This window comes from Mya arenaria, chromosome 1 (assembly GCF_026914265.1).
Source record: "Mya arenaria isolate MELC-2E11 chromosome 1, ASM2691426v1".
Classification (NCBI taxonomy): domain Eukaryota; kingdom Metazoa; phylum Mollusca; class Bivalvia; order Myida; family Myidae; genus Mya; species Mya arenaria.
Window position 1 is genome coordinate 17,482,322 of NC_069122.1, and position 144,179 is coordinate 17,626,500.

Consider the following 144,179-nt stretch of genomic DNA (forward strand, 5'->3'; position numbering starts at 1 on the left):
CATTTTGAGTCTAAGTTTTATTCTAAAGCTCAGAAAACTGAATTCTCCATTGTTTCAAAATATTTATAATAGCACTAACAAAAATGTGTGCCTGATTATTAAATAGATCATTTGTAACACATCCATACTCTTTACCATCTTTGTTCTTATATTTGCATTTTAACAACAATATAAAATTTTAGCTTTTATGCGTCTGAGTCTGAAACTCAGAGGCAGGACGTTAGTGAATACGAGCCCAGAACTTAACGTGCTACTTACACATGTAATGATCTCCGAAACCTATTGCCTACTAGGCTCAGATCTTTGGGAAATGCTGAGAAAGGAAGAAATTGAGTAGAACTGGATTCATCGCGCTTTAATTTATAGACACATTTTCATTCACGCCGTCAATAGGGTCCACTTAAAGTCAGCGATGCGTATGTATGCTGGATGGAACCATGTGTGGGTTTAGTGATACTCTTTTCTTTCGTGGTAAAAACATAACACTTGGTTTAGTAATAATGGTAATTACTTACATATTGGACACTTAATCATGTACAATAGCGCATTAACACTCAAATTGAGAGCCAATTATTACCAATTCTCGATTACATCACGTTTTTCACAATATTATGTTCCAAGTTTTGTGAAGTCTTTGAAGTATGTTTGAGCAAAAACATTTCAATAGTGCAAGTAGATAGTAAACGTTTCCTTGGCGTTGAATCGAATGCATGCCACCAGTGCTATTGGTTTACTCATGAAATGATTCGTTTCAAATTAATGGTTTTAACATATTGATATATTGTTTTGAATGTTATCTTTATAATATTTCTATGCTATTGTATTTACTTTCGATGAAAAAGACTATGAGAACCCGTTCTATCAGGGGTTCGTTCTTGTTACCTTTGCACAAAGTAATAAATAAGTTAAAGGATTCAGAATCGAGCCCGATTCTATCAACTAACAACTGTTGTAACAATCGAGCTAAAATAGATTCGTATAAATCCATTTGAGACTGTTATGCAGGGTCATTTGCAAATGGAATGTCTGTAATATTTCAGAGTCTGGCATCACTTAAATCAGTCGACCTTTTACTGGTCAAACTTCAACTGTTCCACCGTTCGTCCATAACTAGATAACCTAGTAAAATATATAAAAAAACACACCATGAACCAATAAACTGCGTATGAATTGAGGGCCTAATTTTGTCGTTTACATCAGTTACCTTTCTTCCGACACAAACCTATAATTCCGTGCTTCTGACCGCAATTTCTTGCAACTTGCAAATTATTATGAGAGATCTGTCTGGCTACAATCCTTCATCATTGCCATGTTTTGAAACAAGGTCATTATAAAGATACAATAATTCCCCGTGTTATTAAGTTACCATCTAGGACATTTTGTGTCGAATAGTTTTATATTGCAAAATGTGTACTGAACTACCGCTACTATGTTATATCAACAATAAATTAAAACTAACCAAGTGTTAGAAATCCAGGATTCTAACGTAAAATGTTACAAAAGGCCTCTAAATAAACTGTTCCGTGCAAAGGCTCCTACACAATTGGTTTTGCCTGTTATGAAAATTGGTTTTACAACAGATGGACAATTAGTTACAAAGGGAGATATTTGGTCCAAAGGCTGCTAAACACAAATATAAATTGTGTCTTCGAAGATCACTGGGCGATAAACATACAATAATTCGCCGTCAGATTTTGTTAATAACCAGTATCATGAATGAATGCTAAAGACCGTATCAGATATGTGTTTCACTTATCTTTACCAAACTGAATACCAATGAATAAATTAGCCTTCATTGAAAGCCTACAAAAGCCTGCAAAAGAGCAACATGTTTTATAGAGACTTGCTCATAATTTGTAAAGTGGACTTTATATGACAAAAAGTGTAGCAAATCATAAGGATTGTTATAAATAAGATACTTACGGCTGGGATCCTTAGAAATTGTTGATAGCTGCCCCTATAATGTCTTTGAAGTTCATAAGTTTAAATGGCGTTACTTAAGCTTTCAACAAAATACTTAAAGGTTCAATTATCGCTCATTGTATGTAACAGTCCTCCTCGTGGGCGAATGGTTTTATTGTCAGTTTTCTAAAAGTTTTTTGATTGTACACGCGTTTGTTCGTTACTTACTAAAACCAGGTTTTGTATTCTGTAATTGTGTTTTGTGACAGTTTCGGTAGTACAAGATAATAATGATTTTATGATATTAATGTTTACAAACTGAGCATAACAAAATGTTCGCTAAAACACATGAGCATGTGCCATTAAAGATAATGATCTTTCCTTTTGAAAAGTTAATACATACCATGCTATATCTTTAAAATGTGTTCAACAAATTAAAAACTGAGCCATATCACCATAGAATCACTTCCAAACTAATGTTTTATTTTAGTTTAGCATTTTCCATGCCAAGGAAGTGACATATTCAATTTGTCGAACACTAGCAATATAATAATTCAACCATATAGGCTTTAACCGCCTCTTATGCTCTCTATACATTTTGGTTTAGTGCAGGAAAGACAAGTAACACATTTTCTTTTGAGGGTCGTGCATTGGCGTCGGACATATATCATATTCAATTATGTATGTTTATATAGGCAATTTGCTCATCTGTCAATATAGTATTTAAGTATGGCGTGGGGAGTAATTACGGAAGAAACAACGAAGACCAATCATCACGTAACTGAACAAAGAAGCTGTCCTCACAAATCGGTCTATGACGTGGGGACAGATTGTTCCAGAAACGGTTATACCACTTTTCAATCTAAATGCTCTCATTACAAGCACTTGTTAAATACCCATTTTAGACCTGCCTGCATTCACGTTTCCGTTGTATTATTGCTCTGATCCAAATGAAATGTGCAATAAATAAATTATTGTCCAACCTAGGATACACAGTCGATGTACTATATATGTAAGTATTCAATAATTGAGGAATTAAAATATATAACTGCCAGCACAGATCCTCAACGAGAGGCTCCTTTTCAGTGTCCACACAGTCCCCAAACCAAATATAAAACCAAAACTAGTTTACTACCAACAAAAAAACGCCTTTTTCTGAAACGGGCCCTTGGACTTGTGCCTCTGAACAGGATTTTGAATACTGGCCTAGTCCCTGTAGTTTCCATTAAAATTTTAGTTTGAATATTTACCCGTTTTGGGGTAATGTTTTGTAAACCTGACAGTTTATGAGCGATGATTGCCTTTGAGGCTATGTTGACATAAATAATATCGCATTCATTCTATATAATGAGTTATCGTTTCAATAGTTTGATTAAACAAGGACTTAAACAAGAATATTCTTCTTTTATATAACAATACAAACTTATTAATATAAAAAAAGGTTTTGGGGGCTTAGAGCTTCAGCATTTAATGATTCGGAAAAAGGCAATCTTTATTGCAAAAGAATTTGCATAACCAAATTCTTAGCGAATTTGATTTATTGTGGTTCATTTGTAAAAGCCCTTTTTCGTATGAAACTTGATATCTTTCAAATTCAGTGCTGCTTGCTTTTAAGTATATTGACATGATGTATGCATTCTTGCTGTAATCGATAAAACAATGGTTATATAGACCGACAATCCCAGTCAAGCATTTAAAAGACAGGTATTTTATTTAAGGTACAACATTTCCAATAATAGGCCGACTGCATTCATCCTCCCTTCCTATAAAATGAACAAAGATGAGCTGAATATTATTTAACTTTTCATTGGTCATAATAAATTGAAACTAGAAATACTATTGGGCTTTGTAAAGATTGAAAAGTAAGGCTAGAAAACTAATTTTACATTGTAGAGAAATATGAACAAAACAAAGTAGCATAGAATCAGAATCGAATATGATCATTTTAGGTCTGTGGTTGTTAAAAATTTATAGATTTGTTTTCGAAAACGACCCTCTTACATAAGAAAGACAGATGATGGTTAAAGGTTAAATTCTACCGAAAGAATGCTAAACAGATGATTCAATTTCGGATACGTTAAACGAGTTTGGTATCCGAATAAGTTAAAAAAAAATCACTTTTGAATAGCTCTTCATTTCCTATATTTATTAAAGGTTAACACTTAAACCAGGAACAATCTCTAGCGTTGTCAATATGTAAACCACCTGCGAACACAATTCAACCGCTGGTTTACCTTGACCGAGTATTCTTTTCAAAGATAGTTCTTGTTTACAATAGAAACATTAAGAAGAAAAGCCTCAAGAACTAATGAAATGCGTATGTGTTTAATGAAAAAAATTGAAGACATCTTAAGTTTATAAAACAAGTTGATAATCACGATCAGATAAATCATGTTACAGCTGAAGAATTAAAGTTAGGTAGACGATGTCGCTTTATATGCATGTTTATTTCTTCGATTTTGAGTTTTCGCATTACTGCGCAGACATGACATGAGAACAAATGCGAAAATGCGCCACATAATTATTTTTCGTTTTTACCTTGCCAGCTGGTGCATTTTCGCCCCGCCACTTGACCTCTTTTCGCCCAGCCATGTGATGGATTTAAGCATTTCCGTGAAAATAAGAAGTTGCTGATATTAGCAAAGAGAGGATCTTTAAACTGTCTTACATTATGTTCATGTTCAATAAATCAGAGTTTCAGAGTACTAGATTGTCCATTAAACATAGTTCTGTGGAAATATAATTCATTTCGATTACAGAAACGCCCACTCGTTTCATTTGAGATTTTTAATCAAACTTGAAAATAATAAACCTTCTTTATGCCTTTGACTAAGTATCTATTTCAGTTCGATTACAGAAACGCCCACTCGTTTCATTTGACATTTTAAATCAGATTTAGAAATAAAACCCTCCTTTACGCCTATGACTAAGTATGAAGAACTGACAGACCCCTGATGTGAACATAGTTGTTTATGACTTACGTAATGAATTGTCTGTGATGCGGGCCTGGTAATTGGGTAATTGAGTATCATATTATATCCTTTAACAGCCAATACCACGTATATATCCAAATGATGACTCGTGCAAAGTGATTGTATCTTCAGATATTCACGTAGAGTTGTTTTGTATGAACGTATTTGAGATCTACACCAAGACTAACAAAATGTACTAATATGTGTCGCTTCTAGCCACTTGCGCACTTAAAGAATAAGAATCCAGGTACAATTTTATTAAAATAGCTATAGATAGTAAAACGAGCTTAAGTTTTGGTTTAATTTAGCCTGCTTTTTCGCTGAAACTTGACTTTTCGAATCGAGCCTGATCGTGGTGATCATTTAAACAATTCTTAATATAACAATCTGAAACAGCGTCACACTAACCATGTCTGAATACAACAAACTTTTCAATAGATAAAACTAATACTGACCAGCACCAAGTACTACAAATTGACATGCTATATAGAATACTTGAATGTCAAAGTACAAAAAAAACCCAGACATTTGATCAAATATTTAAATTTAGATACAAATATGAAAACAAAAGTATAGAAAGAATTGTATTTTTATCACTTTTATTCATTTGTCGTGTAAATATCCTTTTCTTTTTTAAAGAGTCAACAATTAATTAACAATTATGCATGAAGCCTCATGGAAACGCCAATTTCGTTTGGTACCATGTACTTATATGATAGTATATACAATGACCAATTGTTTTATAAAAATCATATTCTAGTCACTTGAAACAAAATATTTTTTTGAAATATTTATGATTACCAGTTCAGCAACCAAAAGTCTTATAATTCCAAATTTTACAATCGATTTTTATTTTATTACGAATCGGGATCTGTAGTTTATGGGGCGTTAATGGTGTTTGGTGTCGATCGGGATGTTTTGTACTTTCTCAAATGATTTTTTTTTTTTATTTAGCAAAATTTACTTTATACTCTCATATCACAAACCTGCATCCCATTACATATAAGAATAAATTTTATTCTTATTATATATGTGTAATTATATTCCACACTCGAAAACAAACTAATTTTATTTTAGCCCCGAAAACAACGTTTGAAGGGGGTTTATTCGAATCACCATACGGTCAGTTGGTTGGTCGTTCGGTCGGCGGGAATTATGTCGGCAAGATCTCTTAAAACGGATTCATACCATAGATTACATTTTTTACGCTTTGATACTTTACTTTTTATACGTTATCACTATGATAAGATGTGTTGGATGTGTCGTCCTGAGTTACGACCCATGGATAAGATTTCTTACTTTTTTGGTACGATGGAGTTAATAGTTAAGCCGTCGTTTTCACGTGACATTATATCGACTTGCAATACACATCTTGTATTTAACACTTCAAAAGAGAGAGAGGTCACGCATTGCTACTTGTCCATATAGATATATCTACACGTGCAAACAATAATTCCATCGGTTGTTGTAACGTAAAACGTTTCTTGATCGTTTGTTCCACCATTTTATTGAATGCACCATATATATGTACTGAATGTGTTTTTCTAAAAAAAAGTTCCCCTCAATGTTTGTTCTCTAAAGTAGTACATACAAGGATGTATTCATGCATTTGATATTTTGATTCATTTCCTGTCTTCGGAATATCTTGGAAATAGAAAATATTGTAAATCGTGTTCAAAGATCAAAATCGGAAGTTTATAGATGTTTGTAGAAGACGTTTGCCACGTAATTAAGCATAACAACGTATTTAGTATCATTTCCTTAATCTATCCAACTAATTAAACATAAATATAACATTTTAGCATTTCGGTTGGTCTGCGTGTTTACGTATGAGAAGCTTTAGCATAGCATTTTTGTCCTCGTCGTTGATGGCTTCAACATGCAAAATGATAATTCATTGTCATAAGATAAACCCGCGTTTAAGAAATTCGAATTAAAAGTGGTACGCATGTTTTCAGCTACAATGCGCACATGTGAAGCAAGGCCGATGATTCTGGAATAAATGCTAACCGATATATGCTTTATGATAGTCTGAGAAAGACGGGCGATGTCACGTGCCTGTCGTTTAAATCAATGCTTGTCTTGAATTAGGGTCATTGTACAACTGTGTTATTTTACTCGCTTATGATATAAAAAAAACTATATTGAATGTTTTTTACACGAAACATGAGTGCTCCATTAGAAATTGTTGTAGTTGTAGTTGTTGTTGTTGTTATTGTAGTTGTTATTGTTGATGAGGCTAGTACAGTACAATCGCAGCCTCAACAAAAGTAATGCCTATCGATGGTTGCGATTCATGCTTTTTTTACCAGACATTTTATTCCAAATGTATTGAGAGTACTTTCTTAGTAAAATAAAAATGATCAAATATTAATTCTAAATTATATATGTTACTGTGTATACATTCATGAACTATACGTGCATTGCGATCGTATTTTCTAGTTGAATCATGCATCTTATGCTTACACTATCAATAGCCGAACATACAGCTGCCTAAATCAATGTTTTCTTTTGATAGGATTGCTCTTAAAAAGCAAATAAGCGGCAGACAGTTAAATTAATTTTATGCCAATATTGGATGAGAAAAAATTGCAAAGAAATTTATTTATTATATTTAGAGCGTAACACTGAATTGTCCAACTCAACGCTGATTTATTCGATAACTTGTTTGTTATGCTATTTACTTATATGAAATGAATATCCGGGCAAAATTGACAGATGAGTAAAATATTTTTATATTCTCATCATCCCCCACACTCCGCATGTACATGTTATCCCCACGTCTACATTTTTAGAATCGCATACAAAACAATTTCTTACCAGAAAAGGTTTCAAGTGCCGTTGTATTTTCTTCTGATATATGCTAGAGGAAGTTGATATATAACCAAATTAAATTGTCGAAGTTTTTGTGCAAAATAAATTTGGACGGGCGGGCGAAATGATTACCATGAATTATTTTATATCAAAAACAGAAGCTGGTGAAAGACCGACCATTACTTCTGATAATAAGAATGAAAAACCTGAACATTTGTGATTAAATTAAATGAGTATGTTTCAGCCGTCTCAATCTTGCAAGAAAAATACATTTGCTTGTTCTGGTGCAATATAGAAAAACAAGAAAGCTTTTGTCTTGCATTTATAGGCACAGTGTATAGGTTGATGTACATGATGTAATGTTTAAATGCATTATCGTGTTTAACTCATTTGACTCGATCAAACCAAAACCATGCATATGATTTAGGTACAGATTAAAATATATCGTTGATGTGTTGGCGCGTTTTAAATGGGGAATATGTGGTCTGGTAGGTATTAAATTCTAACAAACCATTCACAAAAGCAAATATTTTGCCTCGGGGGCATCCTACGGATAGCGGAGCAGAAAACTCTCTTTTCAAAGAAGGGGGAATTCGAAAATTAATTCATTTCTAATAAAAATCCAAAAATAGGCCTATAACAAAACAAAGAAAAAGTTTATTTAGTGTAAGATCGTTTTTAATTTCACTCGTGATCATATAAAAACTTTATTTCCTATGACAATTGTGAAATACTATACGATCTTACACTTCAAATCAACATTTATCCTCTATAGAACGGAACATCACGCGGTGTGACCTTAATAGAAATAAACGAGCTTAACAGTCTTAATTTGTAAATGATTGTGGTTTTATTTAATAATATGAACTTAACCTCTTTTGGGATCAAAGTCTTCACAACTGTTTCTTCTGTATTACCTACAGGATAGACAAAAGAAACAACCTGTGTTGGTTTAAATAAAACACAAGTATCAGTTCTCTAAAATTGATAAACAATCGAAAAAGAGCTAGAAATACAGCTATAAGTACTATGGGTTAAAGAATGTGCTATTGAGAAATTCTCATTCTTTGAACGTTAATATGTGAAATACAAATATAAAATTATCTAAACAGTTTCCGCTTCTGTTTAGATTCGATCATAATGGTTGACCGTTAATGTGTTTTTAAGTTTATTTCTGGGTTAAAGGTTTTTGGAGAGATTCGCCGTCGGAAATGTTTTTCAAATCAATTTTGAACAATATATTATTGTTTGCATTGAATTGAATAACTTTTGCATGGAACATTCTGTACTGAGTCCTACTTGAAAAGAAAACGCTTCTCTCCTGCACTGTAATAATTTCCTTTATAACGGTCTTTCATAAGAGAAAATGTTATTGACACTAAACCAAACATGACAATACAAATATCAATTGGGGTGTTTAAAGGGTCTAGACACTAGATGATACCATTTTCCGGAAAATAGAAAGTTGTCAGAAATTTGAATAATGCATATATCGATGTGTAAAACGCATTCAATCTTACCTAAGATGTAACTCCCGCAGTTTTTGCGTATTTTTCCAAATCGGAATTTACGGGGTGTATCTACCACGTAAATAAACAACGCCGGTTTATGTATCTGTACTAATCCAATGATATTCACATGCTAAATATACACTTTTTTTAATTATAAAGCCATTATGCGCTACATTTTGAAGAGTATACTCTTATACAGGGCCATATAACTCTAGTAACAAAAACCCTACTAATAAATAATACTTGTGTTAGCGTTTTCCATTCCAAAAAGAAGGCCCTTAAAGCAGGTGTCATATTCAATGTGCGGATTATGATTTAACCGCCTCCTATGCGTTACCTACATTTCAATTCAGTGCAGACCTACATTTCAATTTAGTGCCGAAAAAAAACAGTGTTATCTAATTTCTATTGAGTGCAATACTTTGGCGTCGGACGTATAAGGCAAAATTTACAAACGGTTCATGACATTTTATTATGTGTGCTTACGTTGACAATTTGTACAACTATCAATATTGTATAGAAATATGGCGTGGGGAGTAATAACGGAACACACAACGAGGACCAATTATCGCCTGCATCCAAGTTTCCATTTAATTGTTGCTCCGCTCCAAAGAAACTGTGCGATAAAAGGTCTTAACTTAGAAAGATGTAACCAAATGCAGCTCCATTGTTAGAAAATGCATTGAGTGTCACGATCACCATATGTTTGTTACCATTAATGTCATTGTTCTGTTAATGTTGTTTTTGTAGCATTTATAAATTGTTAATATGTTTTACTCTCCAATAATCGAGGAGAAATTAAATTATTTTCAGTTCTAAAAAGTCAACTCTCAAAATCAGTTCAGGATATCATTAAATTTATCGTTGTGTAATTATCATGAAAAGTATCCCGTTGTGTATCTTTAGCAAAAAGTAAATGATGCCATAAACGTACCAGGGTGCTCTGATTCTAGGAAAACTTCAACGGTATTAAGATTGAACTCCGGATTTCAATAAGTGAAACATGTGTTAATTCATCAATAAACTAAATCATAAAGCATTCCTTATCGATTTTGACAATAAACTGGTGAAATGCAAGTGCTATAGCAGTAAATATAAAATTCAGACCTAAATTATTCGATTCTAATGAATGCATCTGTTGATAACTATAAAGTAGGAGAAGCAAATTTCTGATATTTATCAGGCGGTGCTTGAACTTAAAATTGTATTTCAACATCTACAAAAGCTGTTTGCGGCAATGCCCTACCAACAATTATATTTTACAAGCAGCCTCGAACGACAGTATAATAAAGATATGTTGATTGAACTAAATATTTTTATTATTCCTATTTTAAGAAACGTTATGGAAGGCATATTATTTTGAACCACTAACAACATCTTAAGTTTCCGTTCGCTTAGATTAACTGTTCACTGACAACATTGATTTTGATAACTCATTTTTGAGTAAAATGATATTTTTATTTAAATATTATTTTTACTTAGCATCGATTATTTGATACTCATTTAATTTAAAACAATTTATGTCTTTACTATTCTGCTAATATTACTTAATTTTAATCTTATTTAAATGCATTTATTATTATCTTCCAGATTCTGTGTTGCATTTTTGACATGTTTATTTTGTGGAAAAATAGCTCTGCGAGCTAGTGATGTTATTTATGTAAATCCAACGTCAAATAATTAATATACATGTATCGTGAATCTAGAAATGGAGGAGTTTACACTTTCTACGCACGTTAGCACCGGCTTAGAAAGTTTTCCATTTGAACAGTCATAAAGATAATTAAATTATCCCAAACAACCAGAAAAAATAACTACATTGAAGACGAACAATAGTGCGACGTTTGACATTTGTTCCTCTGGCTTTAATGTGCGTTGAATTATATTGACATTTTTTAAGTACAAAAAGGTTGGACAGTGACAAAAAGGTGGATGGGGTTACAGAAATGCACCTCTTTGTCATGATTATACAGTTCATACCAAACAACTCATCGATTATACAGTCTATACAAAAAAAAAACCTCATCGATTATACTGTTATTACATGACAACACATTGATAATCAAGTTCATACCAACATCACATATTACGAACAGCTCGCTACGCTCTCTATGTCCATTCTTAATCATCAAGGTTTTAATTCATGCCATCTGACTATTACGTAACTCATCGAAAACATTCGATAAAACACAATATTTGTCCGCTCGTTTGAGCATTTTCATGCGGTATTAACCAAATAAGAGATAGTTCAGAGAGCCTCCGTGCCTTATAGTGACCGACCAGCCAGCCAACACGTACTGAACGAGTCTAATCGTAGGGTAAGTTTGTGGAATGACTGGAAGTCACGAGTATGCCAGATGACCGGAAGTGGTCTGTACTATATTTTACATTACCGGTAACTATTTCTTTTTGAGGCCCGATAAATGACATGATTAAATTTATACTGTTTATAATGCGAAGTGACTTATATTTGTAAAGAATTTGTATAAGAATGTGAGCTATATCATATGTGGATAGAAAGGTTAAAGGCATATAGTCAATACTTTCAATAAAAAGCCAGGTTAAAATATTCATCTAGATGTACCGGCCTTTTAATTGTCAAAAACATAACCTTAATTACATTGTATATTCCCTTGTCCAACCAGTTTTTATCCAATCTAAACTAAACATATAACAAATGTTTATAACAAATAAACTTCCACGCAAATGATAGCCTGCCATATGTCAATATGCGTTTTAGAGTTATTGGCCTTGCCTTTCAGAAATGCGTTCTTGATTATATTTTACAATGTCTTTATCAAATCTTATAATGAGCTATATAACTAAATTAAAAAAAAAAAAAAACCCTACTAATAAATGATACTTGTGTTAGCGTTTTCCATTCCAAAAAGAGGGCCCTCAATGCAGGCGTTATATTCTGTTTGTGTTAAAAGATTTAACCGCCTCCTATGCGTACCTACATTTCAGTTTAGTGCAGAAAAAAAACAAGTTACCTATTTCTATTGAGTGCCATACATTGGCGTCGGACGTATGAAACAAAAATTGCTGCTGTTTTTTGACATCCTTTTATGTGTGTTTACGCAGACAATTTCAACAACTGTCAATAGTGTATGGAAATATGGCGTCGGGAGTAATGACAGAACAACACTGAAGGCAAATCATAGCGAACATGAACAGAGTAGTTATCCTTGCAAATGGGTCTATAACGTGAGGACAGATCGTTCTAGAAACAGTGTACCAGCATTCAAGATAAATGCTCTCATTAACAGCAATTGATTAGTACCTACTTAACTCCTGCATCAAGTTTCAATAGAACTGTTGCTCCAAATAAAATGTTTAATAAATTGTATTTACTTTGACAAATATAACCAAATTCCGCTCTAGTGTTAGAATACGCCTTCAGTGTCACAATCATGTTTATGTTATGATTAATGTCATTGTTTCAAGAATGTTTTTTTTTGTTGATTATATTTTGTAAATATGATTTGCTTTCCAATAATCGAGGAGAAAATTAAAAATACTTCTAGTGGCAAAGTGTTCCGTTCAGTGTCTCCTGGGAGTCTCTCGTTCAGTGTCTCTTTCGAGCCCCTCTTACATAGTCTTTTGAGAGTTTCGCGTTCATTGTCTCTTGGAGTATTCCGTTCAGTGTCTCCTGAGAGTCTCTCGTTCAGTGTCTCTTGGGAGTAACTCGTTCAATGTCTCTCGGGAGTCCCTCATTCAGTGTTTCTCGGGAGTCTCTCTTTCAGTGTCTCTTGTAAGTATCTCATTCAGTGTCTCTATGGAGTCTCTCGTTCAGTATCTCTCGGGAGTCTCTCGTTCAGTGTCTCTTTGGAGTCTCTTATTCAGTGTCTCTTGTAAGTCTCTCGTTCAGTGTCTCTTGGATTCTTCCGTTCAGTGTCTTTTGGGAGTCTCTGGTTCAGTGACTTTTGGGAGACTCACGTTCAGTGTCTTTAGGAAGTCTCTCGTTCATTGTCTCTTGGGAGTCTCTCGTTCAGTGTCTCTCATTCAGTGTCTCGATGGAGTATCTCGTTCAGTGGTCTCTTGGAGTATTCCGTTCAGTGTCGTTTGGGAGTCTCTTGTTCAGTGTCTCTTTGGAGTTTCTTGTTCAGTGACTCATACGAGCCACTCGTTAAGTGTATCTCGGAAGTCTCTTATTCAGTGTCTCTTGTTCATCGTCTCTTGAGAGTCTCTCGTTCAGTGGTCTCTTGGGAGTCTCTCGTTCAGTGTCTCTTTGGAGTTTTTCGTTAAGTGTCTCTCGGGACGCTCTCGTTCAGTGTATCTCGGGAGGCTGTCGTTTATTGTCTCTTTGGAGTCTCTCGTAAAGTGCCGTTTAGGAGTCTCTCGTTCAGTGATTCTCGAGAAGCTCTTGTTCAGTGTCTCCTTGGAGGCTCTTGTTCAGTGTCTCTTGAGAGTCTCTCGTTCAGTGTCTCTTGGAAGGCTCTCGTTCAGTGTCTCTTGGGAGTCTGTCATTCAGTGTCTCTCGGGACGCTCTCGTTCATTGTCTCTTGGAGTCTTCCGTTAAGTGTCTCTCGGGAGTATCTCGTTCAGTGTCTCTCGGGAGGCTCTGGTTCAGTGTCTCTTGGGTGTCTCTCGTTCAGTGTCTCTTTGGAGTCTTTCGTTCAGTGTTTCTCGGTAGGCTCTGGTTCAGTGTCTCTTGGATGTCTCTCGTTCAGTCTCTCTCGGGAGTCTTTGGTTCAGTGTCTCTCATGGACCTCTCGTTCAGTGTTTCTTTGGAGTCTCGCATAGAGTGTCTGTAGGGACGCTCTCGTTCAGCCTCTCTCGGGAGTCTCTCGTTCAGTGTCTCTTGGGAGTCTCTCGTTCAGTGTCTCTTGGGAGTCTCTCGTTCGGTGTCTCTCGTTCAGTGTTTCTAGGGAGTCTCTCGATCAGTTTCTCTTGGAGTCTCTCGTTCAGTGTCTCTTGTGACGCTCTCGTTTAGTGTCTCTCGGGAGTCACTCGTTCAGTTACATGTATTTTTCAAAAGATTCTAATTATTAGGTCTGGGTAATTCAATACAGAACTCTGCCTTGGATACTAACAGTTACTTGTTAAGTTAGCCAGAGCAATAAGCGCCAATATTAAAGAAGTTCACCGTCATGTGGATTTAAATTCGCGATCAGGGATTTTGGCCAATTTATTTGTTTTCGTTATGTTATCATCGCGGGAAGTAATCAACATAAATACATTAGCAAATTGTCTACAGAATGAAAATCAGCATACCCTGTCTGACAAGTTCAAGATGATAATCATCATTACATTAGCATGTTTAAACAGTAAGTTTATCAACATACACCATCTAACCAAATCGTGAATTCTAACATTAACATACTTGAAACAATTCCAAACTTCTAGACAATAGTTACATACGAATGTGATTCGCCCTTGACCATTTACATAAAAGATGCACTCTTACTCCCAAACAAGATGTTTCATACTGACTACAATTGTTTTAATTTACCGAAAATGATAAATACATATAAGAAACAATGGTTCCTATACAGAAAACCGTATTAAATTTTAACAAAATATGCGAAAAAACACCGTTTTTCTATTTGAAGGAACTATGGTTAATCACAGTAAATATTTAAGGACGTTTAATATTTGTACATTTTCAGCATTTCAATACACAGATTTTGTTATCAGTAATTAATATATTCCATAAAAGCATCATTAAGAAAGTAGATATAGGATTATCACTCAAAATGATGTTAATTATACATTTGTATGAAATCATTTTAAATACGAGTGTCATTTTAACAGTAAAGGATCCAACATAATCATATAAATTGGTTTCCTATTTACGATAATAACATGTGCAACTATCACACAGATAAGAATATTGCAAACAATATGCTATAATATATTGTCAATTCACGCAACAACTTGAAGTTCATTATATGTCACAAAACACAGCTACTTGTTTCTGCCAACTATATTGTAATCTATATGATCACTGGCTGCCGAACTTGAATTCGCGTGTTTGAAATCTCCATCGTTAGCCTTTAAATTATTTTTTCTACTACCTGTCGTATCATTACGCATCTAAGATTAAATGTCCGAACTTGATCACTTTGATATTTATTCTCAAAAGAAACAATTGATGAACGCCTTTTACCTTTTCTCTGGTCTTTTCATTTTATATTAAGAGCGTCCTCGAACGGCATCCTATAAAACTGTGTCTGGCACAGTGTTAAGTTAATGTTAGAAATAAACAAATGAATCATACTTTCAGGTGTGATTAAATGAAGGAGGCGTTGAGAAGGTGTCATTTGGTTACAGTGCATTTTATTTTATTTCTTTGAAAAAGTTCATATTTAACATCACCTTTGTGTTAACATGGCATTCAACAGTCTCTATACAAACTATATAGTTGTCAGTTGAAAGTCGGTCCGTTTGTTGACGTTCTAAATCATGCGATTCTATGATATATGAACCATTAAAAAAGGTATACTTTCATTCCCTCTTCAATTTTTTTTCTTATTAGTATTGTGCTAGAAAACATTTCACTTTGTCAATCGCCTTTATCCGCCTTAACAAATGACATTGTTAACCATCCATAAACATCAAAGGCTTATTTTCCTTGGGAAATGGCCAACGTTTTCCGATTTGGCTATGATTTTTTTTAACTTCTAATAATATATATGACACATGCTCTGTTATGTTTGACCAACGTTCCAACAAGAAAACGGGTACAACGATAGTGTACAACAGACAATCACGACTGGCTACAACCCTTCTTCTATCGAAACAGTGTGGAATCCATTTGCAATCTGATGGGTTTTGCAATGTTAAATGGTAAACATTTAATAGACTGATACACAATCAATCAAGCAACTGTTTACCTGATTTCTTCTCGTAACAATTTCAAAGGAGGTGCAAATGTGAATTACAGGAAATTCACATTATTTTTGGCATTTGCTCATTTTTTACATTATTTCTGAATGTACAAACCACTAAGGCAAACCTGTTTTATTTTTATGCGTATCGCCAAATTCATTTTAAGACCTGACTGAAACGGTGTCACTATTTTATAGCCGATGTTAATAAGCAGCTTCATCAAGTACGAATGATGTTAAAACAAGTGCTTTCCATTACAAATCAAAGTACATATAACTTTTACCATAAATCAAGTTAATTTATTTCTTCTTATTTGAAATTTGTCGACAGTCAAAATTATCATTGGGCCTCGAAAGTATCTTCGTACACACTCAGAAACCAAAGCAGAGATCTTGTACACATGCAAATCAACCAATATGACGTTGAATATATTTATCAGAAAAAAGCCGCTGGATTCATTTGTAATCGGATACGTGTGCTACGAAACATTTTAATTACCAATTTTGGAAGATTAGACAGGAGAATGGGCAAAACATTTGTTTGATCACAAGTACAATCAAATATTTTTGTGAAGAAATCCAAAGTATCGGTTAGTTTATAATTGTTTATTGACTGCAACGAAACATGGTGACACTGACAACTAAACAACCTGTTATACCAGCCGAGGTAGTTTGTCATTTTCAAAAGTTATTAAAATACATTAAACGACCCCGGTGGACCAAAACTATATAACTACACTTAACACGGACGGTAAGCATGATGTTTTCAAACTCAAATGTGTCTGTTTCGTATCCACACTACTTCAGTACAAATATGGTAAGATATGGGCGCTTCAACGATACAGTTCATGCCAAACAGCACATCAAAGACACTTTTAATACCAAACAACAAAGCTTGTATACGGTTCATATCAAATAACATATAATGTATACAGGTGAAACTTAACAACACATCGAGTATACAGTTTATACTAAACAACACATAGAGTAAACAGTTCATACTAAACCGCACATCGAGTATACAGTTCATACTAGACAACACATAGAGTATACATTTCATACTAAACAACACACCGAGTATAAAGTTCATACCAAACAAAACACCGAGTATACAGTTCATACTAAACAACAAATAGAGTATATCGTTTATACGAAACACTATAGATTGTATACGGTTCACATCGAATAGCATATACTGTATGCAGTTGAAACCCAAAGCATTTCGAGTAAACCGTTCGAAACAAACAACACATCGATTAAAAATTTCATACCCAACAACACATCGAGTATACAGTTTATATCCAACAACACATCGAGTATACAGTTCATACCCAACAACACATCGAGTATACTGTTCAAACCCAACACCACATCGAATATACAGTTCATACCCAACAACACATCGAGTATTCAGTTCATACCCAACAACATATTGAGTATACAGTTCATACCCAACAACACATCGAGTATACAGTTCATACCCAACAACACATCGAGTATACAGTTCATACCCAACAACACATCGAGTATTCAGTTCATACCAAACAACACATCGAGTATTCAGTTCATACCAAACAACATATCGAGTATACAGTTCATACCAAACAACACATAGAGTATACAGTTCATACCAAACAACACATCGAACATACTATTCATACCAAACAAGATATCGAGTGTACAGTTCATTACAAACAACACATTGAGTATATAATTCATACCATAACACATCGAGTATACAGTTTGAAGCAAACAACACATCGAGTATACAGTTCATATCAAACAACACATCAAGTATACAGTTCATACCAAACAACACATCGAGTATACAGTTCGAAGCAATCAACACATCGAGTATACAGTTTATTCCAAACAACACATCAAGTAAACAGTTCATACCAAAAACACATTAAGTATACATTTCAAAGCAAACAACACATCGAGTATACTGTTCATTCCAAACAACACATTGACAATACAGTTCATACCAAAAACACATCGAGTATAAAGTTCGAAGCAAAGAACAGATCAAGTATACAGTTCATTCCAAACAACACATCGAACATAGAGTTCATACCAAACAACACATCGAGTATACAGTTCATACCAAAAACACATCGAGTATACAGTTCATACCAAAAACACATTGAGTATACAGTTCATACCAAACAACACATTGAGTAAACTGTTCATACCCAACAACACATCAAGTATTCAGTTCATACCCAACAACACATCGAGTATACAGTTCATACTGGACAACACATTGAGTATACAGTTCATACCAAACAACACATTGAGTATACAGTTCATACCAAAAACACATCGAGTATAAAGTTCGAAGTAAAGAACAGATCGAGTATACAGTTCATACCAAGCAACAAATCAAGCATACTGTTCGAAACAAACAAAACACATCGAGTATACAGTTCATACCGAACAACACATCGATCATACAGTTCGAAACAATTAACGCATCGAATATACAGTTCAAAACAAACAATACATCGAATATACAGTTTATGCCAAAGAACACATTGGGCATACATTTCGAAAGAAATAACACATCAAGTATACAGTTTATACCAAACAACACATCGAGCATACTGTTCGAAACAAACAAGACATCTAGTTTACAGTTGGTGCCAAACCACACATCGAAAATACAGTTCATGCCAAACAACACATCGAATATAGAGTTCGAAACAAACAACACATCAAGTATACAGTTCGAAACAAACAACACATCGAGTATACAGTTCGAAACAAACAACAAATCATGTATATAGTTTGAAGAAAATAACAGATAGAGTATGGAATGAATATCCATCAGCACATCGAGAATACATTTAATACCAAACAATACATCAAATAAACAGTTCATACTAAACAACATATCGAGTAAACAGTTCCTACGAAACAACACATAGAGTATAGATTTCATACCAAGAAACCACAACGTATTTATATAACATAGCAAACAGCATATCGAGTAAACATTTCATACCAAACAACACATTGAGTATACTCTTAATACCAAACAGAACATAGGTTAAAATGGGTTTTCTTTTTAGGTGGACGTTGCCACAGACGAATTCCATTTGCATAAGTATAAGTTGTAAATGATTTTTTCATTCATTTTCTGTCTGTGTTTTGAAGGGTTAATACATATTAGCTTCCGTTCTTTAACATAACATATTTATTACTGGGTGTTTGCATTCTGTTTGGCAAGTCGGAAAACCAAATATCTGTCTCGTGTCTATATTTTACTTTTGAGTTTAAAAAATGACGATCATTACTCACTTGGTCTTCTTTGTTATATCATAGGGCCAAGTTGGATATACAAAAATGTACTGTGTAAAACAAATTTATCTGAAAGAGATAGATTATCCCCATTCGAAGAGAATATTATAGTATGGTGTTATAAATTTTAACTTCTGCCTGCACATATTGGCTGAATTTAGACGGACACTAATGCTTCCCTGGCGCATTCGACAGAATAATTGAGCATTACCCCCCCCCCCCGTCCACCCCCACCACCACCACCACCCCAAGCCACCCCCTAAAAAAACAACAGCACCAAACAAACAAACAAAATAAATGAAAAGAAAAATTGGTCAACCCGAGTTAAATGGATGCAATAAAAGCTCTGTGCGCTTCATATCGGTACGGTCGGAATAGGCTTATATTCTTCAGTTGGACTTTTATACCATCTGATGAAAGTCAAAGCCATGAACTTGACCAGAACGTCATATTTCCCTGCAATATGAATTCCGAACCTTTGCCTATTAGACGTAGATAATTGTGAAAAGCTGAAATAGAAAGTAACTGAGTAGAACAGCATTCATTGCGTTACCAATTTAAATAACCATTTTTATTCAATCCTCTCCGCCTGTCAAATGTAAGGTTGTTGTTTCGTGTTTATGATGGATTGAACTTTGTGTTGGCTTAGTGTTACCGTTTTATTTCGTGGTAACTGTATAACAGTTCTTATAGTAATTGCTACTGTATTTGACACATAAGGTTATATAAGAGTTCATGAACACTCAATTTGAGATTATTGATGGCTTTGTATACAATTGGCACCGCTGCTTTATAACATCATGTTTTTCACAATATGTTTTTCAACGTTTTGTCAAGTCTTTTAAATATACTTGTTCCATATACATTTCAGTAGTGCAAGTAAACAGTTAAATATTTTTGTACATTTTTAATAGCGTTGGATCTACCACCGACCAATTAAAGGTTATGGTTTCCGCATGAGAGTAAGTTTGAAAATGAGTATAATCCATAGCATTGATCCATTTCACATTATTGATTATAACAGGTTGAGAAACTGTTTCGGATTTTATCATTAAAATATTTCTTGTTAGATGTTTAATTACCTTCAATATTTGATTCCGATCTCATTACCCCACCTAAAACTGGAAACAACTATTGGTAAAAGGAAACAGACTCAAGTGTGATTTTATCCACTATCAACTTTTGATACAATCGGGCTAAAAATATCGTTTGATTGCTTCCTCTAAATCCCGGTTTCTATTTATACTTTTGTTTTGAATTTCAGTTAAAAATAATAATAAAATTAGTACTTTCAGATGCATTACCGTAAACATAAAATAGGTCCAAAACCATGAGCAATTTCCTTTGACGTTATTGACCTAGCTTTTACAAACGTTCATACTTATTATATCTTTAAAATGTGTTAACAAAAAATCTATACCGAGCCATATCAACCTAGTATCACCAGCCCATCTATTAATTAAAGCTTCTGTTTTAACATTTTCCATTCCAAAATGAAGGCCTACCGAGAAGTCGACATATTCAATATGCGGAAGACTAGTAATATATGTATTCAGCCATTTTAAGCTTTCACCGCTCTCCCTTTACTTCGGTTTCGAGCAGGAAAGACCAGTTTCATATTTTTTATTGAGGACCGTTCCTTGGCGTCAGACGTAAAAGAAAACAAAGAAGCCATTGTATCACATTATATTATGCATGGTTACTTAGACATACAAATGCATCATACCAGTATACTATCCATACAAAACAATACATCGGGTATATCGTTTAAACCTTACAACAACTCGAGAATACAGTTTAAACTAAACAATACATCGAGTATAGAATTCATACCAAACAACATATCGGGTATACAGTCTATACCAGACAACATATCTAGTTTGCAGTTTATACCTAGCAACACATCGAACATATCATTCATACCAAACGAAAAATATATTAAACAGTTTAAAACAAACAACATATCAAATATACAGTTCATACCAAACAACACGTCGACTATACCAGTCGTTCATAAAACACATCGAGTGTACAGCTGAAACCAAACAATATACCCAAGCATATAGTTCATACCAGAAAACATGTATAGAAAACAGTTCATACCAAGTGACACATCGAGTATACGATTTATAGCAAACGACAGATTGAGTTGCAGTTCATACTATACAACACATCGATTAAAATTGGATTGCCTTGAACCTATAGTAATATGAACCTTGCAACAGACGAAGTCTCTATGCATAAGTATTAGCTGTAGTTGAATTGTTTGTTTACTTTCTGTCTGTAGTTTGGAGGATCCATAAATAAAAGCATCTGTTATTTCGCATAAAATATTTAGTAGAGAGTGTAAGCATTCCTTTTTTATTCAAAAGTCATTGCCCTGTTTGGCAAGTCGGAGAAAAAATCTGTTTTTGTCTAAATATTATACTTGCGTTTGGGTTTTGAAGTAAAGCCAACTAAAACTCATTTTTATCTGAAAGTGATAGATGTTACCCATTTAAACAGATTATGATATGATTTTGATTCATTTTTTTAATATTAACCCTCGTCTATGAGCTGAATAATGGGAGGACCCCATCGCATCCCCACGCCGTTTAAAGAATAAGCTAGCCCCGAAAAATGACTGTGTAACACGATGAGTGCCATCTACATGCATTACATAAAAACGAGACAAGAGAAGAAAGAGGAACCAGCCCCGGCTAAATTTTGGCCGGTTAATCTCGGTGCGCGGTACATTGGTTCGGTCTTAAGAAGGCTCAGAGCCTTGACGTTGACTGTCATTATATCCGATGATAATTAGAGAAAAGTGACCTAAGTCCGTATTCACTTGCGTCTTGAGTGTTATACTCAGGCTCCGAAAACTGAATTATCAATTTATTTTTTTACAATATAATTTTTACAAAAGATGTGTGCCTGATTGTAAAATATATTATTTGTAACACATACATAATCTTAACCATCTTTGCTCCTATTATTGCAGTTGTAACAACAATATACAAATAAGTCTGAAACACAGACGCAGGATGATAGTGAGTACGAGCCAAATACTTACAATTCTACTTATTCAGGGAATGATCTCAAAACATTTTGCCTACTAGGCTCAGATCTTTGGGAAATGCTGAAAAAGGAAGAAACTGAGTAACACTTGATTCCTCGCGTTATCAATTAAACACTAATTATCATTCAATACCCCCGTCAATAAGGTCAGCTTTAAGGTTGGCGATGCATGTTTATAGTGGATGGAACCACTTGTGTGTGTTTTAGTGATAACGTTTTGTTTCGTGGTTATAACATTACGGTTGTTAAACTCATAGAAATAATTACTCATGTTTTGCATTTGACACATAATTTGTACAATAGTGCATTAACACTCAATTTGAGATTGCTGATGGCTTAGTTAGTTGATATAGAATTATTACCAATTCTCTATAACATCATATCACGTTTTTCAAAATTTGATGTTCGAAGTTTTGTCAAGCCTTTGAAATGCGTTTGTGTGAAATACATTTCAATAGTACAAGTAAACAGTTATCTTGGCCGTTGCGTTGAATCGAACGCATGTTACCAGAGTTATTGGTTTACCCATTAAAAATTTCGAATCAAATTAATGGTTATAAATATTGATATTTTGTTTTGAATAGTATCTTTATAATGTTTGTAATCAATTGTATCTACTTTCTACGTAAAATATTATGAATATTTATCCCACCAGGGTTTAATTCTCATTAGCTTTCCATAAAGTAGAAATCGGTCAATGGATTCAGGATCGAGCGCGATTCAATCAACTAAAAACTTTCTTTAAAATCGAGCTAAAAATTCGTATCAATCCACTTGAGATTATTTTATGCAGATCATTTGCAGACGCATTGTCCGTAATAAATCAGCGTCTGGCATGCAACATTTAAATAAATCAACCTTTTATTGGTCAATCTTCACTCGTTTAATCGTTCGTCCACAACTAAATAACCTAGTAAAATATATAAAACACACCATGAACCAATATACCTCGTATGAATTGAGGGGATACTATTGTATCTTACATCAATTACCTTACCTTTGATACAAACCTATAATAGCGTGCTTCTGACCACAATTATTTGCAACTTGCATATGAATATGAGAGATCTCTCTGGCTACAATCTGTCATCATTGCCATGTTTTGCAACTGGTTAATTTTACAAACACAATAACTCCCCGTGTTATTAAGTTACCAACCAGGTCCATGTCTGTCGATAAGTTTATTCTGAAAAATGTGTTCTTCGGCTACTGTCTTATACCAACCATTATTTAAAACGAACCGTGTAAAGGAATCAATGATGCTAAGGTTAAATGTTAAACAAACGGCCCCCAAAATGAACTATTCCGGGCAAAGGCTCTTACACAATTGGCTTTGCCTATTCCCAAAACTGGTTTAACAACAGATGGACAATTGATTGCAAAGGGAGATATATGGTTCAAAACTAAACAGGAATAAAACTTTGAATCTCAATAGAGATATGCATACAATATTTTGCCGTCAAATTATGTTAACAACCAGGATAATGAATGCATGCTAAAAACCGTAACAGATATCTGTTTCGCGTAGTGTATGTTTATCCTTTCTTTGCCTGTCCTGTTATTTTATTTTGCTTCTTTATGACATGTACCAACATCCATTCAAGGTTTGGTTATAAGTCTGTCACATGCAAAGCATATAATTTAAAAAGGGGCCACGGTGTCCGACGTCGCTGTATCACACTTTATGTCTTCTCTTGAATTCATGTCCACCTTTTGACTAAACGTAATCACAATAATAAGAGGTGTAATATCTCGATCGACTTCGATTTTAAGCAATCGATACACATCTTTGTGGCCCTAATACCTGTCCTTGCAACCTTCCTCCGCCATTTTGTCTTATCTTTGCGAAACTGAATACCAACGAATAAATTATCCTTCATTGAAAAACTGCAAAAAAGCAACATGCACTTTTTATGACAAAAATATTCATCTAAACAACATATCGAGTACACATACACATACACATAAAACAATGTAGTGTCTAACATAAAAAATGATTATCAAACTATTAAAAATATCAAATGCATGAATACATCTTTGTATTTCATAGTTGAAATTATATAAAAAGCCAGGCTCCTGTACAATAAAATTAATATGAACAAAGGTTTGTCCTGCATACGCATTAAGCTGTCGTTTTACGTGACATTATATGGACTAACAATACACACTTTGTATTTCAAAACTCAAAAGAGATAGAGGTCATGCATTGCTACTTGTCCATATAGATATATCTACACGTGCAAACAATAATTCCATCGGTTGTTGTAATGATAAAACGTTTCTTGATCGTTTGGTCTACCATTTTATTGAATGCACCATATATATGTACTGAATGTGTTTTTTCTAAAAAAAAAATCCCCTCAATGTTTGTTCTCTAAAGTAGTACACACAAGGATGTATTCATGCATTTGATATTTTGATTCATTTCATGTCTTCGGAATATTTGGGCATTTCAGTGCCAATAGTTATTGGCAATATAAAACATTGTAAATCGTGTTCGAAAAACAAAGACATCTATGCCCGAAATCGGAAGTTTAGATGTGTGTAGAAGACCTATACCAAGTAATTAAGCATAAAACGGTATATAGTATCATTTCATTAATAAATACGACCATCTTAGCATTTCGTTTGGTCTGCGTGTTTACGTATTAGAAGTATAAGCATAGCCTTTTTTTCCTCGTCGTTGATGGCTTCGCAATGCAAGATAATAAGATAAGACCGTGTTTAAGAAAATACAATTAAAAGAGGTACTCATGTCTACAGCGACAATGCGCACATGTGAAGCAAGGCCGATAAATTTGGTATAAATGTTAAACGAGATATGCTTTATGAAAGTCTGAGCAAGATGGACGATGCCACGTGCCTGCCGTTTAAATCAATGATTGTCTCGATTAAGAGTCATTGTAAAACTGTTGTTCAAGACACTTATGATATATAAAACATAAATTGAATGTTTTTACACGAAACATGAGTGCTCCATAATGAATTGTTGTAGTAGTAGTAGTTGTTGTTGTAGATGTTATTGTTGATGTAGCTAGCAGAGTAAAATCGCAGCCTGAACAAAAGTATACATATCGATGGTTGCGATTCATGCTATTACCAGATACTTTGATGCAGTATCTTTTTTATTTTACCACACATTTTATCCCAAACATTTCGAGAGAATTTTCTTAGTAAATTATCAAATATTTATTCTCAATTATATATGTATAGATGTATTGACTGTACGTGCATTGCGATCGTATTTTCTAGTCGAATCATGTATCTACTGCACACTATCAACAACCGAACAGACAGTTGCCTAAATCAATGTTTTCTTTTGATAGGAATGCTCTTCAAAAGCAAATAAGCTTCAGACAATTAAAACAATTTTATGCAAATATTGGATGAGAAGAAATTGCAAAGAATTTATTTCTTATAATTCGAGCGTAAACAACACTGAATTGTCCAAATCAACGCTCACGCAAATCACTTGACATGAATACCCGGGAGAAATTGATAGATGAGTAAAATGAAAAAAAGAAATCATTATCATTCACTTAATCATTTTGCTTACATGGTGTACTTTGCATAAAATAAGGTGGTTTTAAATTTGTGCCGCCATTTTTGTTTGCAGACTCATCATCCCCCACCCCCTACTCCTCATATATATGTATTCCCCACGCTTACATTTGAAAAATCACATACGAAAAGGATTTCATACCAAATAAGTTTTCAAATGCCGTTGTATTTTCTTTAGACAAAACTAGGGGAAATGGATACACGACCAAAGTAAAGTGTCGATTGATTTCGGCAACAAAAGAATTTAGATGAGCGGGCAAAATGATACAAAAAACGTTTTCCTTAAGATCATAAACAGGAGCTGGTGAAATGCCGAATATAACTTCTGATAATAACAAAAATACGAATGAAAATCTTCAACAATTGTGATGTAAATTGAATCTCGAACTTGCACGAAAAATACATTTTGCGTTGTCTGATACAATATAGAATAACAAGAAAGCGTTTGTCTTGCATTTAAATGCGCAAAATATAGATTGATGCAAACACAAATAAAATACATTATCGTGTTTAACGCATTTGACTTTTATTATCAAGACAAAACAATGCATATGTTTTAGGTACAGATAAATATATATTGTCGATGTGTTGGCGCTTTTTAACTTGGGAATATGTGGCCACGTAGGTATTAATCAAAACACACTATTCACAAAGGCTAGTATTTTATCAGCTTTAATTTTGCATAAGAGGCGTTCTATGGGTAACGGCATACAAAACTCATTTTTCAAAAATGAGATATTTCGAAAATAAATTAAATTCTAATAAAAATAAGCCTAAAAGAAACAAAACAAATTGTTTATTTTAGTGTATGATCGTTTTTAATTTCACTCGTTATCATATATAAAAACTATATTTTCTATGACACTAGTGAACTAATAAACACTAAACTTAACAAATATCCTCTACAGAGCGAAACATTATGCGATGTGCCCTTAGTAGAATAAAACGAGTTTAACAGTCTTATATTGTGAAAGATTGTGGTTTTATTTAATTATAACATAATATAAAACTCCGTTGGGACCAAAGTCTTCACAACTGCTTCTCCCGTGTTACCTGCAGGAAAGACCAATGAAACAACATGCGTCGATATAAATAAAACACAAGATTCAGTTATCTAAAATTATTATTGATAAACAATCGAATAAGAACTAGAAATTCAGATATTAAAACTATGGGTTTTAGAATGTGCTATTGAGGATGCCTCATAGGTCTAACGTTAATATATGAAATATAAGTATACAATTATCTAAACAGTTTCCGCTTCTGTTTAGATTAGATCATAATGATTGAACGTTAATGAGTTTTTAAGTTTATTTCTGGGTAACAGGTTTTTGGTGAGAGTTGCCGGCGGAAAGGTTTTTCAAATACATTTTGAAACATTATACTATTGTTTGCATAGTATTGAATAAGTTTTCAATGGAACATCCTGAACCGAGTCCTGCTTGAAAGAAAACGCTTCACTCTTGCAAAGTAATAATCCCCTTTATAACGTTCTTTCATAGCACTAAATGTTATTGACACTAAACCAAACATGAAAATACAAATATCAAATGAGGTGTTGAAAGGGTATAGACACTAGATGATACCATATCCAGGAAATAGAAAGCTGTCAGAAATTGAAATAAGACATATACCGTTGTGTTAAATGCATCCGCACATGTAACTTCCGCAGTTTTGCGTATTCTTCTAATTCGGAATGTTCTGGATTTGTTTACCACTTAAATCCCAGTAAATGTAAAAAGAAACGTACGTTTTTGTATCGGTACTAAACAAATGACATTCATATGCTATATATACACTATCACTTAGCTGAGACAGCGACGTTATGTTCTTTTAATCACGCAAAATGATGAATTACCAGCATCAAACTATTTAGTATGGATTAGTCTAGGTTTGTTATGAAAAAATACTGTATTTGTCGTATTTGGGACAATCTGGTGTCTATTCCCTTTAAGAGAAGAAAATGGCGCTTGGAAGATCGAGCTTTGTCCTCTTCTCTATTTATTTCGTGCAAACAAGAACTTAGAAATTTCTTTAAGAAACTGTTAGTAGAATATACCAAATTCATAGAACTTTTATGGGGTATTTGGGCGATTATTTTATAAATAAATGCTAAGATGGAGCACAAGGTTCAAGATGAAGCTGTAGGTAAATGTTTTAGTGATTTAATTGTACTTATGATAATAATGCTGCTAAACTTTCCTGTGATAATTAGAAATACAATAAAGATTTATTTAATCTTTTTTATGTACAGGGTTTACGTATTTTTGAATGGCCTGGACAGGCACAATTTAAACGCTGTGCATGCAAAAATAAACTAATGGGTTGATATTCATAAATCTCCGAAAATCATTTCTTAATTAAAGTCTATTTTCTAATTCTCTGAATATCATGTTAAAAGAAATGTACATGTAAGTGTCTTATTATATTGTTTGTATAGCAATAAAATTAATAACAAAATTGTTTCAGATATTATTAAGATAGTATTTATTATGACAAATTTTATAACTGAACTGGAAAACTGAGTTTTTGAAATGACTTAGGAAAATTTATGAAAAACATAACGGTTTTACGAAGGTCTAAAATATGACATTTAAAGAATGCTTTAAATCTGCAAATTGCAACATTAGGTGGACGTACCATCTCAGTATCCTCGTTACATTTTGAGTCAAATTACTGTAATTATTAAAGCGTGTCAAAACCGTAAAAACTGATTTAAGCATGCACAATTACATACTTCAACTAATTCAGTATAATTCACATTTCATGTGTATTGCTTTTTAGCAATATTACAAAGCTACTCACGTTAAAAATTATATTCGTCACTTTTCATATAAGACATTATGGAAACTTTAAATGGAAAGCGATTAACTTTCTTATGGGTGCTAGATATGTCCATCATAACTTCCTAGCAATTTATTTTCGGAAAAAATCCTACTTTTTACGATATGACTGAAGGTTTGTAGCTGTTTTCAAAATAACCAAAAAGGCATTTTTAATGAATATGTGATTATAATGGCTAACGATTTTGTAGCCCAAACAATATGGATTTCGCCAATTCAATTTTTAATATGGAATAAAAAAAACATGCCGATAAAAACAATTTCCTTTATACTTCGGTTTAGTTTTATCCATATCAGCTCAAAACTGCAGTTTTAAGACCTTATTTTGATTTTTAGATACTATTTAATAGTTTCAAAATTACAATTTAATTAGTCTGTCCACTCTAAGACAATTTGTTTAGACATTTAAACGCTGTATTCAGTGTGTAAGGAGTGTTTTGCATTAAACAACAATTTTGTTCGTACTATATTTGACGTACACTCGTTGATAAGAGTATATCCTCGGGTGCATGTGTCAATGAGCTATCTCCGTATTTCAAGGTAAAAAAGCTTCAACAGTGATTGATCCTATCTAAGCTGTTATATATCACTTATTTCATCTGCTGGATTCCCTCAGTAGCATAATTAAAACAAAGATTTGATAGGAGTCAGGTTTCGCAACATACTAGTTTCTAACCCAATCATTTTCATAATTTAACAGTAATTTAAGTCCCAAGGATGGATTCCTCGATAGCATTAAATACGCTTACATTTAAGCATTAATTTTTATTTTTCGTGCACTTATGCAGTATGAACGATTGGCCATGTGTTTGCACTTCCACTATAAGCACTAGCAATTCTAAGAAAGTTTGATAAATCGTGACCAATCCTCATATTTCCTTTTCATTACATAATTCTTTGTGTAAATAATGAGTTTGGTTGTTATAATTTAAGCGTTAAACATGAGTGTTATTATGCGTGTTTCTATCGCAACTCTGCCTATAAAGGTCACAATAAGTAAACCCATTCGTGCATAATTAACAGAAATAGTTTATCGTACACAAAATCAAGTGCGAAGGTAATATCATGATGTAAATATACAATTTATCGATGAAACGACAAACAGTTTGGCTCATGTAATTTCAAGCAGAGTTTCGACTTATCCGAATAATATTTCTTTATAATCGGAACAACTTCAGTCGATTCAATCCTCTGTATTATTTGATATTATTACTGATAAGCCTCATTTTGCACTCAAACGTCATACAATGATTTGCATTGGCGCTTGGCGTTGGAAGGGTTTGACAAATAGGAAGTTCTATTCCACTTTAATTCACTATATCAATTTTCCTTCATCAGAGGTTTGATAATGATAAATCTTCGGTTGTACGCATATCATCGTCGCTCTTGTGAACAAGTTTGACAAAATCGTGTTAATTCAAATGCACTCGTTGTTCGCCTGTCGATCATTTTTCCCTCATCAACACCAACACCGACTCGTCAGCAAATGACGTTTGCAATATCGTATAGCGCTGAAATGACTTTTGAAGAGGCAAACTCAAACATAACTGTTTATTAACATATTCACAATATGCGTTGGTTACGATTCATTTGGCCAATAAATCGTTGATATGAATTACGCTTGTACAACGGCACAGTGACACACGAGAAGATTTGAAGAGCTGAAACCGACTGTTCAAAAACCTGTTTTGAATAAAAATAATCCTTCTTTTTAGAGTTAAATTGATTTGCGACCACACTTTGTTGAAATAGTTGACAAAGACTTTGCTAAGTTGGTTTATGCAAACAGGATTTAAACATAAATATTCGTTCTTTCCCAATAGTGTGCCTCATATAAAACATTAATGTACTGAGATCTTGCTAAACAAATATCCGTGAAGGAAATCATATTTGTTTTCATAAGTGATTTTTTCTGATAAATACTGCAACAGCGGAAATATGCACTGATGAGTATGTCTTTGGCAATAGTTCCACCATACCTTTGTTTTATCGGTTAACGTTAGTCAATTAAAAAAATCTAATGATTGTAGATGTTTGAAAGGGGAACCCGAGCTTATAACTATATGGTTTAAAATTAATCTATGTTCGATGCGGTGTTAATCGGATATTTGAACAAATAAAGTTGTTCCTTAAGGACTGGTCAACCTCAAGCAACTCAACGCTCTCCCACGTACGCACGCACACACGCCCCCGCTAACACTCATTAAACAAAAAAGATGATTGTTGCTTTGATATGATTGAAACGAACGGTAGCTCTTTTACACATTATGTTAAACAGTGTTGTGTAATTACCCAGACGACCAAAAGATCATTTTACATACGGTTATCAAAGTTTTTATATTTGCTCTTTATTTCATCTGAAATTGGACGTAAATTGACCTTGTTGACAATATTTAAAGAACCAAAATGTTTTCAATAAATTTAATCAGATAAATCAATTAAACTTATTATCAAATTAATCACCCAAATATCCTTCCTTGTTGGTCGACTACTTTCGAAAATCATATCTACTTGAATATTTTTCTAATATTCTACAATCCAGATGAAGCAGAACACCAATATATAAGACTTATGAAATAATGTAAAGCAATATACGATTTTCTTGTTATTATACTGTCTGAGCCACTATTATACTGCTGTTTACTTCCCTCGTGACCTCAACGTTTATTAGAACTACAAGTTGAAGACATTTCCTATGCACTCAGTATACACCACGGAGCTAAGCGCTGACTAGAAACGCTTCATGAGCAAGCAATGTCCTCCATACGATGAGCGCCGGAATGCCACAAGCACCAGCTGCAGCGATTTCATCTCAACCTTCCGTTCCGGTTCTTCTTGCCCCACTCTCTAATGTATTGGTTTCACGTCCGACTTTCACTTCCATTGTGCCATTAGCAGAATCTGAATTTGATGCTTCCCCTTCACCAATGGCAACAACTGCAACATTCAGTTAGCCATCAAAAATGACATAACACATACTAATAATTTAATCCAACATGTACAATTTCAGTTTCAAGCCATAGGGCTCTTTCTTTTTGCTCCTTAACCGGGTGTATTTTTGAAATTTCGACTACTGGGCTTGACCCTGTAGTTTTCATTGTATTATTGAAAAATGTATATTTCAAAAATTCGGAAAGTGTGTAAATGGTTTGCATTATTTTTTGTCCGCTGCAATGTAATATGTAAACCTGATAGATTTTTCTATTTACAGAATGGAAGAAGAATGGCTGTAAGGTTTTTTTCTTAAATGAAATTAAATGGTAGTTTTAAACAATTCTGGAAAAAAACTGGGGTCAATTTAAAGAATGATTGCGTGATTGATATCATTATCGGGGATATAAGGGGTTTAAGTACGCGTATAATCCCCAACAAACTTGATTCATTCCATTAATAACTTGTTGTAATACTTTATTGCTTGTTAGTATTGATACTAAAGGATGACCCTTTATGATTATATTCATTGTAGTATATTGTACTTCATGCAACATAAAATGCTTAAACTATAATTAGAAAAACTGGGAGATGACGCCTGTTTTAAGCTTAATTAGCACTTCATCAAGAATTGCTAAGACCAATAGATTCTAGCGAAGCAGTGACTTAGACCAGTATCAGTTTTCCGAGCGAAAGAAGAAGATTTCGTCTGCTAGTGATCAAAGCGGTTAAGTGTCAATGAATTAAAGGTTTTAGATTCGATTAAATAATTTCATATCAATCTTTTCACATAAAACGATGGTTACATCTTCAGCTGGCATGAAACTAATATGGTTAACGGAAGCTAAGTTTCATGTTTGTTCAACGTCTTATTGAAGAAAAAGGATTATATCGCTTGTCTTAGAGGAAAGCTATTTAAACGAGACATTAATTTAATAACAAACAGTGTCATGTTTTAGAATTTTAGTAACGTCTCTTAAAAAATGTTTTTCATGAATACAGCAAGCAAAACATTCAAAGCGCCGTTACGGAAATAATACACAAAATGAACAGTTTAGGACCAGCATTAATTGTTTTATTTGTTCGTTTGGAGTATATACGTGGCGGTGGAATAGTTTCTGAGATGGTATTTTCATGTACAGTTTAGTTGCTTATGCTCTTGTTCCCCTCGATCATACCAAGATAAATGGAGTAAATAAAATGAAAACCACTCAATTGTTTTAGCTGTCTGTTAAAACACTCCACATTCCTGTGTTATCTAAAATACATTTTTATTCTTCCAACTAGCGCTAAGGAATTTAAAATGCTTCTAGCAAAAGCATGTAAAACTAATAATTGTATAATGATAATAATAATAATGTAATTAAAACATTTTTCAAATGAATGTGCACCTAGGAGACGATTAAACTATAAACTTTCCAGTGAACTGAGAAAACGGATTTTGCTTTATTTTGTTGAACCTTTTTTCACACAAGACCCTGTCAAATAATATAATACTAATTTGGTATTGAAAACCAGCTAAATTGTTGGTCAGATACCAAAACCATTATTTTTTAATAACAATTATGTCTAATATTTAAGACAAAAAGCAGAACATAAAAATCAAAGTAAGACTTATAAAATCATGTAGGGCAATACACACGTTTAATATAACAAACACACTCGAGTCGTTTTATTGTCATTATACTGTCTTAGCCACTGTTATACAGTTATTCACTTTTCTGATGACCTAAACAATTATTAGAACTACAAGGTCAAAGACATGTTGTATATATCCAGTGTAAACATACTTAGAGCTTACGGATTAGTGTGTTTATTTTATAATCCATACAATTTACATTCTTCCAATTCTAACCTAAAACATTAAGTTCATAACCTGACGCACTGAAACAAGAACGACAAGCAGTTAAAGAAATACAAGTAAAGCGGCTGGATGTTTTAACAGTCAGCTGTCACCGCTATCAATTAGTCTTTTCATTTAAGGCTCCGTGACTTAAGGAATTCGATGAACAATTATGTGAATTTGGTGACCCCGAATCATTGTGGCATAATTTTAAAGTAGTTATAGTACATACGAAGAACACAAATTTAAATTATCTATATTAAGTGATCATAAATGCAACATATATTTATCGGCAAACAATACCATTTCAAATGATACCAGAATTAAACAGCCCAATGACATTTGAACCTAGGATTTCTCTTTAGTCGGGGCTAGTCTTTGACGGTGTTTTTTTATAGTTTTTGATAAACAGTTTTAATTACTTTGTAATTTCTTAAAAATACTGTTTTCTAGTTGAACTATGAACATTATTTAAATAGATTTATATGTCAATTGTGACATAACCTTGAATAACACCGCTTTTTACATTCCATCAAGTCAATTTACTATTAAAGAACATGGAATAAAAATGCTATTCTCATACATTGAAGAATTAATTTACTGCTACCGAAGCATTTTTCTTCCAGGATTAATGTGTTGTAGTTCATTGACCTTTTATGCAATCTATAAAGCTGAAACTATACTTATAAAAAGTAAGACAAAGTAAGTGATCAATCATGTCCTATGCTTTATAAACTATTTCCACTTCAGCAAGAAATTGTCAGACCTCTAACGAAGAAATGTCGTTCAAAAGTATCAGTTTTTTTGAACGAGGGTTAAAGACTCATTCTGTTAGTAAGCAAGGCGTATTAGTTGCAATTATTTATAGGATTTATATTTGATTATATCATTACATTATTTCATATCCGTCATTTCACATAAATGATAATTATTTCTTCAGAAGACACAGAAACTTGAACGCTTAACAGAATTTAAGTTACTTGATTGATGAATTTCATATTGAAGCAAACGAGAAAACATTCTATACAACGGGAATTTCTGTATACATGCATATCAATTTTATAATAAACATGTTTATATTTAAGAATTGTACGAACGTCGTTACATACAAAATGTAAAAACAACAACAAAAAACAAACAATTTAATAGTACAACAAGCAAACTGGAAGTTTAAACAAAACTAAGTATCGTCGTCAACAGTAATGTCGTTGATGTTCTGATTTTTATTGCGACCAAATAAGCATAACATGTCAATTTAAAACAACTTTGTATGTTCGTACACAGTGAAGTTATTAATTGTCTAATTCTGCACGATCAGTTCTGGGAACAGATGTGTTTTTTCAGAGTTGACGCATTTTTCACAAGCTTTTATATTTTGCCTTCTCATAAAGGATGTTGAATAAATATGTTCTGATTGAAAAATATATGGCAACATTTATTTTCTATCAAGTACAAAAAAAATCAAGAAATTAACGAAAAACACCATTTTCACCTTTTCAACATGTTTTTACAAATGTTTGGTAAGATACGTATAACACAATACATTTGTTTATATATTTATATATAATACAGATTACATAAATTTTCAAGCATCATTTTCCTTGCTTATATTTTGAAAATTTACTTGGCCAAAAATAAATATTCGTGAATCATGCCCTTTGTGTAAAAACATAAACCATTTGGTTTGTCCATTATAGAATTGGATCAATATTAAAGTGATACTCGTTTACAGAGAGAAAGGCAGTGCAGTATACTTTCAAAACAATACAGGCTATATCTATATTGAGTGTGCCGTCTGCATGATGTTTCATTGTTTCTTCATCTCTTTCATTTAAATGGGATGGTCTCTCATTTTTCTGCTGCTTTTAAATATGCTGGGTCTATACTGATCTACGTAATTTGCCTGAATTTTCAAATGTTAAAAAAAACCACTATGCTATTATGTTGGTAAAATTTGTGTGCCTAATGGCAGATTATTTCATTTGTAGATAAACAACGTTTATTATCTTTCTTCTTGTAATAGCCGATATTGCAAAAAAATAATGAATTTTCTTTTCGGCCACTGGCTGAATATTTTTGTTGACCCTGTTTATTTCACAGAAGTTGAATAAATGTTTGGCTGCTCCGGGCTAACTGAAGTTTCCATTGCATATCTCTGTGATTGTGAACCATCTAATTTATGAAAACCAAACATCGATCATTCCTTAGGAGAATGGTGCTACCTTCAATGAATCAAACACAGGATGTTACGCAATTATCCTTGAGAATAATATGTACATTGAAGCGTGTTTGAAAAGGTGATGCCTGGTAAGCCGGTAAAATGTTGATATTATCGGAAGCATTGTATCAGTGGGAGAAAACATATTTCAGGATTGATATGATTCTTCCTGCGTTCATGCAGTATTAATGCTCGGGAGGGATTTTACAAATCTATGAAATCATAAAGTGCATGAGCGCTCCTTGTTATATTTGCAAAACGCGCACCAGCTTTTAACTGCATGACAACAAAGACACTACGAATCATTTAATCTGTTTACATTGGTCTCCTGTTAGTCTTATTGTTTTGAATATCATATGTGAAGCGTTTGTGTTTAATAATGGAGATATATCAGCATTTAAGGTATGCAAAATGGAACGGAGGATATCGAATATGCGTTTACAATATTTTAAATGACAATGTCCATTCGGAGTAAAATAAAATATCAAATGATATCAAAATTCTGAATGCTTCACTCTAATTAAACTTCTATTTCAAGCGCAATGTAAACTACTAACAATGTAAATCTACAATCAATATTATTGGTATTGAAGAAAACTCATCTTGAGGTTTATTTTATTTGAAAGGTAAACATAAGTATGTACCACAAACACTTAACTTGAGTATAATATTCGTAGTTAACGGTCAGACAACTACAAAAAAACTTTAAACACTATGGCAAACGGACATTTCAGTTATGAGTCGAATACGAAAACCGATAATTCGCTCATTCAATAATTGGCAGTAATTTGCTTTCTGACCGCCATACTGCTGTCACTTGGATGTTTAACGTTCCGAAGGCATATCAATTGTGTTTGTTCCAATTATCCTATCTTTACACATTGCTTAAGGGTTGCTTTGCAAAGAGCAACCGTTGTGCAAGATTGGTCCTCACAATACAATATGTTGATTTTAGATTTTGATTGCTGCATTCAAGTAACGCTGAAAGGCTGTTCTATCACATCGAGATTTAATTGTTTAACTTATTGCTAAATGTCATACACCTTTCATACGATTATTCTAAGGAATGGAAACTTCATTGATTGTTCGTAACGATTTAAAGACTTTATTACAATAATACAAAGGTAACTACAGAAAAAAAGCAAAGTATCGAAACTATTAAGGGAAACGTTGTTTACAGGCAAATGACTTAGGCCTAATATGCGTTAAATCACACTGTTTGCAAAACAACACGAAACATCAGCACATGAATTGAAATATCTACAACATTATATAAAATAAGATGACAATCCAATACTTCCAAGTCTGGTTAACCCTGGTACACTTACACCGAGCTTCATCAATAAAACCTTATGCTTAGTTTGATGACGGTATGCAGTGGATGATCCGGGTTTTAACGTTAAATAGGCCGATATTTTTGTCGCAATTAAATGCGTCCACCCTTTAGAGAGGAACCAAATAAAATAGGATCCAACTGTAAAATTGTAGGCTGCGAAATCCACCATATAAAGATAGGTTAATATTAATATTAAAATGTGCATTCGGGGGACATGTATGCATATGTTTTGTTACAATATTGACATCAAGTCCCTAGGTTTTATATTTTTATATACCGCTCGTGGCATATTTACTATGGGTGCCGACAATGAACTTTACACCAGAAGAGTAGAGGAAGTACAGTACGTTTAAAACAAGAAGATATTGAAGCTCATGCCATTTCAAAGGAGCAGAGTTTAAAACGAAACACAGGATAATAATGCAGTCGAGAAAATGAATATTTTATATTCATTGACCTGTATTTTTGTGAAGATAGATTGTCTGTTATTCACGGAGTATCAGATAAATATTGAACCACAATTGCAAACCTCAAGATTTCTTCCTAATAACATTATGCTTGCAACATTTCTTTAATTAACAATTCACTTATTTAACAACTACTTCTCAAGCAATTTCATGAAATTTATGCGATTGCGTTTTTTTCTAATTGATATCATTCTTAAGACAACATTAATAATCGCTTTTTAAAGCTTCTCTGTCATCATTTATCATGTTAATCTTTGAACGCTTGACATTTCAACAACGAGTTATAGCCATTAATATCAAAGTAGTTGGAAAGTTTGATACAAAATTGTACCTTAAGTAAAACGTAGAAGACAATACTATTTATTCATAGTTCAGAGTTTTGTTTCAAAATTTTTATTATTAAATGGACAAAAATGTTACCGAACTTATCGATCTTTTGAATTTCTACATTTATATAATTACCATTATTCTAAGTTTATTCAATAAACATGTAACTCATGTCACAATTCATAACAATAAGAGTTTTAATATAAATCATATGACACAATATTGAGAACGAGACTAGTCTCTGACCATGGGAATTTAAATCAGAGTAGATGTAAACATCAATATATTACTAGTCATAATTACTTTTGCTTAATCCATCTACTTACCATAAGTTAAACTTATGACATAAGATATTGGAGGAGGCATTCAGAAAAAAAACAATTGCAAATTTTCATCACTAACATTTTAGCGTTATTTCTGTAATCAGTTTACATAACTTTTCATACTGTATATTATAATTTGAATTTATCCTTTGCACAACTTGGTTTCAATTAACAATGTTTGGGTATCGTATGCATTTCCTATCAATACAGCGTGTTCGTATAGCATTAAATTTCTTACGTTCTTACAGATAAAGAATAAATTTTTATATAAAAAATGGAACTATAGATCCGCCTTATCATAGATATTACGTGTTTTAGATATGTAGGTAAAAATACAGGATTCTTTAAAGACTGATTTTAGTCCGAAAAATACAAATTTATGTGTAAGTACCCAATCTGTATCTTTGTTACGTTGTTTCGTCAAATAGACTAAACGAGCTTTTGAATACCATTAAAACAGGTCTTAGCATGCAAACTTATATAATTCCGCTTCTATAGTAAACATTTCGCTTATTGCTCTTAACAATGCAACAAAACTTATTACCTTACACATTATATTATTAATCATATAAGGTAGTATTTATGGTAAAAGAAGAAATGTAGTCTGAAAGACGCTTAACTTCCATCTGAGGGCTAGAAATTTCCAAAACAACTTCTTAGGAATTTTGAAATAACCTTAATGTATTTAAGTGATTGCAATGGGTAACACTTTTGTAGCCCAAACCAAATATATTAGATGTTTAGCGCGAATTCAAATTTTAAATGGAATAATAAATCATGCTGTCAAAAAGATACACACGTTATTTCATTTATACCTCGAATTACTTTCATCCATATCAATTAATTAATGCAGTTTTCTCACCTTATTTTGATTTTGATGATGATTATGATAATGATGATGATGATAATGATGATGATGATGATGATGATGATGATGATGATAATGATGATGATGATGATGATGATTGATGCTGATGCTTTTGTTGCTGCTGCTGCTGTAAGTGCTGATGATGTTGATGATTGGTGGGATTTTAAACATAGATAAATCAACGATCCCAGTACATAAATCCTATTAAGATTAAAACATACAGTTTAATTGGTCTGTTTACTCATAACAATATAATTTAGGCAGTAAAACGCAATAATCATTTTGAAAGAAGTGCTTAATACCCAACAACAATTTTTGTTCTTACTATAGTGGAGTACATTTGTTGATAAGAGCATATTATCCGGTGCATCTGTCAATGAGTTATCTCCGTATTTAAAGTTAAAATAGCTTTAACAGTGATTGATCCTATCAAGGCTCTTATACATCACTTATTTCATCTGCTGGATTCCCTCAATAGCATAATTAAAACAAAGAATTGATAGGAGTGAGGTTTTGCAACATACCAACATTTTGATATCTTTAACTTAATTATAGTCTGAACGATGGATTTGTCGGAAGCATTACATATGCATACATTTAAGGGTTAGTTCTTATTTTCCGTGCAGTCATGCAGTATAAACTCTCGGCCACGATTTTGCACTACCATTCATTCATTCATTCATGGAGACAATTGAAAAGGCAAGCTCAAACATTGCTGTTTATTAATATATCTACAATATACATTGGTTACGATTCAACCGTTTTAAATCGTATATATGAATTACGCTTGTACAACGGCACGGTGAAAAATGAGAAGCTTGAAGTGCTGAAAGCGACTGGTCAGAAATACTGTGTGTTAAATAAAATGATCCTTTTTTAGTTTTAAATTGCTTTACGATAATGCTTTGTTACAAATAGTTGACAAAGACTTTGCTACGTTGGTCTAGGCAAACACGATTTAAATATAAATATTCTTTCTTCTCCAATAGTGTGCTTCAAACAAAACATTTCTGTTCTTAGATCTGGCTAAACAATTATCCGCCAGACAAATCATATCTGTTCTTGATATCTGATTTTCGCTTATATAAAATGCAACAGGGGAAATTTACACTGATGATAATGTCTTTGGCAATAGTTTTATACCTTTGTGTTATAGATAAAAATATACACACGAAAGATAACAACAATATAATAAGGTTAAATGTCTGACAGGGGAGCTTGTGCTAAACATTTTTGTTTAAAGAAATAGATGTTCGAATCGGAGTTAATCGGACATTAGAACAAATAAATCTTCTTCTTGAGGACTGCTCAACCTAATTAAGCAGCACATGCACGCCCCTCCCCTCAAACATACATTTAATAACTATTATTGTAGATTTGTTATGATTGAAAGGAACGGTAGCTCTATTACCTGTCATGTTTAGTAGTGTTGTATAGTAACCCATATGATTATGGTAAACTTTGAAAGGTATGATTGCTGAGTGCTCAATATGTAAACAAATGACCAAAATAACATTATACATAGTTATGGTTATTCATTTTTAATATTTGCTCTTTATTTCAGCTGAACTGGACGCAAATTGACCTTGTTGAAAATCCGTACCAAAATAAGGCGTTTGTTATATTTTTGAGAAAACATTTTCTCACTCAAAACCCTTTTACTAATTATCAAATTAATCACCAGGCATCGGCAATTCCCTTTCTAATGGGTCGTTTACCAAAGCGAATCGTATGTGCTTTATTTTGTTCTAATATTCTACAATCCAGAAGAAACAGAAGCAGAACACAAATAATAATACTTATAAAATAATGTACAACAATATACGACTATAATCACGATCACACCTGAGTCGTTTTTCTGGTCGTCATACCATCTGTGCCACTGTTGTACTGCTGTATACTGTTCTCGTGACCTGTACGTTCGTTAGAAGTACTTTGAATACATTTTGTATACACCCAGTATACATACACCTAAAAGCTTGGAATTATTTGATAAAACATACAATTTACATTCTACCCATTTTATGTTTGGTCTGTTTATGAACTCACTCGCTGAAACAGGAATTACAGTAGTTGAAGTAATACAAGTAAGGCGCCTAGATGCTGTAAGCTGTCTCCGCTATCCGTTATAGGCCGATTGTTCAGAATTTCGTTCTTGATTACTTTAAAAACTTTGTTGTAGAATGTTTATTTATTTAGATCAAATGCGTACATCTGAAACCAATGGTCGAACCTTATTTGAAATACTGTAAATAACTCGAATTTTTTGTGAGTACCTGGTGACCTCCATAGCTCTGTGGCATAATATCAAAGTGTGTTATGTTTACAAATACGATGTATAACGAAACAAACATTACATATAGGCATATTTATGTCTTGAGAGAATGCAAAATATGGCAGTTTACTTCCGATATCAGGTCATATAAGGAACAAAAGCATTAAGTGGATATTTTTGCATATATTTTACATACTGCTCATCAGCAAACAACATACTTTCAAGTGATTCCAGGTCACATGGGTTCACAAGTCATTAATGACAATGACGGGATAAAATGACACACTCAGTTTTACATCCATTAATCTGGTGACACTTAAAAATAGAATATCGCTATTAAAATTTGTACACCTCAGCTTCTATTCCATAAATGAACGGTCTTTCGGCAATTGCAAATATATTCAGATAAAGCAACATTTTCGGATTTGCTCGGATCGATCGCGAATAATCCAATATATTTATCAATGTTCATGTCTGATTATCTGAATAAAGTTTCCCTGCGGATAAACATCAGGAAGCCAATCGCTGACCAAAAAAGGTTTATGAGCAATGTCTTCCATACGATGAACGCCGAAAAAGCAACTGTAGCAATTTCATCTGATCCTTCTGTCCCGGCTATTCTTTCCCCACCAACTTATGGTTTGGCACTGCCACTGTGTCATTTGTTGAATTTGAATCTGATGATTCATCTCAGTTTTTACAGGTTTCTCCGATTACAAAGACTGCTGCATTCGGATAGCCATCCATAAATAACAACACATACACTAATAATCTAATTCAACCTCTGGAATTTTATTTCCATGCCACCATGACATTGGGTTCTTGCCTTGTGCACCTAAACATGGTATTCTCTTGATTCTTTGACTACTGGGCTTGTCCCTGTAGTTTTCATTGTCGTATTGAAAATTGTGTTTCTTGTTTTTGCTTGTTTTTTGTCAACATGCCACGAAAAACTAAAATCAACATGTTGGAAAGTTATTATGGCTTGCTAGATGTATGTTGTAAGATAAAATGAGATTTTATTTTTGCACTATTATGCGTCTGTAGCAATACAATATGCAAACGGGAAATATATTTCTTGTTCACAGAGTTAGTGAAAAAGAATATCTGTTAGGTTTGTTTTCCATAAATGAAATTAGGTATTTTGTATTAACTCTGGAAATAAATAATGAATTGGTGTAAATTTAAAGTAAAAACTGCGGTGATTAATGTCATCATCGGGCCTATAAACATAGTTTTCTGGTTTAAATACGCGTAGAATCCTCAACACGCATTATTCATTCCAATCATAAATTCTTGTAGAACTGTATTGGTTGTTAGAATTGTTATTAAAGGATTTCCATTCCAGAATATATTTATTGTAGTGCATTGTAATTAATGCAATATATAATGCTTTAATATATTAGCAAAACTTAGGAATAAGCTAGAGATCAAACCTGCTATATGCCTTATTAAATATTGGCACTTCTTCAAGAATCGTTAAGACCAATAGATTATAGCGAAGCCGTGTCTTACACCAGTATCAGTTTTTCGAGCGAAAGGATAGGACCCTCTCTGCTAGTGATCAAGGCGGTTTAGTTTCAATAATTTATAGGATTTATATTGGATTACATAATTTCATATCCATCATTTCACATTAAACTATGGTTACTTCATCAGCTGGCATAGGAACTACAATGATGAGCCGAAACTTTTTGAACGTCTCATAAAAAATGTTTTTCATCAATACAGCAAGCAAAACATTCAAAGTGTCATTACGAAAATAATACACAAACAATGAACAGTTTAGGACCAGCATTTATTGTTTTATGTGTTCGTTTGGAGTTCATACGTGGAGGTGGAGTAGTCTCTGAAATGGTAGGTTAAGTTTGTTCATCCGCAGTATAGTTGCTATATGTTCTGATTCCCCTCGATCCTAACAAGATTAATGAAAAAATACCACTAAATAGTTTTAACGGTCTATTAAAACACTCCACATTCGTGTCTTATCTATAATACAATGTTTGTTCTACCCTGCAGCGTAACGAAAATACAAGCGCCTGTAGCAAAAACATGTTAATTTAGTAAAGATTATTCCGTCTTGTTTATGCTATACGAAAATTATTCAATTTAATGTGCACCTAGGAGACATTTCAACAATAAACATACCGGTCAATAGTATTTCGTCAAAATTCATCCGAAATGCTGTTATTTAAACGCGTAATGATAGTCGGTGAAGCAGAATTTAATCAAATTTGAGCGGGTTGCCATGTTAAAGGGGAAAGTGCACAAGCCTTTTCTAGGCCAACTAAATCTAACAAAACACAGAATCCATTGTTAAATAGTCATATTTGAGACAATTTCTTTTATGAACCTTGAATAATATCCATTTTCACGGTCAAAATATAATTTAGAAAAACATAATAAATAATATGTACTGATTGTAAACATGAGATGATTTTGCTATTTCTCATGTATTTAAGAACTGTGAAGTGTTTTCGGAATGGCCGCATCCTTCACCAGCGTTGACATTTTGCCTTCATTTAGCGTGTCTTAATATGCAAAGTATGTGGAATAACTGTGTAATAAAAATGTGTGCTTGTAAAATATATGGCCACATTCAATTCCTTCTATAAAACGAATGAAAAATCGTAAATTCGGCAAAAACATACCCCTTTTACCTATTTAAAGTGTTTAAAGGCCGCATGTTCCAGGCCGCTTGCCTACAGGCTAAAGTACCGTAAATCATATTAAGGTATCGTCAAATCTATTTTGTGTAATGACATGTTTAGAGAATTAATGCGCCGGTGTTACAAAATAAAACATATGTGGTTATGCGTATTGAAATAGTGCGAATGATTGAAATACCACTTTATTTAAAATAGGTTGATGATATTGCATTGTTTATGTAAACTGAAAGCAGGCCGAAGATTCTCAAGTATAAATCTTTGTGATGAACCAAAGGGAAAAGGCGTTGACTAAAATACACTGCCCTATTTTATACGCTACAAACGTTTGAAACGTTGTCAGCCAATATCAGGTTATATTAAACAAAGTCATACAACATATAAAACTGCGATATGAAAGCAATATATGTCATTGTACCGATGTGTGTATATGTTACTGTTATGAAACTAGCCAATTGTATCAAACATTCATCCATTTACTTAACATATTCTTAAAAAATGACTGGCACTTATCTGTAAAGGTATTGGGTCTTTCGAAATATTTTTGAATTCGATTTTATTACGTGTCAAGAGACATGTAAAACAAAATTCAGGCTTGTCGCGCGTACAACCTTTCAACGCTTTCAGCGCTTTCATTACAAATGGTTTGGTGAAATAGAATACATAATAATGTGGACCGAAAATAGACCTTCCGGAACCAACCTACCCCTTTGCATGATAACCATTTGGCTTGTTCTTTACGACTGTGTATCAATATTAAACTAATGATCGTTTACGATATAGGCTGTAATCGTTTAAAATATCTTTAAAACAACTAATTTTAGAGGAAAATGTGTGCCTTATTGTATAATTTATTATTTGAAGTTACAGTAATTTACCATCGTTGATCTTGACATAGCCTTTCTACAACAAAAAATGAAATTTTGCATTTCTAAGACTTCGTCTGAAGTACAGACTGATGATGTTAATAAATATGGATCTTACATTTTTCACAGTTCTTGTATCGGTATTAGGCTGTTCCGGTTTTGGCTGTAGTTTCCATTGCATCGCTGTAGTTGTGAATCTTTTAAATAATGTAAACTTTTACACCGACCACACATAAGCAGAATGACGGATAAAAGTGTGCTACTTTTGAATGACTCAAACCCAGGAACTTACGCAGAGTATGATTGGTCAATAAGATCAAGATGCCCGATATACTGAAGTGTGAATTGTTATTGCCTGGTTTTCCAAAAAAACTGTTTCTCTGTATGTGAACCGTTTTATGAGTGGAAGAAAAAGGGGTTGATTTGAATACATCCTGCTTGCATGCAGACAAAATGCTCGGGTGCGCTTTTACAAATTCATGAAATCATAAAGGACACCATTGCCTTTTGGTAAGTATGCAATATCGCGCCCGGGCGTCCATATTGCTTGCAAACACAAGCGTTACGAATCAGTTAGTCTGTTTGCATGTGTCGCTGTTAATTTTAATTGTTTTATATATTATATGTTATGTATATATACTTAAGGAGATAATTATGTTATCGGCATTTAACATTTATGGAAAGGAACGGCGGATATTCCGAAATGTGTTTACCGGAGAATGATGTCGCGCTTGTCAGATCAGAGTGCATCAATGGAACAAACAATGATGTCATATCGCCGAGCGGTTCATACAAAATTGACGTCAATTTATCTCTATTTAAATTATAAGCATAATATAAATTGAAAATAAGGTTACATCATCAAACATTATTTGTTTGGAAAAACATATAACGTTGATTTTTTTATATCTGAAATAAACTTGTAAAACAAAAGAATGTACCACGAAAAGTGAATATATGTTAACAACCAGAATACTACAATTACTACAGATTGTATGCAGAATCATTTAATACTATGGCAAATTTACCTAACTCATTTACAAGTCAAAAACAAATTAAGCCTGTTCTCTTATTCAATAATTGGCAGTCATTAGTTTTCTGACCGTCCTGTTGCTGTCATTTGCATGTTTAAATATACCACGGCATGTCAATTGTGTTCGTTCCGCTGAGTCTACGTTGACGCATTATTCAAGAGTTTGCAGGGAGAAACCGTTTTGCATGTTGGACCTCCCAGTTTATTTTATATTTTGATAGAAGCATTGAAGTTACGCTGAAGGCTGTTTACCGTTCAATAATGCATTGGTATTGGAGTTATTAGGTTTATTCTTTAGAATAGATACTTGAACGTTTCGGCGTTTTGTTAAGAATATGCAGATGATGTGAAACATAATAAAAAAGGAGAAAATTGAAATAAATAACAAGAATACAAACTGCCATAACCTTATCAGTAATGTATATTCGGTCATTTATCAAGTTGGTTTGTTCCGGATACTCAGGTTTTCCCCTTAAATGAATAACACATTCTCGTGTGAACTCGTGCCAACGAGAGTGATTATTATAATGTTGTGATAACTTGTTTCGCAATCGTTTTAAAATATATAAGTTTATACTATTTCAACTGAAATAGAACGTAAATTGACTTCATCTTTGAAATAAAAAAAAACACACACGCACAAAAAACGGATTTTGTTATATTTTTGGAAAAATATGTCTTCACACAAAACCCTGTCAAATTATATAAAAATAATATGGCATCGAATTTGTGGGTCAGATACCATTGTCTTTAATAACAAGAATGTCTAATATCTTAAATAGAAAGCAAATCATTATTATCAATGTACGACTTATAAAACTATGTAAGACAATGTACATTTAATATTACGAATACACTCGAGTCGGTTTATTGGCATTATACTGTCGCAGCTACTGTTATACCAATGTTCACTTTCTTTTCTCATGACCTTAACGTTTATAAAAACCTCAATGTCAAATACATGCTGTATACATCCAGTGTAAACATACTTAAAGCCTATGGATTAGTTTGTTTATTATATAATCCATACAATTGACATTCTTCCCATTCTTACATAAAACATTAAGTTTATAACCTGACGCACGGAAAGAAAAACAACAAGCAGTTAAAGAAAAGCAATTACGATGCTTAAACAGTCAGCGGTCACCGCTATCAGTTACTCTTTTCATTTAAGGCTTAGTGACTTAAGGTATCCGAGGTAAAGTTCTGTGAATTTGGTTACGCCAAATCATTGTGGCATAATTTAAGTGGTTTTAGTTGATCGAAAGAACAAAAACACAACGTGTATTTAGTGATCGTATATGTAATGTTTTACTTATAGGCAAACAATACCATTTCAAATAATACCAGAATTAAACATGCAGATGACACTTAAACCTAGGATATCGCTTTAGAAAGTTCTAGGGTTCTTTGACAGTGTTGCATTTTTGGCATTGCTGTCAATTAACAGTTTAAGGTATAGTTAAACTTATGCACATGTCATTATTTTGCCCGCCCCCGGGGGGGGGGGCTGCGGCGGGCTGACCCAGTGGAATTTGACATATTGAAATGTTTGAAGTCTAAATCCCCACCCTAGAGACAAGGATTTTTGTCTAAATCCCCACCCGTGAACCTGCTTGGTGCATCAAATGCCCCGGGGGTAGGGGAGAGGGTAAATATCTAAAAGATCAATCAATAAATAAAGCTGCTATCAGAAAAACAATGAAAAGAAAAAAATACAAGACAGTACAAAGGCACATCATTAGGAAAGTAATGAATCCAGAGTAATGGGCCTTTGAAGTAAGGTAGGTATAGTCCCAATGAATATATATATATGTATCAATTTCAGTTTAATAACTTTGATAGTATTCAAATAATTACACATGGAAGAAACTTATAAAATGGGTATTTTCAAGTAAATAAGGGGCATAATTCTGAAAAAATGCATCCAGGGTTATTGGCCTTCTTAGTATGGTAGTGGTAGTCCCACTAAATACCCGTACCTAGTTTCAGTTGAATATCTTTGATAGTATAGAATGTATAAGACTTTTAAAAAACTTTAACCAATGCGGACACGGACGCACAATTGATCGTATAAGCTCTTATTTTCCTAGAATAGTTTAGCTACAAAATAAGTCCAGTTACCTAGTTTCTGACTCCACATGACCCAGTTTCTATGGGGATGGTAAGCATGCTGACCAAGATTAATTACGATTGAACCATATCTGTGGCCTCTTAGAGAGCTAACACTAAAAGTTGAGGACACCAGACTTGCGAAGACAGACATTGACCGATCACAATAGCTTCGTGCTCAGGTGAGCTAAAAAGTTACAACACTTAAACTTCTTATTTTATTTTAACAATAAATTTAACACAAAAAGTCACTATAAAGGACATTCTTCCTCCTCCTGCGGCTAAACCTGGACACTTCCACATTTATACCTGAAATAGAGGGAATTTTATAATCTTTAAGGTTTCAAACTTGATTAAGTTTCATTTAAATTGGACCAAAAATGCTCTAAGATTTGACCTAGAGACTTAATTTTTGACCCCTCATGACCCAATTTCGAACATGATCTAGATTTTATAGAGATAAACATTGACACTAAGTTTCATAAAGAATGGGCCAAAAGTGTGGCCTCTAATGTGTTCACATTCTTTTTCTAACATTTGACCTTGTGACATAGTTTTTGACCCCGCATGACCCAGCTTTGAACTTGGCCGAGATTTCAGCCATACATTCTGACCAAGTTACATGAAGATTGGAAAATCATAGCTCACCATGAACACAAAGCTACAAAAAAATCACAATCTGGTGCACTCTCCTGAAGAGCCTGGATAGGAGCTGGAGCCTAATTGGGAGCTTGAGCCTGGATAGGAGCTGGAGCCTAATTGGGAGCTTGAGCCTGGATAGGAGCTTGAGCCTTGATAGGAGCTTGAGCCTGGATAGGAGCCTGAGCCAGGATTGTTTAATAATTAATAATTCGGTAGCACAACTTAACAAAGATTTCCAACATATATTTTGATAGATAAAACAATAGGTTGTTTTTAATTCTATTGGAACAAAAATGGTACTGAATTTTGTTTTTTGTTTTTGTTGAAAACACATTATTTTCTCAAAAATCTGCTAGTAGTCTATCAAACTAATCATGGTGGGGAATCACATGATATGGAGACTACATGACATGGTATCGCAGCAATTGATAATCCGTCAGATTCAGGTGTCCACGTGAGAATTTTTGTCAATATCTCTTGTTTAACAGAAAGTATTTTGTTGAGAGTATGCGTAACTGACAGGACTTTCAGTAGCCATCAGTGACATTATAAACAGCATTGTACTTTCTCAGGAGAATCCACCAATTTTAAGTTTAAAGAAACATAATGCGTTTGTGAGTAAAATTTCAATTACTGAATAAACAGACCATGATCATCCTCTTATGGAAGAAAATGGCTCATTTTCGCATTACTTTCCTTCAGAAATTATTTTTTCATCCAAACATACCTCCAATTATTACACTTGCGCTTACATTAGCGCAATATATTTATAGTGCATTTCGAAGATTTTCTTTTATGTCTTCAAGAAATCCAATGCAAATTTTTACATCAGAATTTTACTGGATGTCATTGGAATGAATACTCTTTCATTTCAAATAAAGTTTACAAATGCATAATGGGACTTTAAGATACCATGTTACGTGGTCACCATGTCAATGATTCCCCACCATATCAATGATAAAAAACACACATTTAGACCACAGAAGTGCAATACCCCTTATGTTTTGTATGGCTTTCAGAAAAAAAGAGATTTTTTGGCCTCAGACTCATTTAATGTTGAGGCAATCATTTACGAAATTCCACTCATAATGTGCCCAAATACCTTTCGCGGTCACTCCCCTTTTTTATTGTGTGGCGTCGAAATCCCCGTTTCACGGGATGTAAAAACCGGCCAAAATCTATTTTCCGGGACCCGGATTCAATAAGTTTGTCAAATTCCCGCCTTTCAGGAATGGTGTTCTGTCTAAAGCCCCGTGTATGCCCGCCGCCCCCCCCCCCCCAGGCGGGCAAAATATTGACAGGTGCATTATAGCATACTTTAAATTAACTTTTCTATTGATATAACGTTGAGTAAAACCGCTTATTACTTTCCATAAAGTCAATTTACTATTAAAGAACATGGATTAATATTGCTATTCAAATACATTGAAATAATTTACTGCTGATTAAGCATTTTTCTTCCAGGATTTATTTATTGGAGTACATTGTCCTTTATGCAATCTATAAAGCTTAAACCATACTTATATAAAATAAGACTAAGTAAGTGATCAGTCATATCTTAAGCTAAATAAACTATTTGTACTTCAGTAAAAACGTGTCAGACCTATAGACTTTAACGAAGCCGTGCCGTTGAATAGTATCGGTTTTTTAGCAAAAGGAAAGGACTCGGTCTGTAAGTGATCAATTCGTATTAGTTTCAATTAGTTATAGGATTTACACTCGATTACATCATAACATTATTTCATATTTTATATTTTTCAGTTGACTTAAACGATAATTACTTCTTCAGCTGGTATAGAAACTTTAACACTTAACAAACTTTAATTAACTTGATTGTTTAATTTCTTATTGAAGCAAAGATGAAGAAAGCTATGTAAAAGGGATTTTGTGTATACATTTATAACAAATTCATTTTAGAATTTTACAAACGTCTCATACAAACTATAAAATAACTAAAATGCAATTTATGAGTACATACAGCAATATAGAATTTAAACGAAACTAAGTAACGTTTTTTGTATTTGTATTTGTTATTTGTAGCAAATAAACGGGAATTGTAAAAAAATGTTAAATATTATAATGTTCTTCCACAGTGAAGTTTTTGGATTTGACACATTTTTCAAAAGCTTTCATATTTTGCCTTCTCATGAAAGAATGTTGAATAAATATGGTTTGATTGAAAAAGAAATGGCCACATTTATTTTCTACCAAGTACATAAGCAATCGCAAAATTTGCACAAAAAACATTTTTACCTCTTAAACATCTTGTTTTCAATTTTTGTTTGTGAATTATAACACATTGCATATATTTTTATATATTTATGTAAGACCGATATTTGATTATAACTTTAATTTTCAAGCATCATTTTCTTGTCTTATATTTATAGAATTGGGTTTGTTCATATCAGAGAGGATCAATATAAAACTGATACTTGTTTACAAAGAGAGGCAGTGGCAGTAGATTTTCAAACAATAAGGGTTAATAACTATATTGAGGTTGCCGTCTGCATGGTGTTTCATTTCTTTCATTTAAATAGGATTGTTTTTTCTCTGCTGATTTTTAACGTGCTGGGTCAATATTGGTTCATGTATAGAGCCTGGATTCTCAAATATTTAAAAAGATCTATGATATAACAGTTTTTGGTAGAAGTAGTAGTTTTTGTTTGCCTGATTGTAAAAGAAATTATTTGTACATAATTTTAAATATATATTTCTTCTTGTAATAGCCTTTTTCCATTAAAATTGAATTTGCTTTTCTGCCTCTGACTTAAGGTGTTTATGACTGATACATTTCACATTACTTGTATAGGTATTTTGCTGCTTTTTGGTTTAGCTGGGATTTCATTTGCATATTGCTGTAATTTTGAATCATGTTATTCATGAAAATAAAACATCGATCACTCCTTAAGAGGAGGTTGCTACCTTCCAATGGATCGAACACAGGATGTTACGCAAGTATCTTTGAGAATAATATGAACATTGACGTCTGAAAAGTTGATGCCTGATAGGCCGGTAAAAAGGTTGATATTATCTGAAACATTTTATGAATGAAAGAAAAACATATTTCTGGATTGATATGGTTTTTCCTGCGTCCATGCAGTTTTAATATTCGGGAGAGATTTTACAAATCTTGACGTCATAAATTCAGTGCGCGCTTCTTATGATTTTTGCTTTAACGCGCCCAACTTTCATATTGCATGAACAAACGGACAATTCAAATCATTTAATCTGTTAACATTGGTCTCTGTTTTTTAACATACCATATGTGAAGCGTTTGTGTAAAATTCAGGATATATATATATATCAGCATTCGACGTATGTCAATTAGAACGGAGTATTTTGGTTATTCGTTTACTTTTTTAAACAAATGACGTTGCTTGTCCAATGAGAGACCAGCAATGAAATAGAAAATGATGTCATTATTTTGAGTGCTTCTTTCTAAATGAACGTCATTTTCAAACGCAATGTAAATATAAAATCTGATTGATCTGCTTGCTTTGTTTGTATCTAAACAAATATTCTGTTATTTTCTGTTCAGTACTGTAATAACAATCGAATGGCTGCTAAACAGAAACACTGTCAAAAAGGTGCACTCACCTTCATTTTTGTTTAAAGCAATTTTATATCTATATCATTATAAGACGCGAAAACCGAATGACAAAGTAAATTTGCATTTTAAAGTATTGGCATTGAAAGACAACTCTTTTTTAGTTTATATAATTTAATAAAGACAGGTTAAACACAGAATATGTACCACAAACAATTTACTTCAATATAATTTTCGTAGTCTACGATCAGAAAACGTCAAATACAGCAACTTGTATAGAAAAACCTTTAATACTACGGCAAATGTTTTTTTTGTCATGAGTCGAATACGAATAACGTCAGTCCGTTCTTTTAATAATGTTCAGTCATTTGTTTTCTGACCGTCACTCGGATGTTTAACTTTCCCACGGCATATCTATTGTGTTTGTTCCATCTATTATTTCTTGACACATTGCTTAAGGGTTGCTATGCATAGAGCAATCGTTGTGCAAGGTTGACCTTAACAATACAATATACTGATTTTATATTTTGATAGCTGTATTCAAGTTGCGCTTAAAGGCTGATCTATTCCGTCCATATTTCATTGGTATTGATAATATTCGTACAATTTCTATACAATTATATTTAGGCATATACACGTAAACATGTGTGCGTTTGAAATTTTAAGGCACTGATGTTTTAACAAAAATAAAATGGAAACTACAGGAACAAGCCAACTTGCCAAACTATTAACGAAAACACGCACATGGTTTAGGCCTAATATGCATTAAAAACAACACATACATACATCACATGCAAATAATAACAATATTATAGAAAACAAGATGACAACGGAATACTTAAAAGTCTAATTTGCCCTGATACATGGAAATCGGGCTTCATCAATTAACCCTTGCGTTTAGTCCGATGACGGTATGCATTGGATGATCCGGAACTTGACGTTAAATAGAGTGAGCTTTTGGTTGCAATTAAACGCGTACACCCCTTACAAAGGAACCAAATTGACTATGCTCCAACTGTGACATTGGACGCTGTGTAATCCATCTTAAAAAGATAGGTCAATATTAGTCTAAAAAGTGCAATCGGGGGAAATGCTTGCATATGTTTTGTTACAATTTTGACTTCACGTCCCTAGGTACCATTTATATATACCACTCTTGGCATATTTACTGTGGGTGCCTACAAATAACTTAACACCAGAACAACAGAAAGTACAGTACATTAAAACAAATATATATTGAAGCTCATGCCATTTCAAAGGAGCAGAGTTTGAAACAAAACACAGGATGATTATGCAGTCGAGAAACTAAATATTTTATATTCATTGACCTGTCTTTCTGTGAAAATAGCTTCTCGATTATACACAGAGTTTCAGATAAATATTGAACCACAATTGCAAACCTCAGGATTTATTTAATAACATTATGCTTGCAAACCATCAATATTTCTAAGGAGAGAGGTATATATATATATATTACCTCTAAGCTATCTCCTCAATCCTTAATTAGTATGTATGTAATGTACGTATTTGCTAAATGTACTTATATAGAATAAATACTGTTTAAACCAATATTTCGTAAATTAACGATTCACTTAATATATAACAATTTACTTATCAATCAATTCCACATCATGCGATGGCGTCTAATCGATACAATTCTTAAGAAATTATTAATCGCTGTTGAAGGCTTCTCTGTAATCACATATCATGTTGATATTTGAACGCTTGATATTACATCCACGAGTTATGGCCTTTAATATCAAAATAGTTGGAACGTTTGATACAAAATTGCAGCTTGCGGAAAAACGTAGAAGACAATACTATTTCTTTTTAATTCAGAGTTTTGTTTAAAAATCGTTTTTATTGAATGGACAAAAAAGCTACCGACCTTATCGATCTTTTGAATTTCTACATTTATATAATAACCATTATTACAAGTTTATCAAATATACATGTAACTCATGTCACAATTCATAACAATAAGAGTTTTAATATAAATCATATGACACAATATTGAGAACGAGACTAGTCTCTGACCATGGGAATTTAAATCAGAGTAGAATTACACATCAATACATAACTAGTCATAATTACTTTTTCTTTATCCATCTACTTACCAGAAGTTAAGCTTGTGACAGAAGATATTGGAGGAGGCATTCAGTAAAATGTCCATCAGTAGCACTTTAGCATTATTTCTGTTATCAATTTACATAACTTTTCATACTATATATTATAACTTGAATTCATTCATCCTTTGCACAACTTTGTTTCAATTAACAGTGTTTGGGCATCGTATGCATTTCCTTATCAATACAGCGTGTTCGTATAGCATTACATTACTTCCATTATTACAGATAAAGAATAAATTCTTATATAAAAACTATAGATCCGCCTTATTAAAGATATTACGTGTTTTAGATATGTAGGTAAAAACTACATGATTCTTTAGAATGATTTAAGTAAGAAAAATGCAAATTTATATTAAAGTACACCATTTGTATCTTTGTTACATAGTTTTTGAAAATAATTGAGATTATACAAGTGTCTGAATACCATTTAAACAGGTGTTAGCATGCAAACTTATATAATTCCGCTACTATAGTGAACATTTCGTTTTTTGCTTTTTACAATGTAACAAAAACAATTACCTTACAAAATATATTATTAACCATATGAAGTATTATTTATGGTAACTTAAAAGAAAAAGAGTAGTCTGAAAGACGTTTAACTTCCATCTGAGTGCTAGAAATTTCCAACACAACTTCCAAGCAATTTATTTTTGGAAAATATTCGTTTTTAAGATATAACTACTATGGCGAATCACAGCTGTTTGTGAAATAACCATAATGTTTTTAAGTTATTATAATAAGTAACGCTTTTGTAGCCCAAATCAAATATATTAAATGTTTAGCCAAATTACTTCCATCCATATCAATTCAATAATTCAGTTTTCTCACCTTAATTTGATATTTGATGATGATGATGATGATGATGATGATGATGATGATGATGATGAAGATAATGATGACGATGATGATGATGATGATGATGATGATGATGATGATGATGATGATGATGATGATGATGATGATGATGATGATGATGATGATGATGAAAATGATGACGATGATGATGATGATGATGATGATGATGATGATGATGACGATGACGATGATGATGATGATGATGATGATGATGATGATGAGGATGATAATGATGCTGATGATAATGATGAGTAGGAGGAGGTGGAGGAGGAGGAGGAGGAGGCTGATGATGATGATGATGATGATGATGATGATGATGATTAGAGTTTAATTGGTCTGTTTACTCATAATAATATATTTAAGTCAGTAAAACGCTATAATCAGTTTGAAAGAAACGCTTCATCCAACAACAATTTTTGTTCTTACTATAGTGGCGTACATTTGATGATAAGAGCATATTATCCGGTGCATCTGTCAATCTCCGTATTTAAAGTTAAAATAGCTTCGACAGTGATTGATCCTATCTGAGACGTTATATTACTTATTTTATCTGCTGGATTCCCTCTGTAGCTTAATTAAAACAAAGAATTGATAGGAGTCAGGTTTTGCAACATACCAGCATTTCGATATCTTAAACTAAATTAAAGTCTGAACGATGGATTCGTCGGAAGCATTATATATGCTTACATTTAAGGGTTAATTCTTATTATCCGTGCAGTCATGCAGTATAAACGCACGGACAAGAGTTTGCACTTCCATATATTCATTCTTTAATGAAGACTGTTGAAGAGACAGGTTCAAACATTGCTGTTCATTAATTTATTAACATTATGCATTGGTTACGATTCAACCGTATTAAATCGTATATATGAATTACGCTTGTACAAAGCTACGATGACAAATGAGAATTTTGAAGTGCTGAAAGCGACTGTTCAAAATACTGTGTACTTTTAAAAAAATAACTTTTTTTAGTTTTAAATTGCTTTGCGATAATGCTTTGTTAAAAATAGATGACAAAGACTTTGCTAAGTTGGTTTATGCAAACATGATTTAGATACAATTATTCTTTCTTCTCCAATTGCGTGCTTCAAACAAAACATTTCAGTACTTAAATCTGGCTAAACAAATATCCGCCAGACAAATCGTATCTGTTCTTGATATCTGATTTTCGCTTATATAAAATGCAACAGGGGAAATATACACTAATTATAATGTCTTTGGTGATAGTTCTATACCTTTGTATTATATGTTATCAATTAAAATATACACACGAAATATAACAACAATCTAATAAGGTTAAATGTTTGACAGGGGAACCTAAGCTAAACGTTTTTGTTTAAAAAATAGATGTTCGAATCGGAGTTAAGTGGACATTTGAACCAATTAAACTTCTACTTGAGGACTGCTCAACCCAATTAAGCAGCACATGCACGCCCCTCCCCTCAAACACACATTAAATAACTATTATTGTAGCTTTGTTATGATTGAAAGGAACGGTAGTTATATTACCTGTCATGTTTAGAAGTGTTGTATAGTAACCCATATGATTATGGTAAACTTTGAAAGGTATAATTGATGAGTGCTCAATATGTAAACAAATGACCAAAATAACATTATACATAGTTATGGTTATTCATTTTTAATATTTGCTCTTTATTTGAGCTGAAACTGGACGCAAATTAACATTGTTGAAAATCCGTACCTAAATAAGGCGTTTGTTATATTTTCGAGAAAACATTTTCTCACTCAAAACCCTTTAACTTATTTAAATTAATCACCAGGCATCCGAAATTCCCCTTCTTGTGGGTCGTTTACCTAAGCGAATCGTATATGCTTTATTTTCTAATATTCTACAATTCAGAAAAAAACAGAAGCAGAACACAAATAATAATACTTATAAAATAATGTACGAACAATATACGACTATTATCAAGATCACACCTGAGTCGTGTTTGGTCGACATACCATCTGTTTCACTGTTATACTGCCGTATTCTGTTCTCGTGATGACCTTACGTTAGTTAGACGTATTTTGTATACACCCAGTATACACACACCTAAAAGCTTTGGATTATTTGTTTATTTTATAATCCATACAATATACATTCTACCAATTTTATGTTTGGTCTGTTTATGAACTGTCTCGCTGAAACAATAATGACAAGTAGTTTAAGTAATACAAGTAAGGCTAGATGCTGTAAGCTGTCTCCGCTATCCGTTATTGGGCGATTGTTAAAAAATTCGTTCAAGTTAGCAAGGCTGTTAAATGCATCCTTGATTACTTAAAAATGTGAACTGTTTTGCAGCATGCTCATATATTGAGATGAAATGCATACATCTGGAACCAATGGTCGAACCTTATTAAACATGTTGTAAATTACTCGATTGTGAGTACCTGTTGTCTAGTGATGAAACGATTATCGAGTACAATCGATAAATCTTCGCTGACAATGCTATCGATAGTGGTTGTCCAAAATCGATGTCGCTTATGTTACTTCCGGTAACTACGTATGTTTGTGTTGTGGTAAAAGTCGAGTAAATGTCAATTTTCTTTACGTAAAATTATCGTTTCGTTGAGTTTATTTTAACCAGGGAGGCAACTATCTTACACAAATGCGGTGAACACTTTTGCTTAAAAACTTACAAACTCTCCCAAAATTACAAAATGTTTTTACTTGTCTCGATGCATTCTGTTTGAAACCTTTTTTGGTATCGTTTGTAATAAACTAATTTACATTTTTATGTGAAAGTTTTATCAAATAAAGATATTCTAATAAAATGTTCAATATAATAGGTTATTGAAGGTTAAGTTTGTTCACAAATATCTAATATGCTTATGCTTTTACATGGACAAAATGCTAAGATAACTTACTTGATCCGGTGTGCATCATTTTGCATACATACTGATGCAAAAGGTATGACTATAGCATCACACGTACTGATTCTAGGTTTAACCATTTAAATGATCATAATGAAACAATGTATAAAAATGTATTACTTACTATAAAACTTTTGAGTATTGTCCAATAGTAAATCGAAATGCTTGGTCCGAATCGATTCGATTATCGATAGCAAATGGAGTCCGATTGGCAAACACAACTGTTGACCTCCCTAGCTCTGTGGCATAATATTATAGTGTGTTATGTTTACAAATACGATGTATGCCGAAACAAACATTGCATATAACTATCTTTATGCCTAAAAAATGCAAATATGACAGTTTACTTCCGATTTCAGATTATATAAGGAACAAAAGAACACACTTATACGTTTGTATTAAGTGCATATTTGTTCATATATTTTACATATTACACACTCTTCAGCAAACAATATATTTTCAAGTTATTGCAGGTCACATGGGTTCACAAGTCATTAATGGCAATGACGGGATAAGCTCAGGATAACTCAGTTTTACGTCCAATACAAATATAATATCGCTTCATTCGGGGATGGGGGCGTTGGTACTGTTCTCAGTAAACAAATTGTATCACTGCTATGCAATTAAATTGCTATTCACATACCTTGAATGAAATTTACTATTAGATATTTACAACTTAGCTTCTATTCCATAAATGAACGTCCTTTCGGCAATTGCGAGTATATTCAGATAAACGCAACATTTTTGGATAAACTCGGATCGATCACGAATAATTGTATATTTATATTAATGTACATATCGGAATAACGCCTCCCTGCGGACAAACATCAGGAAACAAAGCGCTGACCAAAAAGACTTCATGAGCAATGTCCAACATACGATAAACGCCGAAATATTACCAGCTGCAGCGATTTCATCTGATCCTTCCGTACTGGCCTTTCTTTCCCCACCCATTTATGGATTGGCACTGCCACTGTGTTATTTGTTTAATTTGAATCCAGTGATTCCTCTCAGTATTCACAGGTTTCACCGATGGCAACAACTACAGCATTCGGACAGCCATAAATAAATGACATAACACACACTCATAATCAGATCGCACATGCGGAATTTCATTTCCATGCCATCTAGCTATTGGGTCCTTGCCTTGTGTACAGCAGTCGGATAGTCATTAATAATTGACATAACACAAGATATTAATCCGATCGCACATGCGGACTTTCATTTCCATGCCATCCTAATATTGGGTCCTTGTCTTGTACACCTAAATATGGTATGGCTTGTCCCTGTAGCTTTTATTATAATTTTAAAAAATATGTTTATGGTTAATTATTGAATGTTGTCAACAGGCCACGAAAAACTGATATCAATAATGAAATTTATAATGGCTTGCTTAATGTATGTCATAATTAGCATTTCAGTTTTACGATAAAATAAATTTTATTTTGGCATTATTTTTGTCTTAATGTGCAAACCGGAAATGTCTTTCTTTTCACAGAATCAGTGAAAAGAATGTGTGTAAGGGTTTGTATTTTCAAATTTTATCAATTTTGGAAATAAGTAATCAACTGGTGAAAATTTACGAATAGAACTGCGAGATTGATGCCATCATCGGGGGTATAAACATAGTTTGTTTCTGTATTGAATACGAAAAATTCTGAACACACTTTGTTCATTCCAGAACTCTTATAGAACTTAGTTCCAGTCAGAACTTCTTGTACAACTGTATTGGTTGTTAGAATTTGTATGAAAGGATTTCCATTCCAGACTATATTTATTGCAGAGCATTGTACTTCATGCAATATATAAAGCTTAAATATATTTACACACACTAGGAATAAGTTAGAGATCAAGCCGGCTCTATGCCTTATGAAATATTGGCACTTCTTCAAGAATTGTTAAGACCAATAGACTCTAGCGAAGCCGTGTCTTAGACCAGTATCAGTTTTTCGTGCGAACGGAAAGGACTCCGTCGGCTAGTGATCAAGGCGGTTTAGTTTCAATAAATTATAGGATTTATATTGGATTACATAATTTCATATCCATCATTTCACATTAAACTATGGCTACTTTATCAGCTGGCATAGGAACTACAAGGATAAACGGAAACTTAGTTTCTAGAATGGTAGATGTTTTATTGACGAAAATGATTATATCACGTGTCTAAGTTAGAGGAAAGCTATTTAAACGAGAAATTAATTTTATAATAAACATGTATATGTTTTAGAATTGTTTTAATGTCTGATAAGAAATGTTTTTCATAAATACAGCAAGCAAAACATTGAAAGAGTCATTACGCAAATAACACACAAACAATGAACAGTTTAGGACCAGCATTAATTGTTTTATTTGTTCGTTTGGAGTATATACGTGGAGGTGGAATTGTCTCTGAAATGGTAGGTAAAGTATGTTCATCCACAGGTCAGTTGCTTATAAATCTTGAAAAACATATTAAAGGATCGATTTGAATCTTTCATACAATTATGCAGTATTTACGCTTCATCTAACATGAAATTATTATGCGCACCATTGCATTTGAGGAAATTTGCAATATCGCACCTGAGCGTCCATACCGCATGAAAACACACAGTTTACTTATCAGTTATTTGTCTGTTTACATTAGTGGCTGTGTATTTTAATTGTTTCATGTATCACATTTCAAGCATATTTACACAAGTAAGGAGATGAATATATTATCCTCATTTAACATATGTGGAAAGAGACTGCTTTTATTCTAAAACGTTTTTACCGTTGTTAAAATGACGCGGCGCTTGTCATATCAGAGTGCAGCTAAGGAATAACCAATGACGTCATTAAGCCGAGCGGCTAACGTCAGTTTTTCACTCTGAAAACTATAAGCACAATCTTTAACTAAAATTGTGTTATATCCTAAAACAGTATTGGTTTTAAAAACGAATAATGTGAAGATTATTTATCTAAGGTAAACCTGGAAAAACAAAAACTGTACCGCCCAAAGTGAAAAAGTTAGCAACCAGAAAACTGCAAAAACGACAGATTGTATACAGAATCAGCTAATTTATCTAACTCATTTATTTGTCAAATATGTTTTAAGTCTGTTCGCTAATTCAATAATTGTCATTTGTTTTCTGACCGCCCTATTGCTGTCACTTAGATGTTTAACAATACCACAGCATGTTAATTGTGTTCGTTTCACTGAGTCTGCCTTGACGCATTGTTCAAGGGTTGCTATGCAAAGAGAAACCGTTTTCTCATGGTTGACCTCACGGATAATTTTATACTTCGACGGCAGTTACGCTGAAGGCTGCTTTACCATTCAAGAATGCATTGGTATTGATTATCGTCATGCGTTTTTAGGAATATTCTTAAAAGTTGAAACTAGAGCATTTTTGCGTTTGCGCGTTTGGTTCATAACTAAGAAAGTACAGCATGTTTAAAATATGCAAACAAATAATGACAATGAAAATAAGGAAATAAAGAACAGGCATACAAACTGCCATAACCGTATTTGTTATGTATGTCATTTTTCAAGGGGGTTTCCTCCGGGTACTCCGGTTTTACCCACACATCAAGTCCACACCCTCGCCTTAAATCGTGCAAACGAGAGTGTTTAATATACTGTTGTAATATCTTGTTACACAGTCGTTGTTAAATATTTATGATTCAACTGTTCATTTTGGCAAATTTTGATAAAAATAAAAAGAACACACACCTTTTTAATGTGTATTTAGTGATCGTATATGCAATTTTTTACTAAAAGGCAAACAATAACAGTTCAAATAATACCAGAATTAAACAGCCTTGTGACACTAAAAAACTAGGATATCGCTTTAGTCAGGGCTAGGTTTCATGAAAGTGTTGATGTTTTCATTGCTGTCAATAAACTGTTTCATTTATAGTTAAACTTATAACATACTTTAAATTAAACTTTCGATTGACATAACTTTATTTGAGTAAAACCGCTTGTTACATTCCATGAAGTCAATTTACTATTAAATAACATTGAATAGTATGAGATTTTTGAGCGAGGGGAAAGGACTCGATCTGTTAGTGATCAAGTGATACTAGTTTCAATTATTTATAGGATTTATATTTGATAGCATTATTACATTATTTCATATCTGTCCTTTCATATTAACGAAAATTACCTCTTCAGCTGGCATGCTTTTAACGCTTAACAGAATTTAGATTACTTGATTGTTAAATTTCTTATTGAAGCTTAGATGAAAAAAGCTATATAAACGGGATTTTCTGTATACATTTATATACATTTTAGAATGTTACAAACGTCTCATTAAAACAATAAACTAACTAAAATGAAATTTATGGGTATATATATATCAAAATGGATTTTAAACAAAACTAAGTATCGTCGTCCACAGCAAAGTTGTAAATATTCTGATTTGTTATTTGAAGTGGATAAACGAAATTGTAATTTTAAACAAATATTATGTTCTTTCACAGTGAGGTTTTTGGACTTGATATATTTTTCAAAAGCTTTCATATTTTGCTTTCTTAAGAATGTTGAATAAATATGTTTTGATTTAAAAAAGAAATGGCCACGTTTATCTACATGAACAATTGCAAAATTTGCAAAAAAAACCCCAGCATTTTTACCTCTTAAACATCTTGTTTTCATGTTTTGTTTGTGAAATATAACACATTACATATTTTTTTATATATTTATGTAAGATTGATATTTGAATATAACATAGATTTACAAGCATCATTTTTATGGCTTATATTTATAGACTTGGCGGGGCTGAACATACAAATTCGTGATCTTTACCCTTTGTCTGAAAACATATACCATTTGTTAATATCACCGTGGATCAATATAAAACTGATACTCGTTTACAGAAGAAGGCAGTGCCAGTAGATATTCAAAACAATACAGGTTAATAACTATATTGAGGTTGCCGTCTTCATGCTGTTTCATTGTTTCTTCATCTGTTTCATTTGAATGGGATGGTCGCTGATTTTAAATGTGCTAGGTCCATATTATTGTTTGTCTTGATTCTGAATTCTCAAATGTTTAAAAAGATCTTTGATATAACATATTTTGGTAGAAGTGGTTTGCCTGATTGTAGAAGAAATTAATTGTACAAACATCATTTTTAATATATATTTCTTCTTGTAATAGACTTTTTTGCATTAAAAATAAATTTGCTTTTCTGTCTGAAGGTGTTTTTTGACCTTGTACATTTCACATTACTTGTATAGGTATCTGGCTGCTTTTGGTTTAGCTGCGGTTTCCATTGCATATTGCTGTAATTATGAATCATGTAATACATCAAAACAAAACATTGATCACCTTAGAAGAATGTTGCTACCTTTGAATTATTCGAATACAGGCTGTTACGCAATTATCTTTAAGAATAATATGTACATTGATGCATTGAAGGGCGGTAAAATGTTGATATTATCTGAAGCATTTTATGAGTGGAAGAAAAACACATTTCAGGATTGATATTATTTTTCCTGCTGTTTTAATGTTCGGAAGCGATAATACAAATCCATGAAGTCATAAAGTGCTTTAGCGCTTCTTGTGACATTTGTAATGACGCGTCAAAGTGTTGTAATGCATCCAAACACGGACAATACGAATCATTTAATCTGTTTACATTTGCCTCTGGTTATTTCAATTGTTTTAAATATCATATATGAAGCGTGTGTGTAAACATTAAGTTATAAATCAGCATTTTACGTTTGGAAAATGTGACGGAGGATTTCACAAATTCGGTTTCGTTTATTTAAATGACGTTGCTTGTACAATTAGAGTATAGCAATGAAACAGGAAATGATGTCATAAACCTGAATAGACGTCTGTTTCGAGCGCAATGAAGAAATAAAAAATATAAACTACTAGCAAAGTAAATTTACATAGCTTTTTAGTATTAAAAACAACTCATCTCTAAGTTAATTTTATTTGAAATAGAATAAAAACAACAAAAGTATATACCACAAACAGTGAAATTCAGTGAAATATTCGTAGTAAGCGATTAGATAACTACAAATACAGATTGTACACGAAAAACATTAAACACTATCGAAAACGGACTTTTAAATTATGAGTCGAAAACGAACTACGTCAGTTCGCTCATTCAATAATTGGCATTCTTTTGTTTTCTGACCGTCGTTACTGCTGTTACTCGGATGTTTACGGTTCCGAAGGCATATCAATTGTGTTTGTTCCATTTATTCGTTCTTGACCCATTGCGTAAGGGTTGCTTTGCAAAGAGCAATCGTTGTGCAGGTATGCTAGGTTGACCTTCACAATACAATATGTTGATTTTATGTTTCGTTTGCTGCATTCAAATAACGTTGAAAGTATGTTTTATCAAATCATGATTTAATTACAATTGCTTTGTTGCATACACTTTTCATCCGATTAGTAAGTATAACGCTAACGATTGTGTCTTTGAATAAACAGGCACATGGCGTATAACTAATATGCATTAAACACAAACAGCTTGCACAACAACACAGACATACATCACGTTTATTGGGCTATCTTCAGTATTATATAAAACAAGATGGCATTTTAAAGTCTATATAATATTTGTACTATAACACCGGGCCTCGTCAATAAAAACTCGTTGTTCAAGGTTGACCCTCGCAAAACAATACGCTATTTTTATAATTTGATTTCTGCATTCAAGTTGCGCTTAAAGGGTGATCCATTCCGTCTAGATCTCATTAGTATTGATAAACTTCGTACATTTTTCATACGATTACCTTTAGGAAAATAAACGTAAACTTGTATGCATTTGAAATTAAACACTGATTTTATAACGATACTACAATGAAAACTACAGAAACAAGCCAAATAGCCAAAATATTAACGGATAAAGGCACATGACTTAAGCCTTATATGCATTATCAAAACAACACAGACATACAGCACATGCATTGAAATATTAACAGTAGTATATAAACCAAGATGACAACTCAGTACTTAAAAGACTAATTAATCCTGGTACATGTACACCAGGCTTCATCAATAAACCCTTTTGTTTAGTCCGATGGCGGTATGCAGTGGATGACCCGGAATTCGATTTAAAATGGGGTCAACTTTTGGTCGCAATAAAACGCGTACACCCCTTACAGAGGAACCAAATAAAATAGGCTCCAACTGTGATATTGGACACTGCGTGATCCATCCTTTAAAGATAGGACAATATTAGTATTAAAATGTGCATTCGGGGGAAATCTTTGCATATGTTTTGTTACAATATTGACATCACGTCCATAGGTACCATATTCTTATATACCACCCGAGGCATATTTACTGTGCGTGCCGACAATGAACTTTACACCAGAACAACAGAGAAAGTACAGTAGTTTTAAAACAAGTAGATATTGAAGTTCATGCCATTGCAAAGGATCAGAGTTGAAACATAGCACAGGATAATTATGCAGTCGAGAAAGTGAATATTTTATGTTCATTGACTTGTATATCTGTGAAGATATATTCTCGATTATACACGGAGTTTCAGATAAATATTGAACCACAATTGCAAACCTCAAGATTTATTTTTGATAACATTATGCCTGGAAACCTTCAATATTTCGCTAATTAACGATTCACTTAATATATAACAGTTTACTCATCAATCCATTCCACTTCATGCGATAGCATCAAATCGATACAATTCTTAAGAAATTATTAATCGCTGTTGAAGGTTTCTCTATCATCACATATCATGCTAATCTTAGAACGCTTGATATTACATCAACGAGTTATGGCCTTTAAAATCAAAATAGTTGGAACGTTTAATACAAATATAGCTGAAGGAAAAACGTAGAAGACAATTCTCTTTCTTCTTAATTCAGAGTTTTGCTTAAAAATTGTTAATATTGAATGGACAAAAATGTTAACGAACTTATCGACCTTTTGAATTTCTATATCTGTATCATTTCCACTATTCCAAGTTTATTAAATGTAACTCATGTCACATTTCATAACGATACTAGTTTTAATATAGTTCATATTACATGATATTGAGAACGAGACTAGTCTGTGTCTATGGCAGTTTAAATCGGACTAAAACTTCACATAAATACATAACTAGTCATAATCACACTTTTTTACCCATTTATTAACATTGGTTTAGACATTGAACGAGGCCATTTGAAAAACGATTGCACATGTCCGTCAAACAAATTTTAGGATTATTCCTTTTATCAATTTACATAACTTTATACTGTATGGTATAACCTGAACTTATCCATTGCATAACTTTGCTACAATTAACAACGTTTGGGTATCTTATGTATTTACTATCTACATAGCGTTTCCGTATATTATTAAATTCCTTACATTCAGACAGATAATGAACGAATTCCTATATAAGAATTGAACTACAGATCCGCCTTACCATATATATTAAACGTGTTTTAGATATGGATATGGGATAAGGGATAATAGCTTTTCGCCGATATCTTTCCTTGACTAAACATAATTTGAGATTGATACGACATATCGATACGTACATGTATTAGCGATATGTATATGTAAGTTAATGTTGCAAAATTTCTGACATGCGTTTAGGGGATATTGATTGTCAAATATAATTTAATAAATAAAAAACAATAATAAACCAGTATTTTTTTGCAATATTTAAATCACTGCAAATAAATTATTCTTAAATAGTTTTAATCCCTAACCAAAGACAAGATATTTGCAAAACTTTTTTTATGTTAATTAAAAGGACAGTATAACGTAATTCATGTTTATCAGTGACAACATTGGAACATATAAAAAGTATTCTCATTTGCGGTATGAAGAGGCCTTTACCTAGACTTCAAAGCCATTAAATAGGTGTTAGCATGTAAACTCATATAAATTCGCTAATAAAGTAAACATTCCGTTTATTGCTTAAACAATGTAACAAAACTAATTACTAATTACAAATTATATTATAAATCATATGAAATATTATTTATGGTAACTAGTTTCTAACCCCAGCATTTTGATATCTTATACGCAATTTCAGCCTGAAAGATGGGTTCGTCGGAAGCATTACATATACTTACATTTAAGGGTTAATTCTTATTTTCCGTGCAGTCATGCAGTATAAACGCTCGGCCACGAGCTTGCACTTCAATTCATTCATTCGTTAATGAAGACTGTTGAAGAGGCAAGTTCTAACATTGCTGTTTATTAATATATAATCAATTACTTTGGTTACGATACAACCGTTTTAAATCGTATATATAAATTACGCTTGGACAACGGCACGGTAACAAACGAGAAGTTTGAAGTGCTGAAAGCGACTGGTCAACAATACTGTGGGGGAAATAAAATTAACCTTTTATTAGTTTTAAATTGCTTTGCGATAATGCTTTGTTAAAAAAAGTTGACAAAGACTTTGCCAAGTTGGTTTATGCAAACATGATTTAAATACAAACATTTTCTTTCCCCCAATAGTGTGCTTCAAACAAAACATTACTTAACTGAGATCTGGCTAAACAAATATCCGCCAGGCAAATCATATCTGTTCTTGATATCTGATTTAGCTTATATAAAATGAAACAGAGGAAATATACACTGATAATGATATCTTTGGCAATAGTTTTATACCTTTAAATATGCGTCTATCAATTAAAATATACACGGGAAAGATAACAACAATCTAAGAAGTTTAAATGTCTGAAAGGGAAACCTGAGATAAACTTTATTGTTTGAAAAATAATGTATGTTTGAATCGGAGTTAATCGGGCATTTGAACAAATGAAACTTCTACTTGAGTACTGTTCAACCTAAAGCAGCACAACGCGCGCACACGCATATTCACGCCCCTCCCACAAACACACACTATACAAATCACACTATTACTGTAGCTTTGTTATGATTAAAAGAAAAGGTAGCTCTATAACCTGGACATGTTTAGAAGTGTTGTCTAGTAACCCATATGATTATGGTAATTTTGAACGGTATGATTGATGAGTGCAGCATATGTAAACAAATGAACAAAATAACATTATTCATACATTTTTAAAATTTGCTCGCTCTTTATTTCATCTGAAAATGGACTTTAATTGACCTTGGTGAAAATCTGTACCAAAATTAGGCGTTCGTTTTATTTTCGAGAAAACATTTCCTCACTCAAAACCCTTTTACTAATTATCAAATTAATCACCAGGCATCCGAAATGCCCTTCTCGTTGGTCGTTTACCTAAGCGATTCGTATATACTATATTTTTCTTATATGCTACAATCAAGGAGAAGCAGAACACAAATATATAATACATATAAAATAATATACAAACAATATACGACTATTATCACGATCACACTTGAGTCGTTCTTTGGTTGCATACCATATGTGCCACTGTTGTACTGCTGTATACTGTTTACGTTCGTTAGACGTACTTTGAATACACTTTGTATACACCCAGTATACACGCACCTAAAAGCTTTGGATTATTTGTTTATTTTATAATCCATACAATTAACATTCTACCCATTTTATGTTTGGTCTTTTTATTCACTCATATATTTATCAATGTTCTGATAATCTGAATAAAACTTCCATGTGGACAAACATCAGGAAACCAAGCGCTGACCAAAAACGCTTTATTAGCAATGTCCTCCATACGATTAACGCCAAAAAAATACCAGCTGCAGCAATTTCATCTGATCCTTCTTTCCCGGCTAGTCTTTCCCCACCCACTTATGGTTTGGCACTGCCACTGTGTCATTTGTAAAATTTGAATGCGATGATTCCTCTCAGTTTCCACAGGTTTCTCCGATGGCAAAGACGTAGCATTCGGAGAGCCATCCATAAATTACATAACAAACACTTATTATCCGATCCAACATGCGGGATTCCATTTTCATGCCACCGTGATATTGGGCCCTGTGCACATTTTTTTATTGATCGACTACAGGGATTGTCCCCGTAGTTTTCATGGTAATAATGGAAATATTTTAACTGATTGTTTTTTGTCAAATGGCCGCGAAAAACTGAAATCAACATGTTTTAAAGTTATTATGGCTGGCTTTAGGTATGTTGTCATTAGCATTTCAGTTTTACCATAAAATGAGATTTTATTTTGGCATTATTTTTTGTCTGTAGCAATACAATGTGCAAACCGGAAATGTCTTCCTTTTTACAGAATCAGTGTCTGTATGGTTTAGTTTTCTTAAATGAAATTAGGTATTTTTCATCAATTCTGTAAATCAATAATTAACTAGTGCAAATTTAAGGAATAAACTGCGTGATTGATGTCATCATCGAAGATATAAACACAGGTGGTCGGGTTTATTTACACGTAGAATCCTCAACACACTTTATTCATTCCTATCATTACTTCTTGTACAACTGTTTTGATTTAAGTATTGATGCCTAAAGGATTTCCCTTCCGGAATATATTTATTGTAGTGCATTGTACTTAATGCAATTTATAATACTTAAATAAATTTACAAACACTAGGAATAAGCTAGAGTTCAATCCTGTTATATCTCTTGTAAAATATTGGCACTTCTTCAAGAATTGTTAAGACTAATAGACTGAAGTGAAGCCGTATCTTAGAACAGTATCAGGTTTTCGAGCGAAAGGATAGGACACTCTCTGCTAGTGATCAAGGCGGTTTAGTTTCAATAAATTATAGTATTTATATTGGAATACATAAGTTCATATCTATCATTTCACATAAAACTATGGCTACTTCATCAGCTGGCAAAGGAACTAACAATAATAAACATAAACTTAGTGTCTAGATGGATAGATATTTATTAGAGAAAAGGAATATATCACGTGTCTTACTTCATGGAAAGCTATTTAAACGAGACATTAATTTTATAATAAACATTGTCATGTTTTAAACTCCTTTGAACGTCTCATAATACATGTTTTTCATAAATACAGCAAGCAAAACATTCAAAGTGTCATTACGAAAATAATACACAAACAATGAATAGTTTTGGACAAGCATTAATTGTTTTATGCGTTTGTTTGGAGTATAAACGTGGAGGTGGAGTAGTCTCTGAAATGGTAGGTAAAGTATGTTCATCCAAAGTCAAGTTGCTTAAAAATCTTGAAAAACCTATTAAAGGATCGTTTTTAATCTTTCATGCAATTACGCTTATCAACGCTTCTACTCCAACATAAAATCTTTTAGCGCACCATTTCTTTTGAAGAAATTTGCAATATCGCACCTGACTGTCCGAACCGCATGAAATCACACAGTTTACCCATCAGCTTGTCTGTTAACATTAGTCGCTGTGTATTTTAATTGTTTCATGAATCACATGTTAAGCATTTACACACAATTAAAGAGATAAATACGTTATCCTCATTTAAGATATGTGTACAGCGGTTATTCTTAAACGTGTTTACCGTTGTTAAAATGGACGCCGCGCTTGTCAAATCGGAGTGCAGCAATGGAATGACCAATGACGTCATAAAGCCGAGCGGCTCATCCTAAACTATCGTCAGTTTTTATCTAATATAAGCACAATCTTTAACTAAAGTTATGTTATATTCTTATACAAAATTGGTCTTAAAAACGAATAATGTGAAGTTTATTTTTTTCTGAAATAAACCTGGAAAATGATGTACCACCAAAATGTGAAAATGTTAACAACCAGAACACTACAAATACGACAGATTGTAAACATAATCATTTAAAACTATGGTAGATTTATTTCATTTATTTGTCAAATTCGTTCGCTTATTTAATAATTGGCAGTCATTTGTTTTCTGACCGTCCTATTGCTGTCATTCGGATGCTTAATTATACCACGGCATGCCAATTGTGTTCCTTCCACTGAGTCTGCCTTGACTCATTGTTCAAGAGTTGCTATGCAGGGAGAAACCGTTTTTTCATGTTCGACCTTACAGTTTATTTTATATTTTGATAGCATCATTGAAGTTACGCTGATGGCTGTTTTACCGTTCAATAATGCATTGGTATTGGAGTTATAAGGTTTATTCTTTTTAATAAAAACTTGAGCGTTTGTGCGTTTTGTTAGGACTATGCAGATGTAGAAAAACATTAAAAAATAAAGAAATAATTAAAACAAAAAACAAGAATACAAACCGCCATAACATTATTTATAATGTATTTTCGGTTATTTGTCAAGTGGGTTTACTCGGGATACCCCGGTTTCCCCACAAAAACAATACCACACTCTCGCGTGAAATCGTACCACCTAAAGTGATTAATATAATGTTGGAAAAATTTGTTTCACAATCATTCTATAATATATCATTTTAAACTATTTCATCTAAAATTGAACGTAAAATGACTGTATCTTTGAAATCCAATAACAAAAATAACGGATTTTGTGATGTTTTTGGAAACATATTTTTCAAACAATAACCTGTCAAATAATTTTAGACTAATTTGGTTTCGGAAACCCACTTAATTTTGGGTCAGATAGCAAAACATTGTCTGAAATATCAACTATGTATAATATTTAAAACAAAAAGCTGAACATTTATATCCATGTAAGACTTATAAAATTATGTTAGACAACGTACGTTTAATATTACGAGGACACTCGAGCCTTTTTATTTTCATTATACTGTCGTAGCCACTATTATACAATTGGTCACTTTTCTTATGACCTGAACTTTATTAGAATCACAACGCAAAAATTATGTTGTATATATCTAGTGTAAACATACTTAAAGCATACGGATAAGTTTGCTTATTTTATAATCTATACAATTTACATTCTTCCCATTCTTACACATTTAGTTTATAACCTGACGCAATGACACAAGAACGGCAAACAGTTAAAGAAATACAAGTAATGCGGCTAGATGCCTTAACAGTCAGCTGTCTCCACTATCAATTATTCTTTTAATTTAAGGCTTAGTGACTTAAGGTATCCGATCAGCAATTATGTGGATTTGGTGACCCCAAATCATTTTGACGTAATTTAAAAGTGTTTTAGTTCTTAAAGGAATAAAAAACACAAACTTCTTTTTTTGTATTTAGTGATCATAAATGCTTGGTCCTAAATTCTCAAATTTTTAAAAAGATCTATGCTATAGCATAATTTGGAAAAAGTTTTTTGCCCGATTGTAGAATTGTTTTTGAACATGCAGACTTTTAAATGTAATTCTTCTTGTAATAGTCTTGCATTTGAATTTGCTTTTCTGCTTCTGACTTGAGATGCTTGTGGACCCTGAACATTTTGCATTACTTGTATACATATTTGGCTGCCTTTGGTTGAGATTGGGTTCTATTTCATATTGCTGAAATTGTAAATCATGTAATTTATGAGATCAAAACATCGATCACTCCTTAGGAGAATGTTGCTACCTTTAAATGATTCGAATACAAGATGTTACGCAATTATCTTTGAGAATAATATGTACATTAATGTGTGAATAGTTGATGCCTGGGAGGCCGGTAAAATGTTGATATTATCTGAAGCATTTTATGAGTGGAAGAAAAACATAATTCAGAACTGATATGATTTTTCCTGCGTTCATGCAGTTTTAATGTTCAGAAGCGATTTTACAAATCGTTGAAGTACATAAAGTACTATAGCGCTTCTTGTGAAATTGCAATGACGCGCCCAAGCATTTGAACACGGAAAATACGAATCATTTACTCTGTTAACATTTGTCTCTGGCTATTTCAGTTGTTTTAAATATCGTATATCGCGTTTGTGTAAAATTCAGGTTATAAATCAACATTTTACGTTTGGAAAATGGGACGGAGGATTTCACAAATTCGTTTTGTTTTTATTTAAATTACGTTGCTTGTACAATTAGAGTATAGCAGTGAAACAGGAAATGATGTCATAAACCTGAATAGACGTCTGTTTCGAGCGCAATGTAGAAAAATATAAACTACTAGCAAAGCAAATTTACATAACTTATAAGTATTGAAAACAACTCATCTTTAAGTTAATTTTATTTGAAATAGAATAAAAACAGCAAAAGTATGTACCACAAACAGTGAAATTCAGTGTAATATTCGTAGTAAACAATCAGATAACTACAAATACAGATTGTACACGAAAAACATTAAACACTATCGCAAACGGACTTTAAAATTATGAGTCGAAAACGATAAACGTCAGTTCGCTCATTCAATAATTGGTATTCATTTGTTTTCTGACCGTCGTTACTGCTGTTACTCGGATGTTTACCGTTCCGAAGGCATATCAATTGTGTTTGGTCCACTTATTATATATTGACGCATTGCTTAAGGGTTGCTTGGCAAAGAGCAGCCGTTTTGCAAGATTGGTCCTCACAATACAATATGTTGATATGTTGTATATTTCGTTTGCTGTCAAATTATGTTGAAAGTCTGTTTTATCATATCAAGATTTAATTGTAGTTGCTTTTCATCCGATAAGTAATTGGAACTCTAACGATTGTGTGTTTGAATTAACAGGTACATGGCGAATGACTAAAGTGCATTAAAACACACACAGCTTGCAGAACAATATAGACAGACACCACGGACATTGGACTATCTACAGTATTATAATAAGCAAAATCTAATTAGTCTTTGTGTTTAGCTCGATAATGGTATGCAGTGGATGCTCCGGAATATGTCGTTAAATGAGGCGAGGTGTACGTCGCAATTAAACGAGTCCACCCTACACGGGAACCGAATAAAATAGGCTCCAGCCGATATATTGGAGGCTGCATGTTGGTTAATATTTATCTAAAAATGTGCATTCTGGTAAAAATTTTTGCATATTTTCTTTAGCAATGATTACATGAAATATGTACCATATGCACATAAACCCACATGTGGTTTGTTTACTGCTTTTGCAAACGATGAACTGTACACCTGAACAATAGTGAGACTGCAGTACGTTTAACATAAGTAGATATTGAGATCCAAACCATTTCAATGGATCAGTTTTATATTCATTGGCCTTTATTTTGTAAAGATATATTCTAGGTTATTCAGAGAGTATCAGAGTAATTTTGAACTTCTCTTGCAAACCCCAGGATTATAATACAAACCAGAAACTGAATATTTTATATATTTTGACCTGTATATTTGTGAAGATGGACTCTCGGTTATTCAAGGAGTATCAGAAAAATATTGACCCATTATTGCAAACCTTTAGATTTACTTTTCATAACATTTTGCTTGCAAACCATCAAATCAGTATGTCAACATTTCTTTAATAAATAATTCATTTATTAAATGATTACACATTAGGCAACTATTCGAAGTTCATGCGATGGCGTTTATTTCAAATCGATATAATTCTTAAGAAACTTTACAATAATAATCGCTGTTTAGGTCTTCTTTGTCACGAATATCATGTTTATCGTTAAAAGCTTGATATTTCACCCACGAGTTACAGCCTTTAATATTAATAAACAAAGTTGGAGTGTTTAATAAAAATTTGTAACAGGAGTAAAAGTAGAAGACAATACCCTTCTTAGCTCAGGGTTTTGTTTCAAAGTTGTTAATAATGAATTGAGACAAATGTTATAATAATAATTTTGACAAGAGTGATAATAAATAAACTTCATTCTTAAAATATGAGAATGGAATAAAAGTTCCTCCTTATTATAGATATAACACCTGTTTTAGATAATGAGATGGAATATTAGCGTTTCGACGATATCGTGCTTTTACGGAACAGAAATGATACGATAAATAAAACGACGTATCGTTACGTACATGCATCTTGCTTTATTATCGACATGTATTTAGGGATAAACACTGTGTAATTATAATTTAATAAATAAAATTGTACAAATATGTTTTTTTTTTCAATATTTAAACAAACGTTGAAACTAAAACATTCTATTAACTTCTGAAAATATTATAATTCACAACCAAAGACAAGATAGTTGCAAAGCTTTTTTTCAACTGCAAGTGACGGTATAACGTTAAACAATTTATCAATGACAACCTGGGGGTATTTACCTTGTATGGCTTCTCATCTGCGGTATCTGAAAGAAGCCTTACCCTAGATTTCAAAGCCACAGTTCCAGGCGGTATTATCGCAATGGTTCTGCCGAAGTCAAGTAAATGACCTTACAATGTGCTGCGGAAAATTTAAAACAAGGTTATTCAGAGTACATTGTGTGAAGCATATTTTGTTTGTAAATAAAGGTGTCATAATGCCATTGGCTCAAATTTTATTCTTAAAATTTATTTCTTTTAAATGGAAAATGGTAAATAACTAGGTTGAAATGGGCGTTTAAAACAATTTCTTAAGAATATTGACTAAAGCGGATTTTCATACGAGATTTAAAGTGATTCTTTTATTTTATGGAGAAAAAAATGATATTGAAGATTGTTCATATATTTTTTCTAAAAAGTTAAGATTGATATTTGTGGCTTATGCCACAAACACACACACACACGATTAAGTGTGCCGTTCTTTATAGGACCATTAACATGTAAAACTTGTCAAAAGTCTTATCAAGTTCCTTTGACTTTACATAATTATATCTTTGGGGTCACCAGCCATCCTTAGTTAACATACTCAAATATCCTTAAAATTCCTGAAATGATACTTGTGTATTTTCAGGGTGAGGTGCATATTTCCAAAGAAGAGCAGAACATTGCCGTTATCCAGGAATGGGACAAATGTCGTAGGTTTCCAAAGGAGAGGTTGGCAGGTTAGTAAATCCATCGTAACTGTCATTAAGGTAACCCATTAATCATAAATACATGCAAATGCCATAATATCTTAAGTTTGAATAATTTTAGAGTTATTGTATATATAGAATGTTATTTAATAAACAAATTTATTAAATTGATATATAACCATAGTTTTTTCATTACCTTCCTTCAATATATCATATCATATTAGTAGCGTCATAAGAGTCACATTCAAAACCTCATTACGTCATAGCATAATTACTGAAGCTCAAACATAGCAAACTTATACATAACAAGAGATTCACATCGTCATAAAATCCAAACAGGCACTGAACAAGTGACTCACGTTCATATCGTCGTAGGGTACTAACTTACACTCAACAAGATGTACATAGTGTCATAGCATACCAACTGACACTCGACAATCAATTCACATCGTCATATCATACAAAATGACATTCAACAAACAAGAGACTCATATCGTCAAGGCATACTAAGGGACACTCAAGGAGAGACTTAGAGCGTCAGAAGTTACTAGCATATGCTCATATAGAGACTTACAGCGAAAAAAAAACAGATACTCAACGAGAGATTTTTAACAACATATTATAACTAACAGAAACTCAACGAGACACTCACTACGTCAAAGCATGACTCACAGAAAGTCAAGGAGAGACCAATGATGTCACATTATACTAAAATACACAAGAAGAGACTCTTCACAACATACCATATATACACTCAACGAGAGACTCACAACTTCACAACTAAAAAGACCTCAGATAAAGTTCATTCAATAAACATCGTTAGAAAACAATGGTTTGGTACCGTTTTTGAAGGATCAGTGAAGTCTGGAGTAACAAGTGATTTTTTTATGTGAAACATTCTTTACAAATCACTTCATTCGTTAACCTGGGGTGCACGGCCGGTTGCTCTGTAAGAATTCTATACAAATATTAGTGATCAATATTATATTTTGGCCATTAAAAAGCATTTTTTTCTCAAGCGCAGTCAGTCGTTATTGATCCTAATAAGGTGAAGCGGTAGCTAGCAACGCGGGCTTGCTAATATGTTAAAAAGTTACACAATATAATGTAGACCATTTAAAATCGCATCAGACAATTAAAAAATAAATTTTACACTATTCAACCATTACTTTATATTCGTAATAAACGTGTTGCTTTCCAAACAGCTGATTACAATTGTTGTAACATATTTGAACAATACAAATATTCCTGGAACCCGATTCCGTAACGACCTATCGATAAATATAACAAATTACCACAATTATTGCTGGGTGAAAAATATGCTCGCTATTATCTCTTTTAGACAAAATCATATCTAATGGCTTCGTGCCTATCTGATGCAATAGCACGTCATTATCAAGAACAAGCGGTGTAAACGGATATTAGCTACGGTGTCGATAGCTTGAGCCACTAGAAAAAACTACAAGTACTATCTTAGACATGTCGTGATACTTCAAAAGAAAGTAGTGTTGAAATTGATGTATTGCTGCATTAAGTTCCGCTGTACTGGCCCTAACCGAGTTTCGCCTACTTGTTCATTTGTGATGCTTCAAATAGTTGATGTATTGCTTCATTTATTTCCGCCAAACTCGCCTTGAACGAGTTAAATCACATATTCCAATTTAAATATTTAAATATCGTTGTCATAGTTATAATATTATATGTTCAAGTGTATGTGGGGCGGAGCAAAATATCAGACAAGAGGACACATGTTGGCACCAAAGGCTTATATTTAAAGAATGGCATAGCCGCGAGTGATTTATTTGTTTCGGTGCTCAAGTGGTGAACTATTTTGAAAAATGGTAATGAAACAAACTCTCTTTTTCTTTTTATTATATGCCTAATAATAAAGTATACGTTCAGATTTACTGCCGTTCTTCAGAGAGCACAACATAGTTTTTGCGAACGAAACAGCAGTAACAGCAACTTTAGAATTCTGTCCGAGCCCTGTGCGCCCATAAGTTTGATTTGGGCATAGGAGCGGGCTGAATTTGGTGGAGTATTGTAGTGTTTTTCCATGTTTCTTGTTTGTGATTTCTTTTGTTTTTATGTTCTATGTCTTTGGCGTTTACCCAGTGCCATTAAACCAGGATTATGTTTAAACTTTTTGCTACTGAGCTTGTTTCTGTAGTTGTTCGCATAAATATTCAAAACAATGGAAACTGTTTTGAATTGTTAATTGTTTGATTTCCTTTAAATTTACAAAGTGCAGCTGACCACTTGTGATTTACTTCACCGTATATATAAATGTTTCAGGTGATTCGTTTTTTACGATCAAATCAAGATTTTTTTATGAAAAATAGTAGAACAAAAGTTTGTCTGAGGGGTTCCCTATATCAATTTGGCAAACACTAGCCTATCTGATGTATGTGACTTCCGAGGCGTTTTTATCAATAAAGTATTGATATATCTGAAACACGTTCAATCTTTATTTGGCGAAAATACACTCTGATATCCCCGCACGTATCATTTTTCTCTTCTTTTCCATTAATCTATCGTATTACAAAGAATGACGTTAATGTCGACAATTTGTTTCCGATACACACCGAGCTTCACACAAGAATCTTAAAACGATATCAGTAAATACATGAGTAGCGTGAGCATTAGTAAAAAGCCGATGCTGTGAGAAAGACAAAAACAAAACGATCTTCAAACCGGAAGATGTTCGATTTTTCTGGTTGTGCTCTCTATTACAAATACGGATTCACACACATTTGCCATTCATCTGTTTACAATCGTTACAAAACCATTAGGCTGAGAGGGCCTTTGACAGAAATTTGAAGATGAGAAATTCAAACTTTGAATTAAGGGTGACGTTGAGTAAAACCATTCTATCCTTAAGTGTGTATGATAAAGGGAATCGTTGACATTTTATAAGGTCAGACATCGAAAACAATAGCGTTGTGTGAAAAAAGAACACACTGCATGAAACAATATCAAATCTGATCACAAGTTCGAGTTAGAAATATATTTTTAGCAATTATTTACAAATGTGACGGAATATGCTCTATATTGCCATAAATCGTAACTGTTTTTAAAATTTATTCATGATAAATCTGGAATTTCAGTTACAAAATTATGTTCGAACGATAGTTTTTCAAATATAGTTTCAAGTGAAGTACAAATATGTTAAATAACTCAGTATCAACAATTTTAAAAACAAAGCATTCCAAACATAACTATATGAGTGATTATCTTTTACGACTTGGTAAACTGAAAACAAGTATTAACTAACGTGATTCGTAATAGACTGAGAGATTAGAAACACACGTCTGTTTTATCAATTGAAACCACCGTGACATGGCAATTCAAACCTTGTTAAAACCAACCAACCTGAAAAAATGTATTAACACATCAAGGAACAAAAACCCGAACAAACAACCTTTAAACCTCTTTATTCCAACATATGTATAATGCAACGCTTTGTTAAGCAAAATATTATAAATGTTCCAGGTGTGTACTGCAATCAAACATTTGACGACATAGCCTGTTGGCCAGATACTCCAGCGGGGACCGTACAGTACATAGCTTGTCCAACTTACATACAGGGATTTTATACCGATGGTAGGTATAATATATCCATTTTTCTTACCAAAAATGGTAGGTAAAGGTTACCGATGATTAGTAAACGCTTTTGATAGGACGACGTTTAACAATTAAATTCTTCAAACTACTTTCCTTCTTTATCTTAAACATTGCATTTCGCTATATTAGTGATAAAGCAGGATAATAATACCCACATAATAGATTACATCTCACAAGAAACATACAAGACGAAACATGAGACATTAGTAATTTGTACGTCATCTGACTTATAGATCCCCTTTGAAGCATTTTAGCAAAAAATGAAAACTGTAATCTGGGTTTCATTGACAGTATATTAGTTTACACAACCCGTTAACACCACTAGCACCTGCTTAATCAGTATTTTAATGTGTACTTCATCACACAAATTGACACATAAGGAGGATGACAAGATAAATAATCTTGAAAATATTTCATGACGACATGTACATAGTTTTTACGTCCGCAATTCATTACTATGTGTATATCATACACCTGCCTTGAGTTCAGGTGCGGATATCCGTTACTCACCAAATTAACTGATTCTATTGTATCCCTATTGCTTTGCATTGCATTCACTGCAAGCAAGGAACCATCTCGAAAACAATAACTAAACTCAGGGATTTTGTTCCCATTCTATATTGTATGTTCTGCGATGAAACAGAGATACGCCACAAAAAAAAGCTAACGTCAGAGCGCGGAACCAACAACTAAAATCAGGGTGTTTTATAAAGGTGTTTGCGACTTTGTTCTCTATTATATTATATGCGCTAAGATGTAACAGAGATACGCAACAAAATAGTAAGCTTACGTAGTAAGCTAACAGATAGCCTGAACTGAACCAACAATCTTACAATCATAAACACAATCTCGCGTGTGATTAATTTAAGAGGCAATGAACTTCATTTACTTGATCCACCCATCCGTATTTTACAGGAAATGCTACGAGGATTTGTCTGCCTGATGGTAAATGGTTCGTTAATCCCGTTACAAACAGCACCTGGTCTAACTACAGTCAGTGTCTCAAACCAACCAATCCTCAGGAAGAGATTCCACAGCTTTTCATGGTAATAGGTGTTAAGGGTCTTTAGGGTCGTAACCTGTAATATTGTGCACTATATATTCAGTCGTTTCATTTACTGTTTTTCATGCACAAAACATTCAATTCAGGCTTCTTTGTTCCAAATTAGAATTGCTCTTTACATTATCATTCAATTAACACGAAGACGGATATTTCAAATGCTTTCTTGATTGCGTTCCTAGATATTGGCTATTTAACTGATAACTAGCCAATCTTTAATCTATAACAATCAAGATAATGACTCCAGATTTAGGTCTTCATATCAGCTATGCCATTCACATGTGCTAAATTTTGTTATATTCTACAGGTACACATCGTTTATATCCGTGTGATGTCAACAACCGGCTATGCCATTTCATTCTGTTCGCTTCTTCTGGCAGTTTTCATCATGGTAAAATTTAAGTAAGAGTTCATTCAGTTTTCATTTGAATTATGATACTTCTTCATATACTTCAAAATGCCTTGCATTGTGTAAGCAATGCATACGAAAAACATACATAATACAATATTCATTGACAGACTGAATAGGTGCTGTTTTATTCTTCTATTAATGTATTTTTCGGTTCGTTTCTTATCATTGAATAATTAGGAATAACACGTATTTGTGCTTTGTATTACCTGAACGATATTGTTGAGATTCATCACTGTTACCGTTTAAGCTCGTCTTTAGTTTTTATTGCCATGCCTCATGTGTAATTGCATACGTTTTACTTGTCATGTTAAATATAACTGTTATATCAAACTGGAATCAATATGAAATTTTGAACACAATTTCACACGCATGTGTGATGACAAAAGATCTGATATGTCCCTAAATGCGACTAAAACAATTTTAATATTTTGACAAAAAACCGATTAGAAATATCAGACGATATTTTATTAAGGTTTGCGGTGATCTTGTTTAAATTTAGATTTATCTTATAAGCTTCAAATGTTAGATTTTAAACCTATTAAACTTTTCTTTGCCAGGCGGTTACATTGTCCGAGAAATACTGTCCACCTTCACATGTTCGTTTCCTTTATTCTCCGAGCCATCTTGACATTTCTGAAGGACCTTCTTCTAGTTCAAGGTCTTGGTTTTGCCTTTGATCTGGAACAGACAGGAGATAAACTTGTCTTCAAGCAAGAGGGATTGGTAAGGACTTTGGATTAAATGTTTTCAATGGATTTAACAACAGCTGAATAAGTAAACATCCCATTATATTGAAGTAAAAAAGTTCATGGCCTTTTTATAAAAGAAATCTACTACTAAACTAATCGGATAATTACAATATCTTTTTGTTTCTATAAAACGTTTCTCATGTGTATGCTGTAATCATTTCTTTACTCGTATGAATCTTCCCGATGGCAACTAAAAGTGAGACCAAAGCGCAGGAACACATTATGCAAAAGTAATAGATATAAGCTTTTTACGAATGATTGCCGGAAACTTAATTACTTGTCAATGCATCAAACCTAGCTTTGGACACGCCGATGTAGTTTGTGCTTCCAACGTTTCTCTGTTCAAGTTATGTTCTGTAACGTCTGTGTTTGTTTCCCTGTGATCTTTGGCATTTAAATGATATGGCTTCAACAATCACTGGGCCACATTAAATTATCACGATTGATCAATAAAGCTCTCTAATTTGCTCTAAAATATCTTCTGTACAATTAGGTTGCCTTGTACATAAACAATCTCGCACATATTCAATTTCGCATTGGATATTTTATAGTGATTGTTTAAATGGTAAATACATGAAGCGCGATAAATTCTGTCTGAAAGAAAATGATACTTGATATATGAGCTTTATGGCTCTAATTTAACATTTTATATGTTCTCTTTAATATGATTGAATGAATCCGACACACAAAATCAACTATCCCTCCTCACAATAACTTTAAACATCTGGTGACCCAATTATTTGCTGGTTTAATTTGAAATGTATTTGCTTTCTAATTACTTATATTTGAAATAAATTACCGAAAGTACATAATTCATAAAAAATGTGTTTGTATATTAACTATTTATATTTACTAAAAACGGAAATGAATGGCATAAGTCGTAAATTTCGAAAGCAAAGAAATCGTGTTTGTTTTATTATGTTGATGTTTTTTTTTCACATCTCCGTTGTATACACATAACGCTTTGAAATGATACGAACATGACATTGGATCACCAGACCACTAAAAATCACATATGTGTGCGTCGGATGATTAAGATAGATAAACACTACGAAGACCATATAGTCTAAATTGTTTTTCAATGTTCACTATACACAGACTATACAATTCTAAACAAAATCGTTGTAGCTTGGCACTCGTCTTTAAAAAGTATTTATTTGGATATAATTTGATGCCCAAGAAAAGTTTATTTTGTATGAGCGTTTACAATTATGCTAAACATATGTACACACCATCTATAATTGCATGCGTATGTGTATAAATTAACAGCAATCGCAACTTCAGAGTGTTTTTATTATTTTCAGCATTGGGAGTGTAAGCTTCTGATAACTCTATTCCATTACGTCCTATCCGCGAACTACATGTGGATCTTGGTCGAGGGGCTATACCTTCACACTCTTGTCTATGTATCCGTCTTCTCTGAAAGAAGCACTGTACGCTGGTATTATCTACTTGGATGGGGTATGTACCATATTAAATGGCGGATGGGATTTAAACAATTACATGTGTTCAATGTTGTTATTTCCATCGCTGTGTGTTTATTGCTTATTGTAGTTCCGGCGGACTTACAAACTCGATAATGGCCCTATTACCGTCACTCATATTCAAGCTATAGTCTACTTGATTTTATTCAGATCCCACATTTTACGATACTTGTTTTTATAATTGAACAAATGAAATATTGTGTATTTATAAATGAATACATTTTGATTGCACCTTTCTTGTTTATATTAATTCAATTAAAACAAAGGCTAACACTATACCTCTTTTGTCCAAGTCAGCACAAGGTTCAAAAAGGCCAGGTCTCTGTCCATCCTTTCTACAACCCTGGGACGTTTTGCTTTTCCCCCTTCCTAATCGGTGAAATATAAGTGGCTGCGCTATGCTGTACTGTTGTTATTGCTTTATTTGAAAAAATAAAGCACTTTAAAGTTATTCTTCTGAAGTAAACCTTAGTTTCATCAATCCGTCTACAGTAATTTTATTTATCTATTGGTTGTACCATGCTTTTATTATTTGAAGAGTAGCGCTTGCACACACATTCTGAATTTCCAATCCCTTTCATGATTTAAAATGAAGCGATATAACGTAAGAATATTTTATATTGTTTCATAACATTCTAGAATTTAATTAAAATATAATGAGACCATACGTTGAAGGTAAAAACGATATAAAAAATAAGTATCTCATTTAAAATGGCAAAAGAGGCAATATCGGAATAGGTGATAGCCGAGCGTTGCTTATTAAAATTATCTTTTAAGATTGTTAATTAGCAAAATATGAAATATGTAGAAAAATAGTGTTTTGAAAACTTGTCATGTTTGGTATTACTAAATGCCAACTGATATTTTATGTTACTTTGCAGAGGATAAGTGATGTGAGTTGTGATAATATCTCAAGCCCTATTATTTCTTTCAGGGACTCCATTTCTGAGCATTGTGCCTTGGGTTATTGTCAGGATCACCTTAGAGAATATTCTGTAAGTTATTGAATTCATTTAACCATTTATATGAATTGCAATTTAATACAAAAAGTAATGGAACGAATTTAAAAAAATGTTATGAAGCGAGATTTTGATGAGTATTCGTACGTTTCAGTAACGGGTTTCATAAACTCTTGGAGTCAATGGCAACGAATGTAAGATTATATTTATTACATTACACATTCGAATGATATTCTTTTTATTTCACGGTAAAGTTTTATCTCTAATTGGTACCACATTTTGTTTTAACGTCAGTTCAAGTTATATTTACAGTAGCTTTTCAAGAAAATGCAAAGTGGTTTTAATACTGAATTCTCGGTGTAATGAAGAAATATTTCGTACCGAAAATCAAATGGTCGTTTAATACTCCAGACGGTCCTTTTTTGAAGATTTCTTTTTTTACAATTTTGAAATTTTAGGTTTTCATTAATGATTGACTTTTAAGATTTGAATTTGTGACTGTCAGATAGGCAACCACATAAGTTGAATTAATCATAATTTGACAAATCGTGAAGGAACTCACTTTATTGTCATAGTCACGTGACATAAATGATATGTCAAATAATGGATAAAAATGCTACGTTATTGCCGTTTAGTGCACGATACACACATACCAGTTGAACTGATACAGACTTTTTAACAACTTAGCTAGATAGGCACACAGGCACAAATGACATTCTCTGTCTTAAGTTTTTCCAAATAAGGAATTATTCAAAATTTATTTTAAAACTTGCTTGGCATATCAAGTATCGAGTGTTAAAGAAAATGATATTTTGATTTGCTCATTGATCATACAAAGACAAATAAAACCGTTTTAAACTCTTATTAAATTATTATAATTATAGTAGTAGTAGTAGTAGTAGTAGTAGTAGTAGTAGTAGTAGTAGTAGTAGTAGTAGTAGTAGTAGTAGAAGTAGTAGTAGTAGTAGTAGTAGTAGTAGTAGTAGTAGTAGTAGTAGTAGTAGTAGTAGTAGTAGTAGTAGTAGTAGTAGTAGAAGTAGTAGTAGTAGTAGTAGAAGTAGTAGTAGTAGTAGTAGTAGTAGTATCATTTTTACAAATATCATTATAGCAAATATTATTAAGGACCTCTGTATTTCAGCTGCTGGAATACAAATCCAACAGTGGGGTACTTTTGGATATTAAAGGGACCAATTTGGCTAAGTATTATGGTAAGATTGTTTTCCATAAAATGTGCTAACCGTCACCATTCCAAGAACCATAACATAAAAATGTCTTATCCTAAAAGCTAGGCATTGTTTATCTAATTCTATTCACTTTTTAAAATACGTTTCCTAATCTCTTTTACATTAAGGCGAAATCAATATCGTTCACAAAACTATTTTAATAAATACACATATGAGATAGGAGATAACTTATACAAAAACTAAAATGATTGAAACTATTTATTGACTTATTAACCATCCTTGATTCAAATGGACTACACTATAAAAACACTGAGTGATAAAGGTTTGACAGAGCTCGACGGCTTCCACAATGGCGCTTGCCACTAAATTCAGAGTGATCATTTACCAAATTGACGAATACATTCTCGATGGTTCCCTTTATACATTTCAAACAGATTCCTTGCATTGCATAACAGGCAGCTTTATATGTTGATCTTCTTTCAGGTAAACTTCTTTTTCTTCATAAACATCCTGCGAGCTCTGTTCTACAAACTTCATAAACCAAAGCTGCGAAAACCGTGTCCGTCAGCAGCCAGACACAATAGATACAGGTAGGTCAATATGTTGTTATATTTCTTTTATAATTACTGTAGTTTTGTCCTCCACAACATCAACACATGAAAAAGAAATTGTTCGATGATGTTCGTAAAAAGTTGCATTGATTTATAATATTCAAATTGCTAACTTAAACATTTACCAATGTCGCTGTTTTGGAAATGCATACTGTTGTTTGTGGCGTTTTGTGTTGTTTTCGTCTCTTTTTGTTTTTGTAAAGCCTTTAACCGTGTCTGATTAATCAGCATCATGTTAAAAGGTGTTCTCGATTTGTTAGATTGCTAGTTTGATATTATCGTGACTGCATTTTGCAAACTGAAAACACCAGATTAGTTTGGAGTTTCATCAAGTAATCTAGTAGGCAAATCAATACCATAAATATTAAGATTTAGTTTGGTCTCGATATCAAGCTAGTTTAAGGTAAGGAGTCCATGTCACACCAAGTGAGTCAAAATGTTTTACGGAATAAAAGATTATTGCTTCTTTAAGTGAAATATTGTTTGCATTTTATATACTGAGTTTTGAAAGCAAAATATTCAGGAGTAGCGCAGCTTAAAACATATCTGATATCTCACTGAAACCAATATTTGTTTGTGTTATTAGTGTATGCTCAAAACGCATTTAAAATAACATTTAAATCATATTTTTTGAAAACCGAGTCAAATCAATTGTCAACATCGCATCATTTGTGTGACAACAGTAAGATATCAATTATATTTCAATGATACATTTCTATAAACCTTGAAGTTGTGTTGAATCTTTATAGAAATCCAGTTTATAACAGTGCCACAAAGACGACCTATCCATATGTGAATTTTACAGAAGCTGCGGTTACTAAAAATAAGTTGCATAACCTTATAATGTCTTGATCATGTCTCGTCTTAAATGTAGATCATGCTATTGTATGGGTATATATTGAATTTATCACCATCGAAACGTCTATGTCAAACCAATAATTCAGCTTGTAATAGGCCTTTCGAGATATATGCGTTACTGAAATGGACTATATCTCCTCATTAATTGCCTCTTTATTGACAATATTGTATAATAAAAGATGATGTATTTCATGTTGACACGTAAGAAAAACATTAAAAAGAATTTATGCACATGTTATGCAAGTTTATTCTAGATTTACTTATATACACTTAGTGCTTTGATTTGCTGTGTACCGTGGGCGATTCTGCAAGCAAAGTCTCGTAATCATATTTGATGAGGCAGTTTCATATGATCTTATTGCATATGCACGACACTCATACTAATGTTTTCCTGAAACGTGTTGTGGCAAAACATCAACTCGACCTCGGTCCGGCTGCGCACTTCAAACTTAAAAGCAAAACTTAGACCACTCACCTGCGGAGACAACTGACAGTATAGGCTTATTGCATGTTATTTAATTGTAATATGCTATTTCATTTGAAAGAAGAGTTGTCTTTCATGCCTTATGCATCTTCATATGAACAAGGTTTTATCAGTCAATTTTCCGATGGTATTTTCCCATGATGTATTGGAAGAAAGTAGCGTGGTATTAACGGTGATTTGAGTGAATCAAAGTAAAGCACAATGACATTATAACCCCTTATTAATGCATTTAAGGCCAATGCCTAACAGATACTGAACGGGGAATTTGATCTAACAAAGGTGTTAAAAATCAATCATGAAAGCGATTTTGCATCTAAGCTATACAATGAAAACTCCATGTCGGGGCAAATTAGTGTTATGTCGACTGTTTGTTTCATTGCAATTATTTTAAGTTTAATATATATATATATATATATATATATATATATATATATATATATATATATATATATATATATATTGCATAACTGTGTCACCGCCTCTTAGCAGAGAGAAATATTAATAAAATGTCAATAACAAATTCATCATCATTTAGAGTATCCAATGATTGTTTTCTCCATTTCAGGCGTTTAGCAAAGGCAACACTTATCCTCATTCCGCTTTTCGGAGTTCATTACATCGTCTTCATGGGAGTCAGTGAAAATGTTAACCCAACTACAGAGGTTGTGATACTATATATAGAAATGTTCTTCAATTCTTTTCAGGTAAACTATGTCAAATTAAAATATAAATAATAAGTCCAAATTCAAGTTTAATATCACATTTAAGGTTCAATTAATTTTCATGAGAAATTTATATTTGTATAATGCTTGACAGCAATGAATAAAATGGCGTATATGTTTGCAGTGGCGCTGCAATTGAATCAAATGATAAATCCCAAGCATGCTTAGTCTGTGTTTTTCCTTACCAACAATAGATGTGATTGTGTTAGTCGCATTGTATTACACACATGACAGTATGGCATTTTATGCTATGCACCATATACCAAACTTGTATAGGTAACAAATAGCAATTGGCTATAATAAAAAACGATGATCACAAAACGCAGAGCCAACTTGAATATAACAATGCCACTTATGTAAATGTTAATATGGACGAGTACAGATGCTTTCTCATTTTTGTTGCAATCATTTGACTTTTCCATTATATAGTGATGATACTGTCTAATATTTGGTAGTTAAAACATTATTACTACGTGTTTCTTATTTTCGTTTTCTCACCACGTCAGCAAATCAACATGTTTACCAAAGTATACGTCGAGGGTCCGAGAGGTTGTGAAAAACATGCTACTACCTTGAGAAAATCTGCGTTTGAATTAAATGTCAATTGTTGTTTCGTTTAAGTATGATTTGTGTTATGAACATTTATTGAAACAACACAGTGTTTACATATATAATCGTACGGATTGATATCGAAGTTGACAAACGTATACAGTAGTGCAATAAAAGTAATTTAAGCGAGTGAAAACCTTCTTACAAAAACAACTTAAAACTCCTTTTATATCAATCTGTATGTTTCCTTTTAAACGCAACATTAAATCTAAGCACAGTTTCATGTTGTGTATTTTTCACAATTCAAACGTCGTTTGAAGAACCAAAATTAAAATGTTTGAGGTTAAGTGTTTAGCAACCATAATTCATAGATCCGTTACAACATGTAAATCTGTTATTGAAACTACCCTATAAACAATGTATGGAGGCGTTGAGGTGATTGCAGCTACTAAAAAAATGAAGATATTTGCATGATGGTAACCAAGGAAATGAATTTCAACCACTCTTTATTTATGTTTATGAATAACTTTCTTTTTTGAAATCATATCATAAGGAACTCTCAAGACATTGTTGACTGGGAAGTCTGGGACATTTTGACATAAAAAATTAATAATGTCGACTGACTTTCCTGTGAATGTTTGTATATCCAAAATCTGATAAAATCTTCTTTTGTAAAATGTTTTCAACTTCTTTCTACCCCAAAACATGTCACCAAGAATGTACGTTTCACTCCTCAAAAAGATCGTTCCTCAAAACTAATTACAACGTAAATGTTTGAAACGTTTAATTTATTACCTTCCCCGACCACCTTTGCTCTGTGGAAGGCCCTGAAATATAATAAAGCGTTTCGTTAGTAAACATATTACAAGTTGCTCAGCTGGTTATTCTCCAATTTAGGTTCATACTTCATTAGCTAACGTTAAAGTTACAATTGGTAAAACCCCTTAAATCACGTAAACGCAATTTGAAAGGTTGTGAAATCGTAAATAAGGCTATACATAACAGTAAGGTACTTAAATTTCTGAAGTTTCATAAATGGTTTAAACACAATATTTGCGATTCATTTTGTAAGTCATTTAAGCCGGCTAACGTAACTACTCTAAATTATCAACAAGAATGTTAAACATTTCAGGGATTCCTGGTTGCGGTTTTATTCTGTTTTCTCAACAGAGAGGTATGTCTATATATTTCTTTTTAACAAAATGTCATCAAGATGCAATAATCACTTGTCTTCCAATTTAAATGGTTTTTTTTTATTACTTCGATAGTAATTTGATATTGAAAAAGATACTTCTTCTCGGAATAAACTGATATATTTAAAAACAAAACATAATTAGTTTTATTTTGAAAGAGAAAATTTTTTAATGTTTGATGAAACATATTGTCTTCACTGGCACCAGATTTTCAAACTCAAACATTTTTTTAAAAAATCAAAAAAAAAATCGTATAATTCCTCACTAAAAATTATAATACCGAATATGTGAAAAAATATTGATTTTTTTTTTAAATATGCACTTTGTACTGTTTATTATACTAACATGGTATTGAACGTTTCCCTACCCGGGTCACGTAATCATCTTATTACTCAGTTCAAAAGAACTTCTGCAGATTGACAGTCATCGCAATGTAAGGACATGATATCCATCATCAAAATACTCAACCTTAACCCGCGAAGAAATTCGCCGGTCATACGATTTTTTTTTACTTAAATCCCATTTTTCTGTTTTCCTGGATTTTCTACCACCCTTAACTTCCGGTCTGTTGTTGTTTTTCGCTCAGTTTGTAACATGTGATTTGATTGGTCGAATGAAAAGGCGGCGTATTTGAAATCTCAAATCGTTAACAAATTGAAACTTTAACATTTTGGCCCTTCTTCTCCGTTATCAAGCAAATCATGAATGAAAGTCCACATGAAATATGAATTTGCAATGATTCAATGCAATGGTTATACAGATTAAGGCATATTTATAACAGAAAACAACGGTCACTCTGCACTCAACATAACAATACATTTCTTATTTACGAGTTCACTGTAATGTTAAATTCTTACTGTTCGAAACGAAGTAAAATCGATAAATATCATGAAGAAACTTTGTTGTTCTTGGTATTCGAATTACTAACCACTAACAGCTATAGGGGAACGCACATGGCGCACCCCCCCCCCCCCAAAAAAAAAAAAAAAAAAAAAAAAAAAGAAAAGAAAAGAAAAAAAAAATATATTTTTTTTTTTTAAACTATAATAAATAAAATTAAAATAAATACATATTCCTATAAATGGTTAAAAAAATTCTAGTACACAGTACTGATTTCCAGGGGCGTAGCTAGCCCTCTCTTCATGTGGATTCATGATTGTGCTGGGGGGGGTATGTACATTTTGAAAACAATGGAGCAATCTGGTGTATTCTGGGCGTTATTAGGTCCTTTAGTACTTGTAAATTGACAGTTTAAGGATAATAAATCAACAAATTTATTTTCTCGGCATATCTTTTCTACAAAATAGCAAACAAATAAGGTTCGATAATGTGAAAAACACTCAGATTGTCTTACAGAAGTCTAATTGTCTGTCATTTTATGCCATTGAACTGTATAATTACATACTCGATGACAATGTCCATGTGTCTGTTACATCATGTACTCAAACAAACATAGTGATTCTGTAGCTTTGGCTAAACTGTTTTTTTTGTCAGAATCATGTGGATTCAGCCGTGTATTTCGCTTATAGGCAGCTACGCGCCTGGTTTCTACCTACCAAACAGACTTGGCTGTTAAGTTATCAACTTTCATCACAATCAAGCAAATTAATCTATATATATGTTTTATTAGACAAATCTTGCAATATAAGTTTAAGCAATATTACAACACAACTACATTAACAACAAACATGAAATGGTTATAGTGACTTGGTCACAATTTATAGAGAGAGCAAAATAATTAATTTCCTTATTGATAAAAACTAGTTAAAAAGGTAACAAATCACTTAAAGTTCCAATATAGCTAATTTAAAAGTCAATACATCACTATTAGTTCCAATAGAGCTCTATAATGGAGTTTATTCATTTAAGAAGTTTAAAAAATGCTTTATTTTGTTGAAAAGCATTGGTAACACTTGCTACTTTAAAGGGCGCCTCTTTTAAAGCATGGATCTTCAAATGATTTTGCTTTTGCTCTATAGTAATTTAAAGCTGCACTATTACAGAGTGAATGTCTGGTAAACAGTGATATAAGACTGCTAACAAAAGATTTGAATGTAGTTTTTTATGTTTTTGTCAGAAAATTGATGTTTTATGGTAATATTTGAATGTAGTATTTCATATTTATGTTAGAAAATCGATGTAGTAAAAAGCATTATTAACGCTTATTTTTTTTTTTAGATTTTGGCGTTCTTTCTTACAATTGAGATTTCATATCAGTGTCAAACTGTGAGAGTGCAGCTCTAAAACCAAACTGGTAATACAAATTGAAAGCAATTATCCTGGAAAAACAATAGCATTATGTGCTCCCTACTAAAATGTTACAAAATGGTCTGAGAAACTAAACATTTACTATCCCTATATTGAGCTGAGGTGAAATACATACATGTTTATACCTACAAAGCATTATTCCTAAATAACATTTCATGCATTTCTAAAGATACTATTTCAGCAACTGTAAGTATCTTTTACTGAGAAAGTACACAAAGCTGGACAAAATCCCAACTCGTGCAAAGATAAAGACAGCAGATTGTCATTATATAAGTTATTGTTTCCAGGTTGTAGCGATATCATTTTAAAACTGTTAACAGCGCAATGTAACATCTCCACTGAGTCCAGATCTAGGCGGTGGGATATGAGATTGTGCCGGTGTGTCTCACTCTGTGGAACTGCAGCCCACAAGTCTACACTTCAATACATATGACCGTCACGGATACCGGTGTTGCCATCCATCACTTCCCTGCAAAGATATAAAAAAAATGATTTTAAAGGTTTATTTTAACCTAGCTACAACTGTACATTCATTTTAAATCTATTAATTAATGCACAATGTGCACATGGACTTGTAGCATCTGCATTATAATAAATATTTTGAAAATATTTATTGATATTCAACTTTTCAGCAAAAGCTGGGGTATGTGCCTGTATAGTTGAGTGGTTTATCCATTTTCCTAATAATTTACTGGTTTCCACAAGAAGACTCGAATCGAATTTGGGATCAGTCTCTTTTGTTACTTATTTTGTATTTTTTTCTACAATTATGATATCAAACATTGAAATATATATACATGTGATTGTGATAGAGGTAAATGTAAGCATAATAATATTAATCATTTTCAGTTTCAGGAAATATTTTTTTTTACCACAAAACATGACCAAGTCCCTTTAAGAGCATTTTGGCAATTGCAAAGGAAATTGAGATGGCACTCATTTGTGTACGCATGCATAAAAAACAAAGCATTAAGTTAAACTACAAAATGAATTAATCAAAGGTGTTCGTCACATTGCCTGCATGGATACAGTAATACATTTCTTTTTTGCTTTTTTATTATCAATATTTTTTTTATTTTATTTTTTGTCAAAATAGTGAATATACTGTATGTCATTTAAAATATATTCCACAATTTTCCATTAAAGAAAATTAGTATAATATATAAATATATAATGTTACTTAATAAATATACATGTGTAAATGAACAAAACGCATGTATACACACAAAATACATGCATGTTTCTACAATTATATAGATTATTATTTAACACGGCGTATTGGTAAACAGCTCTTTTTTATAAATAAAACATTTTGCACTTCTTACCTGTGAAACGTTTTTGCGATCAGATCGCTGTCAAGGAAACAAGTCAATCCTGTGGTACATATTAAGCCACTTTCCGTTGTCTCATGCAATTTCATATTCGGCTTTGATGGTATGTGTAATTCCAGAACCAGTCTGACCCGAAATAAGCACGCTCAAGTCACTCAAAGCGGAATTTAATGTCAAAGACTTCTCTGTGATTAAAACTTTCGGTTCAAAATTACAGTTGTTGACACGTATAAGCGAAATGTCTCGCGGAGTTCATGAACCAATGAAATGAGCCGTTATAAAACCTTACTCTGAAACCGGAAGTAAAGGGTGGTAGAAGATCTAGGAAAACAGGAAAAATGGGAATAAAGTAAAAAAAAAAATATAATAGGCAAATTTCTTCGCGGGCTAAGGTAGATAGAAACCATATCCTTAAATTCCGATGACTGTTAATCTTCAGAAGTTTTTTTTTAACTGAGTAATAAGATGATTACGTGACCCGGGTAGAGAAACGTTCAATACCATGTTAGTATAATATAGAGTACAAAGTGCATATTTTAAAAAAAATATTTTTCAATATTTTTTCACATATTCGGTATTATTATTAAATGGATTTGAATAAATCAGACAAACCATACAATAACTTATTGTTTATTATGTAACAAAACGAAACAACACCAGCAATGCGATTGTCCATAGCATGGCAATATACATATATAGTAAAGAGATTATCAGAGTGGCGTAAATGGTCATGTGGCTTGTGACGTAAAATCCCGGCACCAGTTGAACAAGTTATGCGTATCGAAAGTGAAAATTTTTCGCCGTGCATACACGTACAGTAAAACAAACAGACGTCCCTGACTTGACACATGTTTTGAATGGGCAGAAAAACACCACGCGGTTTTCTGCCACATGCAAGTCTGGGGACTGACACGGAAACTAGCTTGACACATGACTGGCCAGTGAACCAGAGCACTGGCACCTGCATGCAAGCGTACATTTATACACATGACACAACAAGCTTGACACATGTCTGGTCGGTGAACCAAAGCACCGGCACCTGCATGCAAGCGTACTTACACATAGACACGTTTAACACATTTACAGCACGGCGTTACCTAACTAATGCAAATAAATAAGAACTAATTGGAATGCAGTCCCAGCACCACGAGTAAGACAATTGAGCCGAAGTTCCTTTACCCGCAGTTTGGGAGAGCAGACCTTGTATAATAAGTATTGGTTAGAAATCTGGCTAAATTCAGTTTAAAAGATTTGTTATTCGCCTGCCGCCAGAATTTTACGCCACAATAAATTTTCTAAATTTATCCACCAAAATTCTGAATATATATATATATATTTTTTTAAACCGCGAGATTATGTTAATGTAATTGCGCTTTACGGAGCGTTATTCTATGTGCTTAAGCAGAACATCTCTTAGTGCGTCGATATACATAGCATTACCCACTGCCGACAGGTGAACGCCGTCGGCCGCGAAGAAACCCGGAGTATCTAAACCTATATCTATGGATAGCGTGTCGTGTGCGCCTGTCGACCTTACCCAACTGCGCCCGTGGCGATTAACGCGGATTCTCTTTTTATTGATTTGTGATGACGTTAACTGGCGTGGGTTTCGCCATTGAAATCTATTTAGTATATCTACCCAGACTATAACGGCGCTGGAAAATGCGGATCTAAGGTAGCGTATTTCGCGAGTAATTGAGTTAAATATTTTCGTTAGCGGAAACACAGTTAAATCGTTGCCGCCTAGGTGCAAAACTATTATTTTGGGTGGCTCGCACAAAAGGACATTGGATTCTACGGACCTGCGGAAACGTTCCCATCCGATGCCCCCGACGCCCAGCCAGGCGATGGTCCGCGGCAACCGCAGGTTCGGCGAGCCCCTCTCCTGTGCGTACCGTCCCGCGCGCCTGGGTAGCGAGTCGCCCAAAACCCAGATATCTATATTACAGAATTAGACATACCGTGTTACGAGTGAAATAATTATTTAATGTAGGGTTGCGTTGTATTTGTATTTCAGTGCGGGTTTTGTATATTCTATTCGTTAATAAATGTTATTTAATTGTACGAATGTAATGCGTGAGGCCCAGATATCGCCCCTTCTAGCTTACACACGGATATATTTCTTGTATGCTTGGGACGACCAACGACCAAGTTTCATAATGTCTGTCTCTGGTACGCCGCGTATGGCTAGGTCGGTCGCACGGCCGATACGGAAGCTGTGAGTCTTAAAGTTTTGGGTACTGTGGCCGGCTCTCGTTAGACATTTGTTTAAGACAGCGGTTACCTGTTGTCTAGTGACCGGAAGTCCGTTGCTGTGACTAAAGGCTGATGTTCCCGCAGGTTTAAGTGACAGGTACTCTAACATAGCTAATACTGGACATGGGTGTGTTTTTTCCCGGGGGAGTTTCAACGTGATCGGTGGACCGTGCTGACTGGTTTTATGTATTCGTAAGGTCACCGACATGAATTGCTCGTTGGTTGTGATGGCTACGTCTTTTCGCTTAATTTGATTGGACGAACCGCTAAGTGTGGTCGCTACCAGTTCGCTGATGCGGAAGAGGCCGAAATAGGCCATTGAGAATATTGCCTTAAAAAACCTTAGCTTCGAATTCGTTATAACACACACTAGGCAATGCTGCGATGATTTCGGTCAATATTGATTTTGTGATGGGGCGTCTCGCATCCCGCGAATGTCCTTTAGCTCTCACACAACCTTCGAGTAACCTATTGACCACAAACATAGAGTGTATGTCCTGAAAGCCGTTTATTTTGTGTATGTAATTTAAACCCGCCACGTAAGTTTTTATTGTATTCGCTGCGCAGTTATTTTCGAAACAGTATGCTATGAACCAAACTAAATAAGGTGCGGGTATCGGCATGTTTTGTTTTAAGTTATATTTCGCGAGGAATGCTTGGAACGCGTTTAACGCTGTGGTATATGTCCTGCGCGTGTTGTCTGCTAAAGAACATCGCAAAAGTGTGTCAGCTCTTTTTTGAAGATTTCCCAAAGATGGGGCGGGATGGGATGGGGTTCCGCGTCCGCTTCCGGTGCTTGCTTTCGGAAACGCGCGATCTGGAAGCGTGAAAGGGCATCGCATATTAAGTTTTTTGAACCAGGTACGTGAGACGCCCTCAAAAGAATATTGAACTGGAGGCATTTCAATGTCAAAACCCGAAGAATATCCATCACTTTATCCGACTTGGCTGAAAATGAGTTTAGGATGTGGACGACACTTATATTATCGCAATGAAATCTTACTTTTTTGTTTCTGAGCCCCTCCCCCCAAATGAAAATAGCAACCATAATAGGGAAAATCTCTAGGACGGTGATATCTTTGAGTAAACCTTCCTTCTCCCATGATTCGGGCCAGCGTGCGCATGCCCAGTGCCCCCGGAAGTAGATGCCAAATCCTAGTCCGTTTCCCCCGGCGCTATCCGTATATAACTCTGCGTCATCGTTTGTTAGCCAGAATTGGTCATGAAATACTGAAATGCCGTTGAATTTTTTAAAGAAATTGAGCCATAATTTTAAGTCTAGCTTAACGGACCTTTTTAAACGGACGTGGTGGAAAGGCTTGGTTAGACCGCATGTTGAGTTAATCAGTCTCCTGCAGAAGGGGCGCCCTAACGGTATCGCACGACAACAAAAATTGAGGGACCCGATCAGTGATTGCATTTCTTTCAGAGTAGTTGATTGTTTGGCCATGATATTTTGGATATACCCCACTATTTTTTCGACTTTTTCCGTCGGTACGCGTACTACCATTTCCCTTGTGTCAAGTTCGAGACCTAGGAAAACTAAGACCTCTGTAGGGCCCTCGGTTTTTTTCATGGGCTAAGGGGACTTTTAATTCCTGCATTACTTCTATAAACAACTGGAGTAGGGCGTTAGCCGCTGTTGTGTCTTTGTCCCCGCCTAGAAAGTCATCTAGATAGTGAATTAGCATTTCCGAGTCTGATTTGATTTTTACGCAAAATTCCAGGAAAGTTGAAAAACGTGTTTTGTCAATGAAATACCGGTCATTAAATTTATAGCCGAGGAGTTCAAAGTCCTCCGGTCGTATCGGTAGCAATTTAAATGCGTTCTTTATGTCGACTTTAAAAATCTTACAATTCCTGCCCAGGGTTTGTATCATTTTGACCGCCTCGTCGAAACTTGTATATTGTACGGATGCGTTTTTCGGATCGATGTGGTCATTTACTGAGGATCCGGCAGGGTAGGATAGGTGGTGTATCATTCTGAACTCATTTGGCTCTTTCTTTGGTACCAAGCCTATGGGTGAAACTACAAGGTTTTTGAATGGTTTAACAACAAAAGGACCCGCTACTCTGCCAGCTAAAATTTCTTTATTAATTTTATCGATTACAATATCTGGCTGTTCTCTGGCTGATTTAAGATTAGTGGCTTCCCTACCCAGGCGAGGGCCCTGGTATTGCAGACTAAACCCGTGTTTAAACCCGTTTTCTAAGAAAATTGCCTCCTGTTCGTCATAGGAAGATAAGTGAATGTGTAATGTAGTCAAATCGATTGGTGAAAGCGCGATGTCCAAAGTATTCGGGTTAGAAATGACGTGGTGTTGCTCCCCTAATGTTGTCATTGAATGAGGTGGGATGGCGCCCGCGAAAGGGCTGGCGCGGGACATTAAAATGTTGTGACGTATGAAATGACTGGGCGCGCTGTGGTACGCGGTTAGATAATGTGCATACTGATGCTGAGTGACCTTGGCCGCAGGAAGAGCAAATGTGCCGAAACCTACAGTTAGGCCACGTGCAGCTGCCCATGTTGAAAAAATGGCACACTCTCGCCATTCTGCTTGGAAAGGTTCCCTTTGGGCTTGGGACAGGCGTGGCCGCGGCCGGCATTAACATGCATCGCCACCATAAGTCCGTGTTAATATGTGCCCATGATGAGGGTTCGAATGCCTGCCGTAGCCTAAACTGTTCGTCGTAGCTGCGCCACGCCAGCCCGCCCTGGCGTCCCGCGCATTCTCTAATCGTCCACATGTATTGCAGTAGCTCGGATGCTTTATATGGATTGGCCTGAATGTATATGGACATGTATATAATAAAAGCATCGGTCCATTTCTCGATCGTGCCGATTTTATCCCTACATTCCCTCGGCCTAGAGAGCAACTGGCCTTCCGCCGTCAATTGTAAAGTTGTTCCCGAACAGAAATCGGTAAGTTCGAGCGAACCTTTCAGAAGCAGAGCCAAATTTACGAATTCTCCCCTCCTGATCTGACTTCTAATTAGGTCGGGGACGTGGGCTGCTACGTCGTCGGGGGCTAACCTAATTGGACTAGGTCCCCCCGGCGCGCAAGGCAGATGTGTAATGGGGGCAGGCAGGGGAGGGACGGTGGAGGACGCTGCTACAAGTTCGGGGGTATTCCCCGCTACCGCACCACACCCTATGTTAAACGATGTATTTGTTTCTAACATATTTGATCTTTGAAGAATCTCTTCAAAGTCAACAACGTTTTTATTACCTTTGGACACGTCGTCCAGCGGGCTGCTCAGCTCTTCCTCTGGCTCCGTTTCCGCTTGCCTAGTTTTCCTCCTCTTAATTCCTCTCCCCCGTCCTGGCATTTTCACAAACTTTTAACTTAACTCAAAAACAAATAAATAATATTTTTTCGGTATTTTTCCCACGTGTTACTCCTTCGAAGGTTAGCGAGAAAAGAAAGTGCTGGGCTAGTCACGTGGTCAAGTAATCGGATGACCGGAGCGTTCCGCATGTTGATTTCCGGGCAACCACGTGTGTTTACCCGTATCTAGGAAGTATTTCCGAGAAATCGTAGATAAAAAGAGAAAACAATTTATTCCGTCTTAATAAATGAAATTATTTCCATATGTAAATAATTTTTATAATTTTTAGTGAGGAATTATAAGATTTTTTTTTTATTTTTAAAAAAAATGTTTGAGTTTGAAAATCCGGTGCCAGTGATCGTCTTGTATAAAACTACATCAAGATGTCAGTATAAACCCATATTTAATAGCAAGGAGTTGGACAGTAAAACAAACTATTAAATTTCTCCTTCTTACACGTTTATTGAAACCTTTGAAATCTACATATAATTCTGAAATGAATGGCAACCGATTTAAACCTTTTATGCACAGGTCCAACTCGAATTGAAGAAAACTTGGTATCGCCTATGGTCTCGTCCTGACCCACTATTTCTTCAACAAACTCAATACCTGGTAGACCATAGAAATCGTAGCCATGCTTCGGACAACCACCATTCATCAGAAGGCTCAACGGACAATGCGAGTTGCTTATGTAAATGGAGCTTGGATGATAAAGGAAAACTAACAAGGACGTTTGTGAAAACTGGTTCAGCCAAACAGGAAAGTCGGCGAAAAGGCTGGAAAATTACGGTTGAAACAAGAATGTGATATTTTGTTATTTTTGAAATGTTGTTTGTAAATAATTGAAATTGTTTCGTGTTTAATTATAACTATGCTTATTGTTGCCTTATCTGGACAATGGGTGATAATGAACAGTATCTTCTAAATATTGTTAATATGTGTCTCTGCAACATATAAAAAACATCATTCGGAACTCCTGGGCCAGTCTCCATCAAAAACAGCCTCGGATGTATATGGACGGTTAACAATGTCTTAACATTTGATTACGCTGCAAGTAGATATCGTAGCAGTTTTTATTTAGCTGTTGAACCTAATAACTTTTCTCGTGAGAATCTTGTATTGTATGCAATGATACACTTCACTGGAAATCTTTTTAAATAAACATTATACATGGTAAAACACTACACTTTATTAATACTATTACTTAAACTTTTACAAACTACTTCTCATAATGAACCGGCATACATCCAAGATAATTTTGGATTGAAAATGGGCGAAGAGCTCCGAATGAAAACAAAACAACATAAAATTATTACAATACTTGACAATACATGGGGACCAAATATGTGAAAGGACGTAAGAAGTTTGCATTAGAATACACGAAAATGTAAAAAATATAACAGGATTTGCTCGAAACATGTCAAAGTGATGGCTACGACAATCAAAAATGAAATAAATAAAAACATGTTTGCATACATGAATATGTTGTTCTGTTTGTGTTATACCGTGGTCATATTATGGGCTTTTCAACAGTTGCTTATACTATAATTTGGGCGACACTTTCTTTATAGTAAGAGAGGTTGAACAATTAAAACGCTTGGTTACAATGCTGTTTAATCATGTGGATAATCTTTTACACTCATGCTTTTTAAATGTGATTAAATTTGCAACGTACTAAGCCTATACACATAATATTAAAGACCCAAAAGCGGCACTTCGTTTTGAAAAAAACAACACATATCAAGTCGATAAGGTATAGCATAAATTACTTTATGAATATAGTGGTCAATAAGGGTAAACGACAATACGAAAAGTGTAAAAAAAATATTTCTCTGGCTGCAGAATTAAAACCAGGGTACCCTAGGTCTTTAATCGGGGACCATGTTCACTACACCTGTGTAGATACAAACAACTATGGGGTTAAATTATTAAAATGAAATTACAAAATTATGGCTTAATTTTGCACCATCAAAATAGAGGTTTTCAACATTTGAATGTTCATTGTTATTGTTTACAAATTTAAAGTGCATTGCTGAAGTGATGCATGTTTAAGAGGAGTACATATATGGTTGTTCTTTTTATTTCTTTAAACGGATCGTTGAAACACTAGCCAATATTTGTTGTTTTTTTTAAATTCATTAAGACAGGGATAAATATTCCATAACACCACTGAAACCGCAGAGACAATATCTGAGTATCCAACCCTATCCCGCTTAAATAAATACAAAACAAAGCGCGATTTACCATCGTTGGTATATTACATTGTTCCGATGTCATTCTTTGTTTTTGAATTATCCAAGAGTATGGCGAAATAAACAAGATGAGTTGAGTTAATGATACTAAAATAATCATAGTTTACGGAATAATTTTAATACTGTTTTCACACATTCACGTTTGAGAAAAACGGTGGTTTGTAAATATATATGCGATCATCTTTGCATATACTTTTGTCGCATAGCTTCTATTAAAGACATAGTGTTAACAGATATTTTCCAGCTGAAAAATGTCCCAAATACCCTTTTTTGTTTGCAGAGGTACAATATAGGTAGTATACTTGTAGATGCACAAATAAACTTGTATGCATCATTATGTCTAACAAATTTGAAAGTATTTGGCGATATATAGGCGCTGTATTAATTGGGAATTGTGTGGCTACGTAGCGATAAATTGATTTTTTAATGGTTGTTTATATGTTTTTATCTGTTCATCATATAATTTTTGTTTTTTAATATTAACGTCAAATGCGTCAAAAAGAATAATATATTACAGTAAAAAACATTTATCAACCTATATTGTGTCCCTTAACGACGTGGAATATGCTACCGTGGCTTTTACACCTAACAAGAGAGAGCTTACATACCACTACGTGTACTTGTGCGTGTAACTCCCGTTGCAAACAATAATTCACCAATTGTTATTAATGATAAAATAATTTTCTTTATCATTATTCTTAATGCACGATTAGTATTTAAGAGAAGTTTTTTTTCTAAACAAAGTTCCAGTGAGGTTTTGTTCTCTCTGGTAGACCACACGAGAATGTATTCATGCATTTAATAATTTGATTCGTTTCCTGTTTATGGAATATTTGGGTATTTTAGTGCCAAGTTAATTATTGGCAATTACAACATTTCAAGAAGATTTCGAAAAACTAAGAAATCTATGATGTAAATCGAGAGCTTAGATGTTTGTAGAAAATCTATGCCAAGTGATTTAAAATAGAACATTATTTAGTATCATTTCATTATTCTATTAAAACAAACGCACATTAATCTATTAAAATAATTGCAACGGAGAAACATGAATATTTCAATTTTAGCATCTCATTTGGTCTGCGCGTAAACATTTTAGAAGTATTAGCATACAGGGTGTGTATACCACGTTATAAAAAATACGTCATATATTCTGAGTCGGAAGGCACCATTTTGCTTAAAATGAAGACTTAAAACAAAGATGACATTTCTTTTTTTTACCATTTCAAATGAAACAAGGGCAGTCTATACCGCTTAAAGAGTCCCGTCTTCGTTTTGTTACCGGAGTTTGATTAGTTTCGTCAAACACTTCGACAAACTTGTTCGAAACTATTATTTTGAAAGTGCTACATCAGACGGCGGTTTTATGAAAAGGTTAGTCGAAATGTTTCCAGAAACTGAACTCTAAATCAAACGCTGGTAAAAGACCGAAGGCGGGGCTCCGTAAGCGGCATAGACTGCGCTATCTTTTATTTTAAAATGGTAAAGAAATAGTGAAGTTGTCTTTTTTTAAAGTCTTCATTGGAAGCAAAATGTTGCATTCCGACGTAGCCTTCATGACGCAATTTATCACATGGCATACTGACATAGCATCGTCATGCAAAATGATTTATGTTTGCCATAAGACAAAACTGCATATAAAATGTTTACATAAAACGTGGCACGATGTTTTCAGCAAAATACGCAAATGTAAAGCATCGCCGACATCTTCGAAATATATGTTAGTCGAGCTATGCCTTTAGATCGTCCTAGAAAGAAAAGTGATGCCACACGCCGGCGGTCGAAATTAATGATGTTCCATTGATTGGACTGCCCATGCATGAAGATCATAACATTCAGGTAAATCATGCGTCTTATGAATGCACATATTATCATCAGCCGAACAGAATGTTGTCTAAATCAATTGTTTTTACTAAGAATGAAATGCTTAAGCGGGCGTATGTATTCCTGCAATAACTTTTTTTGTTCTGCTATCTACGAACTTACGATAAAAGCTCGGGATGAATTGGAAGACATCAGATGGTAAAATAGTATGGAATATATTTAAATAATTTTGTGAACCTGGTATAAATTGTCCAAAAATGTTGTTAAATACATTTCTGCTGCCATACTTTATTGCAGTCTAAAACAAAATGTTGTTTTTTTATAAGAAAATCATAAAATAATCAAAGTGTAATTTAATGGAATACTCACTTCATGTTAAAGCTCAATATAACTTGTCAATGCCATACATTTTCCGTTTTGGGGTATACTATTGTATAATAAGGAAGCATTTTCGTGCACTTAGGTGTGTCCGTGTTGATTGGTGATTATTGTTTGAAAATATAAGCGGTGGCTTAGGCAAAGAGTTACGTGAGGTAAATCCATTGAACGAAACAACATCTTGGTGAGGCCTTAGTGTAATGATACGAGTAAAACAGTCAAATTTCGTAAATATTTATGGTTTTGCTTACTCCCATAAAGATCAACACCTAGTGGGCATAGTCTTTAAAACTGCCTTTACTGTGTTACCTGCAAGATAGACTAAAGAGACAACGTGCATTGGTATAAATAAAATACAAGACCCATTTAATTTATTCGTTTGGAACATTGCCTTCACTACTAAACCAATTACGTTACAAATCATATGAGGCATTAATTATGGTAAGTTAAAACAAAAAACAAATGCAGGAAGACGTTTTACATCCAGCTTGTGCTCAATATGTCAATCACAACACTCAAGCAATTTATTTTCGGAATCAATCACTCTTTTTACTATAAAACTTTCAAGGAAGATCACAGCTGATGTGAAATTGCACAAATGTTTCAGGTGCTTATAACTGGTAACTTTTTCTTATCTTAGCCAAAACTAAATTGTTTTTATGTAAAGCGCCAATTCTGATTTCAAGAAAGGAATGAAACAATTATTTAATTACCAAAATTCTTGAAATTCCTGTTAATTACAGCATTATGTAACCAAGCAAAAATGAAAATGTCCTTGTGTTGTTTTCAAACTTTAAACGTTCATTTAATTCCATTTAATTCCATTTAATTGCATAGTAAATTAAGATGAAAGTTGCCGGTATGAAATAATCACAAATCGGATTTTTCCTGTGAATGTTTTGGTTTTACCAGTATTTATTTTAATGCAAGCATTTTATAAAATGGCATTAATTGAAGTTCACAACATCCGCACATGCTTCATTTATACATTGATTAATTGTAGTTTTTATATTTTGGCACGCACATGTCCAGTTTCTCGTTTTATGCAGTCATTAAATGCAATGGACTTAAGTAACTACTCAAAATATTTGACAGATACTTGGGTGTTTTATGCATGTTTAATGATCCTATTGAGATATTAAACAAAGGTTTCCTTTCAAAAAAATAAATAAAAGAGAAATCTGAATTTTTACAAACAACAACAAAAATAAATATTCCCAATCCGTTTACATTTTACGCAAGATTTCAGAAGAGATTTTGAAAAACTGGGGCAGGGTTTTGGATACAATTTCATTCACAATACCTACAATTTAAAAAAAAAAAGTTTCTCCAACAAGTAACCCATTTCGGCTTCCAACGACAAAAACCAGGCCCCAATATCACGCAATAACTCGGGTCAATTCTAAGTCAAAATCTCTGCTTATTTTACTACAAAACAGCATTACATGATTCGAAGTGTGATATATTTTACTTTTTTGAAAAATGCGTTGTCTTACATTCTATGTTGATACAATATTGGTCAAATATAGTTACATGTTTTAAGGAAAGATTGTACTTGTACATTGTAATATTTTAGTCATTCGTATTTATTTGGTGACTAAGCAAAATATCTTAAAAACATTTAGCAATGCAGTTTATTAACAAAATGCTCATGATAACTTGCATTTAATGGGATAAAACAATTAAAAAAATGAATCATGCAATGCTTTTATGTTTTAAAATTAGCTGAGCTTGAGATTGAAGACTTACTTTAATATCTTATATGATATAAGGGCAAGTAGATAAACTGCAAATATATTCGAAGATATTGGCAGCCTCTTATAAACGAATGTATCGTATGATCGTTTGTTTCGAAGCGGTACATTTATCTAAGTCTTACACAAAACGTATTGATGACAATGGTATGACAATTTTAAAAATGGCCCTCAAACAAACACTTAAATGTTCTGGCTGATTATTAGACTCAAAACGCAAATCTTAAAATATTTATTTTATAGTACAATTTTTTTTTAATAGCATAAATGGTTAAACTATTCATATAGTGAAAATGAAATGTTAAACAATATATGTATGTATAAACCATATTTGTTAAAGATAACAAATGAGTTTCAAAATATTGCATTTCTGTGTACGAGTCTTAAAACTCAGACTCAAAACTTTAGATAATATTGGCCCTTGGGGCATGACTACGAACAGTCTTAAGTCCGATACTTGACTTAAGCTCTGGTCCCAATTTCTCGAAATAGCTTAAATCTCGTATAACAGGATCATGCTTAAGACACTATTTTTGATTTGGTATGAATTGAGTAATATCCTTTTTTAAAAGAGTTTTGAGGGTTTTAAAGGAAATAATATTGAAGATAAATACAATAAACAACTTGTTGTTTCATAAAATTATATTTATGTAAGTAGTATTGCTAAATGAAAAAAAGATCCTTAAGTGTGTTACGCTTAAGAATTTTCGAGAAATTCGGACCAGAAGAACACTTTTATTAACTTACAAATTATCATATTTTTTCCATTTGCTTAAAAAAATGAGTACAATTTCGAACAATTATGAAATATATCAAAACTCAACCAGAAAGAAACTCCAAACACTTAACTGCAGACTTCAGTCTTAACCAAGCCCCAGGACTATTGGTGACGAGCACATTTACATTCAACTCTTAATAATAGATATGGTGCACACGTCACCACAATTTTTGGTAGTAAAGGCAAAAGACATATCTTTAAAAGATAATCTTTTAAACTGATTTTTCCTTTAAATATATTACAAGATACTTGGATCTTCAATCGAGTAAATCCACTGTTGTATTTGAACTGGTGTATAAACGTGTGCAATAGATAAGTCTCAGATGACTCTGACACTCAAATTAAATACTACTGATTTCATAGCTAATGATCATTATATTTACAATATGCATTGGTCTCGATTTAACCGGCCAATTATATCGCAGATAGAAATTTCGCTCATACAAACTGCAAAGTGCTGAAACTGACTCTTCATAAATGTTGTTTGTGGAATAAAATAATCCTTCATTTTCGTGCTTTGTTAAAATGGTTGACAAAGATGTTGCTAAGTTGTTGTTGTTGATTTTTGCACTAAGGAGTTTAATACAATCATGCTTTCGTTCCAAATAGGTAAAACATTTCTGTACGGAGATATGGCTAAACAAATATTCGCGATAATCTTGATGTCTGATTTTAGCTCATATTTAATAAAACAGTGGAAAAGATGCACTGATTATAAGTATCTTCCATGGCCGAGAGTAATAGATAGGCTCATTCCGACCCGAGCGTAGGGTGTTTTGCGGAAACGAGGTTTACCGAGGGTCGGGATGAACCTATCTTACACGAGCGGCTATGGTAGATGCGTTTTCTCCCATCTCAGTTAAAAAAAATTAAGTCAAAATGTATTTCTTGCTGGAACTCTTTTGTGCTTAGTAAAAATAATTGCGTATGGATATGATATAATTCGTGGTCGTCATGGATATACGCGCAGTGATTCCGATTTTGTTAATAGTCAAATCGGTCTCAGTTAAATAGTTCTTTTGAGAATGACGCATTTTTTTGGAAAGGTGCGTGAAAACCGTTTTATGGTGACATTTGAAGCGAGAATTAGTTATCTAACTAGCTATTAATTGAATAAAGAACATTTATAGAGGTTAAACCAAATTATGTAGACAAATCATATGATTATATGTGTTGTTCATTAACGCCAATTGACTGAAATATATTAATGAAATAAAAAAAATGCAAACAATAATTGCGTGACCTTTAAGGCTGTCTCCACTATCCGGTTTTGGCCGATTGTTCAGAACTTTGTTAAAGTTAACAGCGTTGTTTACAGCATAGTGGTCAACATAAAAAGGTGAAATTTTTTGAAATATGTTTGTATATTCAAATGAAACACGTTCATATGTGACCGGGGTCTCAAATCACGATAAATATTATAGTAAACAAAAAAGCCATTGAAGTATTTAAAACAATTGTCATTTTTAGTAAACCCTGAATAATGCAATGATACTTAACATCATTTTTTTCCAACCAGGAAGGATCTGGATTGGAAAAAATGTTGCGCTAATTCTATTGATTGTGACTTTTAGGACTGTTCTGTTGTTGTGTTCGGAACTGCCACATCTGTCACAAGCTTCATATTTTGCATTTGTTTTGTTGTTTTCACGCAAAGGATGTGAGTTAAATCTTTTGGATGTTAACGTATTTTGAAACTTGTATCATTATCATAAAAATCGCGAAATTGGCAATATTTGCAATTTTTAACTTTTAAATCTGTTTTTTTTTTCACAAACACATTAATTACATACAATTATATTATATAAGACTCGTGTACATTTTGATTATAACATAGATTTCTAAACAAATATCTTCATGATCCACCCTCTTGTTTGATAACATATACCACATGTTTGTTTCAACAGTGGATGAAAGTGTGTTATGAAGGTTTGCTACCTTTGAAAGAATCGAATACAGGACGTTAAGCAAAGATCATTAAGAATGATTGGTTCATGTGCTCACGGTGTTCGATAAATTCGCACGTGAGTTGTTGATGCCTGGTAAGCCGGTAGAATGTTGATATTATCTGAAGCAATGATGCGTAGAATAAAAAAAAAACACTATTAAAGATTGATTCGAATGTATCCTACGTTTATGCAGTATTTATGCAAGGTCGCGGTTTTACAAATCCATGAATAAAAAACGTAAGCGCTTTTTGGACATTTACAATGACGCGCCCGAACGTACTAATGCATGAAAACACGAACAATGCATAGTCAGTTTACTACATATGTTTCTGCTTATTTTCATTGTTTCAAATGTTACATGTAATGTATTCACGTAAACAAAAGGATATAAATCTGGAAATCGTTCTGCTGTGTCTCGGATGTTTAACTTTCCCACGGCATGTCAATTGTGTTCGTTCCATTCATTCTATCTTGACGTATTTTTCAAGGGTTGCAATGCAAGGAGCAACAGTTGTGCATATTTTACCTTCACAGTGCAATATGTTTATTTTTTTGTTTTGACTACAACATTTAGGTTATACTGAATTCTGGTTTATCCGGACGTTACATTGATATTGACAAAATTAATGCACTTTTCATACTACTCTTCTTTAGAATTAAAGCTTAAAGCTGTGTGCGTTTGAATATGAAAGCAATAGTCGTACATTGTTTATAATATTATATTTGTCTAAAAGTCAATGATCCTGAAGAAGCAGAATATAAATAATACGTTCAATATCTCGAACACATTAGTCGTATTTCTGGTCGTTATCCTGTCTGTGTCACTGTTTTTTCCGTTGTATAATGATCTCTTGACCTTAACGTTTGTTAGAACTACAGGTTTAAGACCTATCGTATACACCTAGTATATACACACCTCAAAGCTTGACCTTAACGTTTGTAAGAACTACAGGTTTAAGACCTATCGTATACACCTAGTATATACACACCTCAAAGCTTGACCTTAACGTTTGTAAGAACTACAGGTTTAAGACCTATCGTATACACCTAGTATATACACACCTCAAAGCTTGACCTTAACGTTTGTAAGAACTACAGGTTTAAGACCTATCGTATACACCTAGTATATACACACCTCAAAGCTTGACCTTAACGTTTGTAAGAACTACAGGTTTAAGACCTATCGTATACACCTAGTATATACACACCTCAAAGCTTGACCTTAACGTTTGTAAGAACTACAGGTTTAAGACCTATCGTATACACCTAGTATATACACACCTCAAAGCTTGACCTTAACGTTTGTAAGAACTACAGGTTTAAGACCTATCGTATACACCTAGTATATACACACCTCAAAGCTTGACCTTAACGTTTGTAAGAACTACAGGTTTAAGACCTATCGTATACACCTAGTATATACACACCTCAAAGCTTGACCTTAACGTTTGTAAGAACTACAGGTTTAAGACCTATCGTATACACCTAGTATATACACACCTCAAAGCTTGACCTTAACGTTTGTAAGAACTACAGGTTTAAGACCTATCGTATACACCTACTATATACACACCTCAAAGCCATGGATTACTTTGTTTATTTCGTATTCATACAGTTTACATTCTTCCTATTTTATGTGCGGTCTGTTTATAAACTCACACAATGAAACATGAACGACACGTAGTTAAATAAATACATGTAAGGCGGATGTTGTTTCTTTTAAAGGCTGGTAATATAACGTATCTGATGTACCAGTATTTGACTTTTGAATTCCTTGTGACCTATTATTAGTATTGCATAACTGTTTGATGTGTATTAAAGAAAAACTTCGATGTGTATGTAAACAAATAATACAAATGAAATATTTTTTTCTTCTGAGTCCAAGTCCCGAAATCTGACTCAAGACGTTAGGTACTATGGGTCCTGTACATTTTAGTTTAAGTATTCGGTTACGCCGGTTTACAATGCATCGCTGTAGTTTGCATAGTTTGCATAGGTCTTTCTTAATATTTATGCATGTTAAACATTTATAGAACGAGGCTCAAATGTAAACATTGGTTTCTCATTTCAATGGACCAGAAGATGCGATTCCATGTATTTGTGTGTGAAAATACAATATTTATAATTACATGTATCATTGTTGTGTATCCAACTAATATTCAAATGGAAAATGTGATACTGAAATCTTAGCTTTCATTAATTTTCAATAGATAAAAATATAGAAAAACAATGGGTGATGAAAATAGGAAGAAATATAGGCAAAGGTTGTCAGGTAAGCTCTTTCATAATTAACAAAGCAATTACTTTCAGGTTGTTGTTTTTGATGATAATTTTGTCTTTGATAATTTGTATTAGCTGGATATCCCTGATGGCGTTTAAAAAAGTTTCTTTTATTTAGAGCTTGTTATATTTCTTTAAATATACCTCAACATTAGAAAATGATAATGTTGTACAGTTAACGTATATAATTAGAAAAAATGGGTTCGCTATTTTAGCCGATTTCTCAAACAAAAGTTGTATGCTCCAAACATTTTAAGATGGAGGATTTTATGGGATGAACTCCTTCGAAGTCGCGAAAGCTAAGGAAAGTAACAGTGCCTATCGATATCAACTGAAGCGATGAAACGAAACCAAGAATACTGCTGACAATAAAGCCCACTGCAATATGACAACCCAAAACTAAACTAATTACATACTTTATTACTAAAAACAAACAGAAGTCTGTAAAATATTTTGCATTTTATTGTTTATTTTATAAACACCAAATGTTTATAACTAAATGTATTTCTTTTTCAAATTGTGAATTGCAGTCATCTACTTTAACTGAGACTATACATCTTGCAATATCAAGAGTGATAAATCAATATACGCCACACTCGCCGTTATATGTTGGTGTGTTTTTTGTGTTGTTGTTTTTGTAACTGTCACTTACCAATATACCACTCTTATCCACAATTTCTTATTTCGTGATGAACACTCATGTTTTTCCTCTCCAGTGACCCGTATTAAGTCGTTATTTTCTCCGTGAGATTCTAAATGACAAAAACATTAAAAAAGAAACAATGGATTGAAAAATGAAAAACATTATCATCTTTGATTATCAAATATTATTATCGTAATGAAAGTGTAGCTTGTTTGATTTCTTAAATAAAACCTAAAATTGCAAATATTCCAGGATGAAGAACGATTTCATAACGACGTTTCGCTTAATATAACAAATTACCATTGTGATTGTTTATGAAAAGTATGCCCGCTAATATCTCTTTTAGACAACACCATATCTAATGGCTTCGTGCGTATCTCTTACAATAGCAAGTCATTATCAAGAACGAGAGGTTATTAGATACAGTGTCAATAGCTTGATCCTGCACAAAATCGATTCAAGAGCTACCTTAGACATGTCTTAGAAACTTCAAAAAGGAGCAGTACAGTGTTGAAATTTATCTACATTTAGTTCTGCTGCACTGGCCTTGATCGAATTTCGCCTGCCTGTTAATTTGTAATGCTTCACAAAGTTGGTACAATGTTTTGTTTAGTTCCGCAGTTCACGCCTTGACCGAGTCTCATCACACATACGTATTAACATTTCGTTTTCAAACAATTAAGTAAAACTAACGTGTATGCGGGGCGGTAAAATAACCCGTTTAGAGAACACGTGCGGAAGATGGTAACATCGAGTTCCCGAGGGTCGGAATTTTTATCTGCTCCGATTTCAAGAGATTGAAACCTTTATTTGCATACCTGTAACAATACCTAAAATTTAAAGTAAATGACAATAAGTTCTCGAAAAACGTTTAAAATGTTATCTCTTTTGTTTTATTAGATATGTTTTATAAAATACCTTAGTTTGACTGCGCCCCTTTTGAAACAAATCACTATTGATTGTGTAGCATGATCTGTTCATTATCTGTTCCTTTCTGAAATGGCGCGTTGCGACACGCGTGTTATCTTACACAGAATCGGGAAGACAGACATGCATATGCACGGTAAAAATACGGAAACGCCTGTTTGTTAAGCAAGAAAGCTTAGGATAATATATTGCAGCTTTCTTTCCGCTCAACCAGACCTGAAATTTACTTTCACATTTCTTTTATGCTCCGTTCTATCCACAGTCCATATTAGCAACAGTTATTTATAACCAAAGCGATGGTTTTATCATCTTTGATTTATGTTAGGTACACATCGTCGCTATCTCCTAGAATGTGATCTCACTTGACGGGAAAAGCGCTGAGTGGAAAAAAGCGGTCAAACGAATTGATCTGCGTAAAATATTTACTACAGAGTCAAAGCTATACCATAATTGATGTGCACACCAGGTTTGTTGGAAGGGCGTAAATGAGTCTTATAGAGGATGCTCTGATATGAGTTTTCTAACATATTCTACAATAGAAAACAACACACACAAAAATACCAACACTTATAAAGAAGAACGCTGAACTGTAAGAATTGCTTATACACTTATTTACCACTCTACCTTTTCAGTTTTAAATGCAATTTTCGGAAGTACTTAGATTACAAAGTTTGATAACTCTTCGCAGAGCACGTCGTTATTGTATTTTTATCTTGCTCTGTGTGATATAAAACGGTGTTTACTTCGGTATGTTTCTAATAAACAAGCCACCTTAATCATGGATGTTTTAGTGGAATACATTTTATCGAGTGGGTACTAAAGGGTTATACTTGAGGAATGGCCAAACCGCGATAGTTTTATTTGCTTTTGGTATTCACGGTGTAAACTATTTGAAAAAAGTACATAAAACAAGCATTTATTTTCTTCTTTTTTATCATATGCCTATTAAGAAATTGTTTGCAGTCTTTGCGAACAAGAATATATACGACCCAATAAAACAAAAGAGTTGACGAGTGATTCCCATAATCGGTTTGGTAATCACAAATGTATGTGAGTTTAGAGGCGATCATATCTATTCAACAATTATATGTCTGGAACTCTTCCAGTCTTTATTTTGGGCAGATAGAGCGCTAATGCCCCTCATTACGGAAATGTACACATTCAGACAATACTACACTCTTATATCACAGAATGTACCATTTTCCTGGTTGTTTGCCAGTAATTTATCTTATTACAAAGAATGACGTTAATATCGATAATGTGTTTCCGATAAACACCGAGCCTTACAAAATGCATTTATAAAAGACGATGAAATAAGACAGAGAAATTCAAAACGGTCTTCAAACCGGAAGAAATTCGATTTTATATTTTTCTAGCTAGTACGGAATTTCGCACATTGGGCATTCATCTGTTCACAATCATTAAAAATTCATTAGCCTGAGAGGTCCATTGACAGAAAATTGAAGATGGGAAATTCAAACGTACAATTGAAGTTTGAGAAAAACCATTGTATCTTGAAGTGTGTAATAATTACGAGAATTGTTGACGTTTTATAGGGTCAGACATCGAAAACAACAATTTTGTGTGAAATGGGTAAACTCTGTTTGTAACAATATTAAATTGAGTTATAAACAGATTGCTAGTTATAATCTAAAAATATGATGGAAAATGCACTGATGGCAATTAAGCGTTAGTATCAGTATTTTAAACTGAATCATTAATTATAGGGATTTTAAATTACAGCCCTCTGTTTAAACGAGTAGTTTTCCTATTTAATGTGTTCTTTGGTATTAAAAGTATATTAAATGACTTAATTTCAACAACTAATTTCAACAACATTAAAAACTAATCGCTGGAAACATAACATATATGAGTGAGTCTCTTTAAGGCTTGGTGTACTATAAACGAACATTTTGTGCAGCGGTTTAAAAGCATGTGAGATAAGACACACATGTCTGTTCTGTGAATTGCAACTACAGTGACACAAATGGAAAGCCTTGTTCAAACAACCAAATGTGGAATTATAGGGACGAAAAGCCAAACAGACAATCTTTAAACTTGATTTGTTTTGCCTAGTTATTTCCAACAATTGAATAAGAAAACGCTTTAATACGCTTTTAATTGTTAGTTTTCCAGGTGTGAACTGCAATTAAACATTTGACGACAAAGCATGTTGGCCAGATACACCAGCGGGGACCATACAATTCGTTCCTTGTCCAACCTACATACAGGGTTTTTACACAGATGGTAGGCAAATGCTAACCAGATATTATATACGATAGTAGAATTGGTGCTCAATGCAGAGGATCCAAAACTACATTCCTGGTCGAACATACATACAGCGTTTTTACACAGATGGTAGGGAAACGCTTTCCAAAAAGTGTGAACACTCGTCAAACTGGTTATCAATGCAGAGGACCGTTACATACATGATCGAAGCGATAGTGAAAAACATGCTACTTACTCGGGAAAAACTGCGTTTGAATTAAATGTAAATGGTTGTTTAGTTTAAGTATGATTTATGTCATGACTATGCATTGAAACAACCCTTTTTCACATATATAATCGTACGGATTGATATCGAAGTTGACATACGTATATTGTAGTGCAAGAAAAGTCATTTAAGCGAGTGTAAACCTTCTTACAAAAACAACTCATTTTATATAAAAACTGTTTGTTTCCACTTTACACGCAACATTATTTCTTAGCATATCTTCATGCTGTGTGTTTTCCACCTGTTAAAGGCCGCCACAACCACAATGCAAACGTCGTTTGAAGGAACAAAATGAAAAGGTTTAAAAAAATCAATATTTAGCAAGCAAAATTCATTTATCCGTTGCAACATGTAGAGCTGTTATTAGGAGTTGAGCATTTTTTACGACATAGGAGTTATTAGATTTCCAATCAAAAAGCATTTACGTTCTCCCGGAAATGTCTTAATACAAAATAAATATGAGTAACTACCAAATCAACAATCTGATGAAGTCTTCTTTTGTAAAATTTGTTTAACTCCTTTCTACCCCAAAACATTTTACCAAGAATGTATATTTCACTCCCCAAAAAGATCGTTCCTCAAAACTAAATAAAACGAGAACTTTTGAAAGGTTTAATTGTTTTATCATCCCCATCCACTTTTGATCTGTGAAAGGCCTTGAAATATAATAATGGTAAACCTAGCGTTTAGTGTGGCGTTCCATTGCGGTACCTAACAATCCTTGATAAACATACCTAGTATTTTACATATTGTATGTATGCACCGAGCTGTCTGTGGAGTTTTGTGCTGTTTTCCATTTTTCTTGTTTGTAATGTATTTTGTGTGTTCCAATATCTTTGCCGTTTACCTAGTGCAATTAAACCGGGTTTATGTTTAAACTTTTTGCTACTGAGCTTGTTTCTGAATTTTTTCACATAAGTATTATTACTAGACGCTCAGCTGGTTATTCTCCATTTTAGGTTAATACTTTAATAGCTAACGTTACAGTTACAATTAATAAAACTCCTTAAATCACGTAAACGTAATTTGAAAGGTTGAGAAATCGTTCATAAGGCCACGGACCTATAAACCATGGATTGGCAACTGGCCGATGAAACGACAAAGAAATAATAATTTACCCAATATCCTTAGCCCGTGCTAGGCAAATATCGGAAAGTTCCACCGAATCTCCGATCGTTGATTAACGGCGATCTTCGTTTTTTTTTTTCCAGCTCTGCTGATAATTATTTTTTAACACAGACATGTCGCAGGTAATATGTATATAGTTTGTCGTTATTGTATTTTCTGTAATTATCGAAGTATTAATCAGGACCTAATATGTACCTGATTACATTAATATTTAATTAGGATAATTGATGTATCGATCGCCATTTAAAGTCAAAGTCAAACACCGTTTATTCACTCATTTAAGGAATGAATTGCGGGGTTGATGTCATTATCGGGTTATGAACGCAATTGGGTTGGTCAATGTGTGTGGAGTCCGAAGGACTCCACGCGTAATTTGTCCAACCCAATTGCGTCCATTTAAGGAATGGAAGTTGAGGTGTAAATATACCATAAACATGGCAAATGAGGTCATATACAGAACATATATAAATGGCGGCAGATACATTGTTAATTTCTAACTACAATTCATATGATACCCAAGGCGAGTATCGGAGAGTCATTCACATGAGATCAAATAGTCGTCCTTTCAAAGCTATTTCGTCTTCAAACGGAGATACCTATAATCAACCTCACAGTTATGCCTTCTTTGTTATAGATTTAGTTTTTAATTAATATCTGTGATTTTAATCAGATTACATTGGACTATTATCAACTCAAATGAAAGTACGGCGCATTTGAGTTAATTTTAATTAATGTTTTGCTACATGTATATATTCGGCCGATGTCGGACGTCCCGAAAATGACCACACGGTAAGATCTCGGAATGAAAACGAGCTGCACGCGTAAGTTTGAGCTAATCGCATTAACACAGACGAGAGTTGCCAATCCATGGTTTATAGGTCCGTGATAAGGATATACATAACAGCAGGGCGCTTAAACTACTGAAATTTAGAAAAAGGTTTAAACACAATATTCGCGATTAATTTATCAAGACATAAAAGCCGGCTTACGTAACTACTCTAAATTATCAACACGTATGTTAAACATTTTAGGGATTCCTGGTTGCGGTTTAATTCTGTTTTCTCAACAGAGAGATATGTTTGTATATTTCTGTTCAATAAAATGTCATCAATATGCATATATTTAAAAAAAACAAGATTAGTTTTATTATGAAACAAAATATTTGTTTTATGTTGGATGAAACCTATTGCCCTGAATAAAACTACATGAAGACGTCAGTAAAAATACATATTTAATGGCAAGAAATGGAGCAGTAAAAACATACTAATAAAATTCTCCTCCTTACACATTTTTTGAAACCTTTCACATCTACATATTATTTGGAAAAAAATGTCAACCAATGAGATCCTACAGGTCCAACTAGAATTGAAGAAAACTTGGTATCGCCTATGGTCTCGTCCAGACCCACTATTTCTTCAACAAACTCAATACCTGGTAGACCATAGAAATCGTAGCCTTGCTTCGGACAACCATCATTCATCAGAAGGCTCAACGGACAATGCGAGTTGCTTATGTAAATGGAGCTTAGACGATAAAGGAAAACTAACAAGGACGTTTGTGAAAACCGGTTCAGCCAAACAAGAAAGTATGCGAAAAGGATGGAAAATTACGGTTGAAATAAATATGTGATATTTTGTTATTTTTGAAATGGTGTTTGTAAATAATTGAAATTGTTTCGTGATTAATTATAACTATGCTTATTGTGGCATTATCTGGACAATGGGTGATAATGAACAGTTTCTTATAATTAATGTCAGCATGTTTCTCTGCAACATAACACAACATCATTCGGAACTCCTGGGCAAGCTCCATCGAAAACAGCCTCGGATGTATATGGACGGTTAACAAAGTCTTAACATTTTATTACGCAGCAGGTAGATTTCTATTTAGCAGTTTAACCTAATAGCCTTACTCGTGAAAATCGTGTATTTTATGCATAATACACTTCACTGGAAATCATTTTAAATAAACAATATATATGGTAGAACACTACACTTTATTACTACTATTACTTTAACTTTTACAAACGACTTCCCATAATGAACCGGCATACATCCAAGATAATTTTCGATGGAAAATGGCCGAAGAACTCCGAATGAAAACAAAACAACATATTACAATACTTGACAATATACACGGGGACCAAATATGGGAAAGGACGTAAAAAGGTTGCATTAGAATACACGAAAAAGTACAAAAATATAATAGAATGTGCACGAAACATATCAAAATGATGGCTATGACAATAAAAAATGAAATAAATAAAATACATGTTTGCGAACATGAATATGTTGTTCGTCTTGTTTAATACCAGAATCATGTTAAGGGCTTTTTAGCAAGTGTTGATACTATAATTTGGGCGACACTTTCTTTATAGTAAGAGATGTTGAACAATTAAAACGCTTGGTTACAATGCTGTTTAATCATGTCAATTATCTTTTATACTCATGTTTCTTTCATTTGATTAAACATGCAACGTACTTAGCCTATACACAAACTATTAACGGCCCATAAGCGGCTATTGTTTTTGAAAAACAACAACATATCAAGTCGATAAGGTATAGCATAAATTTCTTTATGAATATAATGCCAATAAGGATAAGCGACAATACGAGTGGAAAAAGATATTTAAAATCAGGATACCCTAGGTCTTCCATCGGAGACCATATCCACTACACCTGTGTAGATACATACAACTATGGGGCTAAAACCACATTACAAATTAATTTTGCACCATCTAAAATTTTTTTTCAACATTTGAATGTTCATTGTTATTGTATACAAATTCAAAGTGATTGTTGAAGTGAAACCTGTTTAAGCGGAGTACATATATGGTTGTTGTTTTTGATTTCTTTAAACGGGTCACTGAGTCAAACAGAATAATGTAATACAATAAAAAAAAACTGTTTATGCATCAACCTAATATAGTTTGCACCATCAACCTAATATAGTTTGCCCCATCAACCTAATATAGTTTGCACCATCAACCTAATATAGTTTGCCCCATCAACCTAATATAGTTTGCCCCATCAACCTAATATAGTTTGCACCATCAACCTAATATAGTTTGCACCATCAACCTAATATAGTTTGCACCATCAACCTAATATTGTTTGCCCCATCAACCTAATATAGTTTGCCCCATCAACCTAATATAGTTTGCCCCATCAACCTAATATAGTTTGCCCCATCAACCTAATATAGTTTGCACCACCAACCTAATATAGTTTGCACCATCAACCTAATATAGTTTGCACCATCAACCTAATATAGTTTGCCCCATCAACCTAATATAGTTTGCACCATCAACCTAATATAGTTTGCACCATCAACCTAATATAGTTTGCCCCATCAACCTAATATAGTTTGCCCCATCAACCTAATATAGTTTGCCCCATCAACCTAATATAGTTTGCACCACCAACCTAATATAGTTTGCACCATCAACCTAATATAGTTTGCACCATCAACCTAATATAGTTTGCCCCATCAACCTAATATAGTTTGCACCATCAACCTAATATAGTTTGCACCATCAACCTAATATAGTTTGCACCATCAACCTAATATAGTTTGCACCATCAACCTACTATTGTTTGCCCCATCAACCTTATATAGTTTGCACCATCAACCTAATATAGTTTGCACCATCAACCTATTATGGTTTGCACCATCAACCTAATATAGTTTGCACCATCAACCTAATATAGTTTGCACCATCAACCTAATATAGTTTGCACCATCAACCTAATATTGTTTGCCCCATCAACCTAATATAGTTTGCCCCATCAACCTAATATAGTTTGCACCATCAACCTAATATAGTGTGCACCATCAACCTAATATAGTTTGCACCATCAACCTAATAAAGTTTGCACCATCAACCTAATATTGTTTGCCCCATCAACCTTATATAGTTTGCACCATCAACCTAATATAGTTTGCACCATCAACCTAATATGGTTTGCACCATCAACCTAATATAGTTTGCACCATCAACCTAATATTGTTTGCCCCATCAACCTAATATAGTTTGCACCATCAACCTAATATAGTTTGCACCATCAACCTAATATAGTTTGCACCATCAACCTAATATTGTTTGCCCCATCAACCTAATATAGTTTGCACCATCAACCTAATATAGTTTGCACCATCAACCTAATATAGTTTGCCCCATCAACCTATATTGTGCCTCTTAAACAACGTGGAATATGCACCGTGGTTTTTACACCTCACGAGAAAGAGGTCACATACCACTATGTGTACTTGTGCGTGTAACTTTTATTGCAAACAATAATTTACTAATTGCTATAAATGATAAAACATTTTCTTTTACCATTATTTTTAATGCACGAATAGTATTTCATTAAAAAAAAATCTAAAAAATATTCGAGTGCATTTTTGTTCTCTCTGGTAGACCACACGAGAATGTATTCATGCATTTGATATTTTGATTCGTTTCCTGTTTATGGAATATTTGGGAATATAAGTGCCAAGTTAATTATTGGCAATTACAACATTTCATGTCAAGTTCGAAAAACTAAGAAATCTATGATCTAAATCGAGAGCTTAGATGTTTGTAGAAGATCTGTGCCAAATTATCCAGAATAGAACGTTATATAGTACCATTTCATTAATCTATTAAAATAATTGCCAAGAAGGAACATACATATTACCATTTTAGCATCTCATTTGGTCTAAAATAAAACAAATCCCAACCTGAAAAATGTAGTGCCGAAAGACGGCTGCAATGTTATGCTCTTACCCAAGCTTTTATTTTACCATACATTCCAAACCTGTGCAGAATAGCCATTCTGTTTCAATCATAACAAACGGAGAGAAAAGATATTCTTAAGACACCATGGCTTTTGTTTGGAATCACGAGAAATGCTGATGTATTAAGATCATATCGGTCTGTTAAATCATGCGTCTTATGAATGCAGGTATTATCAACAGCCAAACAAAACGTTGCCTTAATCAATAGTTTTTACTAAGAGTGTTTTGCTACAGTAGGCGTATGTTTTCCTGTAATAACGTTTTTGTTCGGTCAACAACGAACTTGAAATATAATCCAGGGATAAATTGAAAGACATGAGAGGGGAGTTTGCAATGAACAATATTTACAAATTTTGCGTACTAGTTAACAGCTGTCCACAATTGTTGTATTTATATTTGTGCAACCTCAGTAAGGGGATATTTTTATGAAAATCATGAACAATCAAAGTGTTATTGGACGAAACACTCATGTTAAGTTACAGCTCTACAGAACTTGCCAAAGACATGTATACATTATGCGTTATTTGGTACACTATTTTATAGCAAAGAAGATATTTTATGCACTTAAGTGTGTCTGGTCGAACTGTCGAATATGACAACTGTGAAAAGAACGGTGACAAAACAAATAGTAATGTGAGGTAAAGCAAATTTCTTTTTTGTACATATTTGTTGGTATAATTTTATGACATAAACCTCAACTCCTTGTGATCATAGTCTTTAAAACTGCATTTATACGGTGTTTCCTGCAGGTTAAACTAAAAATCCAATGTGCATAAATATAAGTAAAATACAAGACCCATCCAATTTGTTCGCTTTTTTGCAATAAACATTCCCTTCGTAACTAAACCAATTACTCTCAAAGTCCTATGAAGCATTTCTTATGGTAAGTTCAAACAAAAATGAAGTCAGAACGACGTTTAACATATAGTTGTTGCTCAATATGTCCATCACAACTTCAAAGCAATTTATCTTAGAACAAATCATGCTTTTTCACGATAAAACTATCATGGAAGATCACAGCTGCCGTGAAATTGCACAAATGTTTTTTGGTGCTAATAATTGTTAACGCATTTGTATCCGATCCCAAACGAAATGAAATATATGTTAAGCGATGGTCAACAACCTAATTTACTTAACCAATCTGGTCTTATAACTACGGAGAGCTGCACTTTACTGTAAAAGTCTGCTTAAAGTAACGTTTCGTCATGAGTATTCATAATAGGCTGTGCGGTTATAGTGCGAATAAGCTGCATTTTTGCATAATTACACAATCAAAATCCAAGAAAATATTATAGATATTATAGAGTTACAAAATGCAATATCAAAACCCCAAGGATGTTCATAAAACCTAGCGCATCATTGATAATAGAGGATCAGAGTAATTAGATTATTTTATATAAATAAATGGTTATTATAAATTTCTTACCGATAATGGCTGGGTTTGCATTTTAGATTTACAAACAATCAGATCCAATTGATTAAAAGCTAATAATCGGATTGGGTTTAAATTATCAATAAGTATTCTTATAAAATGGAATGCTATTGATGTTCCTTGTTGTTAACATCAAATAACAATAACAAGTTTACATTTGTTTATTAAAAAATACAAGATTCTTAAAACAGTTTGAAAATCAATCCCAAAACATGATAGCAAACTCATAATAAATTAACATGTGCATAATTAACCTCGTTATTGGTTTCCTAGGAGTATGATATTGGTTCCCGGTGATCAATCTAAAACTTTGTGTTGCCGCATGTTTTTTATTAGTACGGTTTCAAACTTATCGAAAACAAGTTTGACCAAAAGGGTTGAAATATTTGTTAATAACAGCCGTATGTAACCAAGCAAAAACGTTAATGTCCTTATGTTGTTTTCAAACTTCAATTTCATTCAGCTTCTTTTAATTCGATTTAATTGCAAAGTTAAACAATTTGCCGGTATCAACTTATTACATGATGTGATTTTTTTCCTGTTAATGTTTTGGTTTTACCAGTATTTATATTAATGCAAGCATTTTATATACTGCCATTAATTGAAGTTCACAACATCCACAAATGGTTCATTTATACATCGAGTAATTGCAATTTTGTTGTAGTTATATTCTGCATGCACATGACCGGTTTCTCCTTGGGTCTCTTATTGCCGTAAATTGTTGTTTGGAATGACTGGAAATATGACACAAATTGAATTTCGATCAAAGTTAATGAAATGCGGGTTAGTGCATATAAACATAGTCCATACAAGCATAATACATTCCACTATAGTGTCTACCACATAGTACATACCAACATAATACATTCAACTATAGTGTCTACCATCATGGTACATACCAACATGTTGCATAATATATTCTTAATTTACAGCTGTACTACTGAACGCACAGAGGCAAAATAAATGTTGCATTTGAAATTTATTTAGTTATTTCATAAAACATGTATGTTCCACTACTTGTTGTTGTTGTTGTTGTTGTTGTTGTTGTTGTTGTTGTGAGTGTTTATGTTTATTGAATATAGTATCATAAAATCGCAACCTGAAAAATGTAATACCGAAAGACGCCTGCAATTTATGCTATTCCCGAGATCGTGGTCCTTTTTATTTTAATTTACCATACATCTCTACGTTATGGAGAATATCAATACAAAACATATAATTGAGAAAATAACAACATGCCATTTATTTAGAATCCCGAGAAATAATTTTTTGGACTGCACATACTTTCAGATCATATCGTTCAGTTACATCATGCGTCTTATGAATAAACACACTATCATCAGCCAAATATAATGTTGAGCTTATCAATATTTTTTACGTAAAAAACTTTGGTACAACAAGCGTGTGTTTTCCTTAAAGATCCTTTTTGTTCTGCTTTCTACGAAAAACTGATATAAAAGCCCGGGAGAAATTGAAATTCATGAGTTGGTAATTTGATAAGATTTACCTTTGGCGTTTTATCTGTATTAAGAATTGTTGGGATAAGAGTGAGGTTTGTGCACATAAACTGGTTTAAACCCCCAGTAAATTTACATTTTACTGACCGTTCCAAGGCGGTACCTAACAATTCTTGGTAAACATACCTATTTTTTTTTATATATATATAGTATGTATGCACTGTGCTTCTTGTGGAGTTTTGTGCTGTTCATCTATGTGTCTTGTCTGTGACTTTGTGTTCTATGTCTTTGGCGTTTGCCCAGAGCCACTAAACTCGGTTTATGTTTAAACTTTTTGCTACTGAGCTTGTTTCTATAGCTTTTTGCATAAATATATTATTATGAATAATAATTAAATAATCTTGCCTTCAAGGTGAAAGTTGTACATCACATGGTGGTATAAAATGTTTGCTGCCATATTTTGGTGCAGCCTTTACAAGTTTGTGAGTATGTGTGTGTGGAAAAATATAAAGCGGTGGCTTAAAAATATATTTACATGAGGTAAATCCATCGAACGATATTATCTTGTTGAGTCCAACGTGTAATGATACGAGCCAAACAGACACATTTTGTCAATATTTATGGTTGTATTTATTGCCAAATAGTTCAACTCCTCGTAGCCATAGTCTTTAAAACTGAATTTACTTTGTTACCTAGAGCTGTACTCATAAAGCATCTTGTAGGCAAGATACAGTAATTTTATCATTTCCGAAATAAGTGTTATCATTGATTTTTATTCAAAATACATACTTTCATATTAAAACCCTTATACGTTTCTTTTTATTTGACTATGAAAAAAGAAGAAATTGAAATAAGTTGAGAAATGACTGAATATGTTTTATGAATACCGTACCTTTAGGGTAGACTTAAGAGACAATGTGCATTAATATGAACAAAACACAAGGCCCATTTAGTTTGATTCCTTAATACGAGTATTCCTTCGGTCTTAAACGTATGTCGCTACAAATCATATGAGGAATATCTTATTGAAATTTAAAAAAAAACAACATGCAGTCTGAAAGACGTTTTACATCCAGCTTGTGCTCAATATGTCCATCACAACTTCAATCAATTTATTTTCGGAACAAATCTTTGTTTTTACAATAAAACTACCATGTAAAACACAGCTGTTGTGTAATTGCATGAAGGTGTTTAGATGCTTATAATAGGTATCTAAGCCCAGAAATAAATCAATATCATGCCGCGAAAAAATCAAACACACGTGTTTTTCACAACAGAAAAAAAACATAATTGAAAATTCTAAATATATCTCTGTTAATGAAGTTAATGAATTATCATTCTGTTATTTAAAACAAACGTTGGATTAGTTTCATTAATGTATGAACAATAAATAAAGTTTGCCCTGCCCTCTTACTTTGAGTTTTTTTTTTGTGTTTTTGTTCCGAATACAACATGCGATGTTTAAACTAGCCCTTTGTGTATATGAACACACTGCAGCACGCAAAGCATCAAGTTTTTTCGAAATTTTAAACTGTCATTGCTAATTTGAAGCTCTCCGTTTTACACTGCACTAGAAGCCGCAACCAAGTTTTGCCACCGTCTAGCTCAGTTGGTATAGACAGCATCATTCAAAACTAGGCTTGTCCATCGTTTTGATTAAAAAGTGTCACACATAATTTAAGTGTTAACGCATGTTTTTGATAAAACTTATGATACTATGAGAAATGGCCGTCAAAAAGAGACACGACTCGTGAACCAAGGGCTCACTTAAATGCTCCGGCTGAGTATCAGACTAAACACTCTTAAAATATTCATTTTAGTGTACAATCTTTACTAAATTTGCATAAATGGTAAAACTGTATATAATATTAATGTAAACGAATGTTTAACAATACTTGTATATAAAAAACAAGTTCGTAAAAAACCAATTGACTATAAAATCGCATTTATTATGAGTCTCAAACTCAGACCCAGAACGTTAGTGAATATACATGTGTCCTGTTTTTCAGCGTTAAATGTCATTGCGATCGTGCTGTGTTCAAGTGATTGACAAAGACATGTTATGCACGAAGGAGTTTAGTTCAAACATGCTTTCGTTCCCAATGATGTGTTTCAAGTAAAACATTTCTGTACTTAGATATGGCTAAACAAATATTCGCGATATTCCTGATATCTGACCGAAGCTCATATTGAGTGCAACAGTGGTAAAGATGCACTGATAACGGCCTTTGGCGATAGTTGCATACCTTTCATAATACCTGTATACGTAAATCATTAGCTAAATACACACACTCATGTAGAAAAATGTATTTATATATCTGATTTGGGAGCAAGAGCTGTACTATGTGGTTTAAAAATAAATATTAGTTTGTAACGGTGTTAATTAGAAAAAAGCCTGCATATGTCTGAATACTACATTAACCTAAATGTTATTGTCTTGTGGCCCCATAGTTGTAGCCTTGGTATGATTGAAATGCACGTGAAGTACTTACGGTGTTCTGGAATTCGACCTACAAAAAAGCTAGTTATGTGATAGCTCCATTAACCAAATGCTTATAATCATTTTTCATATAATTATCGTACCACTTGAAAGGTATATTTGCTTGCTGATTATTCAATACGAATACATAAAATATATGACCGAAAAACAGTATGCATATTTTTTATAGTTGTTATGTTTGTTGTTTTTTTTTTCAACTGAAATCGACCGTAAAATGACCTAGTCTGTAGTTTCAGCAAGCCAAAACATTTGTGATTGCTATATTTTAGATAAATCAATTTTCCACACAAAAACATATTTTTATCTAAATAATATAGATAAATTGCCAAAATTTCCCCTTTCTTGTGGTTCGTCTCCTTTCGCAAGTCGAATTTACTGTAAAACTTTTCTAATAGTCTATGCGCTAGAAAAAGCAGAATATAAATAACTTAACACGACTGAAAAAATATGTAAGGTAAAATACGTTTAAAGGGGCCAGTATATTTTTACACTTGAAAGAAATGTATTGATGTTTTTCTCTGTACAGAAATTATATGCTTTTTTTATAAGTGAAATCCGTTTAACATATTAATGCAACAAATGAATATGTTTTAGGTCTGTCAATAGTGCTTTATAATTAATAATGCAGTATTTTATGACGAAAAAATCATATTAATTGTGTACAGTTAAACAAAATTTATATCAGTAATATCTTAACGCTTTATTTTAACTGTGGTATTTGTGACCATAACTTTTTATTTGAAAAAAAAACATTCATAAATGTTAATATTTTTTTTAATCTAAACACAAAACATTTGCTTTTTGATTCTGATCATTAAAGTCAATTGATGAAAGACTCTGATAAAAGACTACCTTTGAAATAATCGAAAACAGAACGTTAAGCAAATATTATTCAGAATGATTGGTTCATGAGATAAAGGTGTTCGATACATTCACTCGTGAATTGTTGATGTCTGGTAAGCCGGCAAAATGTTAATACTATCTAAAGCAATTGAAGTTTAGAAGAAAAAACGTACGAAGTATTCATGCTAGGGCGCGATTTAACAAGTCAATAAGTTATTCAGTGTGTATACACATTGTTTAAAATCGTACATGTAAATCATACACGTAAAATCAAGGACATAAATATGGCATTCGTACTGCTTCCTCTCGGATATTAAACTATCCTACGACATGTTCGTTCCATTCATTATATCTTGTCAGTAACGCATTGTTGAACGGATACAAAGAGCAACCGTTGTGAATATTTAACCCTCAATGCGTAATATGATTTTTTTTTTACTTCAGCATTAAGGTTTTGCTGAATACTGGTCTATCACAAAGTTTCAAGATTATTTTTGATATTGACACACTTTAAGCACTTTTCACATTATTCTTTTTTAAAGCTCAAAGGATTGTGCGTTTGAATATGAACACAATAGTTTTTTTAAAATAGTACAACGGAGACTACATGGACAAACCAAGAGGCAAACCATTAACAGAAACAGGCACATGACTCAGGCCTAATATGCAATTGTACACACAGTTTGCAAAAACAACACAGACATAAAACACATTCATTGAAATACATACAGTATTATATAATACAAGATGACAACTCAATACTTCAAAATCTTGTCTCCCTGGTACATTTATGCCGGTCTTTATCAAGAGCCAAAACGTTAACGAAGACACAAATCAAAGACAGAACATGCATTTAACGAAACACATATCATTTATAACAACAAAGACAGACAACAGATGCATTGAAATATATTTCGAATTATATCAAACAAGTCACACAATTTATTACCTTTATGTCCAATTAACCGTGGTACATTTATGTGCTTCCTCACTCAAACCCCATGTGTAATCCATTAATGGTATAATGGCAAGGCGTTTAATAGGACGGTCTTAAACGCGTCCGCCCCTACCACAGGAACCGAGTAAAATAGGTTCAAAACGTACGTGAGGCTTGGGGGTCCACCCGAAGAAGGATGGCAAGTTGTTATCTAAGAAGGTGTATTCTAGTGAAATGTATTCTAATGTTTTCTTGTGGCCATATTGACATTGACCTCTATTTCAACTGAAATCGGACGTCATTCGACCTAGTTGGCAATCCTTGAAGTCCCAAGTATAGGTTATTGTTATTGTTTCGGTTAATTAATTCTTCACACAACACCTCCTAATATAATATGACCAGGCATCCACGATTCAGTTGACCATGGGTTTGATACCTTACACATTGTCTTAAATATTATATTTATCTAAAGGTCAATGATCCGAAAGAAACAGAATATAAATAATCGTTTAATATCTCGAACACATAAGTCGTTTTGCTGGTGGTTATACAGTATGTGGCAATATTTTTTTCCAGAGACCTTTCGTATTTACACTCCCATGGACAATCTTGTTTATTTCGTATTCATACAGTTTACATTCTTCCCATTTTGTGAACGGTCTGTTCATAGACTCACCTACTGAAACTTATATGCCATGTTCATGAAGAAAAACATGTAAGGCGGAAGGATGTTTTTTTTATCATTTAACGCTTATAACATAACGTATCTGATGTACAAGTATTTGACTTTTGATTTCATTGTGACCCCTTATCAGTATTGCATAAATAATTGATGTGTAGAGAAGAAGTATACCACAACAAATATTTCTAATAATATCTTTTTTATTCCTAAAAAGATTGCAAAATATATTACGTCCGATTACAGTTCATATAAAGAACTTCATAAACTCCGTATATAGTGAATATTTGGACACTTATTTTTCATATCACTTATAAGCACACTTCATCTTTAAAATGCTACAAGAATGATATGCCTTCACCAGGCGTTATGGTTGAATTGAAACAATTTCACACTTAATGCTACATTGAAACTTGGAAGCAGAATATCGCTCAAGTCGGGGCTATTGGGCATTGTCAGTGTCGTTGTTATTCCATTGCTGTCATTAATCATAGTCAATCATAGTTAAACTATTATTTACATACCTTAAAGTAAATTTACTTTTTACCTAACTTGGAGTAAAACTGTTACTTTCATACCTTGAATCACTTTTAAGGTTAATATAATAACTTCGAGTAAAACTGCTGTTCAAAAACCTTGACAACAACTTGAAGTAAAACCCGTGATGTAATTATTGCAATCGAAGGATTTGACTTCAATCATTTAATTATTTACGATATTGATATAAATTGAGATAAAATAAGTGATCAAGCTTGCCCTATGCTAAATTAACAATTGGCTCTTTTGCAAGAACATGTCAGACCTATAGATTAGAGCGAAGTCTTGTCTTAGACCAGTTACAGTTTCTCTAGCGAAAGAAAAGGCATCCGTCTTTATTTGATGATGTGCTGGCATTTTTACGACAGCAACATTACAGCTGAAAAGTCTGTTCCATTTCCTGTTAGAAATACAGCAGATCAGAGGTATTCCCTTAAGGTTTCAGAGCAGAAACGATTTGGAAATTAACAATTATAAGATTTAAGACGTTGTTAAATTTAAATTCTGACAAATTGGCCCGATTTTAAACAAAACGGTTTTCGCACCCGCTAGCCGCGTGTTTGAAATCATGCATTATAAGTGTGTATTAGAATCAACAACGACGCGATTGAAATTATTTAAGCTAAATAGAAAATAAGTTGAATTGCACAGAAAATGCCACCAATCAAAGCGACCTTCTTTTAAATAGTTCACGAATATTATAATAATACGTATACTTAAGTCTCTGGGTGACAAGGATATGCACGATTCCACGAACAAGATTAAATTAAAGTATTCGTATATGTTATATATATGTTATATAATAGTATTTCATTTTGGACAATTGTTTTGTTTTCCAGACATTTTGAACAGGCAAATTTGCTATATATGGCTGTATTGTTGTATTAGGCTTTTGGAATAAAGTTTTTGATTATTGCTGTATGTTAGTTCGGAATTCAGCATATTATTCATTGAAGGCACTTTTAGGGAAAACAAAACAAGAACAACAGATCAGATGCAATTGATTGCCAAAGTTCATGTTTGCCCTACACTGAAATATACTTTCTATTGTTGCCTAATGCATAATTCAATATGTATTCATCCATAAGCGCAATGAAATTACAAATGTCTACGGTAAGACAATGTATTCTTTGTCAACATCCTACCGTCTATTAAATGATAAAAGATAAAAAACAATTGAGATAAATGTGCACCTCAAAAACGTTTTAACAAAATTTATCTCAGTTAATATGGTAATGTGTGAATATTCATTGAGAAAATTAGAATTTGGTTGGTATTACAATTCACTTGGCGTTAATGATTTTGCCCTTTACTGTTTTAGCAATCTGACATGGTGCTATGTAAACACACGCTGATAATAGGTAATTATGGAAGGAATGCTGCATCTCCGACAAATGCGACAATGTATCCACGTGATAATTAGTAATTATTAAAGACCGCGGCTTACACGGTCTATTGGAAGATACGCCCATGCCATGTTTGGCTTTAATTTTGAGAAAATTCAGCAAAGCAAGGCTGAAAAAAGCATGGTAAACCTATACCTTTTTTTAATAACATTTACCATTGGTTTCGTTCATTATAACATTGAATCAATATCGATGTCGATGACGATATCGGATGTTCCTTCTACTAATATAAAGCGTACTGGGTCCATATTCACTTATTCCTTGACTCAGGCCATCTGTACACCAGATTGGCACAAAAAAAGAATTTTCTGTAACGAATTTCAGGACAATTATTAAAAAAATGTTTTTACTCTTTGATATCATAATTGTAAGAAAATACTAAAATAAAAAAAAAATGCGTCGGAGTCCGGGTTTGAACCGTTGTCGCCAAAATTGCAGTCCAGTGTTGTATCCACTGTGCTATAAAGGCTGACCCTAATTAGACGGAATATTCAAGCAATATACCTTACTTACTCACGTGATAACATCGACTAGCCAATCACGCATAAGAAATGAATTATACTGGGTAGACATACCTAATAATTATTTTAAATTGAAAAATACGAAAAAACTGCGAAAAGTAAATTAATTGTTAACTATGTGGTACTTCAGTCAGTAAGTTTCAATGCATTGTACACATCGATACCAAGTTTATGTCAGTTTTCGACAATTTTATTTTCGCTATTTTATCATACGGAGTACAGTCCTTTTAAAACGGAATTCTTTATTGGTTCAAAGTATCTATAAAAGTTATAAATACCAATTTTGGCAAAAGATGAGTGCCTTTTATATCATGTTTACAACAAAAATAATCAAACAATGTTTCTTCCTTTCTGCGTCCGAGTCTATTTTTTTTTTACTTAAAACGTTAGATACTATCGATCACGTACATTTTACGGTTTTACTTAAGGCAGTCATTCATTTATTCCAAAAATGTGCTATTTCTTTAAATAAAGCTAAAATTAGAAAATGATAATGTTGTACAGTTACCGTACATACATATAAATGAAAAAAATGATCCCCTTTTTGCAGATTTCAAAAACAACACTTGTCTGTTCCAAACATTTAAAGACGGAGGATTTTATGGAATGGACACCTACGATACACGAAAGCTAAGAAAAGTAACAGTAACGGTTTTGATTGAAATGGGGCAACGAAACCAGGCATATTGCTGACAAGAAAGCCCTCTGCAACAATACAATCCAAAACGAATTACATTTTTTTATTACTAAAAACAATCAGCAGTCAGTAAAATATTTTGCCTTTTTTTCTTTTATAAACACCAAGTATTTATAATTAGTTTCCTTTCTTTTTGTTATCAAATTGTGAATAACAGTCATCCACTTGAACTATAACATTTAAGACTAGTTTTTAAGAACTGGGTTTTTATTACTGCAACATTGATCAAAACATTAATTATAAATTTATATTAAAAATAGATGATGGATGATGATGAAGAGAATGATGTTTATGCAAGATTTGAAGATTTAGATGTTAAAATATGAACAAGCAGTTAGTTATGTAGACGTTTCTTGTCAGCAAGGATGACAAACTAATTAATTTCCACAAATGATTTTCTTCAAATTTAATGTCTCTAACATTTTATCAATGTTATAAGTACCTAGTGTACAATCAAGATCATCAGGTGATGCCAAGATATCTAATTAAGATATTGAAAAACACATATGATAAATGTTTCCACACAAGACGAAAAAGTAAACAATCAGGAATATTGCACATTTTACTGTACATTTTGTACACGTGGACCATCTTATTTTTCCTTTAATTATATCTGAAACACAAATAAAGACATAAAGTATATTGATTAAGTCGAAGTCAAGTTATATAAAATCAAAATATTTATCATTGACAAACAATTTTGGTGTTCAATTTTGTTTCAATATTTCTACATGTACACTAAAACTATCTGGCAATAATATAAATTATTTGACTTTTCTTGTATTTGTGAAATCTTCCAGTCACATCTTGACTCTATTGGCTGAACTGAAACATACATAAAATTATACTGCAATACTTTAAGGTTTGATTAATTGAAGGATAAACCTCCTTAATATTCGATTTGCAATATGATTAGATCATCAGATAGGAGGCTAATATACTTAGGAATGGTATCTATTTTGAGAATAGAACTTTATATCAATGAAACTCAATACACTTAAGTTCTCCTTGATATTAAAAGATTTTCGAGTGAAAGGAGTTATGCATTATGTACAATGTTAAGGCTTAAAAATGTCCTTATCTTTCATACTATTTAGAATTTGCAGCAAGAGTGTATTCCCAGAAGATTGTTTTTCCTTTTAATGTCTTCAACAAAGAAAAAGTCATGTCTGGAATAAAACGTCTATCACACATACAATGTTAAGCAATTCTGCCGATAAGCAATGTTAACATCTGACCCATACGAGCTTCGTTCTGGGCACCTCATTTTTAATTTATGAGATTGATATTAAGAAAGGCGTACTTCATCGCTGTAGTTGTGAATCATGTTATTTAGGAAAACATAACATCGATCCGATCACACCGCAGGTGAATGTCTGATAACATTTTGCTACTTTCATAGGAGTGGAACACAGAAAGTAACAAAATGATCATTGGGGGTGATTTGTTCATGAGATCAAGGTGTTCGATGTTTTTACTTGTGATTGATCGATGCCTGGTACGCCGGTTTAAAGGGGCAACATTCGCTGCCTCGACAGCGAGTAAATGGGAAGTGGCTTATTGTAAATTCCCTCAGCTATGTACCTGTCTGTTAAACTCAGTGTTCTATCTTTAGCACACACAAGAGAAATTTAAACAAACAGGGCTGATCAGAGCAGACGATGTTTTTCCCCACACTACTAACTTCTACATGAAATAAAGATGACCGAGCCATCTTTAACAGATGTTTTCTTTGAAATGATCGTTTTCTTGTTCCTGACTGGCCTTTTGTTAATTAGACTAAATCTTTCTTCTGTATGGGACATCCCTCTCAAATGTTTTGAATCAACATTCTCATTCCAGTCCAAAATAGCAAGGTTTATTCTCAGTCTGGAATCCAAAACTAATTTTTTTGTCAACATACAATAATAATGCTTTATTGAATGCATCCACAACCCTAGTACAAATTAACCTTATTGTAAACCAGTTCAGCAAGGAAACAATTCAGATAGTGTTGACACCTTTAATTGGTAATTAAATGTCACTGGCTGGAATCTGGTTTGTGTATTGATAACTGGAAATCAAATGCACATTTTGAGTCAAAAAGGAGGGAACTCAAACACAGTTATACATCAACATTTGCAAGACATGGAACTAGGTACTGCCTTCCTTTAAAATAATAACTTTGCGCAGAATAAGAAGACTCAAAATATGGAACAGAATAATCAGGACAAAGAGATATATATAATTATATATAGTTTACATGACTGAAGAACAATAGGAGATATTCACTTCACCTGGCTGGGATATAAACATTTGTAATGATGACAAAGTTTTTGATAGAAAAGCGAAAGAGCAAATAACATTTAAGCAATGATGTTCATAATTATTTTTTTAAAACAACAAATATGAAAAAAATGTTACATATTTAAACCTGGGAAAGATTCACCAGACTTATTATTACGTAACGCTTCAAAAGGAAAAAAGTGTTCATATCAAAAAAAACAATTATAATAAAATGTAGCATATGAAGCTGATAATATCTATCAATAATTTTGGGATATGCAGGTGGAATAAAAACTTATCAAGGTTTGTTCACTTTTGTTACTTCAGTATTTAATAGTGAGGCATGTCGTCTGCTACAAGCTGCTAGGGATGTAAACACCAGCACGTGGTAATGTTTACAACAGAGAGTTCATAACCCCCAGAACACCAATTAGCCACTCCCCCGGCAAATTCAAATTTTCAATCTGACAGTTGGATTTTTTTCTCAAAGTCATGTTTCTAGTAATGTTTCAAAAACAAATTAAGGATTTTTTATTTGTTTAACCTTCATTCTACATGCCTGCAAAGTTTCATGTCTAAACTTTTTGTAAACATTGCATTAATTTGGAAAAAGTGTCCCTGATGCGAAACATGCATACAATTATACAAAAGCTTGCCCCAGCGCCACCTGAAGGTTTATATAGTCCTGTTGGCCCTTTAACATTGATATAATCCGAAGCGTTTTGGAGTAAAACAGTAGAAGAAAAACTTATTAATCCTTATGATTGAATTTATTTTTTTCATTCATGCATTATAAATGCAGGGGTCCGATTTATCAATTGCATTAGGTCGTAAAGTGGATAACCGTTTCTTTGGTAATTGACAATAACGTTTGTTTCATACTACATGAAAACAAGAACTATACGAATCAGTCTATTTACATTTGTGTCTTTTTTAATTGTTTTCAATATCACATAATCGAACATTCGATTATAGTTATGCTAAATGATTTACTGTGATCTACTATAGTCTCGTAACGTAGAAATACCGTGTCTTATGTACATTTCCTTCAAATTAAACTCGTTATCCAAACCAAAATTAATGATATTGTTTACATATTCCAAAAAGGATAAATAAGTATCGAAAACAATGGTTCGTATAAAGGATACCAATTATAGTTAGAGAGTAGAGAGGAATGAGCATTGAACACGGTAGTTATAACTTATGAGAATATAGTAGACCACAATAAATCAATTAGCATTCACCAATCATATAATATTTTTACGCCTTCTGCTATTAAATACACGGTTGCTATGTTAATATCAATAATTATCCTTTCCCGAATTGCATTATTTAGATATTAGTAAAAGGTTTATCAGTCATAATTGATGTTCGCTATACATGTGTATGTATTGATTTTGAATAAGAGTTTCACCTAAACGACATACATTCTGAAGATCAACATAAATAAAGCTCATACGCATCATGGTATCTTCATTGTTTATCATAAAAGGTTTCCATTTAAATACTTAAAGTCTATTTAGCCCTTGTACATTTACGCCTGGTTTCATTAATGTTTATTAATGTTAACCTAATGTTTAGTCAACTTAACGGTATGTATAGGCGGATCTGGGACCGACGTTTCGTTGGGTGTAATTGGGACCGCCAATAAACCCTTGCATCACTTCCAATTGAACCGAATAAAATAGGCTTCAAACGTGGTATAGGAGGCTTGGTGATTCATCGCAAGAAGAAGGGTTAATTTATCTGAAAAGGCGCATTCTGACGAAATGTATGCATTTGTATTTTACTATATTAACATAAAACCGCCTGTGGTATGTGTAGCTTTGGTGCTGATGTTAAACTGTAAACAACAACAACAACAGAGGAAGTGCAGTCAGTTTCTAATAAATAAATATTGAGCGATCATACTAGTTCAATGAAGAAGTGATTTGTAAAACACATGAGTGCCATGCAGACAAGAAACTGAATATTTTACATTTACTAACCTGTATTAATGCATATCAAAATAGATTTTCGGTAACGAATGTCAGATAATTATTGATTTACTGTTACAAAAATCCAGATGTTTTTCTTGATGTTTTTATCAACATGCCTGTAAGCCATCGGATCAGTATGTCAGAATTACGTTTATTAACGATTCACTTATATCATAATTATCCAGTCAGCAATTTTAGAAATGCGTGAGATGGCGTTTACTTTCACATTGATATATTGTTCAGATATTAAAATATAAATATAATATAAATACAATATTAAAGGATTCTCTGTCTCAAATGTCTCGTGTTTATCATTAAAGTCTTGAAATTTCATCCACGCCTTACAAATCTTTAATATCAATAAAACATAGATGGAATGTCTGATACCAATTTGTAACAGGAGTAAAATTAAGTAAACACGTGGTTACCTTGTCATGCACCTATTCAAGCAATTTTCTTTCTTTAAGGTTCAGTTGTTTTGTTTCAAAAACGTTCATAGTGAACGGAAAAATTGATTGATCGACCTTTTTATATTTTTACATTTATATAAGAATGGATGTACGGATCCGACTATCTAAATAATATTGCAAGTAAGGTATTTATCTATTATATATCTGTTTGTCCGCAGATTTCATTTTATAACATTAGAACCTATGTGAACTATTAATGGACTTACTGTTAAACTCCGGGTTTAATATCTCAATACTTTTGCCAATAATGCACACACATAATCTATTTGTCTGATTATTTCATTTTCATATGTGTGCTTAGTTACTCCATTAAGTTTGGTAGAATTCATAATGTACTGCTGCATGGTGACTTATATGAAAATGAAATGACCGAACATGCATTATGAATAAGCGTTTATCAGCTTGTGTATACATGTATGCTCCTAATTTTTACTGCAATGTCCCAGCCATGAACTGAACTTTTTTCCAATCTTTCTAGATTTTTAAATTGCTCGAGGCTTTACTGGTATAATTTCTTTTTGTACCAAAACCCGTTCTAAATGATACTTAAACAAGATGGTGTCATTTGACATCCAAAATGTACATGCCTTAATTAAGTATCGTATAGTACCTTAATGATATTTGAGTTTTTCAGGGTAACAGGTGAATATTTCAAAAGAAGAGCAGAACGTTGCCGATATCAGGGAATGGGAAAAGTGCCACAGGTTTCCAAAGGAGAGGTTGGCAGATTAGTAATTTCTTATCATTTATTTAAGGTTATCTATCATATATTTTACAAACAATGTGAGACGGTTACTCTATTTATGGTGTTAAAGCATTTAAACGTATTGTTTGTGGGTTTTTTAATTTAGCATTAGCACTTTGTGAATACTCTAATTAATTTATGATTTGCCTTCTCTAGAGAGGCGATAAATACAATTTGTACTTGTAATAGGTTCTGTGAAGCAAGCTAAACAAACGTCAACTCGACATTCGGCATAACAAAAATTGTCGTGCTGGAACGACATTGCTAATCGGATATTCAAAAAGTAAATATCACGCCAACAAAACTTTGATCGTTTGAATTCCATATGTCGATTGTCATATGTTTAACTTTACACAGCTAATGAAATATTAAAATGATTATGCAATCCCACCTTTAAAAAAACAACGACACTATTTAGTGTACAAGTGCTAAACAAGTATGTACCAAAAGATACAGGTGAATACCGAATGATCCACGTCTGCTTTAATAAAAATAAACCTTCACACATAATAGGCCTAAGTCAGAACTTGTTGAAATTATGAAAGTGATAAACAACATCGTTGCTTAATCTAAACGTCATCTTTTCGATAACGTGCTCAAATATCTTGAAATGAACATGTACAGCTGAAACAGATTTCTCAAATTTCTCGGAAATACAACAGATCACAAATGCATCAATAAATCTTAAAGAGGGGTAATGATTTGAAAGTTAACAACGATGATGTTAACGACGTTATTTACTTTAACTATGTTCTGAACAATTGGACGACTATACTATCATTAGAGCAAGATCAATCAGAATAGCAGGGAGAAAGGATAAGGATTTAAAGGAGAAGGGATAGAGATGGAAAATATGGTGAGACAGGGAGAGGGTATAAAAGAGAGGAATTAAGAGAGAATGGTGTGGAAATAGGGGAAAGGGATGCAGGCGGAGCGGAGTAAGAGACAATGAGGGATTGAAGGCAAGAATAGATGGAGATATGACAAAGTGGAATAGGACTGGAAAGTTGAGAGGATATTAAAGAGGGCATGTCAAAGAAAATTGGGAGGGGGGTAGCGGTGATGATTGAACGGTGAAAAAAGGTAAGATGAAGGGCAAGGAGAGATTGAAGATGAAAAGAGGTAAAATAGACATGCTCTAAAGTGGAGAGGGGTGATAAGGAGATAAGAAGTGCAGTTATGGTGTGGGATAAAATTTAGAAGGCGGCGGCGAAACGCTGCTGTAGAAAAAAACATGGTGGAAATGAGAGTAGTATTGATACATTAAAAAAAATACATGAAAGATACTACAATGCATTCATACCGTTGCATGATTTCACAGCCTGTCGTCAAACATGTAAAAACACGACAATTGAATAATTTTGGACATTTACACGTTTACTAAACGCTTTCATAGCTGCTTTATTTGAAACCACCGCATGATAATTTCTTTATATTAGCCCCTTTAGTTGCATACGTACAGACGGTGATAAATTTATCACGATTATTAAGAGTAAAACTCTTGCAATATAAAACTTTTTAACACTTTTTAAACAATATACGCCACAATCGTCGATATATGTCGCTGTGTGTTTAATGTTGTTGTTTTTTATACATTCATGGTTTTTACACTCCAGGGACCCGTATTAAGTCATAAATTTTCTTAGTGAGATTCTAAATGACAAATATATAGAAAAAGAAACAATGGATTGAAAAAATGATGCAACTTTGGTTATCAAATAGAAATACTCGACATAAAACTGTAGCTAGTCTGTTTTCTGAAATACAACCAAATCAAATGGAAATAAACCTGAATGAAAATTTTGTAACGACCTATCGTTGAATATAACAAATTGCCACAATGATTGTTATTCTTTTAGACAAAACCATATCAAATGGCTTCGTGTGTTTCACTTGCAATTTATAAACAAGAACAAGAGGTGACACCGGATATTAGCATCGGTTTCGATAGCTTGAACCTGCAAAAATATTGCTTCAATGAAGCAGTACAGTGTTGAAATTGATGTATTGCTACATTTAGTTCCGCTGTACAGGCCTTGACCGACTTCCGCCTGCGCGCGAGGGAAGTAGCTATCTCATAAGTGATGTGCACACCTGGTCTGTTGGAGGGGAGGTTTATACGTTTTATATAGGATGCGCTGATGTGAGTTTTATACTATATCCTTGAAAAGAAAACAACACACACAACAATACAAACGATTATATGAAAACCGCTGTAAGAATGGCTTACTTATCATCCTACCTTTTCAGATTTAAATGCAATATTCGGAAATTCTTAGAATATAAGTATTCAAAACTATTTGCAGGGCACGTTTATGACATAGAACAGTGTTTATTTTGGTATACTATTTAAAAACAAGCCAACCTAATTATTGATGTTTAAATGAAATATATTTTATCGAGAGGGTATTAAAGGGTTATAGTTCACGAATGGTGTAGCCGCGAGTGATATATTTTATTTTGTTTTTATTCTATTTCATCCAATGCGTTCTAAGGAATCGTTTGCAGTGTTTGCGAACGTAACATCAGTAACAGCGACTTTGTTTCAAAACAATGGAAGCGGTTTAATCTTTTAATCATTCCTGCTCTCAATAAACCGACGGAAAGCATGCAATAATGAAAATAATGACCGTGTGACAATTCGTTAAATTTCAAAGTGCACCTGAGCACTTGTGTTTGACTTTAATGTAAGTTTATACCTTGTGGTTGGTTCGTTCCTTACGATCAAAACAAAAATATATACGGCCAAAGTAAAATTGACGAGTGTTTCCCATAATCAGTTTGGTAATCACTAGCCCATCGAATGTATGTGAGTTTAGAGGCGTTTGTATATATGGAACAATGATATGTCTGGAACACTTTCAGTCTTTTTTTTTTTTTTTTTGGGGGGGGGGGCAGATCGAGCGCTAAGGCCCATCATTACTGAAATTTAGACAATACCATTCTCAATAATATCACAGCGTGTACCATTTTCCTCATTTTTCCCATTAATCTATCTTATTAGAATGAATGACGTAAATGTAGAATTCGTTTCCGATAAACTTCTAGCCTCACTAAAAGTATAAATAAAAGGACTATGAAATGAGACAGACAGATTTTTATTTGTTGTATCCTGACTTATTTTGTATTGATTTACGAACATTGGACATTCAGTTGTATAAACTCATTAAAACCCCATTAGACTGAGAATAACATTGCCGGTGATAAGCAGAAGGGAAATTCAAACTTAAAATTAAAGTTTTAGGGCGACGTTGAGTAAAACCATTCTACCTTTAAGTGTGTTTTGATTAGGAGTATCGTTGACGTTTTTTAAGGGACAGACATACAAAACAACAATAATGATGTTTGAAATGTGATCTCACTGCTTCTAACAATATTAAAGAATAATCATAAGTTCGAGTTAGATATCTAATGATTAGTATTATGCAAAAATATGATGGAAATGCCCTGATCGCCATAAAGCGATAGTAGCGCTATTTAAAATTGAATCATTTGTAAACATATTTTAACCTGCAAAATTGTTCAAACGAGTATTTATCCCATTTTGTTTTGTCTTAAAAGCATGTTAATTTACTCGATTTTAACATCACATTTTAAACATATTATTATTTTTGTATTTCTATTTCCTACACTAAAAGTGGGGAACCAAACTCAAGTAACTTAACTCAGAGTTTATTTAACTGATAAACCCACTAGTATTTTACATGAAATGTTACGGGGATCTATCTGCCTGATGGGAAATGGTTCGTTTATCGCGTTACAAACAGTACCTGGTCCAACTACAGCCAATTTCTCAAACCAACCAATCTTCAGAGAGTGATTCCACAGCTTTTCATAGTATAACACGTTAACTTTTTAATCATTGATGTCGTTTAGGGTACTAAGTTTTCAATCGCCATGTTGTATTCAGTAAAATCATGTTATGTGATCTGTATGTGGTAACATCCGAATTGTGGCGAACATATAATATTTACACAGAGACATTGAACAAAACAATTTCAGCATATATTGTTGTTTATATATGGTCGGTCTTAAGCTCAGTGATCTTCGAAAAGGGAGCTCGCGGTTGTCCATGGTAATACATGTGAATACCTTTTTAAGAACAATATATTTTAATCGTTGATTATGGATACTGATTTATAATCAGTGTCTTAAACCAACGTAGCTAAATCTACGGAACTCGCGACTATTTGATCATTCTAACAAATGTTATTTCTACAGGTATGCTGTATATATTCAGTCGAATCATTGGATCTGCGCATATCGGTATATTTACGGGGTTAAGGTTTTAATTAAAAGTCAACATAAATATTAAATGTTTAATATGTATCTATTTAATTCGCTTGAATATGATTATTGTGGATGGAATGAATAATAATGATAATTATTATTCTTAACTCTGGTTTGAAGATGTATGTATTTAGATGACAATGACTATTGACAAAACATATTTAGAAATCTATATCCTTGGCAATAAAACCTTTCTCTGTTTGGACTAAGCTATGTTTGTATATAAAAGCGATAAAAGTTTTTTTTTCTTTTTTCAAATTCATAGGCAAATCGCTATTAATCATTAACAGTTAAATGAATCAAATATTTGACTATTTATATGATGTCTAGCCAATCTTTGTCTAAAATCATCAAGATAATAAATACAGATTTAGGTCTTCATATCAGCTATGGCATTCACATATGCTACATTTTGTTACAATCTACAGGTACACATCGTTTTTATTCATGTGATGTCAACAACCGCTTATGCAATTTATTTTTGTTCGCTTCTTCTGGCAGTTTTTATCATGGTAAAATTTAAGGAAGAGTTTTATTTTCATTTGAATTATGACACTTTTTTTACAAAAAGTCATAGAATTGTGAAAGCAATATACGAAAAACTTAAATGTAACAGATCATTTGTGTACAATCAATGTTGAATAGACGGTGTTTTCTTATTCTTTATCAATTTATGTTATGTTACTATATGGTGTGTCCCTAAATGCTACCTAAAAAGCATTTCGTATTTTGTTTCTAATATCAAGTTTTATTTTACTTCGAATGTGGTCGAATTTAAACCTTTTAAGCTTTTCTTTTTTAGGCGGTTACAATGCCCAAGAAATACTCCCACCTTCACATGCTCTTAGATCTCGAGCTATCTTAACATTTCTGAAGGATCTTCTTCTGACCCAAGTCTTGGCTTTGCCTTTGATCTGGAACAAACAGAAGATAAACTTGTCTTCAAACAGGAGGGACTGGTACGGCCTTTGTTTTAAATTGTTAAAATGGATTTAAGTATTAAGATTGGAAAAGTAACAGTCACATTATATTGAAGAAAGGAAGCTCAAGGAAGGCCTCTTATAAAAAATATATTACTTTAATCAAATAATGACATTATCTCTTTTGTTTCTATCTTATGTGTATGATGTTATTATATCTTAACTCTTGTGAATCTTCCTGATGGCAATTTTAACGAGACCAAATCGCAGGAACACTTTAGGCAGAAATAAATGATTTAAGCTTTCTATTAAAGATTAGCAGATAATTACTTGCTATTGTTGTCAACAAACCGTATCCATTAACATTAGTTTTTAAACTATGATGTAGTTTATACTTCCAACGTGTCTCTGACTCTGTTCAAGTTAATTTTTGTAACATCTTTGTTTGTATCCATGCAATTGTTGACATACGACTACAGCAATCATTAAGCTACGTTAAAATCACAAGTGACTAGAATTAAACTGCTCATTTTGTTCTGAAAATCGTAACCTTATGTACACTGGTGTATGCTTTAACTTAGCATGACACAATTCTACATATTCTATTTGATATTTGATATTTTAAAGAGATAATTTAAAAGTGAAAGATCTGAAGCGAGTTTAATTATGTCTGAAGCATAAATGATATATGAGTTTATAGTTTTTTTAACATATTATTTCTTCTCTTTAATCTTGTTTAAGAAACCCGACCCACAAAAGTAACTAGCTCTCTTAAAAATAACGTTTAATAAGTTTAGATTCATGGAGACAAAACAATTGTATTTTTATAAGTGTTATTAGAAATGTATTTGCTTGTTCAATAACTAATATGTAAAATAGAATACCAAAAGTACATCATACATCAAATTATTAGAGTTTGTATATTTCCTCCATATTTGAACTGAAATTCAACATTAAAGACATATGTTGGAATCTTTGCAAGTAATGTTAATGATCGACTGGATTTAATTTAGTTTCCATTCAGTTCGCGAACTTTGCATTTATAATTGAACGAATAAGATAATATACCAAAATCGTTTCATTTAAATTGTATTTACCTTGTACGTGTCATTCAATAATTGCAAGATCTAACCACATGCCACTTTTGTCTACGTCAGCAAATCTTTCATACAGCAGGGTCTCTGTCCATCCTTTTTTACAACCTACGGACGTTATGCGTTTTACCCTTTCTAATCGGTGATATGAGATGTCTGTACTAGAGTGTACTGGTGTTACTGCTTTTGTTAGAAATTTAAAGCAATGTAAAGATATTCTCCAAGGTATAGTTAGTATCATCATTCCGTCTACAGTAATTTCCTTTGAGTGTAGCTTCCTTTTATTATTTCAACAGCAAGGTTTCCACACACACTCTGAACTTTCAATCCTTTTCATAATCTGTATTGAAGCGCCAAACCTTAAAATATATTATTTTTATAATAAAAGGAATTTAATTTATGTTCATAAAAGGGAAAAAACGATAATAGCTTTTTGCATATATAATAATAATATTAAGTGTCTTACTTCATTTAAAACAACAATATCGGAATAGGTAATAGCCGAGGTCTGCCTTATTAACTTCTTTATATAGAATGTTTTTGTAGTAAAATATAAAGTAAGCAGAAACTTTAAAAATAAAAGAAGAGATGTAGTCTTTTTCACCAGACTTAAACTTATATTCTATCATTATATTGAATCAAGAACTCAATATTTCAAAGTTATTACTGTAATTGATGTTGTATTTCATGAGGGAATTATTACAATAATGACTCGGCTTTTTTTTTTGGTTTATCAAAATGTCTGCAAAGTACTTTTTGTCGTAAAGCACGTATGTTTCCTCGTTCCTTTTTATCAAAACGTAGAGATTTGCAAGAGCGAACATTTTCTCCGGAGTAATATTTAAGCTTTTTGAATTTCTTCATTGTAATGTTGTGTTCTTGGTGAAGATGATAGTTAAAATTGAACATACGTTATGTTTTGATGTCCTCGAATGGGATGATATCAAATCAGAAAATCCTAGAAATTACTCTGGGTTCTCAAAAAACGCTCTTAGTTATTGACATAATGCCGTCTGTTGGCGAAGATCCTTCTATTTTAATTTGATTGTAACATGTAATGCAATCAAAGCATTTTGAGCAAAGTTTTTGGCAATGTGATGTCCTTTTGTGTAACTCAACTTAACAACAACCTCGTGTTAGCGCTACAGATCACTTAATCACGATGCTAACACATGCACTATTATACTTGAGTTTAGGAAGCATACTTCTCCAACATTTTAAGAGGTATCAATATGGTAACTAGGTCACAGTATTACAAGTTCATTATAGTTGCCTTGCATATTTTCCATCCTTGACGCCGGCCGACTATCCATTGAAACATTTATCATTGAACATGATTTTACTCCACGACTATATTATATTTCTTTACCATGTGTCTATAATATGAATTTCATTTCAATCGTTCGCCTTACATTTTCAATAACATTGGTGTCAGAGCGTCGCGCGGATATAGTAATATCGTCGGCTATAGCTCAATATTATTAGATTTTGTGTTTATTATTGATATTAAGTT

General features: G+C 33.2%; 1 protein-coding gene across 1 annotated transcript; it reads left to right on the top strand.

Moving 5' to 3' along the window:
* Positions 1–28,070: 28,070 nt before the first annotated feature.
* Positions 28,071–100,097, top strand: LOC128225213 (secretin receptor-like). The gene is made up of 13 exons (XM_052935303.1): positions 28,071–28,097; positions 75,577–75,667; positions 79,130–79,240; positions 80,177–80,307; positions 80,629–80,723; positions 81,291–81,456; positions 82,787–82,943; positions 83,901–83,961; positions 85,064–85,133; positions 85,593–85,699; positions 87,628–87,766; positions 89,466–89,507; positions 99,243–100,097. Exons 1-13 carry the CDS (start codon positions 28,071–28,073, stop codon positions 99,516–99,518), a joined length of 1,473 nt encoding a protein of 490 aa, XP_052791263.1. The 3' UTR covers positions 99,519–100,097.
* The last annotated feature ends 44,082 nt before the right edge of the window (positions 100,098–144,179 follow it).

Excerpts from the sequence above, each read along its gene's own strand:
- LOC128225213 (XM_052935303.1), top strand. The coding sequence starts at position 28,071 with ATGGAGCACAAGGTTCAAGATGAAGCT. Across the intron at positions 28,098-75,576 it reads ACAAGGTTCAAGATGAAGCT|GGTGAGGTGCATATTTCCAA; the intron begins GTAGGTAAATGT and ends GTGTATTTTCAG. Across the intron at positions 81,457-82,786 it reads TCTTCAAGCAAGAGGGATTG|CATTGGGAGTGTAAGCTTCT; the intron begins GTAAGGACTTTG and ends TATTATTTTCAG.